The following is a 144,179-nucleotide window of genomic DNA, read 5'->3' as shown; positions in this document are numbered from 1 at the left end:
ATCACTTGCGTACTCGGATTCAGAGATTCAACTCTCATCGAAAAGTAACATGTCCGAGGGAATGAGCAACAAGTGATGCTGAAAACATATTCAGATGTATAAATTTAAGAAGATGTTATAATCACATAGTAACGCATTTCAAATCCTCCTTAACAGAAAAAGGCAGATGCTGTAGCACAGTGTTTCTCAACCGCCGGTTCGCAAGAAATATTTGCCGGTCCGCGAAATATCCAGCTATCTGTCCAAAATCCAAAGTATCATCGGCCGACAGCCTATATTGCACACTTTTATTACAATAGCAATAGATTACTACTTTAGAAAATAATATGATCGATGATGATTTATTTATGTGAAAAAATTGTGCCAATGGGTCGAATTATTAAACTTGCCGGTCCGCGAGAATGTACCGAAATATTTTACCGGTCCTTGGAGTAAATCCAGTTGAGAAACACTGCTCTAGTACACAAAGGAAAATTGCATAGTATTTAAATGGTATCATGCACAATAAGCTACAATTGTGAAAACAAGTGGCCAACCAGTTAGCTGCAGCTGTCTTCTGTCCCTCTAATTTGATAGAAAACCACATCGCATACACTTTTCATTGTTCAGTGTCTTTTCACCATTCTTGATTTATGATTATCTTCAAAGACCCATATTTTACTCTCTTGACATGTTGGAACGTCGGCAAACGTTATGTAGGCTTTATCACCAGTTATGGTCCTAGAAATAATGCGGTATTCACCATAATGAAGAAGTTTTAAGGTTTCTTTACTGATTTAACTCCCACTTTCCGATGTTCTGTTAATACATGAGACAAATTTTCTCGGTCTGATAAAAGTCTTCTTGTATACTCTACAAAATTCTGCAACCCATCTGAAAATAGTAACACGATATAGAGCTTTATTTCCACATGATAATTGTGCATGTTAAAAGCATTCTTCTAGATACAAACCCAGGTATAAGTTTACAATTGGGTGCCCCTCCTTTTTTTTTTTTATTTTTTTTTATTTATTTATTTATTTTATTTTATTTTTTGACGCCAAGATCAGCGCCAGGAAGGCACAATTTCAAGATGGCCGCTAGATAAAACCAAAATAAGAAGTCAAAGAATTGCACAAACTCGGTGTCCATATACACATCGATCTATTTTCAAAGAAACATCAAAGAATTGCACAAACTAGGCGTACTGCCTTACATTGCGCATTGCCTTATTTTTCTCCATGTACACATCGATCTATTTCACTTTAAAAAAATCATAAAGCTAAAACAAAGTTAAAACTATCATGGTAATGTGAGGATACAGCTACTAGCACTCCCGCGGGCACAGGTGCTGAATTATAACTTTTTGTTTGTTCGCGGACGAAATGGACGATACCTGAAAAAGCAGGACTGCAGATAAAAACCCCTGGGAGTTTCCGGACACAAGGAACTAATTATGTTTCTCTTCGCAGATAACAAAACGAGTGAAATCTTTGTGTAAGAGTTCTTCATGTGATTTTGAGGTGACAGGACGCATTTTTTACGTTCTAAACCACGCCAGTGGTTTCTGTAGAACAATAGTTTTTTTTATGCTGTAACTACAGTAAAAAGAACGCTTTTTTGCGTCCAATCTGCGTTAGCGGATATTGTATCATTTAGAGCTGTAATGACCAGTTTAGTTTTATGTTTTAATCAAGAAATCTATTTTAGTTTATCAAATAAATAATTTAAAAGACAACCTGTCTTTCTTTCACCCGACACGGGTGTACTGACGTTACAGCTATAATAAATGGTGGCAGCGATTCAGATGAGAAAATCCATGCAGAAATTACAGACCGTCAGGCTCTAAAATTTCATCTCAAGATTGTGGGACAGTCATTGTCCGGATATCAACAGTGATTTGCAGATATTACAGACCGTCAGGTTCTGAAGTGCAGCACGAAAAATTACGAACAACAGTTCGAAAAAGTGATTACAGCTCTCCGAAGTGACGAGATAAGAAAATCCATGCAGAGATTGCAGACCGTCCGAGTCTGAAATTCATCTCGAGTTTGTAGGACAGCCATTGTCCGAACATCATCAGTGTTTGCAGATAGTACAGACCGCCAGGCTCTGAAATGCAGCACGAATTTACGAACATCCGTTCGAAAAGTGATTTACAGCTCTTCGAAGTGGGGAATAGAATCCACGAAGAAGTTACGGACATCAGTCCAGAAAACGAGGAACGACAATCTCCTGAAATAAGCTCATCTTTAAGCGCGGTGATAAAGGTGCTGCTTGTGCGATCATCTTTTGTGTTCGAGAAAATTTACCGCAGTGAGCGTGTGGGACAATCATTTTCCGAAGATCATCAGATCATTGTGATGTGTAGAGTATTGAAAAAGTGATATGTGGGTGATCACCCTTGTGATCGAGAAAATTTAGATCAACAGATCTTGTGTGTGTGCGATATAGGTGCCTGGATCATCAGTGTCCATAAAATCTTAAATTCTGAGAAGCGAAGTTGCATCGCAACCATTTCAACTCTCCAATCCAGACCGGTAAGTACCTTGGATTTTTATATTGAGGCAGTAAAGTAATTTAATTTATTTCTGTAAATCATTATCTAAGTTCACATAACTGTTTTAAGTCAACTTGTTCCTATAAAGCTTAAAGAAATGTGCTTTTTGGGTTTTATGTTACAATAAGAAAGTATGAAATTTAGAATTTAAACCTGTGTAATAGATTTTTTTAATATCTGAAGTGTTAATGTGTAGTGCTTAAATTAAACTTAAATATTGGATTGTGTAAAGGAGTAGAATTACTGTAACTTGAAGGTTTTAATGTTAGGTGGCATTCTGACATATCATTTCTAAGACGTTTTGAATGTTATAAATATTAGAATTTCATTTAAGGTGTGTCAAACTTTTATTTGTGTAAGAACTGAGAATTTTTTTTTCTATTGAAGGAATAAAAGGGGAATGATAAAACTCCCAGTATCTTTCCTTTTACCTGTTGTCATATTAATGTTAATTACTAGCATATGGATAGGTATTGTGTAATTTATTGTATTTCTGAATGCATATTTTAACATATCCCAAATTTTGAGGAAAGTATATTGAATTATCATAAGCAAGTGTGTTTTACGCAACTGAATTTGAAGCTTTTCAGAGGATAATATTATTTATAGTTTCATACGTCCTCAAGTAGACAATTTTTGTTTTTATTTTGAATGCATAATGTGCATATTATAGTGTAAACTGTCTTGTTTTTGTCTAACATCTGTAAAATAGGTTGTGAAAAAAATTATAAAAGTTTAATTTTTACTCTCTCTTGTGAAAATGACTTCTGTTTAAATCAATTGTATGTATCTCTAGTGCGAGGGAGCTAAAATTGTTACGATCATAATTTTGGTTATATCATGGCATTCTTAGCAAAAGTCACGAAAGAGGATCTTAAATCGTTGGCTGAAGAGTTAGGGGGAAAGGTTAGCCCTGAACTTAGGATATTGGATTTAAGACAGCTGATTATGGGAAATGAATCCTATGAGGAGGAAGTAGTGAAAGGCCTGTTAGAAAATATCACTTCAACGAGGCTTGAGAGAGAAAAAAAGGAGCAGGAGAGAATTAGGAAGGAAGAAGAAGAGAGGCAAAGAAGAATTAGGAGAGAAGATGAAGAAAGGCAAGAAAGAATTAGGAGAGAAGAAGGAAGGCAAGAAAGAATTAGGAGAGAAGAAGGAAGGCAAGAAAGAATTAGGAGAGAAGAAAAAAAGGAGCTAGAAAGAATTAGCAGAGAAGAAGAAGAAAGGCAGGATAGAATTAGAAGAGAAGAAATGGAATTTGAATTATCCAAGTTACGTTTACTAGCCGCTAACCGAAATGACTCTGGAAATGGTCAGAATGAAGAAAATGGACTAAAAAAAGCCGATACGATCTAAAAAAACTGATGCCAAAATTTGATCCTGAAGAGAACGATATCAGTTTGTATCTAGTCATGTTGGAGCGCCAAGCAAAGCGTGCGAATCTTCACCAATCAGAATGGGTTTCGGTTTTATTGACAATTTTGCCAACTGACATAGTTCAGCTGATTATGCGAGAACCAGAACAGCAGGCTTATGATTACGCTTATATAAAAAGTGTACTGCTTAAATGGTTCAAACTTAGTCCAGAAAAATTTCGCATCAAATTCGTGCAATCTCAGAAACACCCCCAAACCACTTGGAGAGATTTTGCCTTTGAATTAAGGAATTATTTTGAAGAATGGATTGCAGGTTTGGAAGTTACGGATTTTGAACTTTTAAAAGAGCTCATGATAACGGACCAAATGAAGCATCGTGTAAATGCCGAAGTGCGGCAACATTTTGTTGACGAATGGTCGAAGATAACGACTCCAGAGAAATTAGCGGAAATGCTGGAAGAATATGAAAATGTGCGTGAACCCCGGAAGAAGATCTGTCCTGTTCATAGTTCGGAGTCACAAAGGGGAAATACAAATAATTTAAATTCGAGGGATCCACAAAAGTATCACCAGTCTGGAGGGGAAGATAGATATGCCTCTGACAGAAAGGAACATCTCCGGAATCAGGATGAGCGTCAATTTGATATGAGAAGACCAATTAAGTGTTATTCTTGTGGTTCAACCCAACACTTAAGGCCTCAATGTCCGGAAATTAAAAAGGATCTGAAAACTCCGTTTATTGTAAATAGAGTCCAGGAGATTGAAGAAGATTGTTTAACCCCGTATCTAACGATGGCTAAAGTGAACGGTTTTGATCTTCCAGTTTTGAGAGATACCGGGTCATGCATTGACGTAATTTGCAAGAAATATCTCACTCCTTCGATACTGACGGGCGAGACTGTTTGGGTCAAACACCCGTTTGATGAGGCCCCAATTTGTGTACCCTTAGCAAACGTTACAATAGAAGGAACTTTTGGCCAAGTAACAACAAAGGCAGCTGTTAAATATTTGCATAAGTCGCCTGTAGTAACGCAACCGCCGGCAATAAAAGGAGGTGCTTTCCTTAGTGGCACCGCAGTTCCTTTTAGTTTGAGCCAGAATAGACCTGCCCGGGGAGAAGCCAGGGGATGAGAGATTCCGGTTTCCGCCCTGTTCCGGTTCCCGTCTTGTTGCGGATCCAGTCCTGTTCCTGTTCCCGTCTTGTTCCAGTCCAGTTCCGGTCCTGATCCAGTCCTATTCCAGTTCCAGCCGTGGCCGTTTAAGTCCAAAACACGTAGGAGCGGATGTCTGAATTCAGCGAAATGGAGATATACGCCGAAAGGGCTAGATGGATTCTGTCTTTTAGGGGAAAGTGTTCTTCACCGTGCCGGCATAGCTGTTACTTTAAAGCACTTTGAATGTTTTCCACCCAAGATGTTAAGTTTTCGTTTGTGATGTTAAGTTTTCATCAGTGTTGAAGTTCCAGTTAAATAAACCTTTAAGTTTTAGATAAGGTTTTTGTGTTCTTCAGAAAATTTTAGATTCGAAGTCAGATACAACACATAGGATTATTATCGGGAAAATCAACTAAATTACGTCAATGCATGACCGGACCGGGTCATGCATTGACGTAATTTGCAAGAAATATCTCACTCCTTCGATACTGACGGGCGAGACTGTTTGGGTCAAACACCCGTTTGATGAGGCCCCAATTTGTGTACCCTTAGCAAACGTTACAATAGAAGGAACTTTTGGCCAAGTAACAACAAAGGCAGCTGTTAAATATTTGCATAAGTCGCCTGTAGTAACGGCAACCGCCGGCAATAAAAGGAGGTGCTTTCCTTAGTGGCACCGCAGTTCCTTTTAGTTTGAGCCAGAATAGACCTGCCCGGGGAGAAGCCAGGGGATGAGAGATTCCGGTTTCCGCCCTGTTCCGGTTCCCGTCTTGTTGCGGATCCAGTCCTGTTCCTGTTCCCGTCTTGTTCCAGTCCAGTTCCGGTCCTGATCCAGTCCTATTCCAGTTCCAGCCGTGGCCGTTTAAGTCCAAAACACGTAGGAGCGAATGTCTGAATTCAGCGAAATGGAGATATACGCCGAAAGGGCTAGATGGATTCTGTCTTTTAGGGGAAAGTGTTCTTCACCGTGCCGGCATAGCTGTTACTTTAAAGCACTTTGAATGTTTTCCACCCAAGATGTTAAGTTTTCGTTTGTGATGTTAAGTTTTCATCAGTGTTGAAGTTCCAGTTAAATAAACCTTTAAGTTTTAGATAAGGTTTTTGTGTTCTTCAGAAAATTTTAGATTCGAAGTCAGATACAACACATAGGATGATTATCGGAAAAATCAACATTTGGCGTCAAGCGACAGGATATTGTCTGCAAGGTAAGCGACTTTTTTATTTTTTGAATCATGGAAGCCTTAAAATTAGCAAGAACTCAATATAGAAGACTATTCAGTAAAGCTTGTAATGAATTTGACAATGAAGAAACTAAATTTAATCAGGAAGAAAAATTAATTAAAATAAAAGTTATTGCCGAGAAAACTAAAGTTTTGTTTGATACTGAAATGAAAATACGAGAATTAATGTTTAAAGAAATTACAGATGAGACTTTACTTATTAAGGAAATAGATGAATCTGAATTATATTTTGATAGGTGGAGACTTCTGGAAAGTAAAGTAAAATATCTCACTTCTGGAACCCCGAATGTAACTTTAATTGATCCGTCCCTTATTCAGAATAAAATGTTACATTATCCGAAGATTAAATTGCCTATCTTTGACGGCAACGTGAAGAAATGGCTAGGATTTTGGGGGCAATTCCAAAAGATTGATAAAGATCCTACATTAGATAATAATGATAAATTTGCTTATTTAGCACAGGCTATGGAGAAGAATTCTCCTGCAGAGGAAATAGTTAAAAGCTTTCCGCCAACTGGCGATAGTTACAAGAGCGCAATCGAAGCATTGCAGACGCGTTTTGGTAACAAAGAATTACTAACGGAGATTTATATTCGTGATTTGCTAACCCTTGTTATTCAAAAACAAGGTACACACTCTTTGCGGAAACTATACGATGAACTGGAATCTAATCTAAGAGCCTTGGAGATATTGGGAATAAATAGAGGCAAATATTGCGCGATATTATATCCATTGGTAGAATCAGCATTGCCGAATGAAGTCTTAAAAACGTGAGAGAGACTTAGGTTTTCGCGTAAAGGATCAGAAAGTTTAACCGGCGAAAACGCCGAGTTAAGAGAAAGGGAATCTGACCTTGAGCGCCTTTTATGTTTCTTGCGCGGTGAAGTTGAAAGTGAGGAAAGAATTTCTTTAGCAGCTAAATCTTTCAATGTTTTCGATCGATTGGCTCACGGTAATAAGAAAGGGAATTCTGGTTTAAAGATAAGAGAACCTCGCTTAAAACCTACGGCAGCTGAACTGTTTACTTCTAATGAAGCTAGAAAAGGCTGCATATTTTGTTCCAGTATAAATCATGGTTCTGCGGAATGTTTTCAGGCGCGTAACTTATCGTTGTCGGAAAGAGAAGTTTTGGTCCAAAGGACACGCTCTTGTTATCTGTGTCTGAAATCTGGACATTCTGTCAGGAGGTGTAGATTAAAAACAGTTTGTTTTACATGCGGCAAAAGGCATCATATTTTTCTATGTAAGGGCCATTCACAAATGAGTGAGACAAGGACAATGGAACAGCCTCAAAATCAGGCTGAAAAACTCGCCAACATTTCTTCAAGGTCTCCTAAAGTTTTGCTGCAAACAATAAGAGTAATAATTAAAGGGGATAAAAAATCTCGTTCGGCTCGAGCTATAATTGATACTGGTTCTCAAAGGTCGTATATTCTGCAAAGCGCAGCTCAAGATATGGTTACAGGTATACGGTAAAGGAATACCTTAGCCACGCATTATTTGGCGGTACAACGACCAGTTTGTGTGAACATAAAGTTTACAAAATTCATTTATCTAATATGTCTGGCTCGTACAGTTGTAATTTTGATGCGTTAAGTCAGCCTGTTATTTGTAATAATATACCTTCTATTGGACAAGGAATATGGCTTAAAGAGCTTGCTGACTGTGGAATAAGTTTAACAGATCGTTTAGAAGGACCCATAGAAATTTTAATAGGAGCCGATGTTGCAGGACGATTATTAACGGGGAATCGTAAACAAATTTCAAACTGTCTTGTGGCTATTGAAACAAAGTTAGGATGGACGGTTATGGGAAAAACCGGGGAGTTGAATAGTGAAGATTCAACATTCTTAGTTACATCAATGTTGAATAAAGAGGCTTGTATTTCTGATTTATGGGCCCTCGACTCGCTTGGTATTACGGACCCATCCGAACAAAAGACTAAATTGGAATTGTATGAGGCTACCAGGCAACATTTTCTTGATACTGTAAAAATAGAAGATGACCGCTTTGTAGTGTCTTTGCCTTGGTTGGAAGGGCACCCTCCCCTGTCGGATAATTTTGAGTTATCGCTTAAAAGGTTGCACGGTACGATTAGGCAACTTGAAATAGATAATCTTCGCCAAGAGTATGAAAATATATTCCAAGAATGGCTCAAAGAGGGCATAATAGAGGAAGTACCCGTAAATGAATTAGATTTACCCCATCATTATTTGCCACATAGACATGTTGTTAAGGAACATAGTACTACGAAGTTACGGCCAGTATTTGACGCTTCGTCTAAAGTAAAGGGTTGTCCGAGTCTCAACGATTGTCTTGAAAAGGGATTAAACCTTATTTCATTTATTCCTACAATCTTAAATAGATTTCGCCAAGAAAAAATAGGGGTGATTTCTGATATTCGTAAGGCCTTTCTACAAATTGGCCTGAATTCTAGTGACAGAAACTTCCTCCGATTTCTTTGGATAAAGGGTGAAGATGGCTTGAAGCATTTTCGTCATTGTCGAGTCTTATTTGGTGTAACCAGTAGTCCATTTTTACTTGGAGCTGTCATTCAATATCACTTAAATTCAATTTTGGAGAAAAATGATGCAGGTGTAAAATATTCTTCCAACATTATTGTTAAATTAATGAATAGTTTCTATGTGGATAACTGTGTAACAAGTGTCGGAAGTGAAGATGAATTACAGCGCTTCATGAAAGTATCTTCAGATGTTATGGCAGAACGAAAATTTGAATTGCGGGGTTGGGAATATACCGACTGTAGTTTAGAAACAGAATCTATTGCGAATGTATTAGGTTTGTTATGGGAAAGACAAGGCGATACTCTTCAAATAAATGTTGCTAATTTACAAAATCTTTGTTTCGAGAAAGTTACGAAAAGAAGTATTTTGGCAATAGCCCATAAAGTATTTGATCCCATCGGTATAACATGTCCAGTCCTTATATTACCTAAGATGTTATTACAGCGTACATGGTAAACAAAAGTAAAATGGGACGAAGAAGTTAACACCGAAATTAAAAGTAAATTTTTGAAATGGGTAAAGGACATTTCTCTTTTGAAAAACATTAAAATTCCAAGGTGGATACGATATCAGCCAAAACAGTGTTCAATCCATGTTTTTTGTGACGCCAGTCAAGCAGCGTATGCGGCAGTAGTTTTTATTCGTGTAGAAGAACCTGAATCAGTTAAAGTCCAGTTGCTTCAGGCTAGGTCTAGAGTTTCCCCTTGTGGTAAAAAGGAAACTACTATTGTAAGATTAGAATTGTTAGCAGCAACTATTGCATCTCGTCTTGCTGCAGACGTTCTAAAAGACTTTGAGACCAGAAGTATATTTTTCTGGACAGATTCAACTACTGTCCTTGCATGGATAAAAAGGGAAGAACAATGGGGGACATTTGTAGAAAATAGAGTACAGGAAATAAGGCTTTTGACACGTGTGGAGGATTGGAGGCATATACCTGGTCACCTTAACCCTGCAGATCTTCCAAGTAGAGGGTGTTCAGTTCGCCAACTCTCCCGGTCAAAATGGTGGGAGGGTCCGAGCTGGCTTTTAAAATCGCAAGAAAATTGGCCGAGTGCCGAATTTATAACTGATGAAGCGGAAATAGCCAGCGAGAAAAAAAAAGACAGTGGTTTCATCTCTAGTGTCTACTGAAAGGTTTAGTCTGAGTGAGCGATTTTCTAGCTATCGAAAAACAGTTAGAATTGTTGGTTGGATTCAACGATTTTTCTTTAATTGCAGAAATAAGAAAAAAAGGAAAGGTGAACTCACTGTTGATGAAATTGATTTTGCAGAAAAGGTTGTTATTCGCTTGATTCAATCGGAATCGTTTCAGGATATAGAAGACGCACGCTTACGAACTCTTAGTCCATTTTATGATGCGGGAATTGTAAGAATTAAAACTGGTGCGTTTCGAAGAGATGACACGTTATAGTTTAGAACACCTATAATATTACCAGGAGAACATCCATTAGTTAGGAATTTAATTATGGAAGAACATAAAAAGAAAGGACATGCAGGTGTACAATATATACTGAATACCTTAAGGGAAAGGTTTTGGTTGTTATCTGGCAGAAGAACGGTGCGTTCTGTTTTGAGTAAATGCATTACTTGCAAGAGATATTTTGCTGCACCTGTTGACCACATATCAGCCCCACCGCCAATAGAGCGAGTAAATGATTCAGCAGTATTTCAAGTAACGGGTATAGACCTTTGTGGTCCTTTATTGTTGAGAAACAAAGAAAAGGCATGGATTTGTGTTTTTACATGCGCCGTTTATAGAGCGGTCCATTTGGAGTTGCTGACTTCTCTATCTACAGAAGTGTTTCTTCAGGCTTTTCATCGGTTCGTGTCACGAAGAGGTAAACCCACAACTGTGTACAGTGATAATGGAACTAATTTTGTAGGAGCTTCAAATGCATTTAAATTAATAGATTTTGAACAAATTAATCGGCAGGCAGCCAATGAGCGGATAACATGGAAATTTATCCCCCCTGGTGCTCCATGGTGGGGTGGTTGGTGGGAACGTCTGATCGGAATAATGAAGCAAGTCCTTAAAAAAGTTCTTAAACATGCTTGTTTAAATTATGAAGAAATGTACACGATACTGTGTGACTGTGAAGCGATTCTTAATGACCGACCGTTGACAGTAATTCCTTCCGATCCTGAATTTAAAGCTTTAACTCCTGCCGACTTTTTAAGAGAAATTAGAACTAGTAGTTTGCGGGATATAAAATACGGTATTAAATCAAGTAATTTACAAAGAAGATTTCAGTATATTCAAACTGTACGAGAAGCATTTAAAAATAGATTTCGTAAAGAATATTTGGAAATTCTCAAGGTTTCGCATAAAAGAGCTGAAAGGAAAGTTACTATTAAATTAGATGATATTGTTTTGATCGGTAGTAGTGACAAAAGACTTTTTTGGCAACTTGGTCGTGTCATAGAACTACTTCCAGGACCTGATGGAATAAATCGACTTGCAAGAGTAAAGACCCGAAATGGAATTTTGCTTAGAGCAGTTCGAACTCTGTATCCTTTAGAGGTAGCGCAAAATGATGTACCCGTGAAGCTGCAGAACGAAAAACAAGATTCTTTGTCTGAACTTAAACTCAACATAGATGATAAATCTGTCAGGCCTGTAACACGATCTGGTAGAACTGTAACTCCGCCGGACAGACTGGTATACTAAGGCTCTTTGGCATTGTTTTACTTTGATGTGAAAGTTCACTTTTTTTTCCCTTAGGTGGAAGGATGTTAAATATTTGCATAAGTCGCCTGTAGTAACGGCAACCGCCGGCAATAAAAGGAGGTGCTTTCCTTAGTGGCACCGCAGTTCCTTTTAGTTTGAGCCAGAATAGATCTGCCCGGGGAGAAGCCAGGGGATGAGAGATTCCGGTTTCCGCCCTGTTCCGGTTCCCGTCTTGTTGCGGATCCAGTCCTGTTCCGGTTCCCGTCTTGTTCCAGTCCAGTTCCGATCCTGATCCAGTCCTATTCCAGTTCCAGCCGTGGCCGTTTAAGTTCAAAACACGTAGGAGCGGATGTCTGAATTCAGCGAAATGGAGATATACGCCGAAAGGGCTAGATGGATTCTGTCTTTTAGGGGAAAGTGGTCTTCACCGTGCCGGCATAGCTGTTACTTTAAAGCACTTTGAATGTTTTCCACCCAAGATGTTAAGTTTTCGTTTGTGATGTTAAGTTTTCATCAGTGTTGAAGTTCCAGTTAAATAAACCTTTAAGTTTTAGATAAGGTTTTTGTGTTCTTCAGAAAATTTTAGATTCGAAGTCAGATACAACACATAGGATTATTATCGGAAAAATCAACTAAATTACGTCAATGCATGACCGGACCGGGTCATGCATTGACGTAATTTGCAAGAAATATCTCACTCCTTCGATACTGACGGGCGAGACTGTTTGGGTCAAACACCCGTTTGATGAGGCCCCAATTTGTGTACCCTTAGCAAACGTTACAATAGAAGGAACTTTTGGCCAAGTAACAACAAAGGCAGCGGTCACTCGAAATGAATTGGAACATTATCTGTTAGGAAACCGAACCGCCGAAAAATTAGCCGTAGATCAACACGATTTTCAGGTGAAAACAGGTATTCGAGCTCCGAGTCAATCAAAGAATGAAATGGGGAAAGGTTGTCCACTGGAGTCTGAACGCGGCGAACTCGAACCCTCAAGCGAAGTTTCTCCTCTCATTATAGAAAGGGGTAAAGTCTTGTCTTAAACACAAAGATTAGAGAAAACCAATTTCTCTCTGCCTGGAACGAAAGTGAATGAACTATCACTGCCTACAATAAAATATTCTTTTATAGCGGACCTACAAAAGAAAAGTGACGTTGTAAAGCCATCTTGTGACTTAGTCGCCTTAAACGATCACAGTAACTCTTTGGGAAAGGTGTACAAGTTACGAACTGGTTAAGAAACTTTAGATAAGCTAAACGACGTTTCGTACCAACCAGACTCGGGAGGTTTGCGAATGCCTAGAAATTCCGTAGGAGAATTGCCCAAGACACCTAGTAGTGTAAATTTACCAAAGAAAGTAGAAGATTTCCCAGTTTATCATTTATCTATACTAGTGCCTGATACTGAACGGTCAAAGGGGATTAAATATAGCTACTTCATGAATGATGTAAATCCAACTTGTAATGAAGTGGTTTTTTCTGATGTTAAAGCCAAATTAAATGTACATGCTTATTTTGAGGTGAAATGTAGTAGTTCTCATCCAGGTGTTGGGTTACCATTGAGAGTTTATCACAAACGGAAAATTAAAAATCTGCAAGGTTTCCCTTTTCAGCCTGGCTAGATATATAATTAACATTAAACTTAGGAATGCATGTTCCATTTTTCAGAAAATTATACGTTCTTCATTTGTATGTGTATAATTAAGTTTATTTCTCAGTATTATGTTGATTATATGTTTGTTTTTTTACTGGCCTCAATATAGTTCTTGTTATATTTTCCTTGGTACTTAGCCCAGTGTTGTTGTAAAATGTATTAATGCTAATAACTGCTAATTAGTTTACTTTGAAAACTTGCTGTGGTAGCTACTGGGAATTGGAGTTCTGAAACCCCCGCCCCCCGACGAGAAAAGAGGTTGTGACGATACAGCTACTAGCACCCCCTCGGGCACAGGTGCTGAATTATAACTTCTTGTTTGTTCGCGGACGAAATGGACTATACCTGCAAAAAGCAGGACTGCAGATAAAACCCCCTGGGAGTTTCCGGACACAAGGAACTAATTATGTTTCTCTTCGCAGATAACAAAACGAGTGAAATCTTTGTGTAAGAGTTCTTCATGTGATTTTGAGGTGACAGGACGCATCTTTTACGTTCTAAACCACGCCAGTGGTTTCTGTAGAACAATAGTTTTTTTTATTCTGTAACTACAGTAAAAAGGACGCTTTTTTGCGTTCAATCTGCGTTAGCGGATATTGTATGATTTAGGGCTGTAATGATCAGTTTATTTTTATGTTTTAATCAAGAAATCTATTTTAGTTTATCAAATAAATAATTTAAAAGACAACCTGTCTTTCTTTCACCCGACACGAGTGTACTGACGTTACAGTAAGCAGAAATGGAGTTTCATCGCCAAAATTGAGCAAAATTTGCTGCTAATTGAAGGGGCACCCAATTTTACACTGGAGCCCAGCCCCATTTTAAGATCATAGAAAATCATAGATCCATATTTTTTTCTTTCAAAATTTACTTTACGGTCATCTTCATCTGGAAATACAAAAGAGTTAGGATTCAAACACGTAACAAATAATTTTCTTCTAGCGCATATTGTCTGCCCCTGTCTCAAAAATTTCAGGATTACTACGTATAATAGAATTATCTGTAGATTGTATTCCTGCAGTTCATTGTAATATTTTTAGAGGTGGCCCTCTTTCATTATAAATTTCTATTACTTTAAAAATAATTTATGTAATAATTATGTGGCTCGTTGCTTGATCTTTATCTAAATATTATTACATATATCTTAAAAAATAAAAAATTCTCCAAATAAAATTTATTTTTTGCAAATATTGCACATCATTTCTAGTATTTATCTAAGCCCTTTCATTCTTTAATAATTTGAGTTCTTTGTGCTGAATTTTTAGGGAACTTTTATCTGGCTTATCATTTAGGGAAAATGTCCAAACAAATGTGCTTTTCCTTTTTTTAATGAACCTAACAAATCATTTCCTCTCAAAAATACTCCAAAGTCAATAAAAATTCATTAAAACTCCAAGTTGTTTAATAAAACGCATTTATTAGACGCAAGCAAATCGAAACTCAATATGTATATCTTTAAATATCACAAAAAGATACCTTCTCTTCTTATAACTCAAAAACACAGCATAAATTACTTTAAAAATTAAAAAGAATAGAACAGACTTAGCAATATTTTACTGTTACCAGAACCTAACTACTAAAAAATCGCGCAGTTACAAACACGTCCAAACACGTCAAAAATTAAATTCAGCATGCATTATTCAAAGATAAAAATAAAATATAAACAAAATAATAACTTACGTTTGTAACTATTTGAAAGATACAATTTTTCACATACTCCCACCTAAGTTAACTAAAGTATAGAAAGTTAACTTATAAATATAGCTGCGAATATTAAAAAGTTTAAAAAAAACTTATTCAGTTCAAAGTGACAGTTTTATGGGTTTGTTTTAGCTCAATCAAGATAGTCCTCATTTAATACTTTGCCAGCAGTTTCTTGTTTCTCCTTTTCTCTTTTATTTTTTTACTTCATTTTGTATTATTTCTGGTGTGGTTTCTAGTGCAGGAAATTCTAAGGGATATAATTTTTGGGCAGCTCGGACCAGTTCTCCACTTTGAGTCCTTACAATAGCACGACGAACAATGCCATCAACTCCCGGTAGTACTTTAACTATTCGACCAAGTGCCCAAAGTTGTCTCCTTTTATCGTCGTCTCTAATGAGAACTACGTCTCCTTCTTTTAGAAGGCTGAATTTTTATGCCTTTATTTTGTACATAATACTCCCAAATATTCTTGACGAAATCTTTTTCTAAATGCTTCCCGTACCGTTTGAATATATTGTAACCTTCGCGGTAAACTATTTGAATTTGGATTCATTTAAAGTCTTGTATGGTACTACTTTTGATTTCCTTGAGAAAATTTGCTGGTGTAAGAGGAGTAAGACTAGTTAAAGGCCTTTCATTTAAAATAGCCTCACAATTGCATAAAGCTGTAATCATTTCTTCGTAGCTTAAACTGGCTCTTCCTAGAGTTTTCTTTAAAATATTTTTCCTCATTCCTACAAGTCTCTCCCATCAATCTCTCCACCAAGGAGCATTAGATGGTATAAACTTCCAAGTTATGTGTTCTTTTCTTGCTTCAAGGAAAATTTTCTCAAAATCAATTAACGCAAAAGCACTGGTAGCTCCTTTGACATTAGTTCCATTATCACTGTATACGACTGAAGGTTTCCCTCTGCGAGCAACAAAACGATGAAAAGCTAGTAGAAATGTCTCCGTTGACATGGATATCACTAATTCGTGGTGGACGGCACGATTCATCGCACAGGTGAAAAGAGCAATCCAAGCTTTTGAGTTATCTCTTAGAATCACTAGGCCAGTAAAGTCCACTCCTGTTATCTGAAATGCAGCAGCGTCTTGAATTCTATCTGCTGGTGGTGGCGCAGTGGGAGGATTATTACCTTTAGCTGAAAACCGCTTGCAAATAATGCAAGATCACAATACATGTTTAACGGCTCTCCTTCCACAGAGAAGCCAGTATTTCTCTCTTAAAGAATTTAAAGTGTATAAGACACAAGCATGCCCATTTCTCCCGTGATCTTCTACCACCAAACGTTTCACAAGTGGATGTTCTCCTGGCAAAATTGCTGGCGTTTTAAATTCTTCATGATCATCTCTTCTGAGTACACGTGATTTCAATCGTATAATTCCATTATCAAGGAATGTGTCCAAAGATTGCAATCGTTTATTTCTTAACCCACCGAAGGGTTCTTGTTGTATTAAATACACTATTGTTTTCTCTGCTTCATCTATATCAGATACACTGAGATTTCCTCTTTTCTTTTCTTGCTTATGTCGAGAATTGTAGACAAATCTCTTTATCCAACCCATGATGTTTGTTGTCATATCACCATTATCTCCGTCTAGAGTGCTAAGAGTATTAATATTGTATGATAGTATATTTCTTATTGAAAATGTAATCGTAATGCTACTAATGCTGTATCTATTTTATTTAATTGCTATTTAAAGTACTGTATATTTAATATTTAAAGAAATTTAGAAAATTTTAAGGTTGTAGAAATGTATAAGTGTATTTCAAAATTTAATTTAATTCTGAAAAAAAGACAGGTTTCTTGTAATAATTCTAGTATTTTAGTTGAATTATGATAATCTTGATTTTGAAATAATTTGTTTAATATTATCTTCAGTTATATAAATTCTTGATTTAAATCCTGATGCTTGAACAGGAATGTTATGACAATAATTCTTGATGAAATTTACTTGAAAATTTACTTGATATTGTTGAAACATATGGTAAGTTTTACATGTTCTTGATATTTATGTGACATTTCTTTATTACAAAAACTTGAATTTGTATTGAAATGCATAATGATTCTAGAAAATAATTCTTGTAAATGTTCATGTCACTGATAATCTTGATTGTTCTAAACTACAGTTCATCCGGGCCCAGTGTGTAAGAAATTTTACGTGGAAATATATTTTAATCGCCAAAGAGGGCGTAAATCTTTCATGATGTTATACTTCTTGTTCTTGGATCTGGCACCGCCAGTTGAATGTGTGTTAGACGTGAATAAACTTGGCAATTTAGAAATCTGATTCGTAATGTTCATTTATGTTATGTGTAATTTGAATTAGTGTTTTTTGAACCAGGATATCTTGAAATTCTTGACAGTTAACCCTTAGCCTGTCGAGTGATTATCTGCGAATCTCTTTAAAACTGTCGCTAGTTTTGGACCGAACTTCCCGTAAAATGTCGCGAAAATAACCCTAAACCTCTGAAAATTGTCAAGCAGTTCTTTTGTTATTTCCCATCCCTCCCAGAATTTTACTTCAATGATTCCGCTAAGTGAGATTTATTGCTATATATTGTTCGGTAGCTGTGAGCTCTCAAGAGAATTGCAAAAGGCTAGACTCTCCGTGATGATTGTCTTAATGCCGCAGGCTACAGCTGCGAAACTTGAAAGTTTCCTTCCCTTAAACAATCTTATCTCTACATATCTTCTCTACATATAATAAAAGAAAGAGTCTGTCTGTGTGTGCGCGCCTTTCGTTCGCGCTGCGCGTAAGCTAATAGACCCACGGCTACGAAATTTGGTACATAGGTACATCTACACAAGAGCCAGTGCACTTCGAAGCGATTTTTTCGAAATTCGAATTCGAATTTTTTTTTATTTCATGTTTTGTAATGAAATCGTGTCATTTTGAAACATAATGTGCTATAGGAAAGTGAGATTTTACTCTACACACTCCATTTTCACATCGTCATGAAACGTAGGCACTTAGATATTTTACGAACTTAAAATAAATTTCGTGTTTCAATAAATCGATTAAATACGAATTTATTTAACAAAGGGAGCTTAACACTTTTTCAATGGGATTTTTTCTAAAAAAGTTTATTTTTAAAAATGTACAGTTTATTTTTCTTTGATTTTTGGACACGTTAAACTTTCATCCTTGCGAATGCTTTTACAAAAAGAATTTCGGAAAAATGATAATATTTTGTATTTTTAAAAGACTTTTTAAATGAAGCTTCCGAGTATATTTCACACATCATTAAAAATGTGATTTTGGCAACAATTTTCCTGTCTTATTGTTGTTGATAGATTTTTGATGAAATCGCATCATTTTGAATAGTTTCATTCTTTTAGAAATATGGGTTTGGCAACAATTTTTCATCGTATTTCTTATGTCACTGTTTTTAAGAGATTGGAATATTTCATTGTCATTTTTATATAAATATAATATATTTTTATTGATTTTTTTTTTTTTTTTTTTTTTTTTTTTTTTTTGATAAAGTTGTTCTGTGGAGTAAAATTCTGCGCGGAATTTTATGTTTTTTGAGTTGCTTTCATGTCATTTTTTTGCTTATTTCACTGTTTATAAGATATTGAAAAGTTTTACATGATTTTTGTTCTTCTACGGAAAGTTGGTTAATTTTTTAATTAGGATAATTAATATCAATAATATTAAGAGATATAGCTTATTTCATTGTAATTTTTTCCCTTGAAAACATAAGAAAAAATATCATTAATTATACTTTGCTTTTCAGAATTTTTTGTTTTTTGCATTCCTTTATTTTATTTATTGCTCATTTCACTGTTTTTAAGATATTGAAAAGTTTTGACTGATTTTTTTAGGAAACAAAGTTATTAACCTCCTTTATACCATTTGAGTTCTTAAGATTTTGCAAAGGGAATTTGGTTAATTTATTTATTAGGATAATTAATATTTGTATTAAGGGACATTGCTTATTTCATTGTAATTTTGTTATACGTAATAACTTTTTTTATGAAGTTGTTCTGCAGAGTAAAATCCTACGCAGTTTTTAAATTTAACGTTTGGAGTTCCCTTCAGCCATTTTTCCGGTACATTTAAAAGCCAGACGAAGGCTTGTAGCGAAGCTGATAGTTTTCAAATAAATTGGTTTAAAAATTTACCCGGTTAAATTTTAAATTATTACGCATTTTTAACCTAAGTAACCTAAATCTGTATGTCACTGATTATCACTGGAATTTCAATGCAGACTGATTAAACTGCTATCACTAAAATTATATTCTGACAAATATATGGTGCAATTTTCATTACTTCTGAGATATTGCTGAAACATTTCGTATTATTTCCGATTTTCTGTATTTTTGTCATTAATTAAAAATCTTTAAAACCTTCTGCATTTTCCTATATTCTTCAATTGCAGGCAATTAATAATTATTTTAAATAATTTCTTTTTTCCTTAATTATTACGTAGTTTTAAGAGAGTAATAAACGAAATATTTGGGTGTTTTTAAGGCTGGTAATATTAATATTAAATTTGCATTTTACTTTTTCATATACATTCAAGATATTCAGAAAGGGAATTATAACATGAAACCGTTTTCAGTGTATCATAAATTTATGGATTCAAATTAAAAATTCTTGCTTTCCTGTCCAAGAAACACTAGTAAATTTTATCTGAAATAGGAAAGATGAGACATATTAATAACAAACAAAGCAATAAATTAGAAATAAGTCAAAGAACAAAAATCAGCGTTATATTTTCAAATTTTCACAGGACTAGTTTCGATGGTTTTACCGAACCATCATCTTCAGCTGCAAAAGCGCAAATGAACGAGATAAGATATAATGAAAATTAGATTGTGAAAATTTGGAAATATAACGCTGATTTTTGTTGTTTGACTTCCAATTTAATGTTTGTTCGGCTTGTTATTGTATCTTAATTAAACAAAGCAATGTTGTTACTTATTAGCTTACAATATAATTTATTCAATATGGTATTTTTGTAAAGAAAGAATGTTGCTGTACATTTGGTAAAGTATAAATAAGCATTTCATTTAATAATTATAAAAGTTATTAATTATTTAATAATTAATCATAAGAATATGAATAATTAAATATTTTTTCGGAGATATATTTTCCGGCGATATTTTTTTCTAGGGATCCCAGCATACATTTTTGAAGCATTATGCTCTAAATAAATGTCTTGTTTAAACATAGCATTTATTGTTGACAAATCTCCAACCAAAGGAAATACCTTACTAGGGACGATATTCAAACAAAAAGTTTTATTAGAATAAATATTTTCGTTATTTTAATACTACTAATAATATACAAACATTAGTTTAAGTTCACTATAGTTGAGTGAATAAGATTGCTGGATGTTGGTATTTTGTTGTTGGCAACCGAACAGTTTAGCTGCTTGTGGTATTTATGATTTTCCCGATGCGTAACGTGAATTCAAGCCAATTTTATTTAGAAAATTGCCCACGAAGGTGTTCTCTTAAAGCAGATAACCCATGACTTCTTAAAAACTGTAAAATATAATCTGTGGATATTTTCCGTTATACGATAACACGAAGAAAATGATTTCCTATACGAAACATATGATCAGCGCTGTTATTGCCCGCCGTTTAATTAAATGCATCTAACTTATTCCTTACAATTAATTTTCCTTTTTCAAAGAAAGTTTGATTTCAGTAAAATGTACTATTTACAATGTGTCATTTTATTTTGCTCGTTTTTTATGCAAATATTCAAATTCAGATAGGTATTGCGTAAGTTCAGAAAGCCAACTAGTCTCCAAGCGGTAAGATAGCTGAGCACCGGTAAATTCTAGCGGCTGCATGGGGGTTTAGGGATTTTTCATAAGTACAATTGATTGTGAATTAACAGTTTGTTTCCCACAAAAAAAAAATCTACCTCGAAGACTTCCTTTCCCTTAGACAAATACGTCCTGTGTGCTTTATCATAATCCAAAATCTTAAGCGTAAAAACTTTTATCATAGCCGATGATGACGATAAAATATTTTCTATCTGATGTGTCAAGTTAGCATAATTGTATATTTCTAAAGAAAATTGTTTGGCTCATGTTACCCTATAATGAAAAAAAGATTCAAATCGGTTTTTAGCTTAACCAGTATTTTCATTATTAATTATATCACGAATTTTATCAATACTATTCTTAGTATTAATTGCAGGCATGTATTCAAGAATATAATATACACAAAGCTGTGTCTAATGATTACGGCTAATTTTTATATAAAATTTTATAGTATAAAAATTTAGGTTCATAGGTCAGCCATATTTGAAAGAGTACTTGTGTATTATAAGAAAAGAGAGAGAGAAATTTAAGAATCAAAAAATTTACCACGAAGTAATATAAAAATGCAATAGAATACAAAAGAGTACAATACTATTTCATGTTTTGTGGATATACTTGAAGACAGAAACATGTTTCAGCTGTATTGATTCATCGGAGAAAAACTTTTCTTATGAAGCTATTTTTTTCAAATCTTTCAATATACAAGTAATACAAAAACAGTATAGGAATTTCTTTTCTTAATACCCAACCGAAGAGCTGAGGGGACGTACAATGATTAACATACAATATGTGCCTTGAATTATTTTGCTTTACATGCAATTTCCTTATATATGTAAAACAAAATAAACTTTCACCCATTCCAAGATTTCAAGAACTCACAGAGAGAGAGAAATATCTATAACAAATTTTATTCCTGTCTCACTGATTGCTTCGGAAACAATAAGTCTTCCAACTCAAGCTTTCAAGCTTCAAGCTATTCAAATACGAACGCGTCTCAGCAAAGCCATTTGGACCGCATCTGCTTTGTTAAAGAAAACATTTTGTGGGTAAAATCATCCACTTCATCGGGTTTTTCAAACAAAGCAGTCAGTGGTCCTGTTACTACCTGCTGACATAGAGAAATTTCTCAGAAACTTTTGTTCGAAGAAAACGAGCTTTATATTTTTAAGAATTTGCATTCTGACAGCAAGATTTTGTTATTTTTCATATATAGATGAAAAGAAACTAATTTGTTTTTAATAAAGAAGAAAAAATTAATAAGCTTATTTAAATTTTTTACACAGCACCGAGTAAGGAGACGAAATTTAATTTTCTTTATAAATATTTTTCTCAGACAATACTTTAGTGTTTTTCAAATTACAAGAATAGCGCGTTAGTGCATGCATTTTCAAATCAGATTTATTTAATTAATATATATGGATATGCCGAACAAGCACACTTTCGCACACATACACTGTATATTAGTACATACATAAAAATGAAATAAAATTTGAAAACAAGCAATTTAAAAACTACTGTATTGAAAAATTATTGAAAATTTGGTTTTACCTCATTTTTTTTTCGTTATATACATTTACTTCAGTTTTTTTATATGCATTTACTTAATTTATTTTCTTATATGCATTTACTTAATTTTATTTTGTTATATACATCTGTTAGTGTTTTTGAAAAATTTTTAGATTTTTTGAGTATGTCAAAGGAAACGAGATCTATTAGCCGAAGGCAATGAAAGTCTCCATGGACGACTTTCTAAGTAAAACGTACTCATGTTCATGTTACACATAGGGGAAATCATAAAATTCAACCAGTTCGTTTGTTTGGGTTCGAATACGAGTCGAAATAGCAATAATCAGATATCTTAGCCAGGAGGCCATTGATTTGGGTTTGACAGATTTGTAAACCTAATAAATAGTATTTAATAAATATAATATTATTAAACGAATCGGATTTATATAAACCAAATAAAATTCTTATATCGAACACAACTAAAACTCGATATAACTTACACTGATAAACTGATGTGTAATAACACTGATAAATTAAAATACTTAACGGAATATACATTAATTCTACATAGATAATTTTTTGTAATTTATTTCGCTGGGAATGTCTGGCCGCAAAATCCTGATTATATATACCCTTATTTTAAGGTTATCACATATCTGATGGTTTGACTTTTACCTCAAAACACAAAGAATCCACAAAATTCAGTAAAATTAATAACTTTATTTCCCTGTTGAAAATTCTCTGAATCTTTTCAAATATAAAAGCACACGCGCCAAGCAGTTTGCTTTAAATAAATATATGCAGCAACGAGAAGATGCGTTTTGACAGCAACTCGTTTCGAAAATCGAAAATTTTTCTAAATGTAAGAGATTTGTCGCTTAAATTAATTTTTCATTAAACAAAAAAAAAAAAAAAAAATAGAATCGCATATTATTAAAAGAATTTTATTGATAATTCAGATTCTGAAAACAAGAACACTGTTGTTATAAAAAACAAAGAAAAAATAAACAACATATTTCATTCAACGGGGGCCAACTTTGGCGCATGAACTTTTCAACATAAAAATATTTGAAGCATTTTATGGATAAAGGTTTATTTGATTATGGCAAAGTACTCGATGGTTATTTGCCTAAAGTGAAGGATGCCTTCGTTCGAGGACTGCCTAACGGAAATTGGCTTGCATACATGTTACACATATGGAAAACTAAGAATATCATCCTGGCAACCAGCTCGTTCGCCGGGATTCGAACCCCGGACAGAACCACCAGTTGTTCCGTTAGACTCCGCTCAGTCCCTGGTGGGCTGTCCGATAACGGAAAAGCTCAAAATTTCATATTAGAGGAAAAGTGGTAGCATAGTATAATTCGAAGTTATTGCCATTTCAGTAATGTGAAGAGATTTCAAGAATGTTTAATTATTTTATTTAGCTTATGACAAACTAAATAAAATAATTAAACATTCTTGGAATCGCTTCTCTTAACCCTTTAAGCGTGCTTGACGAACTCACCTCGTCATCGTCCCCACTGCAGTGCACGCGCAGGAGCAAACGCTACACGCTTAAAGGGTTAACATACTGGTAGTTTGACCTGCATTCAAACCCCCGTGAACAAGCTGATTGCATGGGGGTTTTTATGGTTTTAACTTTTTGCAGTGCGAGATTGTTTCCCTTAGAAAATCTGTCACGAAAGCATACCTCCCCTTAGACAGATCGCCTTCATGTGCTTAATAATCTAACAAGCCAAACCAAACACAACCCGAGCGAGGACTCGTAGTCAAGGCACGTCATCATGAAAAGCTAAATAAATTGTCTCATATTCACATTAAACATGCGCAACAAACATTCGCTAAAACTGGTATGCAGGCAATCCATTCATCAGGATTTGAACCCGCTTATTAGTATTCAACGATTTTACCGCTACTTCGTTGGCGGCCTTTTGTAAGATCTATAAGAAAAGTAATTGCAAAGACACAATCTTTGCGTACCGACGGATGAACTAAGTTCGGAATTTAAAGAATAACTTTCATTCGTGCTATTGCTGTTAGCATTGACATTTGGACAGATGTTAATTTATTTTAAATTCTTTTAATGTAATTAATTTATATCTTTAAATAATTGATCTTCTGACTGTAATTTTTTGTGCTCAGTATATCTAACCCTTTCGTACACTAACTGTTTTAATTAATTTACACTCCATTAATTTTAAGAGATTTTATATCGATAGATTTCTTTCCAAAAATGTTTCAAGGATTACATATTTTTTTCTTTAGATTTCAAAACATTTTGTATTTAAAATCTTAATAATAAAATTTTTAAAACAAATATTTCTAGAAATTCCTTCGGCGTATTCATTTATTCCATTTAGTTGAAGTTTCGAGTAGAATACCTTCCTTTCAACATTCATATAATTTTTATATGTCAGTTCGCCATTTCTACGGAGCATAGAGCCACACATACGAGTACAAAACTCAGGCATGCTGAAAGCACAGTTTTAACATTTAAGAATGTAAAAAGAAGAATATAACATTATAATAACGCGCATTTGAAATACGAAGGCAAACAAGAAAGCTGGTTGCAACATTTTATATTGTTTCCTGACGAATCAGAAATTGTAATCATTTTTCAATACAAAAATAAAATATTTGATTCTATAACATATAGGCATAAAGGCGTCCTCCGTTACAATTCTTATTTTTTCTTGTTTCTACTAAAATTCGGCTATGTACTATAACAACGTCGGATCCTGTTTGACTTTCATTTGTATAAAGTACCAGAAGGCAAACAGTTGTAAAACGATTTATCTTCTTTCGCAAAATTTTAGTCGGCACACAGATAATACGTATCTGCTTTCTGACAAAGATATTTCACTCTAAGGACTTTTTCCTAAAGTGCTCTTTTCAAAGAGACTTCACACCCTATTAAGACCTTTGTGTCAACTGACAGCCGCCTGCAAAAAGGTAGGGGAAGGAAGACCAGATCGCGTCGTCTAAACACGTCTTAAGCAATCTTCGCGAAATTCGGGCTTCGTGTATACACGTCTTAAGCATTTTTCGTGCGATTTGAAATTCGTGTAAAGACGTCTTAAGCATTTTAAAGAATTCCAAAAACGTTTAAACACGTCTTAAGCAGTTAAAGGGTTAATATAATATTTTATATTTATTTTTCAGCAGGATTCTGCTGCTTGCCAACACGGCCAAAATATCGAAAGAGTGGTTTCGTACAAAGAGCATTAAATTGTTGTCATAGCCAGGAAACAGTCCTGGCCTCAATCCTATCGAAAATTTGTGGCAGCGTTTGAAAACTCTTGTCCGAATGAGGCGCCCATCAAATAAAAGGGAACTAATTGAGGCTTTCCTGGCATCATGTAATAACGAAAGAAGAGGTTAAAACTCTTTTCAGCTCAGCGTCGATGTGAAGCTGTAATCAAAAATAAAGGGTACCCTACTAAGTACTGATAACTCACTGCAATCATCACTATCTAATGTATATCGATAACTATTATCGTTTAACGTTTTTTGTATTGCAAATAATTGAATTTTGTGTTTTGTATTGAATTCAGTAATAAATTCTCTTTAAAATGATATATACAAGTTTGCATTTTGTGAAACGTAACGTTTTCTATAAGCATACAAAGTTCAAAAACATAAAAATTTTCAAAAGTGTCCACAATTTTGGCCGCCACTATAACTCAAAAACACAGCATAAATTACTCTTAAAATTAAAAAGAATAGAACAGACTTAGAATACTTTACTGTTGCCAGAACCTAACTACTAAAAAATCACGCAATTACAAACACGTCAAAAATGAAATTCAGCACGCATTATTCAAAGATTAAAATAAAATATAAACAAAATAATAACTTACGTTTGTAATTATTTGAAAGCGCAATGGCTAATCACATCGACGGTGCGAATAGCTAACAGGCTATTCACACCACCTATGTTCGCGCATACGCACAATCAGCCCAGGCACCAGCATTTTACGCCGATTTCCGTAAGATAAGCGGTAGTGAGAGAATGATGTTAATAGTTCACCATCAGGAGAATAATTTGAAAGTGATAATTATCAGTTACAAAGACGAGATCAGTCTATATACATGATAATGTTCAGGAAATGATCAGATAAAATAGGGATTTAATGATGGTTCTAATTGCAAGCGAGGACGAGTAATTAGTTGAAAAATCTTTAAGGTATTGACAAAAAGGCTACAAAAATTACTTTAATTCTTTTATTTAACAGAGGAATTTTTATGCAAACTTAGACACTATTCTTATAGCATAGGAATGTCAGAATTTATTATTCAATAAGAAAACTTACTGAAAATGACAATATTCTTATATATTGATCACTTTTTCAGTATCCACACAGGTTTATAGTTTGAAATGCCATATTTCAAAATCAAAGTTATTTATGAAATGAAACCTTACAAAATCTGATAAATCATTTGTGTGTGCAAATTTTTAAATCTAAATCTCTTACATTCAATTATTTCTGTCTTTTAAATTACATCCCATTATTTATTTCAATTTAATTGATTAATGTGTTTGTACTAATATTTCAAAGTTCTTTGAAGCACTTTTTGTGTCCTGAAAATGCCAAGTATTTCCATAAAATAAATAAGCAGGCACACAGAATAATTCATTTAATAGTTGATATAACCGCTTTTGACTTATTTCATGTCTAAATTTTCTACACAGAAATCCTCTGTCTAATTTTTAGTATCTTTTATCGGACGAAATTTTTCAAAGAGGAGTGAATTAAAATCTTGATTGCGCGAAACACATCTTTAAAGCTAAATGTATTCTAAGAAGTGCAAAAAATGTAAACAAGATTTTGTCCCTACCCAAAGCAGATATTTAAACTCTTCAAACCGTTCAGGAAAAGGCTAAACGTTGCGAACATAAAAATCTGCTCTTTTTTATATATACTTTAATAAAAGGAAATGTGTTCCTTCTTTTTTTAAGAAAAGGAACCCATTTTCCTTTCTAAACTTTTGAAAGTCGCCAACGCTTAAAAAATGATTAACTACGCCAAGGTAGAAATCCGCCTGTTTTTAAAGGCCGATGCTATTTGCACCACGGGTGCGACTAGCCGCTTAAGCTATTCGCACCAACATTAACCACGCATGCGCATCGAGTTGTCAAAGGCGGGTTTCTACCTTGGCGTAATTTATCATTTTTTAAGCGTTGGCGACTTTCAAAAGTTTAGAGGAAAATGGATTCCTTTCTTATAAAAAGAAGGAACACATTTCCTTTATTAAAGTATATATAAAAAAGGGCAGATTTTTATGTTCGCAATGGTTATCCTTTTCCTGAACGGTTTGAATAGTTTAAATGAATGATTTGAAGGGGGGGCAAAATCGTGTTGACATTTTTTGTACTTCTTAGAATACATTTAGCTTTAAAAATGTGTTTTGCGCAATCAAGCTTTTAATTCATTCCTCTTTGAAAAATTTCGTCCGATAAAAGGTACTAAAAATTAGACAGAGGATTTTTGTGTAGAAAATTTAGACATGAAATATGTTAAAAGCGATTATATGAACTATTAAATGAATTATTCTGTGTGCCTGCTTATTTATTTTATGGAAATACTTGGCATTTTCAGGACACAAAAAGTGCTCCAAAGAACTTTGAAATATTAGTACAAACACATTAATCAATTAAATTGAAATAAATAATGGGATGTAATTTAAAAGACAGAAATAATTTAATGTAAGAGATTTAGATTTAAAAATTTGCACACACAAATGATTTATCAGATTTTGTAAGGTTTTATTTCATAAGTAACTTTGATTTTGAAATATGGCATTTCAAACTATAAACCTGTGTGGATACTGAAAAAGTGATCAATATATAAGAATATTATCATTTTCGGTAAGTTTTCTTATTGAATAATAAATTGTGACATTCCTATGCTATAAGAATAGGGTCTAAGTTTGCATCAAAATTCCTCTGTTAAATAAACGAATTTAAGTAATTTCTGTAGCCTTTTTGTCAATACACTAAAGATTTTTTAACTAATTATTCGTCCTCGCTTGCAATTAGAACCATCATTAAATCCCTATTTTGTCTAATCATTTCCTGAACATTGATTCAATTCATGTATATAGATTGACCTTGTCTTTGTAACTGATAATTATTACTTGCAAATTATTCTCTTGCTGGTGAACTATTAACAACCCTTTAAAATTGCTGAGTTAGGGTTAACAACCTTCGCTCTCACTACCGCCTGCCTTAAACGGAAATCGGCGTAAAATGCTGGTACCTGGGCTGCTTGTGCGCATGCGCAAACGTAGGTGGTGTGAATAGCCTGTTAGCTATTCGCACCGTCGGTGCGATTAGCCATTACGGTTTTTAAAAAAAGATTCACTATACATACATTCTACGTTCGAGTACGTAGAATCCGTTCCATTCGATGTGGTTAAATTGACGGATCTGACAACTCAATGCGCATGCGGGGTTAATGTTGGTGCGAATAGCATCGGCCTATTTGAAAGATACAATTTTTCCACACTCGGTGCGATAGAAAGATTTAACAGGTGCAAAACATCTAATCTCTCTGTGTTTTGATCGATAAAAGTGTGATGATTTGTAAATACTGTTACAATAACATCCTCTGATATTTCAGAAACTGAAATTATGAAGAACATGGCCACAATTTGGGGAACCGATAATGTTGTTGCAGATCACAGAGATTTACAGGTGAAAGTATTGTCTGGGGTATAAATTAAAGTGTGCTTATCATGTAGTTATCAGAAAACGTTAAATTAATTTCTTTTTTATTAGGCGAATACAATGGCTGTGGACAGTTTAGGTCAATATGTTGTCTTAGCCGGGTAAACTATTTGCATATACATATTTGCTTTTTAACTGTAATTATATCTGATTAGGAAAATCATTGATGATTGTTTTTGTTATGTTCGTAGGCGACGACATATGGGCATTGTGCATCTAGATCAACCGAATGTTGTTATACACAAAACCAATAGACATAGCAAATGGGATGTGACAACAGCTGAATGGAGTCCGCATCAAAACGAATGTTTTGCTTTAGCAGTAAGCTCGTATTGTTTCTCTCCCTGCCTTTCGCTGTATCATAATTCTAAAAATTAATTCCATCACTTTAAATATATACATGAAATTAATATGTAAGTAATTACAGTTGTTATTATGTACATCAGCTGTTTTCAATAAAATTAGCGATAATTTATTTTTAAATAAAGTCAAATTGAAATTTATTTACATGTACAGTACCACTGAATAATTTACTCACCTCAGATTTACATATTAAATGTAAAATTTTTCTGTAATTTGTATTTTTATGTGCAGATAAACATTGAGGCAAAGGATTCGGTTAATCTTTGGAATATGGTAACTTGGCGAAAATTTGGCAACCAACCCTGCTACAGCAACCTGCTAGTTTTTGTTTTCACGAAGTAAAGGCGTGTTTTTTTTTTTTTTTTTTTTTTACTCAACATTTTTTCCAACAATCTGCTAGCCGAATTACGCTTATATTAGAACTTTTATGGAACAAAAATGCTTAATCATGACGAAGATTAGGTGCGAAATTGGAAGAAAGTGCAGAATCACAAACTGCTTGCCGCGTTTTTAAGAATTGCACATACACAGTATCATCCATGTACACGTCAACCTATTTTCACTTAAAAAAACATCCCAGAATTGCACAAAAATGGCATTGCGCATAGTCTTGACTTTATCCATGTACACTACTAAAGTCCTAGCTAGGAACTTTTATCGCCTTACCAAAATGTCGCCAAACTACCTGTTACCATATTCCAAAGATTACCCAAGCATTCTTCTAGAGTAATGTAAACTAGCTGAATAATCTGCTTTAACTTTTAATTGCTGTAACATTTAGAGAAAAGTGAAATACTACTAATTTCCGAAATTTAAATTATTTAAAATCAGTAAGTTCTTTATTGATACATTAATTTTAGCACCTTAAAATAATTTATGTACAATGAAACTTAAAATATCTTTTCTTTCTCCTTGATCCAGTATTAATTTTTTTCTGAGAGACCACAATATCTTCTGAATAGCATTCCTTTTCCTTTTAAATATTCTTTTGTTTTTTGTATAATATTTCTAAAACAAAATATGCCTTCAGTTATATACTGAATCATAAATGAATCTGAGGATAGCCTGGATTAATGTGAAGATAAAGGAGATAAACAAGTAATTTTTCACAACCCCAAAATGACAAGAATTGTTGAAAATGAGTAAAACACAAATAGTTGGTACAAGTAAAAAAAGTTTTTTCTGGTTGAAATTCAAGGGAAAAATATTCATTTTAAGTAATGAAAGATAATTTGTATTGGTACTTACATTTTATCCCATCAATTGTGAAACTGTTGCCAAACAGCATGATTTGGTTCCATTTATGGGCAAGTGTTTTGTAACAACACCCTTGAAACTTCTGCACTATTGTTTATGTAACCTCTGTTAATTCTCAATAAGCCACCGTTCATTTTTACAAGCTAGGTTATAAATTATTTGTTATTATTGTATATTTTCTTGCATTTTGAAAAAAAAAAAAAAAAATGTTAAAAGTTTGGTATTTTCTCTTTGCAGAACAGCAAGCAGTGAATTATTTTTAAAGTTATGAATTGAAAAGGAGTGTGTATTAATAGATATAACATGGTAACTGACATTAAAAGCTGAATATGGCCAACAAAACACTAATAGATTTGGAACAATTATCTGCTGGAATAAAATCAGAGGGCCTAACATAATAGTAGTAATTGATGAAGGCCTTTTTACAAAGCACAATAAAGAAGCATTGGGTCCCTTAGAATTTGGCAGGAATTACTAGTGCCACTGTGGCAAGATCTGTGCCAGCTTTCGTGGTGCAATGTTATTCAATTATTCACAGTCAACAGGATAATTCATAAGTACCTTTATATTTTTCCAGTTTGGAAAAATATATTTCAGGGTACCCCTTGGCAAAAATTGGTAACTTTTTTATGCCATTCTTGTTTACATGCAACGCCCTCCCAAGTAAAATGGCATCCAAAACATAATGCAATAAAACATAATATAAAAAATTATAATCTCAATAAACTACATTTTAAATTAAAATAAAACAAATAAATAACATAAAAATTGAAATACACAATATCTAATGAGCGCAGTATAAAAAAGTAAATATCGACTTACATTATTTAGAAATTTGTGTCTTCTGTGTGTAGCACACAGAATTCCTTATCAGCATTCAAAGACTGTTTAAATTATCTGAAGTAGAATCTGTATACAGTACAAAGTCCATAATCCGGACGTACATTATCCGGAATGATCTATAATCCGGACCTCAAAGCCGCAACCTCTTTTTTGTATGCTTTACGTATGTGTGCAATGTATGCTTTGCGCATGTGCTTAATGTAGGCTTTACGCATGCACGCATTGAAAGAAATGTTTAATAAACAAATAAATATTAAGTTTTTTTTTTTTTTTTTTTTTTTTTTTTTGTAAAATTTGATACCCTTTAGATCATAATTGCTCTTTATTTCATAAATTGCGGTTTCATATTTTTAATTGTATAATTTCTGCATGCCATCTTACCAGGTTTAAATTGATGATCTATAATCCGGAATTGCCGAAGTCCCAACGAGTCCGTATTACGGACTTTGTACTGTACTTCCATTGCCACATAAATTCACAAACATAAGAATCAAAAATATGCTCCGTAGTGCCGGATTGTCAGTGGCATTTCTTTTGAAAATCCCTTATTATTACACCCCACATACCTTGTTGTTTGTTGTTATGAGCTCCAGTTTAGTTGATATGAACTCTGGTTTCTGAATCCTTAAATGACACCGCTGAATTTACTGAGAGGCGAACGAAGCCATTATCAAAAAAACAATTGTACGACTTCCAGCAATCGAATGTGATCATTTTTTCAGGTAATATTCCATTGAATTATAATTAAACATTCATTTATGCACCAGTCAATCAATGCTTTCTTTTCCATTTGTTCCAAATCAAATAGAACTTCAGGTTATTCTTATTACCGGCAGCCATTTTATGGTGTAAATCACAAAATAAGTAACGTACTTCCTAACTGACATCCAGTGCAAAAATAAGCTCTTACAAATATTTTCTCATCGGTCAAATTCACTGAAATCATGCAACCAATCATGTCATAATATGGTTTCCATAACATTCAACTACTCAAGTTACCATAAATGAAAAACAGTTTGGTGATAATCCAAGGTGCACAAGAAAATATAGACTAACCAAAGCAAATAAGCTATTGTAATTAGTTAAAATTTAGTATCATTTTGTGTATTTTATATTTCTTCCAGTAAGAATTTTTTCTCATGTAATTTACTCAGAATATTCAAATATGTATCAGTTTTCTCTATAAAATTCACTTCACACAAAATTTTCTTCTGTGAACTTTTTCAAAACCATTTGTCTTTGTTCTTAGAATTGGCAGGGGTAATTTTTCTTTCTTATTTTCAACCTTGCATCTCTAAAGGTTTAGAAGAATATGATGGCTAGATTTATAGACCTACGGTTCCAGAATAATGTGACAAAATGAAAAATTTCTTCATGGTATTGACATGTAATAGAAGTACTTTGCAGAAAGTTTGTGATGAATTTATTTTTTAGAGAATTTTTGAAAGAACAATAGTAACATAATTATTTGAATTTTCTATTCTTGATCCTAAACATGTCCTTCTTAACATGTGTATCATCCCTTTACTTTCTCTTCATTTCACTAGACACAAGCACAGAAAATTTCAAAAAGTTTTCTAATGTTGTCACATGGACTGGCATGTGTAGAAAGAATTTTTTTTTAATTTTAACTGACAGTTTAAAAAATTAATTTTGTGTGTCTCAGTGCACCACACATAGGGATAGTGCTCACCTGATACAATCTCTGTGGGTCCTAAATTTTTCTGCCCAGTGCCTGTGCTAAAATTTTGCCATCCATAGATTGTGTTGCTCGGTGCTTCACTAAATTGCAAAAATTCTGCCACATTTTCTCTAGCATTGTCCCTGACCATATATCATTTCATATTTGTTCTCAATACTCATATTACTAAAGAAATAAAACCAGAAGTTTCTTCTATATATTCTAAATACATATAGATATTTTTTTTGGGGGGGGGGTTAAGAATAATAGAAATTTTTCATTAAATCTGAAAATTCCTAAATGAAGAGGAAACTTATTCAGGAAGAATTGATTACATAAAAGAAAAATAATTTAAATAATAAAAAAGGTACATTTAAGAAATGAAGACTAGTGAGAACATTGGTTTCAATGTTTTGTAACTTTTAATGAATAATTATCTTAATATCATTTTAGAATCAGTGTCATAAATTATATTATGTAATTATTGTTTATTTTAAACTGCATAATGGCAGCTTAACCTCTGGTGTTTTAATGGCTAATTGAAACCCTACAGTATATTAAGTGGATTACAACTCCAGTAACTTTATGCAAAGCTGTGACACTAACTGGTTCAGAGGAACAAATATCTTTCAATGCTTATCGACCATGTTGTGAAGCATTCAGATCTTTTCTGTTCACCAGGTCTCTGTCTCTCTCTAGGCAAGCAGCAGTGGTGAAGTACTCAGGCTCCTGTTACGAATCATACCAATTATGATTTTATTTCTCATTTTAGCCTGTGCTGCTTGATATAAAATATTCCTGCTAGTTACTAAACCTCTGGACTGAGTAAGTACAGAACAAAATGAGGCATAAACGAAGACTCAACATAAAGCTAAGTATTAGTAAAGCATAAATAAAAGTGCAACAAATACTCATTAAAATGTGGGTCTATTATAAATGTAAACTATAAATGTTTCAGAAAATTTTGTAACTTAATGCTAATTACTTGGTAAGTTTTACAAAGTTGATTTTATTGTCGAATTTGTTTTATAATTATGTTAAATATTAGATTTTGTTTAATAATAATGTGTGGCCTACTTATGGATTTGTTTTATTCTTAGAATAGTACGATAAAAGTAGTTTGGGCACATAATATTGCTTTAATTTTATTCAGTTCTCATTTCCTGATAGGTCCTTAATTTTTTTCATTGATGGTCCTTAAAATTACTTAACTTCCATGTGCAAAAATGTGTATAAATCCTGGAAAACTGGCAGATTACATTTTAATTACTCTACTAATTATATGATTCCTGAATTTCTTGTAGTGTAATCAGAGAGCTGAACTGTATTCTTGGGGTAAAGCAGACTTCACTCAGACTACCTCTCTGAAATCTCACACTCGTGCCATTAGGTTGAGTTTTTTTATAAATTAATACCTTTAAAATGACTATTTATTTAAAATTTTAGTATGAGTTATACTATGTGCATTAAATTTATTAATGTTAACTTTTCAGTGATCTAAACTGGTCCATTTTCGACAGCCATGTTCTAGCCACAGCCTCTATAGATACTTTTATTTATCTCTGGGATATCAGGTGAATATTTAGAGCAATTTACAAAAAAACTGTCTCATAAGATAATGTTATTTTCATGCTTGATATTTAGTAACAAAACTGCTAATTTTTTCAATAGCTTTTTTTATTCCAAAATTTCAGTTTTTAGTGTGCTGTTGTAGTCATATAATTCCAGCTCCAACTTTCTTTTTTAATAAATTTTTATTTCTTTGAGTAGGAACTTGATAATTTTCTTGCCATTTACCATATATGATTTTACACTAGCATTGAGTGTGGTTTATCATCTAAAAATAAGTTTTTGAAAAGTTTTTAATGTTGTTTTTAGAATGAACAAATATGATGCTGTTGATAAAACTTGTTGTGATATGCAATATTAATATTTGCATATTTTTCCTGTTCATGCAATGAATTCATAATGTTGACTATCACACTAATTTCTAAATAATTTCTATCACTCGTGCATAGTAATATATATACCTTTTGTGTGTGTGTTTGTTAGGTATGCAAATTAATTCTTGGCCTTTTCATGAATTTATATCTGTACAAAACTTCAAAATGCATTATAGGTTGAAAATATTCTCCGAGATTAATCTTCAGTTGGTGATACACAGTTGAGCCTAAAAAATTAAAATTAAATAATGAAATTAAAATAAAAGTTATAATTTCTTAGAAATGGCAATAATCTTCTGTTTAGACTAATTTCAAAATTAATGGACTTAAATTTGGTGACTTTTCTAGATGAATTGTCTATAAAAATTGAAGGTTACCACATCCAGAATAATGTATCGGCATTGAGTGAATTGAGCATATGTTGATCTAAGGTTATGGGCAAAAAATAGTGTGAATATCTAAACTAAATGCTGAAAAAATGCTAGTTCTGATTCATAATGTAAAGGACATACTAGCACACAAATAGTAAAGAGCATAAAGCACAATTAATAAAGTGGTGGAAGGACTGTAAAAAGGCAAACATGCATGCGGGGGGGGGAACAGAGGATTTCCAGAAATGCTATTATAAAAAATGGAAGAACAAAAGTGTTGAAACTGTGCAAAAAGAAAATTTAGAGAGCAGGGCAAAAACACCTGGTGGGTAAATCCTAAGGGGACGAATTACTAGAAGAAATGAACTGGGAAATTGTGTGAAATGTTTAGAAATTTCACCCAAACATTCAGGTATTTGGGTATTTGCTGTGTATTTTAGAGATCTTGGGTTAAAAAATTAATATTTGGGTTAACACACTATAGTAATAAACTTCAGCTGAGTTCCAATCTGATTCATATCTACAATTTCAAGGAATTTTAATAAGCTGAGAACTCCACTGACCTTTTCTCAAAATGATTTACTGCTTCTTGTGAGCAGTTCGTGTCAATTTTTTGACCCTCCTTGTCACAGCCTAAAAAGTGAAATCCAGTTCATATATATCTTTAGTAGTGCAGTCGTTTCTTCCATAATACTCTAGCATCTATAGTCCCATTTTGCTGAGCCTTTTAAAATTTCTTTAGCACTTGTTTGTCTGGTTCCCACTGATAGATTACTAAGAATTTCAGCCATGACTCTGATTCTTGTGAGCATTTGATAGCCCTGAAAGCTATTCTGGATTCTTCTTCAAATGTCAATTTTTATTACTTTTTCTTTCCTTATTGATGTTCTCTTTCTTTTTGCAGGAGGCTAATTGAGGATAGCAATGGCTTCCGTTTTTTTTTTTTTCAGTCTCAACTTTGATGCACAGAAAGTGCTCAGTTGTCTGCATCCAAACAACGAAGCATGTGTGGGGATCAGCAAAATGAAGGAATAAAAAAACATTGTGATATAGCTTGTCATCACTTATTAGCAATATATTTGATGATATTTTGAATACAGTTGCCCAGACAATCCCATCATAAACCAATCACATAAAGATCAGAATTCATTTCAAAAGGCTCCAACACATTGTATTGTGTCAGGAGTTAATTGTTAACTGACAAGTATCATTGTATCATTTATTTATCTAATTCCCCCCCCCCTTAATATGAGAACAAAAAATTATTTGCTAGAAAAATTTGATAAAACTTTGTAATATGTAAAATAATCTTTTTAACTTGCTAAGAAAATAAATAGCCTTATAGTTATGAATAATTTTTATAGAGACTCAAGAAAACCATCCATTTCTCTTTCAGCTGTTGGTGAGTATCATTTGTATTTCCTCATTTGAAATTGCTAATTCAGCTAAAATTCAGTTTATTTAAATCTATTAAAGTGCGCAATTTTCTTTTTTAATGATGATTTTTAATATCTTCTCAATAAAGCGGGTGCTTCTCAAGTGAAATGGAATAAATTGCAATCTCATATGCTTGCAACGTCACATGAAGGAGATATCAGACTGTGGGATACTAGGGTAATAATCTATAATGCTGGATTATAAAATTTTAAATACAACATTAAATTGTAAAGGAATTTTGACTTATTTTAAATATATTGACTCAGTTTAAACGTAAAATTTCTTTGATGTATTAAAATACATCAAAGAAATTTCATAAATAGAGAATATGTATTAAAATACATCAAAGAAATTTCACGTTTAAACTGAGTCAACATATTTAAAATAAGTCAAAATTCCTTTACAATTACTTTTTTAACATTTCTTTAGGCTAAAATTGCATTTATAGCTTAAGGAATTTCTTTTTCACAGAAAGGAACAAGTCCTGTACAGTATATAACTGCTCATTTGCTAAAAATCCATAATATTGATTGGTGCCCGCATGATGAAAATGTGCTTGCAACATCTAGTCAAGATTGTACAGTTAAAGTTAGTTCATAGTTGTCACATTTTACAAAAGTTATAGAATTTATTTTCATCTAAAACTTGATTTAAATTATTTTTGATAAATTTAAATGAATATATCTGTTTAATTTGCAGTTTTGGGATGTTACTATTCCACAGAAAATGGATTATAGTTTGCAAGTTCCTTGCCCAGTTTGGCGAGCTCAATATACAGTAAGTTAAACAAATTCTGATGCTACTTCTCTTTGTTTTCCTTACAAAGAGTACATTCATGTGGCAATCAATTCTGTATGAATAAAACATATTTTTGCATCTTGAAATGTTATACGTTGCCTTTGATAACTGCTGTAATTGTTCAAAGAAATCTTACATTTCACAAGTTTTTATGCACTCCTAGAAAAGTATTTTATTTTTAAAAAATGACTCTTTAAAAAGGGTTTGTGATAAAGCTTATCTGAACATGATTTTTTTTAAATTATTGTGAATTTATTTATATTGTAATGTATTTTGCAGTTTTTATCAAAATAACAGATGAACTTTTTTGTAAAACATAAAATTTTATTCTCAATTCACAAATATACACTCATGTCCATAAATTAAGTATAATGCAAAATCAGGCAAAGGAAGAGTTAGAAGCAAAATAAATTTGACTTATTTAAAAAACTTGTTTATTAAACAAAAGGTAAAGAGCAAAAAAAAAGATGCTATATGTTTGATATTATTAAAAAAAAATTAGTGATTTTGTCTCCCTGGAGCAAATTACAAAAAACCAATATTACATGATTGGTATGATTGTTAATACATTGTATGTCTTCCAGACGATGCAATACAGTCCTTACAACACCTAGGCATGCTGAATATCAAATTATTGATCTGATCTTGGGGGATATTACACCACTCAAAAAGCATTGCTCTCCGAAGTTCCGGTAGACATGTAGGAGGAGGTTGACGGGCTGCAACTCGTCGGCCAACCTTGTCCCACACGTGCTCTACTGGATTCAAGTCCGGTGAGAATGCTGGCCAGTCCATACGGGTGATATCCTCCGATTGAAGGCATTCACTTACGATGTTTGGATGGTGAGAACGGGCATTGTCATCCATAAACACAAATTGTGCACCCACGGCGCCCCAAAACAAACGTATATGTTGTTCCAGAATGACGTTCCGATAGATTTGGCTTTTCATGGTTCCAATTTGAACATGCAGGTCAGTTCTGGAACCCAGAATAATTCCATCCCAAACGAGCACTCCTGCACCACCGTAACGGTGTCGTTCAATGATGTTTTCTTGGTGGTAACAGGTACCCGGAGCTCTCCATATGAAAGTCCGGGGAGAATCAGACTGCACACTAAACCTGGACTCGTCGGAAAACATCACACAAGCTCACTGTTGCGGTGTCCACAATGCATGCTCTCTACTCCAGGCTAACTGCAGGCGACAGTGAGTTGCAGTAAGTGGAACGCATCTGACAGGTCTACGAGCATATAGACCAATCTGCCCTAAGTGTCTGTACACGGTCTGCCTTGAAATTGTCGTACCAGTGGCTGACGAGACAGGTCTAAGGCTGTGCTCCGCCTGTTTCTTTTGGCAGTAACTGCCAAAAACCAGTCCTCATTCGGCGTTGTAACTCACACAGTTGCACAGTGTTGTGCACAGGGGCGACGTGTGCTGTAATGTCTACTCACATTACCATCATCTTGGAATCGTTGCCAAAGCCTGGAGATGACACTCTGGCCAATTCCAAGTTCGTCTGATACTTCCAATTGGGTACGCCCACATTCCAGATGGCCGATAATTCTACCACGTTAAAAATCATCCAAATGCGTCCTTTGTGTCATAACTTTTTGGTTATTGCACTGAAATGCTTATAAAGTGCCTGCGAACAATTTTACTTCTTTGCCTGTATTCCTTATATATCACTCTCTTACACTCTCGTGATTGTGACGTACCATCGGTGTCATCTGGTTACTTCCTGAAATTTGCATATGATTCTTAAAGATGTGTGTAGTGATTTTACAGGTGATATATTTATTTTAGAGTTCGATTTCCGCGTGACTCTGAATTATCCTTAATTTATGGACATGAGTGTAGATAATTTGAATTCAATTCTATCCATTACAGCTTCACACTCCAGCTTACTATTACAATTTCTTTCTCTATAAATTTTTCATACAACTACCAGCTGGTAAAACTTTCAGAAATGTAATTTTAAACAATTTCTAACATTGCTGAGCAACTGTTTCCATGATATAAATATGATGTTGCCACTCCCATATTAAAGGATAATAAATGTAATTATTTGTTAAATAATAAAATATTACAACCTCTCCCCCTCCAGATAAACTTTAATTGATATTTTTATAAATTAAAGTTTACAATTTTTTTTGTTAAAACACAATATCAACACAATACGTAATTGCAATACAACAAATAACATAATAACATACACTCAGTGTGTTGTATTTTATATGTGTTGGGTACGTGCTCAGTGATGATTACAAGATGTACACAAACATTGTTTATTCTACATTATTACAGTTATGATTAAAGATAATAGATACAGTTACAGTTACATATATAACATCTCCCTTTTTTATCAAAAATAATAATAGTAGTAAAATTAATCATATTCTTTTAAATAATGAGGTTTCTTAACAGTCCTACCAGATCGAGTGACGTAGTTATGTCCATTTGAAAAATTTGATGATACTATACCTCTTTCACTATTTGGTGACACAACACTTCTGTTAGATTTTGAAGGACTTACAGGCACATCTAAATTTGTAGTGCTCCTACTATTTTCATTATCTCGAGTTCATCTATAACTTCATTCTCATAGTTGTTTTGTATTGCAAACTCTTCCTGATTAGTTCCTTTAAGAAGGTCTCTTCTGTTCCTTTCTACAATTCTTCCATCTGTTCTTATAATCCTATATGAACGTGGTCTTTCTGCTTCTTCTATAATTTTCCCTCTTTCATTTAGTTTTTTCCCTTTCTCTTTTATGTAAACATGATCTCCTGTTTTCAGTGGTTTTAACGGTCTTGCATTCCTATCATAAACTTTTTTGTAAGGTTTGTCTCTTCAGTAAATGTTGTTTATGGTCTTCATATCGTTTAGCTTGGACGAAATTCTCTTTTATAGGCATCAATCCATTTACTTAACTTCCAAACATCAATTCTGAAGGCGACTTAACTTCATCTGAAATAGGAGAGTTATGATATTCCAGTAATACTAAATATGGATCCTTGTTGTCAACTACAGCTTTTTCTAACATTTGCTTGACAGTTTGAATATGTCTTTCAACTATTCCATTAGATTGTGGATAATTTGGACTTGAAGTTCTGGTCTAGTTCCATTAGATTGTGGATAATTTGGACTTGAAGTTCTGTTTCAAAATTCCATCTTCTTACAAAATCTTTAAATTTTCTACAATTATATTGTGGACCATTATCCGAATATACCATTTTCGGAATACCATGTCTTGCAAAAAGTGATTTCAATTGCTTTATCACTGCTACACTTGACAAATCTTCCAAATGTCCAATTTCAACATATTTGCTAAAATAATCTATAACTATTAGATAATCCCTTCCTTGAAAGTAAAAGATATCTGTTCCCAATACTTCCCATGCACCATTAGGTATTTCTTTAGATATCATTGGTTCTTTAGTATTAGCTTTTTGTAAACTTAAACATGTTTGACAATTCAGTACCAAATCTTCAATTTCTTTCGACATTCCTGGCCAATATAATATTTCTCTTGCTTTGATCTTGCATTTTACTACTCCTAAATAACCATAATGAATTCTGCTTAACATATCTTTCCGTAAACTTCTTGGTACAACAACACAGGAATTTTTAAATATTAATCCATTTGCTTCTGATAGTTTTTCTCTGAAGTTAAAATATGGTTTTGCCAGTTCTGGAACCATACATTTTTCATCTGGCCATCCAGTTTTAATTAATTTTCTTAAAACTTGTAGTTCTTCATCTTTTTCTGTTTCCAGTTGAAAAACTTCCATTTTACCATTAGGCATTGGTATACATTCTACAACCAGTTCCACATGAGTTTCTATATCTCCTTCAAAGAAATCAGATCCTTCATTAGTGAATGATCTTGATAATGCATCTAGATTATATAGTTCTTTTCCTGGTTTATATTTTATCTCAAACTGATAATGGCTGTAATCTTATACGCATTCTTTGTAGTCTTACAGGGCATTTATTTAATGCCTTTTTGAAAATTGATTCCACTGGTTTATGATCACTTTCCACAGTAATATTTTTTCCAAATATATACTGGTGGAATTTCTCACAGGCAAATACAATAGCTAAAGTTTCCTTTTCAATTTGAGCATAATTCTTCTGTGTATCTGTTAATGCCTTAGATGCATATGCCACTGGTAAATTATTCTGCAGTAAGACTGCTCCTAGTCCTTCTTGAGATGCATCTACAGATAAAACTACTGGCATCTTTATATCATAATACTGTAAAACTGGTTTATTTACTAAGACATCTTTTAGTCTTCTAAATGCTTTTTCATGTGTTGCATTCCAGTTCCAGATAACTTGTTTTTTCAACAAATCTCTTAAACATGATGTCAATTCTGATACATTAGGTATAAATCTAGAAACATATGTAATCATTCCTAGGAAAGTTTCTAATTCTTTCACATTTTTTGGTGGTTTTATATCTAGAATAGCCTTAATTTTATCTTCATCTGGTTTTAAACCATTTTTAGAAAATATATGTCCCATATATTTCACTTCATTCAGCCCAAATTTACATTTATTTAAATTAAATTTAACATTCTTTTCTCTGGCTCTGTCCAACAACTTCTTTAATCTTGAATCATTATTTGAATTTATCTTTACCCCAAACTAATAAGTTATCTATATATATTTGAACTCCTTCTAAATCACTAAAAATTTCAGAAAAACTTCTGTGGAAAACTTCTGGTGATGAACTCAGCCCATATGGCAACCTCAAAAAACAATATCTACCAAACAGAGTATTAAATGTAGTAAATTCACAACTTGAATCTGACAGTTTAATTTGTCAAAATGCTTTGTTTGCATTTAAATTACTAAAGACCTTTGCATTTGTCATTTGAGATGAAATTTCTTCAAAGGTTGGTATGTGATAATGTTCTCTCAGTATATTTTGGTTAAGGTGCTGAGGATCTAAACACACTCTTAAATTTCCATCCTTTTTCCTTACTACCACTAATGAATTCACAAATTCTGTTGGTTGGTTAACTTTCTTTATAATACTATCTTTTTCCATTCTTGCTAATTCCTTTTTTAATGGATTTAATAAGCTAAGTGGAATTTTCCTACAGGGTTCTATTTTACCAACAGCTCTTCGTTTTAATTTAATATGATATGTATATCCAGTTAAATTCCCAGTTCCTTTAAACAAATCTTGATATCCTTTTAAAGATTCTGGTAACTTTTCATTGGAATCAGGATTTACTGTACAAACCCTTTGTATTAGGTTTAATTTTTGCAATGTAGGTAAACCTAAAATAGCTGGAACAGTTTTATCACATGCTACAACTTGAAATTCTATTTCATCCTTGTCCCCTTTCGATGTTTCACATAATAATTTACATTTTCCAACTACATCAATTGTAGTACCATTGTAATTATTTAAAGTGACTTTTGATTTAATCAAACATTTATCTCTTAAATTTAATTGTTTAAATTTAGGCAATGGTAGCACATTACACTGAGCTCCAGTATCCAACTTAACAAATAAATATTTAGATATGTTTACTTTTAGTTTTTCAAACCATTCTGTTTTATTTTTAGAAAATGGATTTGTATCTTCTACTGACCCTAAAATATATTCGTTACCATTATTATGTAACTCATGCTCTAAATTATTCTGTACAACATTAACATTTTTATAAGTGCACATTTTAGAAAAGTGATTTTTCTTTTTACAGTACAAGCAAATCTTATTATAAGCAGGACAGTTGTATAACTTATGAAAAGTTCCACATTTTCTACATGGTTTTGGATTATTGTACTTATTTCCTTGATAGTTTGAAGAAGATTTAGTACTTTGTTGTTTTTGTTTTACATGATAGTCTTTCTTACAAGGCTGACTTTTTTCCTCTGAAGGTCGAAATTTATTACGTTTGATCGCTTCTATTTTATTTTCTTCAGTTAAAGTTTTGAGCTGAAGTTCTGCTAATTCAGAAGCTTTACACATTTTAATACATTTTTCCAATGTTAACTGATCTTCCCTTAATAATCTATCTTTGAGATTTTTATTTAGAATCCCACTTACTATTCTATCTCTTATTAAACTATCTTTTAATTCTGAAAATCCACAGTTGCTACTTAATTTCTTTAAATCGGTTAAAAATACATCAAACGATTCACCTACATGTTGTGTTCGACAGAAAAATATATGTCTATCAACACTTTCGTTTGCTTTCGGTATGCAAAAATTTTCGAAAGCTTCAATTACTTTGTCAACATCCTTCTTATCTTCTTCACTTAAATTAAAAGTATTAAATTTTCCAAGTGCTTCTTCACCAATAATATGCAATAAAATAGCTACTTTAATTTCAGGTGATTTAGTAATACCACCAGAAGCTAACATATAAATTTGGAATTTTTGTTTCCATTTCTTCCAATTTTCGCTTAAATTTCCTTCGAAACTTAGATTACTTGGTGGCTTTAATCCATCCATATTTAATTTAGGACTTTAAAGAGTTTATATATATACGTATTTTTAGCCACTTCCAATAAAAATAAACAATGCACTTACCAGCGAGATTTCACGAAAAGATTTTCTTCTTTAATCAACAACTCGGGCCATGTGTTGTATTTTATATGTGTTGGGTACGTGCTCAGTGATGATTACAAGATGTACACAAACATCGTTTATTCTACATTACTCGTCTACTATTCTATATTACAGTTATGATTAAAGATAATAGATACAGTTACAGTTACATATATAACACTCAGGAAGAGAGGAAAGAACAAAATATTTTTTTTTTTATCTATATAGAGAAACAAATTATATAATCAGACCAGGGAGCATGACTTAATACGTCTGTATTTTTATGGTTTTTAGCACTTCGATGAATGATAATGTAATTGTAGGGATGTAATACTACTAGTACCCATTTCATTAGTCGTGGATTTAGACTCGCATTATTTTTAGCCAAGCTAAGGTATTATAATCGGTCATGATGAGGAATTTAGTATGCCTAAATAACATTGCAGTTTTTTTACAATGAATATTATGCTCATCTTTCTGAGCTAAAATTACACCAATACCGGAGTTTGAAGCATCAGTTTGCAAAATAAACACCTTATTGAAATCAGGTGCATGTAGTATATGCTTTGGAGACAGTTTTTCCTTTAGCTCTTCAAATGCCTTTGTGCACTCTTCTATCCAATTTATTTTCTCTTTCTTTAAGTTTCCTTTCAAGGTTTTCTTAAAGGTAGTGCTATAGATGAGAACATGGGAATGTAATGATTATATTATCCCGCTAGTCCTAAAAATGCTCTGACTGAAAAATTAATTGACTTTTTGTGGATGGCATGGGAAAATCAAAAATAGCTTTTACTTTGACTTCACTTGGCATTCTTATACTGTGACTTACAATATTCTAGACATTTTACTCTTATTTTGAGCAAATTTATATTTTATAGGTAAAATGGTCAAACCAGCGTTCTTTATTTTTGTCAAAACGGTTTCAGGTGACTTCAATGTTCTTCCCAGGTGTTCGAAAAGATTGTCACGTCATCTAAATATGGAAAGTTTTCACAATCGTAAAGGATTTCAGCCATCATTTTACTAAATGAAAATGGTGCATTTTTAAGTCCGAAAGGCATCTGTAGAGGTCTAAATGTGCCAAAACTTGTAACAAAAGTGGCTGATCTTTGCACATTAGGTGTTAAAGGTATTTGCCAGTATCCTTTTGTTAAATCCAAAAGAGTTATATATTTTGCGCTTGCTACAGTTTCTACTCGTTGTTTGATATTAGGCAAGGGAAAGAACTGTGTTTTATTCAATTTCTTATAGTCCATACAAGGTCTAGGATCTCTTCCTGCTACTTCCACTAAAATCATAGGAGAAGTGTAATCTGAATCTCCTATTTCAATTACGAGGGTTGGAACTTTAATAGTGGCAACTATTTATTTACAAGGAATACAAAAGTGATTCATGTCACCATGTTTTACAGTCCTTCAATGTAGTCGCCAACATTGTGTACAACCCGTTTCCAACGATGTGGAAGTCGCAGAATACCTGTAGCAGCGCCTGTTTTGTTGATAGTTTGAATGGACCGGTCTACTGCCGCAAGAATCTCAGGAACAGTTTGGAAGCGAGTGCCATGAAGTGGTTCCTTCATCTTAGGAATTAAGTCATAGTCACAAGGGCTTAGATCTGGGGAGTATGGTGGATGGTAAAGCACTTCCCAGCCCCATCGTTTGAACAAATCGGTCACAGCTTGCGCTGCATGCGGCCGAGCATTGTCATGCAAGATGAGAGGAGCATTCTGCAGAAAGTGTCGCCGTTTTTTTTCTCAAAGCTGGTTGGCGATTGTGCTACAAAAATGAGCAGTAATACTGCGCAGTGACAGTCTGCTGTGGGGGAAGGGTATGCATTAGGATGACACCATCACAGTCGTACACGAGAATCACCATAACTTTCACATTGCTGAGGTTCTGACGAAATTTCGAACGTCGTGGTGACCCGTGATGACGCCATTCGTTTGATTGCCGTTTCAGCTCTGGCTGGTATGATCGGGCCCAAATCTCATCCAGCGTAATGATACGACGTAAAAAAGAATCTCCTTTGCTCTCATAGTGCTCCAGGTGGGTTTGGGCAGCATCGTGCCGTAGCCATTTCTGCATTTCCGTCAATTGATGTGGAACCCATCGTGAAGCAATTTTTCTCATGGACAGGCGTTCCTTCAGAATGTGCAGCACAGTCGTATGCACTAATCCTGTTTGTCCGGCCAGCTGACGAATCGTTTGGCGGCGATCACTGTCCATTAGTGCGGCAACAGCTTGCACGTCTGCATCGCTGACACTCGGACGACCTGGCCGCAGCATGTCTGGTATGTTTTGCCGTCCTTCATTGAATGCTTTCACCCATCTTGCTATGGTTCTGTAAGGCAATGCAGATTCCCCGCAAGCCTCTTGAAGCCTTTGATGACACTGTCGTACTGTACGACCTCTGGCACATTCAATTTTTATCCAACATCGCTGTTCTTGTTTTGAAAACATCCTGACAACACTTAGTTTAGACCGTGAGCTAATACAAGGATCCGGTCTTCGCGTGATATAGGCATGACGAGTCTTTTTGCTGAGAGGTAAGGTAGGTATGTAGTTTACGTGTGCCATACGCGATATTCTTTGATTTTGTTGTGTAGCGTTTTTTCAGCTGTGTTGCCACTATTAAAGTTCCAACCATCGTATTTTATGTTGAAGCATTTTATTACTTTCTGTTTCTAATATATCTGTTTGTCTAGGAGAAATTCTGTATGGTTTATAATGGATCGGTGTGTTTTCTGTCAACTGAATATCATGCGCTATTAAATGAGTTTTTCCAGGCTTATTAGAAAAGATTTTTGAAAACTTCAACAGCAGATCATGCAGTTCTTGAATTTGTTGTTAATTTAGCTTATCATTTAAGGAACAGTTTTTATTATTATTATTATTTATTTTTATTTATTTATTTATTTCCTCAAAATCAAACAATGTTGGTTCAGAATGAATTGTTGGGAAATTTTCCTCCATATCATCAGTTTCAGATTCATCTTCTGTAATCATAAGGCTAACCGATTCTGCTCGACTATGATACGGTTTTAGCATGTTAACATGGTAGACTTGATTAAGGTCTTTTTTTGCTTCGAAACTCACAACATAATTAGTTTTGTCTAATTTCTTTTCCACCTTCCCAGGACCTTTCCATTCAACTGCTAGTCTGTTTGGTTTACTCGTTGATATAACTAATACTAAATCTCCTTCAGAGAGTTCTCTTTTGATAGTTTTACAATCATACTACACTTTTCCTTTAGTTTGCATTTCAAGCATTTTATCTGTAGCCAGCTGTTTGCATCTTTTTAACCGATTTATCAATTGAAAAATGTATTCAACAACATTATTTCCTTCATCTTTAGGATTCATCCATTGTTCATATTATAATGTTACACGTGTTCTAAGATTTTGACCATATACTAATTCTGCAGGTGTAAATCCCATACTCTCATGCATTATTTTTCTTAAAGCAAATGGAGCTGTGGGAACTTGCTTCTCCCACTCAGGGGCTGCTTCGATGCATAAGGCTCTTTAAATTCGTTTGATTGTTCGGCAAAATCTTCCAACAGTGTTGCTTTGCAGATGGTGTACTGAGCTTCTAGTTACTTTTATTCAAAATTTTTCTACAAATTCAATGGCTAGATTGCTCATGAAGGAAGTACCTTAGTCAGTTTGTATTTTTGGGAAACCCATTCTACTAAATATTTGTAATATGGCTTCAATTACTGACGTTGTGCCAATATTAGAAACAGGTACAGCATCTGGATAATTTGAAGCTAATCAAATAGCTTCAATTAAATATGTAGTGCCGTTTGGTGTTATTGGTAAAGGGCGCATGTGTCAAAGTTAATTTCTGAAAATACTTCTGCAATAGTTTGTACTAAAGTCTAAGGTGCTTTGGTTTTATCATTAGATTTTCCCACCCTTTGACATGGATCGTAAGTTTTAACATACTCTTCTATTTCTTTATAGCAATTAGGCCAGTAAAAGTATCTTGTTAATCTATCTTTAGTTTTGATGATGCCTAAATGTCCAGATGTGCTATCATGACATAATGACTTTATTTGATCGCTATATTTTTCAGGAATAACAATTAATTCTCTTTCATTTCTATTTTTATCTATTTTCCTTTTCACCAACATTCCGTTTTCTTTTACTTTGAAATCATTTGTCTTGCTGAAATTTTCATTTTTAGCTTCATTAAGCAATGAGGCTAGATCTCTGCTTTGATTCTGAGATTCAATTAATTCCTTAGAATTAACATTAATTACTTTCTTAATTTCCTTGTCTTCCTCATCAGCTTGCGGTAAAATATCATCGTCAGTCTCAATAAATATTAGTTCTTCTAGTTTCTCTACTTCGATCTTCTTCACAAGATTTTTTTACTTGAGATTGTGTCAAAACCGCATTTATTTTTTCTAAATTTAAGAATGATTTATCTTTGAACAAGTGGACAGTTTTGTTACCCAATACATATCTGCCGGGATCATTTGTAACAACAGCCGCCTTTGTCTTTATATGACCAAGTTCACAATTAATTTCAACTTCCGCTAATGGTAGACACACTAAATGATCATTTAAAAGATATTGTACTCGGACAGGCTCTCCAGTCATTTTTGTGTTATCTATGTATTTTCAAGAAATAATATCTATTATGGCTCCTGTGTCTCGAAGAATAGGCATTTCATACCTATTAACTAAACCGTTAATTGTATATGTCTCTAACAAATCATCATTTGAAGATATGCAATTTACCCTTTCATTTGGTTTTAAGTGAGGGCATTGAGGCTTAAAATGTTCATATGACCTACACTCAAAACAACGTGATCGATATCTTTTGTCATATAAATTTTCTTGGTTCTTGTTTTGAAATTAACTTCTTTGTCGGTGGTCTTTCTGGTATTTTGAATCTTTCTGGTATTTTTTACAAACGAGGTTTAAATGATCCTTTGATAATTTTCTCAGTTTTTGTTTATTAATTATTGTTTTTCTCACATCTTCAAAATCTTCAATTTTTGTAACCATCTCAGTAGGTGAAATGATGGTAGTCCATTCATCCATAAAATTTTCTTTCAAATCAGGAGAAGTACGCTTTTTAATTTGATCAACCAGCATGAGATCTTTTATCTCTTCAAAAGTTTTAATGTTTAATTCGTTAAGCCATCCTTCTAAATAATTCTTTAATTCATAGTAGAAATCATACCAAGTACTTTCAGTTGATTTTTGGTGTTTATTAAATAATTGTCAAAATTTTTCCGCACTCAATTTAAATTGCTGTAACAGTAGAGCTTTTACATATTCATACTTTTTCGCGTCCTCTTCTGGTTCTCTAGCAGTAAGCTGAACAATATCAGGAGGCAGCAACGAAATAAGTTAAGTCACTTGATTTTCAGCAAGTATATTCATAATTTTAGTTTGACGCTCAAATAACACCAGAAATAAACTTATTTCATCTTCTTTAGGGCTGAAACATGGCATGACAGAATGAATTCTGATTATTAAAGGCTGCTCAGGTAACTGTGTAGTTTCTACCGGCTGTGCTCTTGCAACTATTGCTTCCAACTGAAGTTTCTGTAGCTTAAAAGCTCTAATTCACTTTTCTCTTTCACATTCTTTTTCCCTTTCTTCTCTTTTGCATCCTTTTCCCCTTTTTTCTCTTTCACGTTCCTTTTCTCTTTCATATTCTCCTTTTCTTTCTCTTCTTCTCTTTCATGTTCCTTTTCTCTTTCTTCCCTTTTGCATTCCTTTTCTCTTTCACATTCTTCCTTTCTTTCTCTTTCTTTTCTACTTGCAGCCAGTAATTCTATGAGTAAATTCTTCATCATAACCGGGACTTTCAGTAATCAATTTATGCAATTGAGTAATCTTAAATTCAGGTCCCACGGTTAAACCTAACTCTTCCGCCAGTACCTTTAAATCCTGTTTTCTACTCTTAGCTAAGAATGACATGTTGAAGAAGTTACCTTTAATAATCTCTCCTTAAATTTGAATCTTACAAATCATACCTGTATTAAAAATATATAATTTTTGCGAGACTTAATTTGTCAAATACGAAATTCACACTAACCAATTGGAGAGAATAATTTAAATAACTTTGCCAGTTTGGCTCACAATAAAATAATACTATGCCGGGTTGACTTTTTAGCTCTCTATTCACAAGCCTCATTGGCGATAACTAAAGAAACACCTTTACCAGTTAGGCAATAGAATGAAATTTTACCCACATCAGTTTGACAATTTTACTATCTATCTCCATGACTGGTTGGCGATAACAAAAGCAATTTTTGCCAGATTGGCAATACAGTTTAGCTGTAAAACATCGGGATGATGTTACTATGAACCACATGCCTGGAAAACAAGAACTAAGAAAAGTCTTTTGCCAATTTGTCAGTACAATCAAATCGCACTACACCAGTTTGATGTTACTACTTATTTTCCATGCGCCTACTTGGCAGCATATTCAAACACACAGCTAGCAGTTCTTTATATATATATATATATGTAAGATATAATAAAATATGATAGCTGTTTCAAAAAAAATAAAAATTGATGACCTCAAAATAATTAACATTCTAACTTTGGTAATCTGCCCCTAAATCCATCTCTTCTCACAGGTTCCAGACTTTTTTATCTTATGTAACATTTTAATGCAGATGCCTCTCGTCCAATCAAATTAATTCTAAACCAAAACTGTGAACTGAAACTTCAGCTTTCTTGCTATGAAAGTACTATAACCTTCACCTTTTTCCCGCGTTAGCTCTCCTGCTCTCCTGCTGGTAAGACGCATTTCATCCATGCTGCTGCCGCTTACTTGCTTAAGATGACGTCAAACTTAAAAATGGAAGTTATTCTATTCAAACATTATTAAGAAATATCTTGTCTGAAAAAGAATTATTTGATATGCATGGAAAAAATAAAGATTGTGATTCTTCAAGATATGTTGTGCTAAATTGCGTCATCATGCTTTCCACTCTGCCACCTTCAAGCCACTACGGTCTTCTCGGTCATCTACGCGGTATCGTAAGCTGTTGGGAGGTCCACTGCTTTAATCTACGCATTTGAAATCATTACATATTTATAAAAAGTCGACAGGATACGAAAGTCAGGACAGGATTAACCTGGTGCAAGTTTTCCCGAATGGATTTCGACCTCTGCTGCCTCAAACTTCCAGTGAATCACCAAATTCGTTTCCGGTGTGTGATTTAACGGCATATTCTAAAAGTGCTTTGAGATCATCGAATATATTCAAGTTCAAAATCAAAACTGTTTCGAATCAAGGTCAGCGACGCCAACGTAGTGAAATATGTTATTGATTCTGGCTTGCTTGGGATATTCGTAATGCTGTCCGATCATCGCGTAAAAAGAAAAACATCCAAAGTGCTTTAAGAGCAGCAACCTCATAAGGGAAAGAGTGTTTTGTGCACATTTTGCGTTTTTCAGTGCTCTTATTCAAAGAATGGAATATTATCAAAAGTTATTAATTTGATATTGAAGCGGTATTAAGTTCCAAAATGAGTAAATTACGTTTAAAAAAAAAAAGAAGAAAAAACTTTGCATTTATAGGTTATGATATTTATAGTTTATGATAAACGTTGAAGGCTCTCACCTTATGAAAAAATTCATTTTTTTAATATAAGTATTTTTATTTTTTCATAAACTGGAGTGTGTTTTTAATATTCATATGGAATGACAGCAGTTCGAAAAAGGCCAGTTGCCTCTACAGAAGGAACGGAGGCCTTTTCTACAGTAACTGCTAATTTGGCAAATCTTTTGGCCACTGGTGAAGAATATTAAACACCAGTTTGCTCAACTGATAAACCAATATGATGGAAATGCTAGTATTTAGATAAAGTTGTGGAGTCTTCAAGTTTTGTAAAGAATAAGTAAATTTTAAAATGTCTTTATAATAGTGAAATGTTTAAAATTTGTTGTGTTTATGAATGATGTTTTACAAAATTTTTATATATTAAAATACCTTCCCTAAAAAATATAATTAAATAATATGAAAATTTACATCTTAATTTGTAGTATAATAGAAATATTTTCATCAACAAAAATTTGAAAGAATTTTATTTGAACATTTAGTTTGTGAAAAAATTTGAACTTTTACCATGTGGAACTATCAAGAACTTTACAAAATTTCATTGGATATTCTTACCTCAGAACTCTAAAATATGGTATTGTTTAAAAATAATTCAGTGCTAAGATTCATAATTCAATTCAGAATTTTATGACTTTCAATGAAATGTCAAAATATTGGTCAAAGTTTTATGGCAATAATATTTTGTTTTAAAAAGAAGTAGATATGTTTTGTATTTTCATAATTATAACTTTAACATTTTGCTGTTCTAATGCTTGTTCTTCCACCCTGCTCACCCAACTTTTCTTTCGAAAGGGGGGATATGTAAGATATAATAAAATATGATAGCTGTTTCAAAAATATAATAAAATATGATAGCTGTTTCAAAAAAAAATAATTGATGACCTCAAAATAATTAACATTCTAAATTTATTAATCTGCCCCTAAATCTATCTCTTCTCACATGTTCCAGACTTTTCTATCTTATGTAACGTTTTAATGCAGATGCCTCTTGTCCAATCAAATTAATTCTAAATCAAAACTGTGAACTGAAACTTCAGCTTTCTTGCTATGAAAGTACTATAACCTTCCCCTTTTTCCTGCGTTAGCTCTCCTGCTGGTAAGAAGCATTTCATCCATGCTGCTGCCGCTTACTTGCTTAAGATGACATCGAACTTAAAAATGGGAGTTATTCTATTCAGATATTATTAAGAAATATCTTGTCTGAAAAAGGGTTATTTGATATGCATGGAAAAAATAAAAATTGTGATTTTTCAAGATATGTTGTGCTAAATTGCATCATCATGCTTTCCACTCTGCCACCTTCAAGCCACTACGGTCTTCTCGGTCATCTACGCAGTATCGTAAGCTGTTGGGAGGTCCACTGCTTTAATCTACGTATTTGAAATCATTACATATATAAATGCCGGGATGGCTTACACATATCAATTATCAACATAAAAATTCAATGCAAATAACAGTAAAGCCTAAATAATAATTTTAAAATACTTTTTTACCACAAATATTATATATAATTTACGCCAAAAAATTTTAGTATCAGTTATTTTACACAAAAACTTACACTATTTAAATATAATTTTGAAATGATATATTTAAATTCAATAAACACTTTTTTATGAAACCAAAAGTTAATCTTATCTTCAAAGATCAGTAATATCCTGTTGTGAGAATTCTTTTCTCGGATGCAAATTATAGAAACACAGAAGATAACCTTTGAATGATCCGCTTCAAAAACTGGCTTTAAAACAATAGACTTCTGACATCCATTTCTCCTTGAAATAACAAACTCGGCAATTGGTACTACAAACTTGTTCTCAAAATTTCAGCAGCTTTCTGGGATTAGGAGACCTGCACCATCGAAATTGACAATTGCACTCCTAATTTCCAATATGTTGGTGGAACCTTCAATTTTATGAGACTGTAACATATTTTGCAGTCTTTATCGAAATAACACATGAGCTTTTTTGTAAAACATGAAATTTTATTCTCAATTCACAAATATAGATAATTTAAATTCAATCCTATCTGTTACAGCTTCACACTCCAGCTTACTATTACAGTTTCTTTCTCTATAAATTTTTCATACAACTACTAGTTGGTAAAACTTTCAGAAATGTAAGTTTAAACAATTTCTGACGTTGCTGAGCAACTGTTACCATGATATAAATATGGTGAAGACAATCCATTATCAAAGGATAATAAATATAATTATTATTTATTAAAAATCAAAAATGGAAAAGATTATTAGAATATGGTAGCAGACAGAACACTGTCATTATTTCTTTCATAATTTTCTTTAAATGATAAATGTATTTAAAGTATCAGAAAATTTGTTTGCCATGATATTTATAAATTTTTTTAAAAAATTTTCCATAGACGTTTTTCTTAAAAATATAGTTTAGTAAGATTAGTATCATTTCCATAATAGTGTAGTATGCAATCTACCTGAGCTGTGTACTGAAATTATTTATTTCTTAGATGTCTTCAATAAACACTATTTTTATATATGAAAATAAATACAAGTAATTAAAAATGTAAATGAGAATAATTCCCTTTATTGATTTAATAAACTATTGAATTTTTAGTTCAGCCATATACATTACAAATCGGCCAAAAAACAGTCATTCCTTTTTCTAACAGATCTCTACTGTGCTTCTGCAAGATAATGTGGCAGCATTTGCAGCGTGGTATTCTGCATATTAGAATTTATAACTTCAAAATACCCCAGTACAATTCATTTGTTTGAATCTGTAAAATTGACTATACTGTCTGTAGGATTGACAAGAATGTTATCAATCTTGCAGATGACAGTGAAATAAATGATTAAAACAGCAACTAATTTTAGTGTTGCCATCTAAGAAATAAATAACTCACTAAAAGTGGTGAATCACATTCTACAATATTGCAATCATTTCTGTAGGGATTAAACAGAGAGCACAATACAAAGTTTAAACTATACTGTTTTACTAACTAAACTATTGTGATGGAATAAGAAAAATAGCTAGATATAGGATGACAGACATAGTTGCTGAGCGATCCCACTATAATGTGATAGCCCATATAAAGTTCACAGGATAGTTTTATGCACTCTATCATCTCTGGTACAAAGTTCAGATATTTACAAATGGCTTCTGAATACTGTTGTCAATTTGTCTGGAAGACTACAATTCCTCCAAATGTCCTGGAAGGCTTATCAGTGGGATCATCCATCCACTTCATGGCCTCTGAAGCATATCTGCTTCTGCTTATGTCCACTGCTTATCTGATCAATGCTAGTGGTGACGTGGGTATACTTTGTACATCTTTGGCCTTTCCTGATGGACATACACTCAGGATATCTGTTGTGTGAACATCACCATCATCATCGAGTAACCTGCAAAAGAGAGAACAAAAAAAAAAAAAAGTATAAGTTCTTTGGATTTGATACTATACAATCATTAATCACTTGACCATGACTTCATATGCTCATCTTCAGTGCATGTCTTATTACGTCCATCGTAGCATCCTACTCTGCCAACTTCATATCTGTTATTCGGTTTGGTAGCTGTAACTTTGGAAGGTTCATGAAATTTAGGTCTTAATTTCAATTCAGTCCCGTACTGAGTTCTTTGAATGACTACTGATTCACAAATCTTATACAGTCGGGGTTTCTTTCTTCCCTTATCGAATTGTTTACTATTCGCTTCTTGTAGCTTCAATTTTTTTTCCCACATCTTCCCTTCTTTTTTTCACATTCTTGCATTAATTGATTTAAATATTCTTCATTCAATATTTTTCTAATCCTGAAGTCTTCATTGTTTTTCATTTCTGTACCTTCAAGCAGTTCAGGTGGCATACCTGTTGATTATTCTCTGTGCATTGGAAATATACTTAAACCATCTTGTTGAAGCTTCATTTGACAACTTTGACAAAACAGATCCTATGGATCTGCTCAATTTGACCATTTTCTTTGATATGCCAATAATACTTTTGATGTATTCTGTTCTTTCTTCGGTCCAATAAGTTTCAAACTCTTCTATGTGAAGGCACTACCTCTGTCAGAAATTATTCTGGCAGGATTTCCAAATACAGTCTCTTGTTGCTTCAGTTTCACAATGACTCCATGCATAGATGGAGATCTCACAGCATAAAACCAGGTAAACTTCGTGAAAGCATCGACCACCCTGAAAAAATGTGTTGGTATCACTTATTTGTTGATGAAAGTGGTCCAATGAAATTGACATGGCACATGTTTAATGGAACCTTTTCCTTCTGTATAGGATTTAGAAAATCTCCTTCTTTTCCTTGTTTCTTGTTGTGTGGTATGCACTCTGCGCATCTCAATCTAGAAATATAAAATGCTTGCTCTTTGGCATTCAGAGATTTCTGTATAGTGAAAGGTTCTCTTTTATGTACCTTCTATATAATTTCATTCTGTAATGCTTGTGGTACTACTACCAGATTTCTTCCATTTTCCAATTTATACAAAATATCATTTCTTAGAAAGTATTCATTTTTCTCCTTTCTCGACTAAATTTTTAATCAATTTCTCATGCTCATCTTCATTTTGTTGTCGAGTTTAATGAATCTTCTCGGTTACATCAGTTGTATACAAGGTTAAAGTTGAAGCATTCCTACTCAAAATGTCTGCATGTTTCATTTGGTTTCCAGAATGATGTACATTGCTCAAAAAAAAAAATGGGACAGTGCTATATCTCCCGTTCTACTGGGCCAATTGACAAAATTCAAATTGTGTTCTTCATGTCTCGAAAGCGCGACTTAGGATATATATTAGATTTATATATGGCACTATTCTAACATAGGTATTTTGACACAAAATCGGACTTTTTCTGAAATAACATACAAATTTTTTTACATATTTCGATTCCACGACTCAAATTATGCCTAAATATGAAATTTTGTAAAATTTGGAGCGAAATTTACGGAGAAATTCACAAATTTATGTTGGCACTTTTTGTTCAGTTTGCGCCAAGAATAGTTCACTTGGCGAACGTCTTAATATATGGCAACCTTGTTTCCTTTCCCGTGAGAGGAAAAAAAGTTACCATCATTCTTTTTTCCAAATAATATTCTTTATATATTTTGTATTATAACTGTTATTATTTTAAGTAATTTTTTCTTTTTCGAATTTCATTTTAGTTCTTTAAGTTACATGTTTTTCTTCGAATAACTGTTTTAAAAATTTCTATTTACTTATTCAAACTGCATCAATAAAGGTGCAGCGTTTATTTATTTTTTTTTCAAATAGTTTTCTTTATATATATTTATTTGTCATAGTTATTATTTTAGGAAATTTAAAAATTTTTTTACTTTTTTTTAATTGTTTGTGTTGCATTGTCTCTTCAGATAATTGTTTTAAAATTTTCTATTTATTCCTTCGAACTGAGCATTTTAAATATATTTATTAATATAAATTTTCCAGAATTTGATTTTATTTATTTGAATTGCTTTTCTTTCCGAAGAATATTTTGTAACCGAGACTATGATGCATTTGAAAACTGCATATATTAAAAGAGAAATTACAGTAAAGCACAGTTAACACACCTTTCAATGTTCCGTTCAGAAAAGAAATATATAAATAAGAGAGATGTATAACGGACATTTTAACATAGGATGACTTGCATACACTGCTTTAAACAGTTTAATCATCGTGCCCATTGCTTTACACAGTTTTATCCTACATTTGGTTTCTTAAAATGTTATTTACATTTTAGTCAAATATTTTATTTTTGAAATCGCAAGAATCAAACATCATAAGATTAAAAAGTTTTAAATTTTTAAAAAAAGTAGAAATATTAAATTTTACGCAAAAATTTATGTTTTCTTTTCTTTTTCTTCAGGCATTCTACTTTATTCTTGCACTTTTTCTTTAGGCATTCTGCAAGTATGTTAAAAAGTATCCAACTTTTCAAAATATCTTGGTATTTCTGACAATCATTTTAAATAAAGTTATTGCCTTCCATTTCATAAAGGCCCACAAACGGCCGAGCGGTAGAGAATCGTTGAACACTGGTAGTTCACTCCGGGGTTCGAATCCCGGTAAACAGGCTAGTTACATGGACATTTACGTGGATTTTCTCATGTGTACCGTGTATGCTAGCTGGTTTCTCTTAGAAAGTTCATCATGAAGTATTTGGTCAGAGCCTTTATCAGTCTTTAGAGGCTAAACATTTTGAAAGTATGAGATGAAAGGAAAGTCTGGTTTCATCAAGAGGTTTTGGTTTATTTAATTATGCCTAAGGGAAGGGATGCCTTCGTGGAGGACTTTCTAAGGGAAACTGGCTCACATACACGTTACATATGGGGAAAACCACGAAAACGCCCATGCAGACAGCCCGTTCACGGGATTCGAACCTCGGACCGAACTACCAGTGTTCAGCGATTTACTGCTCAGCCGCTGTTTCATCAGCAGGAAAATAAAACGTCTTTAGGTGACATCCACATACATCACTGGATAAACTCCTGAATCTTCAAATAATTCGACTGAGAAAATCATGGGATTTTCCATTTATGATACGATATGATGTTCTATAACGTAATTTAAATTTATACAACCATATAGTCTACAACCAGTCGCTCTTCACTTTAATCTGTAATGATATCGTTTTTGTCTTTTTTGTTAACACAAGCTCAATTGATGGTATTTGGTGGTGGTGGTGGTGGTGTACACGTCCAAGTGTTTTCTGTTTGAACACCTAAATTCTTTGAAGTATCCTGAAGGTATATTCAAAAGCGTCCAACTTTTTGGAACATTTTGGTATGTCTGACAGCCAACTTTCCATGCAAATTTTTGCTTACTTTTCTCCCTAATTTTCTTCTTTCCTTCTACAGTTATTTTCAGTGCTCACACAAAAAAATTAAGATTTTTCGATTGCTAGACTTCCATAAATTTTGCATTCTTGTCAATTTTTTTAAAATATCAATTGCATCAACTGCATTTCAGCTGAAGACAGCTTTTCATTTTCTAGAGATTTTAATTATAAACAAAGTATAGAGCAAAGTCCAAAGCATAAATATTTTAATTAAAATATTTTTGCTAAATAACAAAGAAATAAAACAGAGTGACCCGATTCTTATATCGGATAAAACAATCTAAATCATATTAAAGATCATGTTTTTTTATACAATCTATGAAGTGAGAGAAAAATTAGCTTCTTAAAACATTCTTTCTAAGAGGATTAATATAAAATATTATATTTAAATATATATAATTTTAAAGCTGGGACTTGAACCAAACTGTCAGACTTTTAAAGTTTAATTTACATGGTGGTTATAATTAAAGTTCCAATTTGAAATGGTCATAAAAGGAAAACTACCGGACCAAATGTTATCAAACATGGGAATCGTGTAAAGGAGGTTATGGGAATTTATTTTCCGCGGGAAAAAAAAAAAAGAGTTCAAAAACTCACCACCAGTGGAAAAATGGCGCTGTATACAATATTGGTAAATGAAAAAGGACACGAAAACATCTGTTTAAAATGTGTTTAATAGTTTCCGAAACGTGTTACAAAGCATGTTCAATGTAACGTCCAACATTTCACGAGAGCAAGTTAAATCCTGTTACTGCATTCTTAACAGCAGTTCTTAGCATATCAGGAGGAATGTTACGGACATTTTTCATTTCTGCCAAATTGTTTAGAATATCACCATAAACAGTGCTTTTGAGATAACCCCATAGCCAAAAGTCACAGAGATTGAGGTCTGGTGGGAAGAGGGGAATTGTCGGCCTATAAGACGTTCATTCGTGAAATGTTTCCTAAGTAACTGTGCGACACACGTGAGGTTGGACCCAGCCCTGCATAAAAATCGTAGTATCTAAAATGCCATGTTACTGCTGTTCCAAGCAATTCATGTATCACGAAATATTTTAACATTGACTCTAAGTGAGCTGCAATCACAGTGGTCCAGCTGTCGCCTGCTCTTCAGAGAAAAATGGTTCAGTTATGAAACTAGCTGTCATTCTATACTAAACGGTGTGGAATGACTGCTATGCAATCGAATGCAGTAGGAGAATGCAATGGAACTAGGTAGATAACATGAGGGATTTCTTTGGCCCAAATCGATTAAAAGCGTTTTGAATCAGTATCTTCATGTTTTAGTGCCGAATTCAGGCTTCAAAAATTACAAATTAGCGATCTGTAAGAAAACGATTTCCAGATTATACGCACTTGTGCGAGTGATTTGCGATCTCACATTTTCTAATCGCTAATTCGTGGTTTTCACGGACGAATTTCTCACTTACACGGATGGCGCACTCGACTTTTATCGAATTCAACGCTTTTAAATGGTAATTTGCCTACTTCAAAGTTTCTTAAGGGTATGCAACATGTTTAACCCGTGTAACAAAAGCTTAAGTTAAATTCCGACCCATATTTCGTTTAACAATATTGCATACAGCGCTATTTTCCCCCTGGTGGTGAGGTGTCCAATTTTCATTTTTTTTTTTTTTTGCGGAAAATAAATTCCCATGATCTCCTTTACACAATTACCAAGTTTGATAACATTTGATCCAGTAGTTTTCCTTTTATGACCGTTTCAGTGTGGAACTTTAATTATAACCACTCTGTATATTATTAAATTTTAATTTGAAGCTATGCATTATATACCAAGCGTAAATTTTTCGCTTTTATGGAAAAACAAAGAATCGAAGCAAATATACTTAGGATAATGGACCAAAATTGAAAAAATTTCCCCTCCCTCCGAAAATAAAATATTGAAACTTCGACCTTGAATTTATTGGGTTATCGAAATATTTAATTTGACTTATCTTCTAAGTCCTAGTTCCGACAACAATTCCGTCAAAACTTCCGAATTACTTAAGCTAAAGTAAAAGATTTAGTATATATTCACTGTATGTTAATAAAGTAATCAGAGTGGAATAAAAATAGATTATAAAATTTATGCTGATGCAACTTTTTGTCTGACTGCACAACATGTAATGGAAGAGAAGGCTTGTAGAGATCTGTTTTTGACATGCATCTAAAAGTAGATGTCATACTCCTTTTGTCTCTTCAATGTCAAAAAACTTTCCTTTGAGAGGCAACTTTAGATTTTGGGAAAGAAAAAAATCACAAGAAGACAATTTTGAAGAACATGCAGTTTGAGTACACATACTTATTTTCGGAACACAAGCGGTTCTCCAACTGGTTATTGAATAATGAAAAGATGCATTGTCATGCAATACAAAACATTTGGAATAGGTTTTCTGACTGAAAACGTAAGATTAAAAGTCAACTGCTTAATTCACAGTCATTTACAAGTCAATTACTGAGGTAATTTCAGAATCGTTTTGATCCTGTGCTTGTAAGACAAACCTAATATCACTGGATTTAAACACTTCTTTAATCTTCCGAGAACGTTCCTTCTTTAGCTCATATTCCAAGAATATTAAGTGAATACAATTATTCCAAAAGCAATTGAATATTCATTTGCACTACGGCTTGGTAGTTTACTAACAAGTTAACAAAACTTAAATTCTGCCTTTTGTGTCTAATAATACAACAATATTTTAAATATTTACAAATAAAATATTAAATTGGAGATTTAATTGGAGCCTCACCAGTTGTCTAGCATTTGAAGATTGTTAAATACTAATTGTTTGTTGTGAAGTCTAACCCAGGCTTTGCATGGTTGGTTTTCGTAGTTTTCTAGGTTATCTTTACAAAGGTTCTCTATGAAAGCATCTTAATCAAATAGCTCCCATGTTCTTTCTATGTTCAAATAACCAACTAACCTAGTTTAAGCGCGATTTCTAAGTGAAGTTACTAGCAAAACCCGAATACTCATTAAAAATCATGTAGCTTACCAATCGGGAGTAACATGAAAGATGTGGCGCCAATAATTGAATTGCTGCTACGGTATGCTGTTTTTAAACTTGGTCGTTCCTTAATTAAATAGCCCACCAGCGGCCGAGCGGTAAAGACGCTGAACACTGGTAGTTTGGTCCGAGGTTTGAATCCCGCGAACAGGTTGGCTGCATGGACGTTTTCGTGGTAATGTGTATACGAGCCAGTTTCCCTTAGAAAGTCCTCCACAAAGGAATCCCTCCCTGTAGGTAGATAACCCTCGTGTGCTTTGCGATAATTAAATAATCCTATCCAATCCAATCCTTAATTAAATATTATTGATTTGTAACTTCTACAAGTGTAAATAAATAATATCGTGTGCAATCTTGATTAATATAAAATTAGAAATGTTTGCAATTTATAAGAAGGATTTATTATATTACTAATGATTAGGATTCAGTTCTTGACAATTACATTCTAAATTAGAATTTTAAGAATATAATGAAAATACGCTACGCACAAAAATACATTTTAAGATAAAAAAATGAGTTGATTTTTTATATTTTAAAACTTCTTGAATTCATTTAATGAACATCGTATCCTCGTTGTTAATTGAATCCAGAATGTTGGGTGTCGTTTATATAATTATTCTTACTTGTCCGCAGAATCTGCTGACTTATCCAGCCATTAAGTAGCTGCAGATCATTTCTATACAACCACCGAACTTTCATTAATTCAGTCTCTAGAGGGTTGTATGTTTATATCATAATTTGACTTTTATAAAAATGATTATTCTAAATCTTATGTTTCTATAAAAATATACTGTGCTTTAAAATATATATATCAGCCGCTCTTTCAGTCACTTCAAAAGCAATAATTTGTTTAGAAATAAATTATGCAGTTACTGTCATAAAATTCAAATAAACATCAAACGAAAATTCTCTGTTTTAGACAATTCGATTTAAATGAAGTAAAGCAGCAGGTGATAAAACGCCGAAGGTAAAAATTTACTCATACAAAAATTTACTGTTATTTTTTTTAAAGATATAGAGAAATTTAAAAAAAATAGTTAAAAATTTGAATAATATCATCTATAATTTAAAAAAATAGCTTTAAATATAGTATTAATAAATATTTATTACGCATCATTGAGGGAAAAAATGTCATATAATTAATTCTCCGTAAAATTTTACCTGAAATTTATTTTAAAATAGAAATTTTAAAAATAAAACACAAAAAATGGATAAATTTTATTTGAAATGAACCTAAATTTCGAAATGTGAGAGAAAAAATCAAAAAAGATTAATAAAAAAAGAGATATTAATAAATATTTGCCAAATTCAATTAACATTGAGGAGCTAAAATTTTGAGAGCTAATATTTTAAAACCTACTCATACGATTTTTACAAAACTTGGTATTCTGGCATAATTTGAGTCGTAGAATCGAAATATGTAAAAAAATTGGTATGTTATTTCAGAAAAAGTCCGACTTTGTGTCAAAATATTTATGTTAGAATAGTGCTACATATAAATCTAATATACATCCTAAGTCGCGCTTTCGAGACATGAAAAACGCAGGTTGAATTTTGTCAATCGGCCCAGTAGAACGGGAGATATAGCACTGTCCCCCCCTTTTTTTTTTGAGCAGTTTACAATTTCATAATCGAATTCTTTGATAAACATTGCCCATCTGGCAATTTTAGGAGTTAAATCATTTTTGTCCATTTTTTTCTGAAAAGTGCTACAGTCAGTTACAGTTTTGAATTTGGAACCTAACAGTTAATTTCTAAATTTTTTAAGAGCTTCTATATCCACAGGGGCTTCTAATTCATAACTATTGTGTTTTTTTTGCTGTGGTGTAATCTTTATACTCATGTACTGAATTGGGTGATAATTGCCATCATCAGACAATTGGAGTAATGCAGCACCAAAGCCTTCACTGCTAGTATCTGTATGCAGTTCTAATGGAGATCTTTGTCTAAATATGTGTAGAACAGGTGCCTGAGAGAGAATTTCTTTTAATTTACAAAATGCTTTTTGCTGTTCAAAATCGAACTTAAAACCAGTACCTTTTTTAAGTAAGTCACTAAGGAGGTTGGCTACCTTACCATAATGTGGATTAAAGTTACGAAAATATCTCATTAGTCCTAAAATGCTTTGTAGTCCTTTACAATTTTTTTTTTTTTTTTTTTTTTGTGTGAAAAATTTTGAATAACAACAGTTTGGGAAAATGATGGTCAAATAGTTTCAATGACATATCCCAAAAATTAAATTTTTTTCTTTAAGAACTAGCATTTTAGAAATTTATTTGCAATCTGTACTCCGAAGCGGTTTTGAAAATTTTTTTCAATTTCTCTAAATTATTTGACCTTGTTCTTATCTTCATCATTAGCTGGTACAATTATATCATCTATATAAATGATTAAAACACCTTCATATAGTTATTCCCTAAACACTGAATAAATGTACCTTTGAAAAACATTTAAACTGATACACAGATCCAAAGGATCTTTAAGAATAAATAAATACCGTTAAATGTTACAAATGCAGTGTACTTTGTGCATTTTTCATCAGTGTCTATGTAGAAAAAGCCATTTTTTAAATCTAGTGTTATGAAGACCTTTGCCTGTTCCAAGCGATCAAGAAATTCTGGAATTAAATGCAGTGGGAATTTGTCTTTAATGATTTTCTTTTAAATTTCTGATAATCCATGCACAATTGATATGAGTTGTCTTTTCTTTACACAAAACTGTAGGTGCTGAATAATTTGAATTACTAAGCTTTATTATACCATCATTCAGTTACTCTTTTACTCTCATCAACAATTTTTTGCTCCGCGAGCAACATGTATCTTCAATTTTGACAAACCAGAATTTCCTCACATAAATTTATTTGCATCCTTTAATGTTACTTTGCAACTAAATTTCTTTCATTTTTGAAAAATACTCCTCTAAAGATTCATTAGGCATTAGTTTACATTTAGGCAACATTTCGTGCAATCCAGCTGAATTAAAAGCTTGGCCAAATTAAGATTTTAAAAGCTTTTTTAGCTTACACAATCATTAATTTTAAATTCATTTTGAACAAGTAGTGTTGCTTTACCTTTCAGTGGCCTTTTAGCAAAAACGTATTTGTGCAAATTACCCAGTTTTAAAGAATTTATAGCATCTTCAAACTCATCCATTTAGCAACATTTTCATATATGCATTATCAGAAAAAGGATTAATAATATTTTCAGTATCGGAAAAACTGATATGAGGTATAAAATACTCTTGAATTGGAAGCTGCACACTGTTATTTACTTGAGGCACATTAAAACCAGGATTATCTCTGATTATTATCAAGCATTACTTCAGAAATTCTGTTGAGATTAATAGTTTCAATTTCATTATCACTATTTTCTTAATGCAAAACATTATAACATGGTGCAGATAAATCACATAGTGAAGAAACAATTCATGTTACTATTTCTGTTTTCAAACCCTCTGAATTTATGCACAGTATATTACAAACTTTAACTCATTTAAAGTAAAATCATTTAGTGCAGTATCTAATTTCTTGTTAAATTCTTCAGAATCGAGTGTAAAGCCAGAAAATTGGGAATAATCTTTTCCTGTTATTTCTTTCACCTTCAGTATTAAAAGTAAGTTTATGCAAAATTCTGATTTTGTAAGTTTTACCATTCTTTAAAGCTGTTTCCGATTCTGGGATTTCAACAAGAAGGTTTTCTACTCTCCTCACAGATTGATCGTCTTGAAGGTGTAATTCTTATTTCACTGGAACTCAAAATCAAAACACTTACAGTTCAACAGTCACAGTTCACACACTGCTGTTGGCTTGAGCACTGTCAGTTTTAAGTTTGGAAAATTCCCTGATTCCCCCCACGTTGGGTGCCAAATTTCTTGTAGGATGAAAACATAGAGCACGATAGAAAGTTTACTACTACTTTATTAACTAAACTTTTGTGATGGAATTTGAAAAATGGCTAGATATAGGATTGGTATACATAGTTGCCAGGAAACCCCACAAGAATGTGATGGTCCATAAGATAATTCTATGCACAAGATTGTTCTCAAGATAATTCTATGCAGTCCTTGCACTCTATCATCTCTTGCACAAAGTTCAAATATTTACACATGATTGCTAAACACTATTGTCAATTTGTCTGGTAGACCACCATTCTTCTAGAAAACTTCTGGAAGGCTTGTCAGTGGAATCATTCATTTTGCGGCCTCTGAAGCACGTCTGCTTCTGCCCACTGTTTATCTTATCCATGCTGCCGGCAACCTGGAATGACGTTAGTCCTGGTTAGGTATACTTCTTACATTTCTAATAAATAATGAGGTAGGGCATTAAAGTGACATTGATTTGTATTTAATTGTTATAATGGAGAGATTTGATTGCATCAGTGGAGAATGTTTCAAGCAATAAAGAGATAAAATGTGATTTTAGAAGCTTGAAACAATTTATAAAATAGATTAGTGTGAAGACTTCAGGACAATCAAATTCAAGAGTAATCTCTAAGCTCTTAATGTACTAAGACCTGATAATAAAGTTTTTGTGCATTTTGATGTTAACATCAGTTTTTATTTTCTGAGCAAAGTAAAGTGCTTTCAGTTTTCATACGAGGAAAATAAATTTTGAGGAAGTATGTGAAGACGTTTTTGAAGGAATGTGAAATATTCTTGCTTGGGAGATTGAACCTAAAGCTATATTTTGTATATAGATCACACTATTATCCGTATACATTGATTAATAATAGCTATATAAATGTGGCTGGGAATCACAAGTTATTTGTTTATTTACTGGCTAAACACTTGTTAGAGCAGCTGTAACAGTCTTCTTTTTATAGTTTTCAGTTTTATAGCCTTATTACATATTTTCAGTTTTCAGTGTCTTCTTACATATCTAAATGAAGTGATTCTTCAACTTTCCAGTGTGAAAGTTTGGATAGCTAAAAATCAGTCAGTCGATAAATGAAATACAATTATGTTAATTCTGTGCATGTTATGCTTAATATTATCAAAAAGGATAAAGTCATGCATGACTTATGGAATACAACAAGAATGCTGATGTGGTTAATTTATATTTTAAAGATGAGAGTTCATAAGGCAGAAATAAGTATGTATGGGATGTCTTTTAAGCAATCCATAGCATTATAGTTTTTTTATTTTGTTCAGTGTATTCAGCCAAGCAAGATTAAGGACCTCTGCCATTTTTTTTTTTTTTTAATCTTCCATTATTTATTCTGCATTCCAAAGGAAATATGACTTTGACTATCTGATGTAAATATATTATTTAATGAGCAGTTTGTAAATACAGTTTAATAAAATTATTGACCTGTACTTACAAAATCTATATTGCTGAATATTAGCATGTATAGCTTGCATAGATTATATTAGCATTAAACCAGAATTATCCATGGAGTAGTTTTTACTTAGGATAACCCTTTTGTACTTTTCCATAATTCATTGTCTACCTAATGCCATCCTATTAGTACTGGGGTTTGTAAAAGCTGACTACATGCTAGTGGGCTTAAATTTGTATCTCAGATGAAACATGGCTGTTTCTGACTGTAGCGTTTTTATAGAATGGCAACAGTTAAAATCTATTGATCTAAAATTTCTCTCAAAAAATGCAAGACCTTCAGACTTCATTCCTCATTGAACACAATTAAGATGGAGCTAGACAGACAGTCCTCGTATGCTTTGTTCTATATAAGTAGTCTAATCTGATCTATTTACTGCATTACAGGATAATTCAGAGTGAATGGCACAAAAACATATGTGTGACTACAGCAACAAATGTATTTCACAACTGCAGATATAACATGAAAGGTTAATTCACCAGGTTGCTTTTGGCATTCACAAATGTTTGATGTGGCAGTCACTAATATCAACCACGTATCCTTAAAAGAACTTCATTTGGGAGGAATCAACATCTGTATCTAAGTTGGAATCTCTGTAGATAATGTATAGATCTCCATATCTTTTTATATGGAACTGTGACTTTTCAAGTGTACAGAGATATCCTGATGCTTATGTATGTGATATAGGTGAAAATTTTGTCCTTCTAGATGACAATGCTGATCCACATAGAACTTGTGGTGGTGGAATACCTACAATAGGAAGCAGTTTTGCATGAGAGGCCAGCTTGATTTTTTTCAATCTGATTTCTACTGAGTACATATGAAATATTCTAGGAGAGGAATTACTTCTGTCATTTCTTCAACCAAATTATGTCAACTCAATAGTTCTTGCTTCACTATACCAGCATTTCCTGGTTAATTGAATTGACTACATCAGCTATCTGCTGTTTTAACTGAAGTCATATGAAGGCAGATGTATAAACATTATCCTTTATCTTGAAAAGAAAAATCAGGGGACTTGTAAGATCAGAACATCAGTCATTCAAGTTAATTTGGCCAATCCAAGATTCTGGAAGATGTTGGTTGATGTAATTGCACACATGTGTGTATGTAATTGTATGCATGTGTATATGACAGTGGAATGTGGTCTTGCTATAAAATGAATTTGAATACCTCTTCTTTCAACCATTCAAACAGCATGCTGAGATAGGTAAACCCTGTAATGGTGATTTAATATGAAGGAAAAAAAAAATATCCCAAACACAGTGTTTTATGGTGCAGAAAACATTTGTCTTTGAATAATCACATTCATATTCCACAGTTTTTTTTTTTTTTTTTTTTTTTTTTTGTTTTTTTGTTTTTTTTTTCCCATGTTCCAACTCATAATAAACTTTTTCTTTTGCTAATGATACCATTTTGAATAATACTTCTAGTGAGCATTTTAGAAATTGTGAGCTTTTCAGTTTTGCCAAATAAAGTTTAGAAAATTAGCATTTCATACTATATCTATATATGTGAAATAAATTCATTACAGTCATGGGTATGTTTTCTTCCTATATCATTTATTCTGAATTATCTCTATTTTAATACACAAAATTTAAAAAATTAACATTTGCTACTATAAGGAATAATTGGTATATATTTTGGTTACAAGGGCATCACCATAATATATCAATAACACCAAATATGAATATTGGAATGAAATCTTACTAATGGCAATGACAAGTGATATGCACAGCTTCATAGAAAGAATGGCCATTTTATTGAATCCAAAATAAATAATAGGAACAAAGAAAAATGCAGTAATTTACAAATAAGAATGTGTGTAATTTTTCCAGTTGACAGAATTCTGTTCATGGGAGCACTTGATACCAGAAATAAGTTAACTAGATGACTATCAGAAAAGGAATATGTTAACTTTGGAGGCAATATCTGTGTTTGTAAATGTTTCTTTCCATGACATGATCTTTCATATCGGTATCATTTTAGTGCTCCAGTAATAATAAGATCCAAATATATTTTGTGGTTTTACAGCAGTGGTGATACCTGTGTCTTAGAAGTATTTAACCACTATTTTTCATTATTTAAGAATTGCCAAAGTATGCAATCCACTCACTACTTTTTAAATACTTCAACAAAAAAGCAACTGAAAATGCTGAAGGAAAAATTATGGGTTTCATTTCATTGTTCCTACTTATTTGTAACGATTTCATTACATTGCTACTTGTAAGATGAAAGAAACTGAATACCACTTGGGCTGTTTGGCACAGAGTTAAAACAATTTGACTAATTAACTGAAAAACATTTACTCAGTTTGGTTTGCAGCTTTCTGTATAATTTTAAATGTAATTTCTTTCATGATTATAATGAGGAAAAAAAGGGGCAGAAAATATTAAGTTAGGATTGACGAATAAGAACATTTTTTTATCATCAACTGGAATATTTTTTAGTCTTAAAAGAAGCAAAGCTCAACCACCAAGCATTCAACCATTTATTAATCTGTTCTGCATTTAGTTATAGTTTGTGAATGTAAAATACAACTTTTGTTCAAGTTTTTCACATTTATCAACATTTTCTATGCTTTTTGTTGTTTAATTTATAAATAAGTTAAAAAATTATCTAAATTTAAATGCATTTATATATATTTTTTTCACATTTTGAAAAGGGGAATGATCTTCTAACAATGATGAAAGTGGTGAGAATCACTGCTATATGCCAACCTAGACCTGTTGTATATGTATAATCACTTTTGTGATGTCAATCTCAGTGCTTTTGTAACAGTATTCATATGCTTATGAATGTCACAAACTGTAAGTTCATGATTTATCTATGATGATTAAAAAAGTTGGTACTTAGTGATTATCTGCATCTTCTGAAAAGTATTCATGAGGTAATGCACCATGTCACCAAAATAAGCAACCCATGATGTCGGCAAAATGTATTTATGGGGCAAGGTGTGTGGATAGCCACAGATTTCCTCCTTCAGATTTAATATTCAAGTGAAAATGGATCACTGTGTGCATGATGAAAACAACATGGGCCACCTTAAATTTATGCAATTTTCTGTTGGTTTTTTTGAGCAAAAACAGATCGCTGTATAAATAGGGAAAAGAACAGCTTCCCTCCAAAAAAACTTTTATATGAGGATTTCTTGAAACAGGTACTGTTTTATTAAGGATGTTTCTTGCCGTTTTAGTTTTATTGATTCTTTGGTCTTTTATGGAATTTTTATTGTGCTGCTGTTTTTAAAATGGTAGTTGCCCTTCGCATATTAAATTGGTGAAAAATTAGTCACCAACGTATTGCTGACTTCTCAGAAGGGGTTCTGAATAATCAGAAATTACCAAAAAATCCTAATTGCAAGCAATTTAAAATGTTTTTGCTTTACGTTTTATGATACAAAGTATCATAAAAAGAAATTTATTGAGCAGATGATATCAAATCTAAGTGTCTAATTTGTGATATGAATATGCAAATAATTAATGCCTAATAAATATGAATTCTGTACATGTTTATAATGTATAATGAAATATTTATCTTTGACACCTTTTTAGCCTTTTGGTTATGGCTTAGTGACTGTAGTCGTTCCACCCCTCAGAAGAGGTGATAACAGTCTATTGTTATGGAATATGAAAAATTTCTCAACTCCTGTTCATACTTTCTTTGGACATTCAGATGTAGTAGTAGAATTTGGCTGGAGAAAACCTACAGAAGGTTAGTTGACAACTGACACCATTGTAAAATTCCATTATTAATATTACGGTTATAAGTTTTTATTTGTTTATTTATTTTTCTGACTTCCATATGTTTATCTACATAATAAATAAATATTAAGAATTTAAGCGAAAAAAACTACAGTCTTGATAAAATATGTGTTATGAAGTCTATGTAATACGATTTGTTAATTAATGCAACTGTATTCTTAAATGTATAAAAAAGAAGCATATGAAATATTTAATTTGTTTTAAAAGAAACAAAAATGAAAAGTGATAATGTATAATGTAATGAAATACTTCCTGATTTTAAAATAGTAATTTTTTTTGCCATTTGTCTGATCTTAATTATCAGTGATTAAAATAAAGCAATAATATTTATCAAAATCTCTTAAAACACTCTTGTCAGAATGTTTTAAATATATATAAATTTTGCATAAATATATAAAGAGGTCTTACTTTATAAGGCATACTTTATAGTCTTACTAACTTTCTAGACATAATTTTTTATCTAATATTATTTGTTATCTTTTCATTATTTGTATTAATGATAATCATTTTACCTTCTTTCAGATTCAAGAGAATATCAATTAGTTACTTTTGCAAAAGATCATTTCTTGAGGACATGGGTAGTGGATGCATATTTGCAGAAGGTTTTCAATTATTTTTCTCATTTAATATTTTATTAACCCTTTCGCGAGGAAAGGTTTGAATGGGCACATACCGCTGGGCCTGGCTATTTTTTTGCGAGCATCTCTCAAGGCCTAAGCCTAAATCCATGAAATTATGGAATGCATTGTTTAATAATGATCTGTAGAGTATATAGGCAGTATATGCTTTACGTATTTTTTATTTACATATTTTGCATATTTAATCATATTTTTAATTTAAATATTTTAATACTTAATTTTTCAGTATTTATTTACCTTTCAGTGACTTTTGACATTATACATTTGACAGCTTGACATTTTACTTTAAATTTATTTTCAGTGTGATAAATTTTAAAGCAGAGATCTGCACACAGTCCTTTTTTACAATCCTTACATTCCTTTTTTACAATCCTTGCATTGATCATTTGCCTTTTTAGAGGATTTTTACAGGAGTGTGAACAAACAAATCATCACGAATCTTTGAAAGCAGTTAAGTTTAGGTTCTTTTTTTGAAAAACTAACATCGAACCAATTTTCATTTTAGGCAATGAAAAATTTTCAGTCATTCATTTCTTTTTCCTCATTATAGTCCCACAAGTAGTAGTTCCAAGTTTTAAAGAGTTCATCCACCAATAATGAGACGTGAAAAAACAATCAATATTTTAACAATTTTTTCCCATATAAATAATAAAGTTACAGATAACTTGATTTAGATTCGCATAATTTATTAAAAAATTTCAATATTTTGACGGTGTAATGCTCAAAACAGAAACATTTTGCATACACAAAGTATAATTTTCGATTAGTACCTGCACTGCAAACCCAAACACCCAGTTGCTGCAGGGGGGAGAAAGAAAGAAATCTATAACATTCTTGAATAAATAATAAATGACACTTGACTCATTTAAAGAAATATGCCATGCTCTAGGGGAAAAGATTCTTCCATAACATACATACCAATAAATAAATACCACATATGCACATTTAAAAAACAAAAATCAGGAAACCTGTGAATCAAAAATATGTCTTTTGCCTTATGTTTGTATAATCAAAATCCAAGTGTTTGTGAGTCATCTTTGTCTCATTTCAAGTAGAAGCTCAAATCTATGTGTATCTTAAATCCTATGGGAATATAATGTCATCTTGTGCCAAAAATATTAGTTTTAAAATGTTCCGAAATGCCAGCCAGGAAGTGAGCATGTTTCATTACAATACATCTACGTGACAGTCAGAGCGAAAGGGTTAATACAAAATATGACTAAAATGTTTATGTATTGTATTTGTGGTGTTGAAATTTCTTAGTTTGTTTTAATCTTCTGTTGAAAAATATAAATTTTTTAAACAAAAATTATCTTCATAATAATGATAAAAGCATTAGCAGTAATGATCTATGTACACTGGTACCTTGTCTCAAGTAAAGCAGAATGTGCTCAGATCAAATACGAGTGAAAACAGGAAATTGTGGACTTCTCAAAGTTATGTCACAGTTCCAAAAAAAAAAATAATAATGTGTAAACATAGCTGGATTTGATTGCAGATTCATTATCAACATAAAATGGAGGGTCATTCTTTACTTTTCAAGAACTGCTATATCGAGAATCTTCCATAGCATCAGTGCTATAGCAATGTCCAGCAACTCACTGGTGATCAAAATAGACTTAGGAAAGGGCAATAGTCGCACATATCTCATCTTGAAACCAAAGTCCCAAATGCATATTAAAAAGCAAGCAATGAAAATCTTAGGCTGTAGATACCAATGTCCTACTTATGTACCACTGATGATTGGACATTCTTGGACACTTTGCTTTTCCTGGTGTTGAATCATCTAAATTAGAATTCTGTAATCTTGAGCAACTAGATGAACTCGGGTTTCTTTCACTGATGACGGGCCTTTACATTACAAAGTGGCATCAATGACACTGATCTGCCCTGACAATGATCGGTTCTGTTCTGGTCATGGTGTAGAGTGCCTTTCTCATGAAAGAAATTATTCTCTAGTAAATCTAAAAGTGTTTAATTCTTTTTGATTAATTATATGAGATGATAATTTCCTTCTATATCTAATCCTCAAACACAGTTGTTCTTAAATTTTATTAATTTTTTTATGTGAATAAGTAAGTCTGAGTCACTTTTAGTATTAGGTAAACCTAGGCTGTACTTTCCCCAGATACCAAGATATGAAATTACTTGTTTTACTTATAAAACAGTGAAAAGATATCTCATTAAATTGTTTTGGTTTTTGAATTCCAGAAAAATACTATTTGGTGTAATCTTAAAGGAAATATTTATCATTATTATAAATAAATATATTTAGTATTTTAATTAAATTCAACTGAAGATTATACTATTTAACTTTTGCATGCATTTTCAAATGATATAAAGTATATTATGCTTTTCAGTGACTGAAATGCATTTTAAAATAAAACTGCAGTATTGTAATTTCTGATTTCTTGCCAAAATCATGTTTCTGACATATTATGTAAGTGGAACCTACTATCGGCTAAGCAGAAAATTTGGTGAACAGGCTGGCTGCATGGGTGTTTTCATGGTTTTCTTCACATGTAACATGGATGCAAGCCAGTTTCCCATAAAAAGTTATCGAGGAAGGCATCCCTTCCCTAAGGCAGATAGCCTTCGTATGCTTTGCCATAATCAAATAAAGCATTGCATAACCTATCCATGAATGAAGTAACTTAATGTGTAAAAAGGTTGCAACACAGTATGTTCAATGTGATTTTTTTTTTTTTTCCCCTTAGGCTTGTGGTCACTTATATCCAGATGATGATAATGTGATAGATCCTTTGTTAGATTCTCAAGATACTGCTAGCCAAGCTTCCGTTACAAGTGCTAGGGAAACAGAACCTGGTATTCCAAGTTCACCTCCTGCTACACCTGCTAAACTTAAAGATAGAAATGGGAATGTAACCTCAGTTACTACTACACTAGCTCAGCCTCAAAACTTGGAGCAAGAATTTTCACTTGTTAATTTAAATATACCCAATATGACTATAGATGAAGTAAGTTTTCATAGATATACTTTTATAATTTGAATAAATTAATATGAAATAGTTTAAGTTAGATTTAATTTTATTATTAAAAAATGATTTTGTGTAACTTGAGAAAAAATCACCATAAAATTGGTTTGAAACAAAAAAGAATCATTACTGTGTATTTCTGTGTATAAGCCAAAAGTTTTTGGAACTTTTCTCTAAATTATAGGGTCAACTTATATATGGATCTGCTAATCTCACAAAAAAATGTAAATACTTCTCTGTTAATTGGGCACAAGTCATTAAATCACTAAATATCACAATTTTTTATTTCTTTAGCTTAAATTTGTTAAGTTTATGAAAAAAATTCATTTTAAATGAAATCAGAAATTCATTTTATGAAAATGAGTTACTTTGTTTTGAAAATTGTTTGTAATGTTGGTCTGTGAAGTTTGGTGCATTGTCAGTAAAATGAAAATTACCATGTTGATGAAATTTGCAGAGTGCTTTCTTCACTCTTGAACTAGTTTTTCATATATGAAAAAATCCCGAGCAACCATACTGTTGTTAGAATTTTCATCAAACATTATTGCCTATGGCTTCAAATTTGCCATATGATGATTATTAATTGACATGAATCAGAGAAACAGTAATGGTGAAGGTGAAACAGAAGAGGATTATGTGAAGATGTAATTGAAGATGAACTTTTCATGTTATCATGTTTAATTAAAAGTTAAGTTCAAAAGGTATGTGATTTTTTTTTTTTTTTTTTTTTTTTTTTTTTTTTTTCAAATAAACAGCATAAGTACACATAAAAATCAAATTTTTGTATGCCAATTTTTTCCTTATTCTTAATTTGTCATTTCTGTATCCAGCATATAACATGCACTCATAAATTTAGATAATATTTTTGGTATTAAAAGTGCACATTATATGCTGTAATATACAGTATATAATGACAAATACATAAATCAAAATAATAACTTAAATTTGCGATAGGACCTTAATTTTTAGTATTTCCTCTCTCTATTCTAAAAATAGTAATAACTTTTCTGGACTCTTGTCGTTTTTATAATAATCCATATCATATTACTTTTACATAACGATGATGATATAATTATAATTTCAAACTTAAAATTTCTTGAACTGAAACCTTTCTTTTAAGCTGTGATATTGGATGAGTCACGTCTTCCAATCGCAGCAATGTCAAAAATATAAATATTCTGTAAATAGGCACAATCAAAGTGCCAAGTTATTTATAACTGCAAAACGCCTATTGAAATAAAAAAAAAAAAAAAAAAATATTTAATCTGCCTCAGCCGCCAAGTTAGCTGTTTATTATGGATCAACATCTGTGGAATCAGCATTTCTAGAACATTACATCTAAGCTTGTATTCTAGTTGATAGCCCCTCAAGTGCTGGTAAACTAATAAAAAATTCATCTGTGGACTTATAAATTGTGTGAAAGACTAGAATTGAAGTTTTGCTATGACAACAAATTTTATTTTATTCTGCATCTATATGAAACATCGCTTTTAATCTATTCTATATCCAAATGTAAAAAAAAAAATTCCTGTATTGTTACATCTTCCTCCTGCATCATTCAGTGTACCAGTGCTTCAAAAATTAGTCCAGCATAGTGTTTATAAGTGATTTAATGAGAGTTTTCAAGGACTGAGAGTATGAACGTTCCAAATCATTTTAACTATGTATTCCCAATGCTTTTGAAGGTCATTAATCTCTGTTTATAGAATGTGCTTAAATTATGTGTGTAATAAATTAACATGTTTATCCATAATAGTGCTTCATAATTATTTTTTTCGATCATAATGAGTTAAATTACAATGACTTCAGTGAAACAAAATTCAAGTAGTGCTATAGATTTTAAAGTTTTACATAAAGTGCTTTAAGTTATTATGTGAATCTAGAAATGTTTCACTAAATTTAAATATATAATTTAATATATAATCACAAATTTAAATATATAATGTTGTTTTCTTATTATATTGTATTTTAAAAATTTAGCACTATGTTATAAAAATGATTAAAATTTAATGGTATCAAAAGATTGAATTAATAAATTTAAGTAGTGAATTTAAAGATTTGTTTTTATTTTATTTAGGAAAGGTTATTAAAATAATCATATTTTTTAATTATTGTTTAAAACACCTTTGATTTATTTTAAGAATTTAATAATTATTTTAAGAAAAATGTGAATATGAAAAATGAATGAAATAATTTTGAAATATTAGTACAGAAAAAGGATATAAAATTGTGTTTTGGGTATAATATAGAAAATATATAATGTTTAAAATATTACATATTGTTATAATGAATATAGAAATACTAAAAATTTAAGAAATTGAATAACTGTAATAAAATTTATTTCAGTAGCATCTTTAAAAAGTAAAATTAATTTGGAAGTAGGGTAAAAGAATGTTATACTTAGTTAACAATTGTATAACATACAATTGATGAATAATTGTTAGGTAAAAATAGAGTATGTTGAAGGAGTTCAAAACAGTTCTAAACAGAAGCCTGTTTTTATCTCTGTGTAATTGTTCCTTTTATCCTCCTCATACAATATAAACTTTGAAAGCTCTCACCTTATGAAAAAAATGCAATTTTTTTTTAATGTAGAATTATTTTTATTTTTATTTCATAATGGAAAGCGAGTTTTTTTATGTAGAAGGACATAGTTAGTGCATTTCTTAAAGGCCAGTTACCTTATGCAAGGAAGGGAGGCCTATATAAGTAACTGCCGAGCATCCCTTAACCACTGATGAATATTAATAATATATCAGTTAATTCAAGTCGATATTCCAAAACTGGTAGCTATGTTTGTATTTTGGAAAAAGCTGTGGGGTCTTTCAGCTTTATGTAAAATAATATAATTAGAAATTTAATAATAAACACAATTTCTGTAATACTTCAATAAATCATGTTAAAATGCAAGTATAAATATATGAAAATTAGTTATTATAGAATTTTAAGATTTACTGATTTGAGATTTGATATTTATTGATCAATTTTGAGATTTATGTTTATTCAAAATAAATAATGGGTGTATACTTTTCTTGTATTTGTGATATTGTACGAAAAGCTTTTGAAAAACCTTCCCTAAACAAACGTGATTATGTAAATTCTAAAACATGAAGACTTTTGGATTGAAAATAATACATACTATTATCAGCATTTAAAAAATATTATCAAAACAATGTTAGTCAAAATTTTATGATTTATAAATTTTAAACTATATATATGATATTTCTCTTCATTTCCTATTGCTTTAACGCTTTTTCACTATAGCAATAGCCCCTAAATTCCTCATTTTCATTTAGATATTTCTCCTCTCTATCCTAAAAATAATAGTAACATATTCTGGACTGCATCATTTTTAGAATAATCATTATCATATGACTTTTACATAATGATGATGACATAGCTAATTTGGAACTTAAAATTTCTTGAACCGAAACCTTTCTCTTAATAATCTGCCATACTGGATAACTATGCACTTTGCTTCCTCCATCTGTTACCAATAAGAGGTTGCTGCTCTGCTTTCTTCTCATTGCAACAATATAAAAAATGTATATATTCTGGAAATATGCATGATTGGAGTGCCAAACTATTTGTGGTTGCAAAATGTCTATAAAAATAAAATGAATATTTAATCTGCCTTGGTTGCCAAGTTTTCTGTTTATTATGAATCAATATTTCTACAACATTACATCTAATCCTGTATTTATCACACACACACACATATATATATATTCATTCTCTGTTTGTACAAATCTAATTTAAATTGAAATATAAATTTTAAATTACGAAATTTTAATTGCATACAAATAAAAGATTAATTATTGCTTCAAACTAATTTACAATACCATTTAAATTCTGACAGCATATGTAAATTAAGTGCAAGTATCTAAAACCATAAAAAAATATAATATTCCAAAAAATCATCTAAAACCATGAAAAAATATAATATTCCAAAAAAAATCTCAAAAAAAAATTTTTTTTTTTGAGACTAAATTAATTTGCATAAGTGAATAATTGTTGAGCAGGCAAGAGACAGATCTTGTCTAGGGTAAGTTGCCTCCAAACCTAACTCTTCGATTACCAATTTGTGTTTCGTCATCCATATAGGCATGGGTATAGTAATATTAATAATGAATACTTAAAAATAATGAATTACTTAAAAAAGAAACTTAAACTAAAGGACTTTTGAAAAACTTAGAAAGCAGATTGACTAAGAATCAAAATATCAATTAAATGTAAATTGCCAATGTAATAAGAGTAGAAAACCAAAGTAATTTAGAAACTTTTGCCTATTTGAAAACTTCCTGACAAGAATTATGCATATATATCCTAAATTGTCTATCTAAACAATTGGAGTAGTACAAAGGAAAAAAAAATCGCGCTAAAATGGTAAATTTTTAAACTGAAGAATAACACTGGTGTATAATTGCTAAGGGCAGATAACAAAAGTCTATATAGCTTGTAAAAAAGTAAATGTAGTTGGATGCCAAGTGAAATAAACTAAAGCCAGAATACTAGGGCAAAACAATAAAGATAATTTATTGTGCTCTGAAATCCAGAAGGCTTTAAAAAGTGTTCAAGGGACAAAATGGCCATTTTGAGCTGAACATGTAAAAGTAAAAAAAGTGAAATTACAGTCTGCTGGCATTCTGGCATAAGATGTCAATATGGGATATGGCCACCATGAAGGACAATGCAAGATTCCCCAGGTCATGTCATGCTTTGCAAGCATTATCCAGCAGTTGTTGGGGGTAATTCATCTCATTCCTCTTTCAGTGCATGGATAAAAGTATCCTTGTTTTATTAGAGAACACTGCCGACCAGCAAGACTTCCCAAACATGACCCACAACATCCCAAACATTTTCAGTGGGATTCAGATCTGGAGAACCTGCTGGCCATATGAGGTGTTGAATATCCTAGCTCTCTAGACACTCATGGACAGCAATTGTTTTATGACATGTTGTGATGTCGTCTGTAAAAACAAATTTTCAACAGCATCACAGAACATGAAGCAGATGTATCATTGACCAGTCATAGTCTCAGTTGGAAGCACATAGAATCACATACAGCCATTGATCATGATTCCAGCCCGTACCTTGACACTACATGTAGGATATCAGTCCCTTTCCTGTATGTTTGCTGGACTATGCAGTACCACCCTCATGCCTTATCAGTTGTCATCCATAATCAGATGAGAGGCTAAACTTGCTTTCAGATGAGACTAGTATGCAAGTCCACTCATCTTCCCTCCAATTGTGATGTTGATGACACCATTGCAAACAGGTGGAACAGTGACATCTAGCCAATGGAATGCATACAGTAGGACAGCGGTCATATAGTCCTCCTTGATGCAAATGTCTGGCTACAGTTTTTTGGGGAGATTCGCTTGGCAATAGCAGCAAGGAACTGATTTGCTACCTCAGTAGCTTTGCTGCACTGGCTCCTTTTTGTCGATAGCAGTATGTACCTATTTTCTGAAAGTTCTGAATTGTGAACACGACCTACCCAGTGATGTTTGCTACGCATTACATTTGTTTGAAATGGTTTCCAAAGCAAAAAATAACACTATGGCTAATGTCGAACACCCTAGCAACATGTGTTATTTTTTGTCCTTCTTCGATCTTGCCAATGATATGGGCACCTGTAAATTATCTAAGTGATGTCGGGAAGACGTACTGAAAATTGCAAGTTCATCAGTTGATGCTTTCCTGTTAAATTTTGCTTTTGAACAATAATGGTCAATACTCATCAAATCCTTAATATCCTTTATCAGCACTATCAGGTGATAGACAACTTTGGCAATCCAAAATTTGCATATGCTTAACATGTTTTACTGTATCCTGCACTAAGGCTAATTTCCACATTTTCCTGCCTTCCATTTTGTGGTTGCTATCACTATTGTCATCCACCATTAGCAATTGTCCATGAATGTATTATGCACATGGTTGCCAAATTTCTAAAAATTTGCTGACTTTTAAAATGGTTTGACTAGTATGTAAGTACTTTATAAATTATGTATTTTATGTAAGTACCTTATAAATTATGTATTTCTTATTTATATAAGAATCTAATATTAATCATGATTAATAATTGAGGTATGTAGCTGATTAAATAATGTTTTTAATTATACTTAACACACTCTTTTGATTTTTTTTTTTTTTTTTTGAAAGAAAAAAAAAAAAAAAAAAAAAAAAACAAAGCACCATCAAAAAAGTGACTGTTTTTTTATTGAAATATACATAAAACTTATACACAGGTAAATGAAATGATTAAAAATTCAAGGCACTAGGACCCATTAGTGGCTAGCAATTGCACATTCCTAATCTCATCCTGTGATACATTCTGCCAAGCATTCTTCAATTCTTGCTCCAGATCTGCAACAGTTTGGGGTACCCAAAATTGATGGCCTACCATATCTCATACATTTCAATTGGCAAAAGAACTGGTGACCTTGCTGACCAAAGAAGAGTATCAGCAGCTCATAGACTGACCAGACATGTGGAATCATGAGAGGTGTAGCATTATACCGGTAGGAAATGGCTCAATGGTTGCATGCCATGATGGATTACTCAAATGGCTGCAGGATGTCATCAGCATATTGTTTAATTGCTAAAGTTGTGTGTAAGATGACTAGGGTTGGCCTGCTGTCATAAGAGATAGCACCTCACATCATCACAACCAAGGGTAATTGCTGTATGCCTCTGAAAAACAAAGGCTGATTGGGACTGTTGGCTGGGTGTGGCCCCTTCACACATGGACCTGATGATCATCTACTCCAAAACTGAAGCAGGAGTTTTCACTGAACAATATGCAGTGCCATTTGCCTGGCAGCCATGATGATTGGCTATGACACCACTCCAGATGACTCTGTTGATGTTGTGGAGTTAAAGACAGACATTTTAAAGACCACTATGAGGGCAGCTCTACCTTGGTTATGCACCGTGAGATGGTGAAAGGTGCTATGGTTGGTAAGAAAGTAATTTGTATGCTGTATTGGATAGTGGACAATGATGCTGTTGGAGAAGTTCAGGCCTGTAGAATAATCATCCAGTCTTCTTGGCATTTGTACACCTTCCATTGCTTTCCAGAGCCTTGATTCCATCAATGAGTAATTTGCAGTCTTTTTTTTTTTTTTTTTTTTTTTTTTTTTATCAGCATCTTTGCAGAGCTATATACATATGGAGCAGCTGGTGGCCCATTGCTTGGTACGACCAGTTCACTTCACATTCTTAATATGCTAATTTGTTCAAAGTCATCCAGTTGTCCGTAAAGTCTTCAATAACCTCACAATGGCATTATTGTTTTATCCTCCAGGGACCTGTAATGCTGACAATGAGAAAAGATAAACCATCTGCAGTTGTTGCCAGTTTTATACTTGTTGTTTATAATGCTTGCTGTGCAGTATAAATGCATCCTTTGACCGAAGTTGTTACTCATTGGACTTGAAAATTTAATCATTTGCATACTTGGTATGAAAAACTGAAACAGTAAAAATGCATCCTCTGACCGAAGTTGTTACTCATTTTACTTGAAAATTTAATCAATTGCATACTTCGTATGAAAATGAAAATAATTGTTTTTTTTTTTTTTTTTTTTTTTTTTTTTTTTTTTTTTCTCCCCAAAAGAGTGTATATTATCTCTTTATTTATATATGTATCAGACATCTGCTTATCATGATGAATTTATAATTCCTTTGCAGATGGATGCATATAAGCGATCATGTACAGTAACAGTCATTAGTGGAAAATATATTGTCTCATTGAAACTAACATTTCCAACAACATATCCATACAATAATCCCCCATCCTTCCAGTTTTGCAAAGGTACAAACATAGATGATGAAATGAGAAATAAGGTCTTAAAGGTAATGTTTTATTTTTAAACTTTGTCAAAAGTTTCTTCTTCCCCTGTAAATAATAGTAATAATCATAAATGTGCAGTCAAGTGTTGAAACATGCCTTTTCTGAATGAACGGGAGAACAGGAAGACTACTTCCCTGACTTAGTTTCACCATTGCTTGAAATTTAGGGTCAGTCATAAGTTTTTGCACTGGTGATAACTTTATGCCGACCTCAGAGGGACAACCTCTTCTTGCTTCTGCCGAGAGGAGGTAGATATTTTCCCTTGTTATAGGTTGCATAGTTAAGAAGGAGATTGGAATTTGAACAGGAAGAACACTTGCTTAGGACTTCGCTCACTCCATTATAGAAAATATGTATGTTGTAGTTTCTTAAATGTAACTAATGTATATAGTTTGACATATTATATATCATTAAAAATTATTAAATATGATTTTAATGATATATAAAACTATATATATCATTAAAAAATTATAATTTAATTTTAATGATATATAAAATTATTTTATATAGCATTAAAGAATTATTAAAAATGCCATTATATTGCACCACTCAGACTGCATTTAAAATGCCATTGTGCATATTTAAAACATTGTTAAATTCAGAATATAACTTCTGAATGACTCTAATATGCAAGCAACAAAGTACAGGTAGCTATGAAAGAAATTCTGTAGCTGAAATAAATAATAGTACACAAACATAAACATAATAGTTTACTGTTGCAGTACAAGTGTAAATTTTAATAAACTTTGTTCAAAATTATTATTTTTTTAATTTTGATGCCAAAATATGTTTGCTTCTGAAGAAAAAAGACTTGTATCTTATTGCCTTTAACATCAATAGAATTTTATCTAAAAACTTATGCCAAAGTAAGTTTGCCTATGTGCCTAAAGTAAAATTTTACTTTGGTATATTTCTCTTCCATTCAATTAAGTAATGTACTGTTGTAATTTGGAAAATAATAAATGATCTTATATTTTTCAGATTAATTAGAAAATCCAAAGTTGCCAAGGAAAAAAAATTATTTGCAAAATATAAATAATATTACTTGAAACAATTCATTTAAAGGCTATAAAATGCAAGTAAAATGAAATTACAGTTTAGTGAAAAAAGTGATACAAAACTATATATTAACAAAAAAAAAATGTCACGTATTTGTGAAGAACACGTAAGATGTATGAATAAAATGCAATATGTGTAAGTAAAATGCATTATCACACTAAAAAAAGGAAGATTTCTGAAAAAATTTCAAATGATGAAAATAAAAATTTGCTCTCTGATCTATAAAATATTATGTGTGTGCTTGCAATGTAAGATTAGTGATGAAAGATTTCAATATTAGTCTTAGATTAACCTGATTTTTCCATTATTATGGATATATACTCGTATATACATTTCAAATAAAAGTTTATTTATGTATGCATATATCTTTTTTCTCTTTCTTAAAGGTTTTAAAAGTGGTTTCTCAACAACAAGTTAAAAGGAATCGTTCATGTTTAGAGCCATGTGTACGACAAGTAGTTAGTTTCTTAGATACATTAGCAGTAAGTCAATATTTTTAATTCTTTTTTTCTTCATTGTTATAAATTCTGTTGTTTGAATAATTTAATCAGTGGGATGTCCCAAAAAATAAGTGATGTTACATAATATATTTAAAAGGTTAGACAAAACAACATGTCATTGGAATGGTCTCAGTTGGCAAGCTCGGTTTAGAAGGTATACAGTTTCAATTTCCTGTGATGTTTGAGGTCTTAATTAACTGTTAGACACCTATTTAGAAAAATTAACTCTTTTACTAAATCAAAATACGTACACAGCGATAGAATGGCATTAATCTCAGCAATGAGTAAAGTGTGTACACGAACTTGTAAAAAACAGAAGAGAAGAGTTCTTTTTGATAGTAAAGACTAGTGTAAGGTGTATGTAAACAAAATATATGTAAGTCTCTAATAAATCAGACTGGATCGAATGTAAAGTGATAAACAGAGAGCGTTATTCCACACAACGTTTATTGACGAACACCAAAGACGAACTGATTACATATACATAATTATGACATCACAGTTTCTTTTTACAAACACTAATCTATTGGCAATCTAAGGATACATAGTCATAAACTTAACAGTATGCAATGAGAGTTTTACTGCGTCCACATGAAACATGGAAAACATGAGAACGTTTATGTAAGTCTTTGAACGCAAAGATCTGTTTTTTGGAGTGATTTGTAGTAGCATTCGGTTGAAAATGTTCTATATGGTCATTTAATTTTTATAGTAAGTCATTCTTTGGAATGTTGCTGTCAGGAGGCATAAAGAATTGTTTCTAGAAGACATAAAGTTTGACCATACACCAGTTTGGCTGGAGAGTTGTTAAGTTCCTTTTTATAAGCAGTCCGAAGTCCTAAAAGTACTGAAGGTAATGCAGTAGTTCAGTGTACAATTGTATGACACATTATGGACTGTTTAAGCGATCTGTGCCATCTTTCAAGGATGCTATTGGCTTGTGGGTGGTACGTGATGATATGAGAAAGGCAAATATCAAAGTTTTTAGCTAGTTCTCAAAAGAGTTCACTTAAATTGACTACCATGATCAGTGGTGATCTGGGCAGGCACACCGAATGTTGAGATCCAGCCTGCATAACGAGCAGTGGTGACGGTCTCTGTCCATGTATCTTTCAATGGATACACTTTGGTCCAGCGGGTGTACCTGTCAATGCATGTCAAACAGTAAGGCATTCCTTGAGATGAAGAAAGAGGTCCAATCAAATCTATGTTAATATGAGAAAAATATTCATCTGGAACGATAAAAGTAGTTAAAGGAGAGTGTACATGACAAGACACTTTAGCCTTTTGACATTGTATGCAAGTTTTAGCGAAGTTTGTGACATTCTTTTTCATTCCAGACCAGACAAATCGGTCATTAATTAACTTCAGCATTGCTTTAGGTCCAGGATGGGAAAGATTATGCAGAGCTGAAAAGACAAGTTTTCTATGACTGTCTGGAACAAAAGGACGGATTTTACCATGTGGAGAGGGCTACTCCAGAAGCTTTTAGAAGAGATCTAAATGCCTTTTTGCATCAAATAAGTGAATTCTGCTTTTGCAGCAGCCAAGTTCTCAAGTGCTAGGTGCCTAGCCTTAGCCTACTGGAGAACCTTTAGTTTTGATTGCATGTGTAATACCAAGAGTATTCTTATTCAAAGGCTGTTTTAAAACATCGTGAAAAACAGAATGATATTTTTAAAGTAAATCATTAAATACATGTAAAACAGTAATTTTGGGTACAGTGTCCCGTAATATCTTGCCATCTGACTCATTCACCTGTCTGTAGTCATGCTGTCAATTTTTTTTTTTTTTTTTTTTATTTCAAATGAACAATAATGCCATAATTACTTAAAAAGTCTGCACCCAAAATTGGTCGTGAAACATTAGCAATAGTAAAAGTCCATGGAAAAATTCAGCGTAGACCTATGTCTAAATTGACTAAAGGTTTTCCATATACATCAATTTTGGTACCATTTGCTACAATTAAATTGAGCAATGATGTTGGTTTACACCAGTCTTGTGGAGTAGAAGGCAAAACAGACAATTCGGCTCCTGTGTCAACCAAAAAATGTGTTCTTAAAGATTTTTTCATATACCAGGAGGCGACAATTATTTTGGCCTATGGCATTCGTCTCCACACACACTTGGCTGTCTAGTTTTCCAATTTAAAAGTGCAAAATTTGTTGCATTTAAAGGCCTTTTTTGCCAAACTTGGTTTGGTACCAACCAGTTTGTTTATTCATGGGCAAGGATCTAGATCTAGAATTAGAACGTCCACAAGAGTGAGATCGAACACGAGAATACAACATAAAAAGTTTATTTACTTTTGTATTTAAATCAGGTTTTTGTTTTGTAAATTATCTAAAGTATCGCTTGTATCAGTAGAATTAGTTACTTTTGATTTAACATCCATTGCAGGAAGCTGGACAGAACTTGTGATGTCAGAGATTTTGTCAGCCATAGCTGCTAATTTTTTAAGTTTGATATCAGAAGAGGCCACTATGGCTCTAGCGTCTGAGCTGGAAGGCGTTGAAGCCACAAAGATTTTAGTAATTCAGTTCCAACCAGAAGTCCCGCCAGTTCTTACATTTGTCGGAATATAACAGATGGGCGTTTGTCGCCTAAATCGATGTCTCTCAAAAGTTTTTTTAATTTTTGTTTTGCAGAGTCAGAATAAACTTCAATTAATCTTTTTAAGAGTGTCACAACAACATCAATAACTTGAAGATCATATTACTTACCTGACTTAAGATGTCTGTCTAGATGTGGCCTACCACTGTATGGTATTTTGTGATATCGGCAGTTATCCCACTGTTAAAGAATTGACGTGGATTATCTTTCCAAAACGGCAGTATTTCAACTGAGATTTTGTTGATTTCAGGTGCTTGCATTGAAACATTAGTATCGTCATTAGCAGACATGTTCAAATGATTAAAAAACGTGTTCTTCTTAATGCTGTAGTCACCAATTTGGGGTCTTAATTAACTGCTAGACACCCATTTAGAAAATAAATTCTTTTAATAAATCAAAATATGTACACAGCAATAGAATGACATTAATCTCAACAACGAGTAAAGTGTGTACACAAACTTGTAAAAAACAGAAGGGAAGAGTTCTTTTTTGAAGTCACCCAGAGATGATATTCTTATCACACATGCACGAGGTGGAGAACTCGAGGAGCTGAAAAAATATAAGGGGGAAGGTAACCCCAGAGATGTCATCTCCTGCTGGATGAATAGAAAGGCACCAGTAACTCATTTTGCATGATTTCTATATGTAGACGTTTCTGTCTGTAGATCACCACATTTAAAATCATAAATTTCTTCTTATGCAGCCACATGAAATTAATTATATATCAGAAGCCTTCAAACACAACAGAATTACCACATTGAACTGCTTTCTTACCTCAGCTTCAGTTATTAATGGACATGAATGTATTTCCCTGATATGCTTTACTATTGCCTATTTCCTTTCTTATTCATGTGTCTGTGTGATCTCATAAATTTGGTACTGGCAACATTTGCAAGCTTTGCTTCATATTGGAGGTTCCCTGTAATTCACCTGACTGAAAAGTGATGCAAAGAGATTTTTAATTTTGCGTATTTTCTGAATGAAACAGTGTACTGAAACTATTCCAATAGTACTGATTCAGGAATCAAACAACAAAAATCAGTGTTATATTTTCAAATTTTCACAAGACTAGTTTCGCTGGTTTTACCAAACCACCATCCTCAGTTGCAAAAGCCCAAAATTCTTTTATTAAATGGTTCTAAATTTGGTGACTTTTCAACATTTTGGCGATTTTAAGATTAGTTTCTATAGAAACTTTTTAATTCAAAAATCTGAGTATTTTTCGACGATATTTTTTAAAACATCATAACATTGATAAATTTTATTAAAATAATGGTAATATATTGAAATTATATTTAAAAAATAACATTAAAATGAAACATTTTTATTTTTCACTGTCATATTATAAAGTTTCATTTTGGTAACTTATTTTAAATCTGAAAAATAAACAAGGAAGCACAATTTACGAAATAGCTCTTAGCAAAAGCAAAATTAGCTATGTAATTAATTTAAAATGTCTTGTTTTTAATTTTTTGATAGTAAGAGTTTTTTTTCATGTAATTGTCTCAGAATATTCAAAATTCTCAGAATGTGCATTAGTTTTCAATATAAAATTAATTTTATACTTTTTCCCTCCTACTTTTTTCCAAAATATTTCTGGCTTTTTTCTGTTACAGAAATGGTAGAGATAATTTTTCTTTAGAGTTTTAGACATTGCAGCTTGGAAAGTTTAGAAGGATTTGAAGGCAAGATTTATAGACCCACGATTCTAGAAGATTCGAGAAATATGTGACAAAATGAAAAATGTTTCCATAGTATCAACATGTAGTGGATGTATTTTACAGAAAGTTTGCAATGAATTTCTTAATTTTGGGAGAACATCTGGAAGAACAATGAAAACATAATATTTGACTGTATTACTTCTGATACTAGAATCCTAACATGTTTGTCTTCTCTTTATTTTCTCTACTTTTCACTAGACAGAAGCATGGAAAATATGCATGGAAAGCATGGAAAACTTATGCCCTAAAAAATTGAAAGAAAGCGAATTCAGTATCACGTTGGGATACATTGTGATATAAGTAATAAATAAAAGCATTTTCTGTTGGAAATCTGCAAGGTGTCGAAATGACACTAACTGGAAAGGTTAGGTCATTAGGTGAAAAGGAATCTGTTTAGCACCAAAATTAAATGAGTGTTCCCCCTCCCCACACCTTGAAAAATAATATTTATACAGTGAAATTTTCTTTACTTAATTAAGTGATAAAAACTTTGACTATTTTTAGACTGCAAATTTTAGACTTTTGAATAACTGAGTTACATAAAACATTTTTCTTTGATGTAATAACTGCGTAAATCATATTTCTAGATTGTGACATTTTATGTAAACATTAAATGAGGTGGTGTTTTCCCCCCCCTCACCTTGAAAAATAATATTTATTCAGTGAAATTTTATTCTTGACTTAAGTGATAAACATTTGACTGTTTTTTGACTACCAGAACTGTTTAAGTGTTGAAATCATGCAAGATTATCAATGACTATTTAACCCTCTGAGTGGCACAGGATTTTAGATCCATCATGAAGACCTGTATTCAAACAGCATTTATTAATTTAGTTTGTATAATTACTTATTTTAGTCTGCATCTTCATAAACTGACATTCATTACGATGATATTTACATTATTAAAGAAAGTAAGAAAGCAAAATATCTTAAATTGTAAGCTAATATATACCAAGTAGCAAAACTTCTGATGATCAGATAAACCCGGTCATAACGCTCAGAGGGTTAAACTGCTTGGAACTTCATATATAATATAGCACTGATGCAGCATATTTCCTTCCTCTTTTTCCTAGGCTGAAGATAAAGGGGAACCTTCAATGCCAGAAAGTCCTTTTCATATTGAAGCTGCAAAATCAAGCTTTAATCCTACCTCTCCCTATGGATTTCAAGATGTTAGTGTTCCGTTTCCGAGAACTTCTGGTGCTAGGTTTTGTGGTGCTGGTAAGGAAAAATATAGAGCAATTGTTTAAAGAACTGATGACTAATTAAAATTGATTTTAATTAGTCATCAGTTAAGGACCACTCAGTGCTTTAAGAGATCAATTTTTTATCATTTTTCTGTACTTAAGTATCAATCAGTTTTTTTTAATATTTTTTAGAACTCAAAATATATGTTAATTTATGGTTATGAATTATTTAGATGTCAATGACCACATATCTGATTTTTTATTTATAATGATATTATTTATGTTTTTAAAAATGATTTGATGTATCTTTAAATGGTAACTGCAGGTTTGTTAAAATATCTTCTTTTCACAACAATTCGAAGTTGATTTCAGTTCTGATGTAATTCTGAAAATGTATGGCAAATTATAAGAAATCTGAATGTTGTAGTAGTTAGTCTGATTCTTCACTTTCAACCCCTTAATCTTCAGAGTAGAAAATTCTCATATCCTGCCAGTGTAAGTGCTATTTTTTTAGAAGTCTGTAGTCATCAAGAAGGAATAATGTCTGAAAATGAAATCTAAGCCTAAAAATATAAAAAATAAATTACTGTTACAAAACCGTGAGCTGACAGTAATTCTGCTGGTAAATCTGTAAAAAACAAAAGCAGTAAATCCTACAAACAGGAGAGAAAATTTTGCTCATATTTTCTGTGCTTGAGAAAAGAGGCATCTGTTCATCAAGAAAAAGGTAACAACAGGTCTTGCAGAAGTGAAAATAGGTTTTAGCCAAGGTTCTGAGAAAAGCGCCAGTGACTGCAATTGCAGTGTACCAAGAGATGTGTATTTGCTCTAAAATTTGTTCTTGCAGCTTTGAAAACATGTATTCCATTCATAGGCACAGTGAAATTCTGCCGAAAACTCTCTACTTTGAAATGAGAATCATGTTGTGTTTCATTATTGTTCTGGAAGCTTGAAGTCATGTGAGGCTTCACCTAGTCTGACAAGTATTTTCCGGGCTTATTTTCATTACATGTAACAAATTTACTACTGTGGCAATTCAAGCAATGATATTAATAAGAGTAATGCGTTGGTAGGTAATAAATATATTAATGAACCATCAGTTGGTTATTTGCCATAATTATAATTAATAATTATAATTTAATTATTAACCGTGATTATAAATACATATAATTGACTGATTAACCAGTTGTTTATGGCTTGTTATTATTGACCATACAGTAATTGATTTTTACTCCAAATTGAATTGACTAAAATGCTTCATAAGAATAAGTTCTTTGAGTATCAGCATTGGTTCATAATTCCTTCTATTCGCGGAAATATTTGGCCTGACTAGAATTGCCGGTTTGGCTTTAACTTATAACTCGAGTAAAGACGAAACACTTTCGTATTTACGTATTTTTATCAATTATTGTTCATTGAACGGGAGTTGGTTTGTTCCCCTTGAAAAGTCAACTAATTTCCGATCAATGACAATGATTACATGTTTTAATTTTTCCTTTTACAATTGAAATATTATTTTTCGTGGTGATTTAACTCCAGTCCCCGTTAAAACATTATTAACATTTTGCTTTCAAATTACTTCAAAACATCTTTCAAAATATAACTTACCAGTATGGATGCACACTTTTAAAATAATTCTACTTTGATTAACTTAGGAGATAATATAATCAATTAATCAATACTGTTTAGGAAATAAATTATTATGTATATATATATGTATACACTTTACCAGACACTAAAAAGCAACACAAAAATTATTCAAATTTCATGGTAGATGCATGTCACTGAGTTATGCGAATGATGTGAAATGCGCAGCTCTCCAGCGCACATTGAAGAAGATGTAAGGGAAGGAAACTGTGGAATGTTCAGTTTTTGTGCCATTATTTCTGCTAGGGAAATCATCATAGAAAATATGTTCTTGTCTCAGAGGATGTGTATAATAGCAGAGAATGCCAGGCTGTTGTCAATGGAGGCAGTTCCAGCGGACAGACAATTTTATGAGGGACATAGTAATAGGACTTGGACGTATCCACAGTGCACCTGCTGTGCCGATGATGCTTGGAACAAAGAAATGTGGCAAGTCCGGGGGGGGGGCTGGTGCAGATCGACACATCCGCAAGCCTCATTTGCCTCCATTCTGCAGTATGTTAAAGACATGCTGGATGTTCCCATATTGACTAGAACCATTTGTCTTTGATTGGTGGCTAGTGGTCTGCACTCGGGGCTTCCATTAAGAAGACTTCCATTGACCTCATCATAGACATCAAAATCTGCAATGATGCTGGGCTCGAGCGATGTGGATGGCGGAATGGCACAGGATTGTATTTTGAGATGAGTCACGCTTCTGTTTCTCCAATGATAGTCGCAGCATACGAGTGTGGCATTGATGTGGAGACAGGTCTAGCCCGGCAACAATGGTGGAATGCCCCACCATGTGACAATGTGGAATCATAGTTTGGGGCACAATTAGGTATGATTTCATATCACCTCTAGTTCGTATTCAGGGCACTATGATGGCTCAACAATACGTGGATAATGTGCTGCAGCCGGTGACACTTTCCTACCTTCAGGGAGTGCCTAGTGCCCTTTATCAGCAGCATAATGCCAGACTACACTCTGTTTGCATCAGCCAATATGCTATGTTGGTGTACAGATGCTTCCCTGGCCACCTTTCTCTCCTGATCTCTCACCAATCGAACACATTGGGATGTGATTAGATACCATTTTCAGACCCTGCCATTCCCGTGTTCAGGAGACAAACTGTGGCAGATGGTTGACAAGGAATGGAAAGCCATTCCTCAAGACATCATCTGTAGTCTCATTGAACCTGTACCTAGACATATTGCTTCGTATATTGCCTTCCAAAGTGGTCTTACAACCTACTGAGCCAATGCTATTCTCGCTTTGTATTATGTACAGTACAAAGTCCATTATCCGGAATGATCTATAATCCACAAACTTTTTTTTTTGTATGCTTTATGCATGTGTCTTGGGAGGATGTCTCCAGATATGTTAAAAAATGTTTGGCATAATTTATGGCAAGCTACCATATTTCATGGTGAGGACAATGAAGATGATAGCCACGAATTTGAATGTTTTCGAACATTGCAAACTAAAGGTGAAATTTTCCAGTTATTGAATTTTGTAAAGAAATGTGGATGATAAGCAGTAATAAATGAAGATGATATAACAGAAGTTTTTCATTGCGACGACAATCCCTCAATCATCAACAAATTAATGAATGGCGAAATCTGTAGTATGGTTCTAGATCCAGAAAATACCGCTTCCGATAGGTGGAACTTTGTAACTGAACAAGAAATTATGTCAGTTTATAGAATAAAAGAGAAAGTATTAGCACAAAAATGAAGCAACTTAAAACAACTTACATTGAAAGAAATGTTTAATAAAGTAAACAAATAAATTTTAATCTTTTTATTTTTTTGTAAATATTGATACCCTTTAGATCATAATTGCTCTTTATTTCATAAATTATGGTTTCATATTTTTAATTGTATAATTTCTGCAGGCCATCTTAACAGATTTAAATTGATGATCTATAATCCGGAATCGCCAAAGTCCCGGCGAGTCCGTATTACGGACTTTGTACTGTATATCATTTTGAAATAACAATCACTTAATTGTTCATTGCTATCACTCTCTTTTTGCTGAGTTTCATCACTTTCTGGCCATTTCTTCTTGGTGGTGCATTTTCAGTGTCAGGTAGTGTGTGTGCATGTATATATATATATAAATTGGAGAAATTATCATCCTGGAAAAGGTAATATAATGAAAGTCCAATTTCATATAATTTTTACTGTGTTATATATGTATGTATATATATATATATATACACACACACACACATTAACATTGAAATTCATAATTATGTGGTGTGTGTAAATACAATTTCAATATTTTTTGCAATATTAGTAATATATATTTGTTGCAAATAATTTCACAGAACAATCCAAATAAGTGCATTTATACTTATAGTGAGATATATATTAACTATTCAAATTTCAATGCCTCAAATCTACTTTAAATATAAGTGCCTCAAATATATATATGTACACAATAAGATTGTTTTGTGTTTCCAATTCATGTATTTAAATTAATTTTTTATTTTAATACCTATATTTACTTTTGGCCAAGTGGCTGGAGCTTTGAAATAATGGTGATTCACCACAAATATTATTCTTGGCAACTGGACAGGCTGTCTATCTGAGTTGATTTTTCCTATATGTAGGATAAATGGGAAGTAATTGTTTTCAGAAAAATCTCTAGGAAGATATACCTTCAGAATTGTTACTTGCATGCTTTACCTTAATAATAAATCCAACCCATTATTTTATTTTTTTTTTATAATAGAAGAATAATATTTGTGGTGAATGGATAACTTGGATTTTTTTGTATTCATTTTTGTTGCTCAGATTCTTATTAATTCCACTTGCTCATAGTTTTCTTTTTTGTTTTAGTAATCTCTATAGTTTTACCAGCTGTAAAAAATATTTTTGTATTTTAATCCTCCCTCTCTTTAAGCTAATTATTAGAGAATTTTTTATAACCAAAGAACAAAGCATGTAATTGCTTTTTTATTATTTTCTAAGATATAAAATATTATGAGTAATAAAACATAGACCTACATTATTGGTACCCATTGCCTAAGAGAAAAAGGTAATTTATTGCTGTCTATCTTCAATGTAAGTATAATTTTTAATTTATAAAAAAATATCAAATATAAAATTACTTAATACCTTCCTTTTTCAGACTTATTGGTTGTTTTTACAAGACCATCACACTTACATAGAATTAATGCTCCCACTGATGATACTCCACGCTCATTATCAGCATTATCTGCTTATTTGGCATCTCATGTTGTCCTTCCATTGAAAGGCAGAACTGCATCATCATCACCTGCTCAGTATAGCCTTGTGTATCCACCTCTAGCCCAAAGTCCCAGTGGTGAAACATCTGTTTCCATTTCATCATTTTATCATCAGGATAGAGTAATTATAACTATTTAAAATACATAATTAATTATTGATTTTATGATTTTCTTGCATGGCTCTTTAATATCAGTAAAAATATTTTTCTATTAGTTATATATATATTGGCAAATTAGAAATATTTGAATCCAGTGCATATTCAGCACAGAGTAAGAACCTGTCAATTGTAAAAAAATTAAAAATTGTTTGCAAATGCAACAAACTGCTAAATAAAAACCACCCAGCATCGAGATCAAAATGCATAAAAAGTATGAAAGATATTGCAAAAAATAATTTGAAAAAGATAATGCAAATAATACTGAATTTGCATCTCTTGGCACATCATTGTCAGAACGAGAGAAGCAGATGGAGCAGCCTGTTTCTGAGCTGATAATGACACAATTTTACTAAATTTAAAACCTCAACAAACTAGAGAGAGATTTCTATTTTAGATTTACCTTCATATGAGATTTTAGTGGGGCATGTATTAGACTTTATTTGGAACTAATTGCTAGTGCATGTAAAAATACAGGGTTCGTACAGTCCTTAAGAGTCCTTAAAAGTCCTTAAATTTTTTGGAACCGATTTTTGGTCCTTAAAAGTCCTTAATTTTGGCCAAAATCAGTAGAAGGTCCGTAATTTTAATCATCTGAAATTTCTGTCTGTTTTTACGACTGCCATTTTGAGTGTGAATTAGCATTTTGGAGGAATATTTTGGGTGATTCAATGACATATATGGTTATCTTTTGAATGGGTTCATGGGTTATAATTTGTTTCTATTTTTAATATAAATGACAGGATACTCGAGTTTCTAAGCAAGAAGTAAAACATAAGCATTTCGAAATTCATTTATTGTAATAAAAAGCTCTTAAACAATTTTCGCTTTTGGGAATGTGAATTCTTTAAACGGTTCTAAATTTGGCGACTTGTCAACATTTTGGCGATTTTAAGACCAGTTTGTATAGAAAATGTGTAATTCTGAAATCAGAATTTTCGACGATTTTTTTTTGAAAAACATCATAACTTTGATAAATAACATTAAAATAAAACATTTTTATTTTCTGCTGTCATATTATAAAGTTTTATTTTGGCAGCTTATTATACAATATTTTGAATCTGAAAAATAAACAAGGTATAATGCTATAAAGCACAATTTACGAAACAACTCTTAGCAAAAGCAAAATTCTATGTAATTAATTAAAAATATCTTCTTTTTAATTTTTTCATAGTAAGCGTTTTTCCCATGTAATTGTCTCGGAATATTCAAAGTTCTCAGAATATGCATCAGTTTCATCTATAAAAGTAATTTTACACTTTTACCTTTTTTTTTTTTTTTTTTTTTCAAAATATTTTTGGCTTTTTGCTGTTACAGAATTGGTTGGGATAATTTTTCTTTAGTATTTTTGACAGTGCAACTTGGAAAATTTAGAAGGATTTGAAAGCAAGATTTATAGACCCACGTTTCTAGAAGATTCGAGAAATATGTTACAAAGTGAAAAATGTCTTCATGGTATCAACGCATAATGGATGTATTTTACAGAATGTTTGCGATGAATTTCTTACTTTTTGGAGAACGTCTGGAAGAACAATGAAGACATGAATACTATTTGAGTGTTTTATTCCTGATACTAGAATCTTTTTCTTAACATGTTTATCTTCCCTTTATTTTCTCTACTTTTCACTAGACACAAGCATGGAAAATATCAAAAATGCTTCTAATCGTATCACTTGGGCAGACATTATAGAAAAGGATTTTTTTATTAATAAAGAAATTGAAAACTTACAATGTAAAAGATTAATTTAATATGTCTTAATGCACCATACACATAGCTGGCACTAGGCATTTTCCCACTCGATGCAGTCTCTGTGGAGCCTGAATTCTGTTGCTTAGTGCCTTTCTAAATGCTTCCAATATCAGCTCTAATTTCTAAAAGTTTTGCGATTTCTAGATTTTGTTGTTCGGGGTGATATTAAATTTTTAAAATTCTGCCACATCAGCTCTGTAACTGGCCTTTACCATATATTTCATATTTCTTCTGAATGTTCATATTACTAAGGAAATAAAATTATCCACCTTTTCTGTACATTCTAATTGCATTTAGTATTTTTTAGAAAAACAGAAATCCTTAATTAAATCCAAAAATTCTAAAATGAAAAAGAAACATGCTGAAGAAAGAAACTGAATACATAATGAAAATTATTCTTTAAAGATATGTGCAGTTATTATTATGTAAATTACGCAATTGTTTATGATTTCAGCCTTTGCTATAATTTTCCATTTCTGTTTCCTCATATGATAGAGTTACTGAGCCAGATTAAATTAAAATTAAATTGTATAATTTTTGACCACTAGTCCAACTTTTTAGTTTGAATTTGACTGTTCTTGTTTAATTACGTCACCGTGAGATATAATTGACTTTGTTAGCATCAGAACATGTGTTTATGTTTGTTCTAAGTTCTTTTCAAATAAGAGGCTTATTTAAACCTTTGTCCGATATTGTAGTTATTTTCAGACATAGTGATAATTTGCTTCACGTCTGTCGGGGGTTTTAGACTATTTAACTTTTACCAGATCAAGTAAACCCTCATAGGTACATTGTGGAGAGGTTGACAAATTAGGAGATAAAGCACGCAGAAACTAGTGAGAGCATTGGTTTGCATATTGAGATAAATATCTAATTATTGTTAGAAAATATGCTTAAAGAGAAGGAAATCGGTATAAACTAGCCAAAATGTTTGGGAAGGCTTCAAATTAAAATGACTGATAAATATTTTGTTGAGTGTTGTTGTTACAAAACATAAATGTTTTGTAGCTTTTAATGTGTAATTATTCTAATATCATTTAAGAATCAGTGTCATAAATAACATGTATTTTCAACTGTGAAATTTTATTAGATTTTGATTTTGATAGGGCTTTTTTAACAAATATTGTTAAAAAATAAAATTTAATAGTGGCCATGTAAATCCATGACTAAGGCTGCCTATTTACCTAATTTAATTATTTATAACTAAGTGCTTACCTTTAAAAATTATCTCTACATATTAAAACGAGTTATTGCCTATCATTAATACTCACTGTGGTCACAAGATAAAACACAAAAATGTAGAAATTCAAGTAAAGCTTATTCTTTGCATTTAGTGAGACTTAATACAAAACAGCTTATCACCTCTGGTTCTTTAATGGCTTATTAGAACCTGAAAGTATATTAACTGGGTTACAACCCCTGGAACTCTACACGAAGCTATGACACTAACTGCATCAGAGCCTGACTAACATTTAACACTTGCCAACCGTGCCTACATCATGCCTTTCAGGTTTTTCTAATCAGCAGGTCTCTCTCTAGACAAGCAGCAGTGGTGATAACATTCAGTCTTTTATTATGAATAATGCTGATTATGGTACTTCTCATTTTAACCTATGCCATTTGACATAAAATTTACCTGCTATTCACTAAACCTCTAGACAAGCGGTTCTCAACCTTTTGACTAATGTGTACTATCTGAATAAAAATTGAAACCCTTTAATACCACCAAAGTACTATTACCACCACCACTTGTGAACAAAGCTCAGATCGCATCAATTTACGAGTGTTAAAGAAAAAAACTCAATCAGGATGTTGGGGTTTTAATTTTGAAATAAATAGTTAAAAATACTTTGCTTCTTTGTGTACCACCTATTTTTTCTTGCATACCACCGGTTGAGAACCTCTGCTTTAGACTGACCAAGTATGTGACAAAATAAGACATAAAAAAATCAACATAAAGCTAACTATTAGTAAAATGTAAATGTCACTTATTTTCTTTCAAATATGTCCAACCTATTATAAATGCTGCTTGTAAAATATTTAACACTACTTGATAAACTGCATGAAATTTATTTTATTCTCAAACTTATTAATAATTATGTTAATTAATTTACATTTGGCAATAATGCATACTACTGGATCTATTTTATTTTTAGGATGGTATTAGAAAAGTGAAATTCAGGCATAGGATAATATTTTTAGTTGAATTTAATCAGTTCCCATATGCTGATAGGTCCTTAATTTTTTCATTAATGGTCCTTAAAAGTCCTTAAAAGTACTTAATTTCCATGTGCAGAAATGTGTACGAACCCTGAAAATACTAAATTATAATATCACATATGTATGCACAGCATATTAAGAAAGTAATATTTATTCACTTTTGTGATAGTAAAGTAAAAAAGCTGGATTAAATTTTAAAAGATAATAATTTAAGAAAAATTTAAGCACAGTATGTCAAAAATCAAATTGCAATGGGTTGGTATCTGTTACTTTGTTGAACTATTTTGTAATGATGAGTTGTATTATTTTCCCTTAACTATATATTTCCATTTTAATTTTTTAGAAGCAGAGAAAACGTAGAAGTTTACAAGATAGAAGGTCTTCTGGAGCAAAACAATTGAGTAACTCTGGTGCTGTTTTGATATATAATATTTCCAAATTAATGCCCATCAACCCAATTTTGGCACAAAACTATGTGTATGGATTCTTTTCTTTTTATTATAAATTAAAATGAAACTTAAATATGTATTTCCTAAATTCTAAAATTTATCTGTTCTGTTTGAAATGTATTGAAATTGTAGCATTCCATAGTAACACTTTTTAACATAGGTTTGGTTCTGAGGATATTGCTGCTACCTGTGCAAAGAATGCTGCAGTAGCAGCAAAAGAAGGCTGCAAAGATCTAGTCCAGGTTTTTTTAATTTTAACCATTTGTAAATAATAATAATAAACTATATGTAGTTAAAATTGATTTATTAATATCCAGCAATCTTTTATAATGAGCTGAAATAATATGAAAATATAGCTTTTCTATGTTTGTCATATTTCAGAAAATATTATAATCAAAGAATGTAGTCTAGTTTCATGATTTTGTAGAAAGAGTGTATAAGGAAAGTTGAACAGAATATTGCTGTTAAATATTGCTAAACTTTAGGTAGAAAAACTTGTTTTTGCAGATTAAGTCTAAACTTTTGTTTCTTCATTTGTTGTCATGAATGATAAAATGATAAAGTGATTATAATTGCTGTAAAGTTGGAAAAATATCATGTGAATAATTTCTAAAACATGAGATTAAAGGAAAATTTGCATATTTAAGTAACTTCCACTGCCATGTACTCTATCAAATTGGAAACTTGAAAATTCTTTGAAAAATAGGAACTTAAATTCTTTTCATACTGGACAAAAAATTATATTTGATATTATTATAAATATATTTTATTAGGATATATTATTTAATTTTCAAATTTTAAGACTTATTAAGAAAAAAAAATCAATTATAAAATCATTAAGAGAGAAAAGTAAAACTGGGCAGAGAGTGACTTTTTTAAGTGCATTGTGACAATGAGTTTTGTGCTTCTATTTATTTTCATGTGACTTTTTAATAGGTTTGGTCATTAGCTGGTCATATATCTAATGCTGCATCAGTACCGATCACAGATCCTGATAGTATGCCATTTGCAACTCATCCATTTGGACAAAAGATGCTTCAGTCTTTGTCAGTAATTTATATGTATAATTTTTTACCATCATAAATGTAGAGTTGATTTCATTTTATTTTAAATTTTATATTAAATGTAATTTTAATGGATAAAATTTGCATATTTTTAATGTATTTATTTTTGTTTTAATTTGTTTTAACAGGTGTGATTTTTGTTTTGTTTTGTTGAATTTCTGAAGCATTAAACTTTCTTGTAGTTAATTTAAATCTACTTATTTCATCATATTGTGTTCTGCAAAACTCAATTTAGGATACTGCATTTACTTGAGAAATTTAATTATGAAATAGAACTTTTTATAAAATTTTAATGTATGTAATTTTTTTTAATTTATTATGATTGTATTACTTTAGGGAAGCATTTTATCAATAATATTTTTTCTCAGTTTGTATGAATAAGAGCAAGAGTTCTAATTATTTTTTAATTTATTTATTTTTACAGCACAATAATACATTTCTTACGATGATTGAAATTTGCAGTATATCAATTAGTCTTTAAAAAAATGAGATAAAATTCTCTGTATATGAAATATTGATTTATTTTTGCTAAAGTCTGGTCAGTAATATCACTTATGTTATGCTAGTGTTCACCTTTATGTATTCCTCATTGTATAACAAGAATAGAGTTATCAATATTAACCTTTTTGTGTTTTACATTATATAATATGTATGTACTTATATTATAATAACCAAATATGCTAAAATTAGCATCATGTTTCAAAAAATAACCTTCAGTATCCCTTTGTGCATTATTTCTTTAAAAAGTGAAATCTGAAACTGATAACTTTTTGAATTAATGACCTAAGTTTGAGAATAGAAAAATATCATTGCTTATTCACTCCTTTTGATGTTTTTAATTTTGTCTCTAACAATCCTTTACTATAAATCAACTTTTAATTTCAACAGTTTTTTTAAATAACTTTCATGCTATCTTATTCTTGATATTTTTTCTAATCATTGCTATAGAAAATATTGGTTATTTAGTTATTATTTCTTGTATGTATGTTTTATCATAGTCTGCAATTATATAAACTGTAGATGGTACAGAAAATGTAATATAAACTCAGTGTTGTAATATTTTGTATTTAATATTATTTAAATTTAAATTTGCTGTTCTGAAGAATTTTATTATTAATTTCATGTACAATAAATGTAGATTATTTTGAAAGCAGAATTAGTATTGGAAGCTAATTTAGAAAACTAAAATATTCATCCTTTTCTATCAATTTAAAAAAAATTATTTTTGTGTAAAATATATATATTTTCTCTCCAGAATATTTCATTATGGCAATCATTATGATGTTCAAACAGCAGCTATGCTGGCATGCATTTTTCATGTAAAATCAAATGAAAACAAACCAAGAAAGGTTGCTGACACAAATTCAGGAGGCAATATTAGTGTGAGTATATTTTCCCTTTTAATTAAGTATAAAAATTATATATATATATGTATATTTGATTTTTTAAATACTATTATATGTTTGCATAAACTAGTTTTCTTTTCATTCACAAGATAATGTTTAATCTAAAAAAATATAATGTGCGAGAGGAAATATGCTGGGACTTCAATTAATAAATAAAGCACTAAATAAAAAATTTTGGCTTCAGTTTTAAAATCAATCTTGCCTTTTATTTTAGTTACATAGTAAGTTGTTTTGGAAACTAGTGCATCTGAAATTTATTTCTCTTAATCAGTTTATTTTAATCTGACATGATTTATCCTCATTTTCGTTAGGTTTTCATTAAAGCTTCAAATGTTATAAATTTATTAAGTGTCTCCCAGTTCATTTTCTTTGTAGGTAGTGCTGTTCTATTTTTTGTGACTGTGTTATAATTATCAGAATATTGTGTTCTGTCTTATAATAAGCTTATATTTTATGTATTTGTAGCAAATATCTGGGAAGTGGTGGCTGAAGGTATGTCGGTGTGTTAATTAAGTGGCAATGCTTTTTCTTTTTTGCATGAAATGCTTTATTATTATTATTTTGCAGAGAGGCATGATGCAAATTTAGACAGGAACAGATATCTAAATTTATTTGTTGGCTTTTGTTGAGTGAATTTTCTATATTAATTTAGATTTTTATTTAATCATGTCTAAAATCATTTAAGTTACAGAGTTCATTTATTACAAAATTAGAAAAAATTAAGCAGTTGAAATTTTCAGTTAAATAACTATGAAACAAATTTCATATTGAACAAATGAAATATTTATATGCTTTTGCTGTTTGTGAAGTATTTTTTTTTTTTTTTAAATAATCAGTATATGACTTAAGTAATCTTCTGTTTTTGATATTTCACTTTTCTAAAATAAGTCTCCTTGGAAATAATGCAGTTCTAATTTGATAAAAAAAATTTCACCATTGGTAGGCAAGGTTTTGTAAAACTAATAAGATATCTGCATCTTTTGTTCATATATTTAAAATTTAAATAAAAGGTTATCTTCCCCCCCCCCAATTTGTTTTTGTTTCAGGTAATTTATCACTTTTGATATTTGAGACTGAATGTAAGAAGCAGATGCTTGTAACAGTTCCTTAATGTAACTAGAGGTAGATGTATTCTGTTTTCAGTGTGCTTATATCATATGTCTTGATTGTATGCTTTAAACATATAAACAGTAGCATAAACTTTTGTTTGGTCTTGCTACTGACCTTAGAAATTCCAATACATATTAGCAAGTTCAGAAAATCCTAACATTTCCTCTTTTTGAATAGTGGTACATTTCATTTCTTCTTTATATAATCATGGTAATTTTATTTCTCTCTCTGTCTCATCCTTATATTTTGATGGGATGCGACTCAGCAGAGTTTACCATCATAAACAAAATATTTCAACTCATAATCAAGAAAGTTGTTATGTGAATCATTTCTTAAAGGTTACATGAATGTAATAAATATCACATAAATGTTCGTACATTTGTGAGAAAAGGAATAAGTCTTAGTTTCTGTGTTTTCCAAGAGATTTGGCTTTAGAATGTCTCTTAACTGTGGATATTTTTCCTTTCATGTTTTTACGTTTGCGAGAGGCAAAATGATTCCTTGAAAAGGGTTCATAATTATTTAATATAAATCAACAGTATTGAATTTTTTTATGAGAAATGACAACTGTCAGTGTTTTTTATGCCTAGATTGCAAATCAGTTATTTCAAAGTAGTCTTTCTCATCATAAAGTATATGTTAATGCAGGGTTATTCATAAATCCATGAAGCATTTTAAAAATTAATGTCAAATAAACTACTTAATTGATGCCAAATTTTATTATGTTGGAATAAGTTTTTTTACACATTTCTCAAATACTAAATTTATTCAACTTTGATTATGGTAGGCATCTGTGTGAATAGGGCTAACTAGAATATTTGCTGATGCTGCAATGAAATGAAAGCAGGGTTGATTATCACTTTTAACAAAATAATTATGCAGCTGATAACAACAGAGGCTTACCGTTAAGTTTGATAGGACACGAAGAATGCTCTACTAATGCAATGGCCATCCCTGTCTTCAAATTTAATTCCATTTCACCTTCTTTCCTCTCTTTCTCTTTTGTGGAGGTTTGTTAATGGTACAATCTTTAGGATACCATCCTTCTTGCTAATCTCCAGTACCCAATTTTTGCAATTGTGTCACCAGTGTTGTGGATGTGGTCAATTGTGATGTACTGTAAGGCCCATATCACATGGCGTTTGTTTCACTCGAACAACTGTTTCGGACAATTTTTCTGCCTGGTTTACTATTGAAAGAAAGACGTGCGACTTTTTCCTTCCTTTCGAAAAAAGTTGCAAGTTGTTCGTTTTCAAACAATCAGCTATCAGCGCCGAATGCTGTTAGCTTGTTTGTAATGAAGAACCAGTTTTCCCTGTGTTAACCCCAAAGCAAGCTGTGGTGATTGGCTGTTGTGACAAAGCAGAAAAATTGTTCCAAACAGTTGTTCTTTCGAAACAAACCGACATGTGATAGCAGCCTAAATGAAACAGTTTATTATATATATGGCTATCAACAAGTTTGATAAATTGAGCATTTATGATATTTGTAGTATAAATATGTATATTCTGGTGAATTTGCATATATTTTTGTGTAATGAAATTTGGTATTGGTTGCATAATTCATTTGTTATTGGTATGAATTTTTAAAATGCTTCATAGCTATATGCATAAGCTACATTTTAAATTTCAAATTGGTTCCATATATTTGTTAAATTTTAAGAAATATGAATTTTCATTAAACATATTAAATATGGCAAAATAACATAAAAAGTTTTTTTTTTTAAATTTCCAAAAAGTGTTAAGTAAATAATTAATGTAGAAATTTCACTTGTTAAAGTACTCATGTTCCCAGCATCATTAACCTTTATCCATATTGATTTTGTAATGCTTTATAATTTGCTTGTCTAACACTTGATTTACTTTTGATAACAGCAGAATGATAAAGTGCTTTTAAAGTTATGTCTGGAATAACATTTCTAGTATAGAAATCAGTGATCAGAATGTTCAATGATGTATGGAGTTTTCAACTTAAAATAAAATGCATGTGTTTAAATGTCATAGTATGTAATTAGTGATTAACAATAAACATTTAATGGCTTATGATTTTTTAGTTTACCCTTATACATGTATGTAACTATCATACTTATGTATTAAACATTTTATATCACAGATTCATCAGTGTATTTAATGAACTAATATTTCAGAATGTGATTTCACCTAAAAAAATCTCATACATTGTTAATTTTTAGTTTAAAATAACATTCTCTATTAGATACTGTATCTTGATTACACTAGTTCATGCTGTTTATAAAAGAAAAAACTTTTGTTGCTATTGCAAAGTGATATTATTATTTTATCATTTGTATTAATTTACTCTTGAGAAAAGCACTAGGGTTTTCAATCTGGATTAAGCTTCCTGTTTAGTCTGCCATAATAACATTCAACTACTTCCTGTAAATTATTTCAAAATTTATATCTGTACTAATGAGAAATTGTGTATGTTTTAAAACGTAAGTGGCAAAGTGTTTGCCAGCAGTCTCAGTATTGGAACTTGCACACCATATTAAATATATTGTTAGAAGCTTAAGATTTATTGTATTCTTGACTGTTTTGCATCTGTTATGGAACTGTAATTCATTCTACTGTAAATGCAAATGTTGCATGAGTTTTTTTTTATATTCCAAGTAGAGCATTAAAAGTGGAATCCTTAACATCAGAATCAATTTTATAAAATAAATTTACTTGAGTTTTCTTTTTTTTAATCTTGTTAGTGATTATGGTTATTTTTCCAGTTTTTGTATAAGTGAACATAAATCATATGTGAATTAAATTCTCAAAATTGTTTAATTTTTTTAATTAGTTATTTAATTACTCATTGAAATTGAAATTTATCTCTTCCCCCCTAAATGTTTATATTTATATAATCATATTTGCTTTTTGTCATAATAATGTGCATAAAATTTCTCAGCTATTTCCTAAGCAGACAATATTTCCACACTATCACCCATCTATAAATATTGTGCATTTGTAAAATATTATAATATAAATAATTAATGTAAATAAAATTATAATAATTAATAATATTATTATTTTACAGTAATAGTGATATTCATTTACTAGTAAATCAATATTATTTGTTTATTATAATCTTTATTATTTATAATCGTAAGTCTTTAGCAGCAGCAGCTGTTAAGATTGTTATTTTTATTAGAATTTTCTAAAAACATGATTCTTTCTGTAAATGCATATGTTTTTGTGCGTTTCATATACAATTTTAAAATGTTACCAAAATTTTAGCTGCAGCATTATTAAATAAGTGCTTTAAAAATATGTAGTTCTTTTCATTGGATTCATAAAATGATTAATCTCTCAAAATCTGCAAATGTTTTTTCCAATATTTATATACAACTGTGAGTTAGCAAGAGTAAATGCTGAGAACCTAGAAATGTTTGTTAATTTTTTATTTACCCACAGTAAGCCAAGCTCAACTGTTGAACATATTCCTTTGTTGATGAACATGTTGTTACTTAAAAAAAAAATTTAAACTGAGATAAAGTTTTCACCATTGAACAAACTATTTTTAGGGTTTTTTTTCCTGTGCCTAAATACCATATGGAGGAGGGAACATCTTGATAAGATCCATAATTCTGATTAATCTAAAACATGAACTTTACTGTTGGAAACTTTTATGTGTTTATGGATAATTAAAATAAATTATTTGATTCAAGATAGGTGGTTTCTGTATGTTTGTGTTTTTTATTATTGCAATAAGGATTTTTACCTGCTTTCTTTTTTTTAATTTTTTTCATTACAAAATAACTGAATTAAAAAAAAAGAAAATTTGAATTATATAATTTTTGAGCCATAATTGTCATAGATTTCACATAATGCAAAATATATAGATAGAAATATGTACATAATTCTAATGTTTTTGTTGTGTAATTTTATAATGAAATATTTTAAACATGTTTTAATGCATCTTCTAAATTTTTTTAATATTGTATATTATTATCAAAAAGTGTTTTTGATTTTATATTTTTAAAAAATTTTTTAATATTGCATATTATTATCAAAAAGTGTTTTTGATTTTATATTACAATCAATACATTCAGTTGCACATAAATTTTTATTACTAGATTTTATATTATGTAGCTTTAAGGTACTGAATTATCATATAATTATGCAATTTAATTTTCCGTTAGCTATATTTATTTGCATTGTATATTTAGATGTTTTGCAGTTCTCATCTGACTATTTATAACTTAATTTTTTTTTCTTTTGAAGCCTGGTGGTTCACCTTATCATACAGTGGTACCAGCAGATAATACTTTTGAAGTCTGGAATATTGGTAATTTTAAATAATTATTTACTTTAATGACTGATTATTGTAAATTTTAATTTTATTGATTTATTATATAATTATAGACTAGTTATTTAATGCTCATGTTATTGGATGTAAGTCTCATTCTTTCTCTACCTTTAAAAACTTGAATTTTATAGTAGTTTTCTCTGGGAAATATGCTGTCAGTAGCTACTTCTTTTCCAATTAATTAATGACATGTTAAAATTTTTTGTCTATAAAAAATAGTCATGTTGCTAGTCATGTTTTTCTTCTTAGCTATCAATAATGAATTCATAGGTCTTCAATTTACTCTGTTTGCTATGCTTTGGGTATTGAGAAAAAATCTAATATGATGATTTTTTTAGCCAAGTAAGAATTGCGATTTAATTTAAAAAAAGTTATATAAACAAGTGAAAGACAGAATTAAAAACATACTAGTATTAAGTAATATTTGTTATTAAATATTTGCATAAATGAAAATTATTAGATTTTTAGAATTCAGTGGAATAGATAATAACATTAAGTGCTCTCTGCCTGAAAGAGGGAATGCCTTTGTGAATGACTTTCTTAGGGACACTGGCTTGTATTCAAGTTGGATATGTAAAAAAGCATAAAAATTCCTATGTAGCCAACCTGTTAACCAGTACATGAGCCTGAGTCTGAACTATCAATGTTCACTGCTCTTACCACTCCAGCTCTGAATGAACCTTCATATAAAATATGAAGAATAAAGATAGCAAAATCAGCTTACCTTTTGTGCACTCAGTAGCAGCAGTTGAGTCTCCGAAACTATTGATGATTATGATGAGAGGGATTTATCCACAAATAATACGATGCAGATTTAAACACAAATAACATATTTATTGAACTACAACTAAAATAATATAAGCAGTAGATACATTAATGTTAACACAAACACATATAGAAGCTTAATAAGATCTAAAGAACAAGAGGATCATGGGATATATTAATATCACGTGTTTAACATAGTTGACGTATTTGATGCCCGTATGTCTTGGCATTTTTAGGGTTGCCAGAAATGAGTTAGAAAAATTTTATTTATTTATTCTCAAATGCTTGATTAATTTACAACAATCCCCCCTTTAATCATGCATTTGGGTAACATTGGAAATCAGATTTAGCTCACTTCTTAATTTCAGAAATTTTGGTTTGGGCAATGGCTTAGTAAAAATATCTGCAATCATAGAATCCGTATTGCAGTAAGTTATCTCGATTATTTTATTTTCTTCCATTTCCCTTAAAAAGATATATTTAACATTAATATGCTTTAACTTAGTATTCATTTCCCCCCGTTTTATAAGAGCTATTGTGGACTTATTGTCCTCAAATATCTTAATGGGTAGTTTTTGAGTTATTCCAAAATCTTTAAAGAGGTCTAATATCCATTTGAGCTCTTGAGCAGCAGTGGCTGCAGAAATAAGCTCGGATTCGATAGATGATAGGGAAACACAATTTTGTCTCTTTGTGGACCAAAATATTGGGCTATTTCCTAAGAAAAATAAATTTCCACCTGTTGATCGTCGAGTGGTTAAATCAGATGCATAGTCAGCATCCGTATAACAGGAAAGTGTTGGTGAGTCAATTTTCAGGCAAATGTCCTTCGTAGAGTTGAGGTATTCAATCACCCTTAGAACTGCTCACCCTTAGAACTGCTTTCCAGTCCTTCTCACTTGGAGATTCATTTTTCCTGCTTAATATATTCACTGCAAGAGTAATGTCCGGTCTGGTTACAGTGGCTATATATAATAAGGCTCCAATGGCTTGCCTGTACTTGGTATTGTCCACTGGTGGAGAGATGTCCTCTTCCTTTGAATAAGAAGTATCCATTGGTGTATAAGATGGTTTGTGGATATCTGGACAAAACATCTTCTTCAATTTTTCTATTTTTGATTTTTGACTCAATAGAAACTTGTTTTCATCTCTTTTGATGTTGATTCCTAACTAGTTTCTGATTTCTCCTAAATCTTTTGCTTTGAAGAATTCATTGAGAGATTTGATTAGTCTTTTGATTTTTTCTTCGCTTTTGCATGCTATAAGAATATCGTCGACGTAGACAATAATCATTATCGTGTCATTTCCATCTTTCTTTAGAAATAAGCATGGGTCTGCTGTACTTTGCGAGAAGTTACTATTCTTTAATACTTCTTCAACTTTTTTATTCCATGCTCTAGCAGCTTGCTTTAATCCATAAATAGCTTTTTTCAATCTACAAACTTTCTCTTCTTGTCTGGGTTGAACAGTGCCTTCTGGCTGTTCCATGTATATTTCTTCTTCTAAATTTCCGTGCAGAAATGCTGTAGTAACGTCTACATGCCTCACATGCATTTTACCATATGCTGCGACAGCTAGAAAAGTTCTGATAGTTGTCTGTCGAACTACTGGTGCAAAGGTATGATCGTAATCAGTTCCAAATTTTTTACTATAACCTTTAGCAACTAGTCGCGCCTTGTAACGAATGATCGTTCCATCTTCGTTTTCTTTCAGATTGAAAATTCATCAACAGCCAATAGGTTTCTTTCCTAAAGGAAGATCAACCAGTTCCCAAGTTTTATTTCGGGATAAGGAATTGATTTCTTCGTCAACTGCGAGTAACCACTTTTCCTTTTCTTCAGAATTCAATTTATCTAAGTCTTTAAAATTCTCAGGTATGGTTTTGATTGTGTTCGTTAGAAATCCTAGACGTTCTGGTGGTATTCCCTTCGTTTTTCTTTCTGATCGTCTTGGCTCTTCTTTGGATACAATTTTGTGTTTTTCTTCAGTTTCTTCATCATTTTCAACATCTTCAACCTTTGGATGAAGAGAAATTTCAACATTTTCATTCGCTGATAATTCTTCCACAAACTTTACACTTCTACTTATAATTATACAGTTTTCACCTGTGTAGATTCTGTACCCCTTTGATCGTTGATCATAACCGACAAAAATTCCTTCAATTGCTTTTTGGTCTAATTTTCTGCGGTTTTCCTTATGTACATATGCATAGGCTATGCAACCAAATTGTTTCATATGAGCTAAATTAGGTTTTCTTCCACTCCATAATTCATAGGGAGTCTTATCACAAGCTCTGGTTGGAAGGCGATTCTGGATGTAATTTGCTGTGTTGACAGCTTCACCCCAAAAATTGTCTGAATGTCGGCCTTGGGACAGCAGGCACTTAGTCATCTCAGTAAGACTTCTATTTTTTCTTTCGCTCACACCGTTCTGAGGAGGCGAAAAGGGAACAGTTAGTTGATGCTTGATGCCGTTATCCGATAGAAATTCCTCCATTTCCTTGCTGGTATATTCACCATTGTTATCGGTTCGAAGAGTCTGTATGGTTCTCCTAAATTTATTTCTTGTTATACCGACAAAGTCCTTTAATTTACTAAGAACTTCACTCTTTTTATTGAGTAAATAGATGACAGTCTATCTAATAAAGTCATTAATAAATGTTACGAAATAAAGTTTTCCACCAATACTTGGAGTAGGCATAGGCCCGCAAATGTCACTGTGTATAAGTTCCAGTGGTTTTCTTGCTCGAACGCTAGCAGCTTTTGGATAAGGAATTTGCTGCATTTTATTCTTTATGCATTCTGAACAGTTTTCATTATGATTGCAATTATCTAATTTTATTCTTTCTGCAAGATTTTCTCTTACTAATTGTCTGATTGCATCATAACTTCGATGACCTAACCTAGAATGCCATATTTGTATGCAGTTTTTATTTTTACATTCAACTGCAAAATTAGCGCTTTCTGAATTTTTTATTAAAATCTTATATAAACTATTATCATCAGAATACGCACGCATAATTATTTGGCTATCCTTCTTTACGTAACACTTTTCTTTTTCGAAAGTAACAGAATATCCCTTATTAGCAATTTGCTTAACAGAAATTAAGTTGCTCTTTAAATCGGGAACGTAATAAACGTCAGTCAACCGAATTTTCTGTAATCCATATTCATCTTCTAAATCAAGGTCAACAAATCCTCTGCCCTGCGAATATAAAATTTTTCCATCCGCTAAAATTATTTTTGCTTGTGAATCCTCATATATCAGTTCTGTAAACAAACTTTTATCTCCTATTAGATGACTGCTCGCGCGGGAATCGACATACAAAATCTTTTTATTTATATTTTGATCTGAGCAACATCGTGATTAATTATTAAACCCTTTTTATAAGCATCGTTTTTGACACATGACTTTTGACATCTGGATTTATAGCTTTCTTTAACGGAAATGTCTGCGCTCATGCAATGCCGGTCCGATTTTCCGACATGTTTGGTCACGCGATTTTCGGATTTTGAGTTTTCAGGACGAGAATTGTTATTTTGGTACTATTCCGTTTTGAGGACTGTAAAAAATCGCCAAACTATCGTTGATGCCAGTGCTGCCAAAAATAATTGCGGCAACCCTAACGCAAGAAAGGAAGTATAATAGTAAATAACTATTTAAAGATTATTGTTTTAATTTAGATAAAAGGTTAATTTCATATAATACTTTTTTATTATTATAATTTATATGAAAAAGGCTAAACCTGACTGAATGGAAGCATAAGAGTAAATAACTATTTCAGATCATTTTTATAATTTATATAAAAAAAAGCAAAACATAACTGAACGGATTCCTGCATCGCTATTTCGCTACCGAGTTATCGCTAAAGCATAATTTCATCTTGTTGGTTGTTCAAACATAATTTTCTATAATGAATGATGCCTTTTCTTTGAAAAAATTCTTGGTAAAGTGCAGAATCGCCCACTTATTTGTTTGGCAATTTTTACAAGGTTAAAAACAATTGAATTTTTATCAATTTTCTTTTACTTTTTAAGTGAAAATAGGCCGATGTGTACATAGATAAAGTCAAGGGTGTGCGCAGTGCCATTTTTGTGATTTTTTTTTTTAAAGTGAAAATAGGTCGATGTGTACATGGATTGCAGACTTTTCGTCATGGGCAATTCCAAAATTGTTAAATCTATAGGATATCAAAAAAGGATTTGAAATCAAAAAGGATTTAAAAATTAAACTAGTATTTCAATGGCGTCTTAAGAAATATAGAACTATCTAAAATTACGCAATTTGAAATCAGTGCATACGCTAGATTTGGCGCTCTGTTAAATGGGCGCGTTTGTTAGATTTGGCGCTTTTGCGCATACATTTTCGCTGCAATTTTTTACGGTCCTCAAAACGGAATAGTACCGTTATTTTTGTTTTTCAATTTATAACAACACTCACGAGTATGACCACTGCGTTTACAAAAGGTACAAAATGGAAGCACTTCCTCAAAGAACTCGGTAAATGTAAACATCGCCAACTTTGGCGATAATAGTTCAAACCTGGTAACCCATCGGATATATCCTATTCCCTTGTTCGAAGTATGCAAACACTCCTCTTGCGTTTATTTTGTTGAATTATCACTGTCTTTGTTCGCATTTGCAGATTTATATTATTCTTCTCTTATTTATTATTATTTTTTCTGAATTTTTTAACAACGAATAAATTCAAATATTTTCGTAGATAGATGCCGGTTCTCGGTTCGGGATGAAAGGAGGGGTGAATGCTGATTTGTAACACACCCTTTTATTTTTTATTATTGGTTATTGTCATCTAAAATTCTGAGAATGAATCAATTTTTATGGCGTAAAATTTGAACAAGATAATATATTAATGCTTTTCTAACAATAACCTTTCAGAGGATGGCAGGTGTAACATAAATAGATGATTAAATTGAAATAAAAAAATATTATTGATTATCTAGGATGACAGAATAGTTTGATGCATCACCATGGTCATCAAAATTAGCAAACCACTGCTGGAGTAAGGAATATATTGTTTTCTGTGTTAACTGGAATTTAAGACAAATTTTTTTCGTATATCGCGTTTAACCGGTTAATTTCAGTATATTAATACTAATTTATATTTTTAAATGAATTTTTATTTCCGTTATAAATGCTCATATGCTTAATATATTCTTTTCTGTGCTAACTTGAATTTAATACAATTTTCGTATATCACGTTTAACCGATTAGTTTTATATCTACATGCTTATTATCTGTGAATTTTTACTACAATATGCTTAATATATTGTTTTATCTGCTAACTTGAATTTACATGCACTAAAAATCACGTTTACAAAATATCACGTTTATGGCTCAGATCATCGTCGATGAACCGCGAGCTTGGCGAGTAAAAATGCAACGGCGCCAACAGGTTCTTTCCCGAAGCGCCAACGGGTTCTCTGCAGATAAAAACCCTACAAAATTTCTTTTGTTCATTATTATCATAATTTCTTGCATTTATTGCAGATTTAAATGTGGTTGAAGAATTAGAACTTCTATCTGCTTGTTGTTCTAATCTTCTGTTGTACTCATCAGTGAGTTTCGTTTTTACAAGATCTGTAGTTGTAAGAATTTCCTCTCTAGCTTCAATGACGGTTATAAGATTATTGTACGATTCGGGAATCGAAACTAACAAAAGTGCGGCTACATTCTGATCTGGAATGTTCTCACCGATAGCTTTCAGTCTTTCCACCAAGTACATCATATGAGTGATGTGCGCGATCATATCGCCGTGTTCTGCCATTTTTATTGAATATAATTTTCTCAGAAGATATAATTTGCTACTCAAATTTGAGTGCTCATGAACTGACTTTAATTTCTGCCATGTACCGGCGGTAGTCGTTTCATCACTAACATGAATAATCTGAGAGTCATCAATGCATAGATTTATTATAGCTCGTGCTTGTTTATCCCTCTTTAAAAATTCATCATCAGGTTTAGATGGTGGGGGAGAATAAAGAAGATCATCTAACTCATCACGTATTAAAAGCATTTGAATCTTGAATTTCCAATTAGCGTAATTTTCGGAATTCAGTTTCATTATTTGCTTACAATCTTTAAGACTTGACTGTGCCATTATTACTTCTTACTTAGCACTTTCAGAAAGTTTATATGCTCAGTTTAAATTTTAGTTTCGGGATTTACAACGATATCAGTCTCATAATCAATGAAGAACAAAGATAGCAAAATCAGCTTACCTTTTGTGCACTCAGTAGCAGCAGTTGACTCCCCGAAACTATTGATGATTATGATGAGAGGGATTTATCCACAAATAATACGATGCAGATTTAACTACAAATAACATATTTATTGAACTGCAACTAAAATAATATAAGCAGTAGATACATTAATGTTAACAGAAACACATATAGAAGCTTAATAAGATCTAAAGAACAAGAGGATCATGGGATATATTAATATCATGTGATTAACATAGTTGATGTATTTGACGTCCGTGTGTCTTGGCATTTTTAGGGTTGCCAGAAATGAGTTAGAAAACATTTTATTTATTTATTCTCAAATGCTTGATTAATTTACAACAAAATAAAATATTGATTTTTGTATAACTCTGCCAGCAGTCAAATGTTGAAGAAAAATACAGGGTTTTGCATGCATCTGAAGAACAAATGGAAGGAGTGTTTTTAGAAAGTTCTTTGAAAATACTTCATAATTTTAGACAAAATTTTTTTTATCATGAGAACTAAGATCATGTCAGTAAAATTCATGTACTGTTATAAAAATGATATATTTCCTTTTTTAAAATACATTTAATGTTTTTGAATCTGCTTTTTATCTCATTATTTTTGTAGCATTACCATTTCTTAAGAGGAAAACAATGGTATAAATATGATTGATTTTCAAAAAGTTATTAAGAATCATAGAATTGTAAATGGGAATGCAGTGAGAATTAAAATAAAGATAAGACTAAAATAATATAAATAAGTAAGATTGTTCCCATTCAAATTTAAGTTGAGCTACTTAATTTGAAAGTACACTCTTTTGCAAAAACATCGAACCACCAAGAAGGACTTTTGCGATCGTGACAAAATTTGGTATGCAAAAACATCTTGATTGAACATTTAAATGATCAAAGTTTCAAGGCAATTGAACAGGAATTGCGATCATAGCGTCATTTCTAGTGCGCAATTCACTAAGTATAAAACCAGTAACAGAGGCAGAAAATTTATGTTTTTTGTTGCTGCCATTGTAATTCTGTAAAGAAGCAACTAAAGATGCTATTACGATGATATTGAAAACCTTACAGACAACTAAACAACTTCGGACGTGGTCGCATTGTAGGGCTGCGTGAAGCTGGGTGGTCCTACTGAACAATAGGTAGCATACAAACACTGTTGTGCAAAGATGTTGGCAGCGATGGTTGCTACAAGGAAATTGCCTATGAAATGAAGGCTCTGAAAGGCCAAGGAGAACAATTGTGAGGCAAGATAGAATGATTGTTCGCCAGGCCCAAACCGCCCCAGCTGTATCATTGTCAACTATTCAACGCACTACAGCCACGTCTATACCTCCCGAGGTACCGTCTACCATCTCATGGCGCTTATCTGAGGTGGGTTGCGCTCACAGAGGTCTTTAAGTTGTTTGCCTTTGATCCCACAACATCAGCGGAGTCGTCTGGAGTGGTGTTGCAGCCGATCATCATGGCTGCCATCAGACTGGCATTGTATAGTGTTCAGTGATGAATCCTGCTTCACTCTTGAAGCAGATGACCACCGTGTTCGTGTCTGGAAAGGATGGACCCAGAGGTCCAATTCAGCCTTTGTTTTACAAAGGCATACAGCCATAATCCCTGGTGTGATAGTGTGGCGCACCATTTCTTATGACAGCAGGTCATCCTCCACACATCTTTAACATCACAGTGATATGTTGATACCATCCTACGGCCAGTTGCATTACTCTTCATGGCACGTCATCCTGGGGCCATTTTCCAACAAGATAATGCCAGGCCACGTATTGTTCGCATAGCTCTGGACTCTCTCTGTGCAGTTGATACTCTTCCCTGGCCAGTAAGGTCACCAGACCTTTCATCAATCGAGCATGTCTGGGGCATAGTAGGCCGCCAGATTCAGGCGCCACAAAATATCACAGATCTGGAGCGACAACTGATGAATGCCTGGCAGAACGATATTAGGAACCTCTACCACTCCTTGCCTTGACAAAATCAAGCATGCATTGCCGCCAGGGCCGGTTCAACCAACTACTAATTTGAACACTCAGTGAGTAATTGTGAGCCATGAATAGGCACTATAACCTTCATTTTTTAATTATTTTATCATCTGTGTATGAGCTATACACATATTCAATTTCATCAAAAACAACCACTTCCTTTATGGTGCTTCAGTTTGTTTGCAAAAGTGTATATTTCAAATCAGTTCAGTATAAGAATAATTAGAACATCTTTGCATCAAATTTGTTGACAGATGTTTTGTGTAAATCCCTTGTATTTTGTTTTATATTTTAATTTTAAAATTTAGTTTGATCTAGTATAGTATGAGTCTTCTAGTTAATTATAATATTTTTAAACATTTCTTATAATAAATTGAAAAGTTCCATAAATATTAAATTTATGCTTATGTTTAGCATTTTCTATATCAAGAATATCTAACCTCATGTGTAGAGGGTTCTTCAAATATGTTACATGGAATTCACAGACCATAGGTCGTTGCAGGTTTTGAAACATCCCAAAATGAAATCATATTAGAAGTGGATTGTAAAACAAGAAACTATAAAGTTATGTGTCAGTTAATTACCATACTCTGTATAATAAAACAGAAGCTTGAAAAATGAATCACAGAATTAAACATTACACATGTATACATTAATACTAATGTAACGTAAGATGATTGTTATCTAGAATTTATTTTCTGTTGATAAGTCTAATGCTGACTTAATTTGAGGTCTGACATTACTAGCATATACAGATAGGTAATGTCTACTCATGCATTTGATGGCAATGCATAGAATATATGTTAAGATTGTGTGAGAAGAAACTTTGATTTTGTTTAATTATTTTTGTGCTTGCAGTTAGTTTCATAACAGTCTGTGCTATCAAATAGTGAAATGAATCAAACCGTATCTGTACAGTAGTCAATGTGAGAGAGCATACAATTAAAAAATGCTAATAAATCATAAAGACAGTTCTTTTTGTAAAAAACTTAAGATGTTCTGAAGTCTGAAAATTTTTTGTTGATCCACTTCCAAGTTTTTTTCCCCCTCCTCTTTAGTTTGGAATTATTTTAGCACACTTTCTGTAATTTATCATCTGAGATAGCCTTGTTCATATGATAATGAAATAGACAACTTCATGTACAGTCAAAAGTCGTTAATTCTGACACCCATAATCCGGACCTCAAAGCTACAAACTTTCTGCGCGTGCGTCGCATTGACGCATGCGCAGCCGTAAAGGTCTTACAGCCGTAAAATTCGCAGCCGTAAAGGTCTTACGCGCATGCTTCCCGTTGATGCATGTGTGTAAGACCCCTTTATGGCTGCGAATTTGCATGTGCGCGTGTGCAAAATACGTTTACGAATGTGCGTTTAATGTATAACGGACTGTATAAGCTAAGCTCTAATTATCTATTTCAGTTAATGTAGCAGATTGCGTTGTTCCTTAATCTTTGAATTGGATCCGGCTTATTATTTTTTGCAGACTGTTAGAGTAATTTTATAAAAGTAAGCTTGAACTTTCGATTATGTCAAATAGAATTTCCGATTTATATTTACTAATATGTAACGGATCTACAAAGCAAAAGTATGTTTCGGAGTCCATTAAACAAAAAGTGGAATTGCTGCAAAAAATGGATAAAGGCATATCCTTTGTTTATCTAAACTTTAATGTTTGTTTATCTTTAACGCTGTGGCGGGCGGGTGCGCAATGAATTGGAAGTTGATCTGTCAGCACTATCCTTATCTTCAAGGCAGATGTTTTTATTTTATTTGGCTTATAATTGCTTACTAAATGTAGTATTTCATTTCGATATACTCCGTCTTTGATATGATTTAAATCAAATGCCTCGTCATTATAATTCGCTTCCGATAGCGAAGAAAGTGACAGAGGTTATTGAAAATGAAAAAATTTTGATTGACAAATTAGTCGGTATTCTCGACACAGCAATTATAGGACTTGAACAGAGGAACTTTGTAACTGAACAAGAAATTATGTATGTTTATAGAATTAAAGAGAATGTATTATCACATAAAAAACAAAGCAACTTAAACAACTTACATTGAAAGAAATGTTTAATAAATAAACAAATAAATATTAAGGTTTTTTAGTCCAAAGGAATTTGAATCCCGAAGGACTATTAGTTTCGATTTGGCATTTTGCGTCGGACTCATAAATGTCGGTTCACTTTTCAATTTGTTGCCACAAAATGTTAGAGTCCTGCATTATATTTGAAGAAATTAAATAATGAAAAATCTGCATAAATGTATGCATATTTCTCGTATTGTGATAAAACAACGGTACATAGAGTCATTGAATTTTGAATAACGTAATCCTCCAACGAATATGAGCATGTGGAAGACCAAATTTGAAATTTGAAATTTGTTTTATGATCGATTTCCTATTTTTTAAAACTTTGACGAATTTTTGATTAACAAACTCAAGGATTTCAAAGCGAGCAATGGCAACGTTGTGCAGAAAAAACATTTTTATCTCCAGCGCGTGAGTCTCTGTATCGGAAATTCTAAAACTATTTTGCGTTTTAAAACTATTTTGCTCGTTTTAAAACTATTTTGCGATATTGCTGTTGCACTGGATCTTATGGTTTAAGTGCGAGGAACATGATATTTAATAAAGAAAGGTAACACACAAAATGTTAAAAAATGCCCCTTTGGGCGTAATTTAAAATCTAAAACATTTTTTTTTTTTTTTTTTTTTTTTTTTTTTTTTTTGTAAATTTTGATACACTTTAGATCATAATTGTTCTTTATTTCATAAATTACAGTTTCATATTTTTAATTTTATAATTTCTTCATGCCATTTTACCAGATTTAAACTGATGATAAAAGGAAAAATCGATAAACCGGAATCGCCGAAGTCCCGACGAGTCCGGATTAACGTCTTTTGACTGTATAATCTATTGCACCTGAAATAACCTTCAATGCAATCTTTTTTTCTTCGTGGCTTCTTAGGCATTAGTTGTCCCTTTCTTTGATTGATTTCATATTTAAATCTGCAAAATTCTAAATGATATATACTAGAAATGTTGAAACATTACATCCTTGCACATAATCCATAAAGCTGGAACCCCATCTGCCATTCTCTACAAAGGAGATATTTATTTTAACAAATCGTACCCATAATCTGGTCAATATTATTGGTACTTGTGGATCGAAAGTTAGAGTACTGTGCTGTATCATATTTCAGTATGAACAAACTATGGATCTGAAACCAAGTTATATATTAGATCAGAGTTTTATTTAAATTTTATTCTCCTCTATATTTAGTTCCTTCTTTGATTATAGAAATGGGTATCTACAATTTCTTACGAGATATCTTTTATACCTGCACTAAGTGTATTTTTCTTTTGTTTAAAATAAGTAATTATAAAAATACCTTAACTTTCTAAGTGGCATGATTTTTTTTAATCTGCTCATGAATTAAATTTAAACATTTATTAGCTAAATTTATATTTGGTAATACAGATAAATTTCTACCTGTTTAATTCTTTTTTAAAGTTCCTTTCATTAAGATAATATTTACAGTAGTGAAGAAAACAAATTATTTTAGATTATAAGCTAATGTATACCAAGTAATAAAAAATATCATAATTGGATAATGGTGGTCTTGCCATTCAGGTTAAATTATAATAAATATTAAAAGAAAAAATTCTTTATAGTTGGGGCAGCATTGAAAAGGAATCGATCTAATAGTTGGTCCGATTCCGTGGAAGAATACAGTTTTTTTGATGATCATACTACCAGAAACGGAAGAAGTGATTTTCGTGATGAGGAGAGAGAAGCACTTTCAGCTAGTTCTAAGTATGATATTACCACCTTAATTTATTCTTTTAGTTTACAGTATTCTAAATGTTTCATTAAATAATTATTTAAATAAATGTGTACTTAGGAGCCTTTTTAACCGTAATTTTTAATACCAAAAACACATTCATAGTTGTATACTTTCTACATAATCTTCTCTGAATCATATGTTAGTGCTAATGTACTATAAATACAGTAATAAAAAATGCAAAAATTTCTTTACAGTTTCGTTTCTTAATAATTGTAGCATGTTGAATTTTGTATACATAAGAAGTTTAATTATTTTATTTTGTATTTTAATTCCACATAATAATTATGTGTTTCATGCTATTAAAACGTAAATAAGCCATGAAAACTATTTTTATGTTTATAACAAAATTGTAAGATTTTAATTTTTAAATTTATTTCTGTAATAAATGTGCTTTGTTTGACATTTTTTTCTCCTTGAGCCTAGAATTTATGTGGAAGTTAAAATAGTGTTCTTATAAATTGCGCTAACTTGCAAATGATAAATTCTCATTTCATGTAGATGTAATTCACGAATAGGTTCAAAGTATTATTTATTCTTATGAAGTAAATTATGTATGTGAACTGAAATATATCTAGTCATCAACTTACTGAGAAGAACAAAAAAAAAAAAAAAAAAAAAAATGTGATAGTTTATTGGAGACTTACAAAAAATTAAGTTTATTGGACACTTATAAAAAATTAAGGAAAGGCATTAGAATAAGTGTGAGCTCATGTTTTTTGATGCAATGCTTCCATCTGAAGGCAAGACATGCAATAAATTGTTTTTTGTTACTATAATTAAACATAGCAGATGTCTGAATTTAAAATATTGTTGCATGTGTATGATTCGTAATAGATTGAATGCACACAGGTCGGATGAAAGGTTAATAAAATCTACTTTATCAAAAGAAACACTTCAGAGTTCTGGAACATTCTACAGAAATACAGGTGTCCACAGTATCACAAAGTATAATCAGTAGTTACTCTTAAATCTACTAAGAACATTAAACACAGCACAAGCAAAGCGCATTCAAAAGGCGAAGCTTTCAATACTTTGAAGTCACTATAAACTAACAAGAGCAACAACAACAATTGAGGACAGAAGCTCTCCCTGGCCCTCTATAGGCCTTGCCTGGCAGCTGAGACACTTTGAGCACTTTCTGCCTTTCGAAACTATTGGAAGGCAATATGAGGGTTGAATTACAGTTACAGCCAATACAGTGAATCAACCATATGTACCCAATTAAAGCACTGACTACTAAGAACATTAAACATAGAGAAAGCAAAACGCTTCTAAAATGGAAAGCTTTCGATACTCCAAAGTCTTTTTGGACTAACAACTCACAACAACTGAGAGCAGATGCTCTTCCCCAGCCACCGAGACACTTCCAGCACTTTCCACCTCTCGAAACCATTGGAAGATATGCGAGGTTGAACCCACGGTTACAGCCAATATAGTGATCAACCATATCTACACAATTGCAATACCCAGTATGGTGATACAGGGACCAGACATGTTGCCAAAAAATTAACTGCCAAAAACTTTGACAGCCCAGCAATATCTTGCAAAATCACTGAGACATCCATTTACTCAATGTTAGACGGACTCGCCCCTACATTCCTACTCTCCTGGCACAGCATGTCTCTCCAGATCTCCCACATTGCATTATACAAAAAAAATACAACTCCACATATAATTAATTACACCAGAATCATAATATAAATGAGTCTATAAACAAAATTTGTAACACAGCTCCTCTCACAGGGACTGCATGTCCCGGGTAGTACAGTCTCTCAACAGGAAGCCTTACAACTAAGGCAAATCAATACAATACTTTAACAATAATTTCAGTAAGTAACATAAAATAAATCAAATACTAAATAAATGAGTGCACAAAAATTACTTTAGAAACAAATAGAACCATGGTCTTAGTATACTATTTACATTATATACACTATAGAGATTATGTACTACGGCCATACTAAGCGGCTAGCCTGTCGTAATGAACAACTTTAGGCTTAGAATTCAGTGACTTACGAATATGAACAGTGACATTGTTCAGCCTATTTAGGATAATGTAATACCATTAAAGGTGACTATACTTTAAGAGAGAGTTCTTTCCATCGAATCGGATTCTGCAGCCACACCTTGTCACCTTCGTTGAATCAATGTCCTCTAGCTCTCGTGTCATATTGAGTCTTCATCTTCTTTGTAGCAAGGTTGACTCGCTCTTGTGAAAAACTATTCATCACTTCTCATGGTGCCTGGAAATATTGGATATACTTCTTAGGCGATGAAGGAGTATCCGGAGGGCAACCAAACAAGAGATCACAAGGCAGATGAAGGTTACGACCGAAAAGCATCTGCCATGGGGAATAACCAGTAGTCTCATGGACAGCACTGTGATAGGCCATTAAGAACAATGGTAACGTCTTGTCCCAGTGCTTTTAGTATATAGAAACCACCAGCGAGAGGTTATTAAGAATGGTTCGATTAAACCTTTCAACCATGCCATCTGACTGGGGATGTAAAGGTGTTGTTTGCATTTTGTCAATATCATGTAGGTTGCAGGGTTTTTTAATTACAGCCTAGGTAAAAATTTCTTTCTTGATCGGAATGTAACTGAAATGGCACTTCAAACCTGAAAGTCCAGTGCTGTGTAATTACCTCTGCTACCATGACAGCCCCTTGAACAGGGATAGGCCACATGGTGAAGTAATCAATGACAACGATGATGTATTTGTTGTCATCAGCATTCGTGGCAGATGTCCCAGGATGTCAGAAGTGATATGTTCAAAAAGCACTTTTACATTGTAACATTGTAGCTTCCCTCGGCTGTGTTTCTTCAATCCTTTGTGAACTGCGCCGGCATTACATGATTGGAAGCACTTTTGTCCATCAGCACTTGCATTACTCTGGTAGAAGTGCTCTATGCAAAGTTTTTTTATTATTCCAAAGTGGCCTCCTGGAGGGATGCTGTGTAGTTCTTTATGGATATCTGGAATCTAGGATCTTAGAAGTATCAGCTGCCATCGGAATGCTTTTCTATCATCCATTTTGAACTTTCGGTATTAGAAGCCGCAATTCAATTATGGATTTAAGTGAATTTTAATGTCTTTCAACTTCTTAATTGAACTCTAACATATTCCAGCTGGTCTTTCCTGACTTCTTTGTCACTCGATGGGTGTGGGTCAGACAATGTTGGATTTGTATCTTGACGTACGACCGGACTAAGCAGTTCATATTTCACTTTGAGCCTCTAACAATAGCAGCAGCTGTCTGGGCAGGGTCTTCTAGACAGAGCATCAGCATTTCCATCTGATGATTCTTTCCGATGAAGGACAAAACAGCACAGACATTTTCATTGCTTGCATCCGTGTTGAGAATAAATGGTCTGTCAAGCTGAGTATATGTCAGGATTGAAGCAGATATTAAAGCTTCCTTCAGGTTCTTAAATGCATCGTCACATTCTTTTGTCTATGAGAACTTTTGGTTGCTCTCTGTCAGTTTGTGATGGGGTCTTGCAATGGAAGAAAAGTCCTTCATGAACCTCCTATAGTAGGTGCAAAGCTGTAGGAAGCTTCTCAGCTGGTGGGCAGTTCCGGGATGTTTCTAGTCTTTAACAGTTTACACTTTTTCTGGATTTGTACATACATCTTTGGCAGAGATGACATGTACAAGGTAAGTCAATTCTTGTCTGAATAGTTTACATTTAGTGGAACTCAATTTTAGATTGGCTTCTTTGAGTTTCTGAAGCACCTTTCTAAGATTTTCTAAATTTTCTTCAAAACTCTTCCTGATGGTGATATCAGACAGGCTTCCCAGGAAAGACCTCTCAACACAAACTCTACAAGGCATTTTTTTTTTTTTTTAAATTTTAGGAAGAGGGTAGCAGTCTTTCTTCATAAACTCGTTCAACTGATGATAGTCAACGTAAAATCTAGTTGAACTGCCTGTCTTACTGACCTGGACAATGGGAAGAAGCCAAGAAGCCCCTGGACTTGCTGAAGGCGGCTTGATAACATTGCTTTCTTGCCTGTCCCTTAGGAGTTTCCCTACATCTTCTGTTTAGCAATTGGTTGGTGTCTTGGATGTTGGTTGATTGTTGGATGATCCCCAGTATCAATTCTATGTTGTGTCAAACTGGGTTGACTTATTTCAAAAGATGAGTGGGGGGGGGGGAAATTTGAAATTCTTGAATGATATGTTCGGCTGCGCTCCCCTCTTCATCACTTAGTTGTGCATTCTAAAATATCTCCAATATTAGGCTCTCCAAAAACATGGGTTCTGATGGATCACTGTTTTGTCACTGGAGTACATACTGCAGTCACTTCATCTTTCTTAATAATTTTCACCCTATCAGTTACATTTGCATATCTCACTGGAATAACATTCTTTAATAGGTTGTCGAGTGCCAAGGCTGTAGTACTCCTCCCAGGGTGTTATAGTTTTTGAAATATTCTATTATTCCGTACCAGAAATTTCTGTTCCCAGTTATGGATCCAGGAAGTAAAAATTCTGTTCTTGCTGATACTGTGATATAATCTTGAGCTATGATTTAGTGGGCAGATTTAAGTCCTTCATCATAAATTCCAAATAGGGTTATGTCCTTAGAGGCAGAATGCAGTTCGTTATTTTTAAAGTCCAAGGAGAAATTGTATTTCTTTAAAAATTCCAATCTGAATATGCAGGCATCTGCAATATCTGCCACATATGCCATGTGATGGTAGGTAGCACTTCCCAATCTGATGTTAACATTTAATTTTCCATCGATGGCGATTTCATCACCGGGCACAGTCTGGAGGATAATGCATGGTGGCATCCAGTTGAGTTGATGACCTTGCAGATGTTGAAATGAATCTTTTCAAATGACGGTAACATTGGCTCCTGTATCGATGGTCATATTGCAAGGAATTCTCTTGATGTTCCAGGATGAAAAGTCCATCAATGCCACCACTCACTGCAGAAATCTGAAGCTCTTTAAATTGAGGCTTCTCATTGTCTTTCAAACTCAAGATGGCCACTAATTTGTTTCTTGCATCCTTTCTGGAGAGTGGTCTTATTTTCCATGCCCTGGTGTGTTCTGGAGTTTCCTTGTACATGTCCTTCAACAGCACTTTACAGTTGGTTTCTTGTCACTCCTGTTTGTATCAAGGCATTGATTTGTCTGGTTAAATCATCTAGACAAGCAGCCATTTGATCCACCGGCTTCTGGACGTGAGCAGCTCTGATTGGGTGATGGTCTCTATGAGTGGCTTGCTGGGTTTGCTTCAAATTTCATCGTGTGCACACTATAGAGCGCTTTTTATATCCTTGACATTCGCCATTTGCAGGGTTTTCTGTTTCTCAAGATGCCATCAATGAAGGATTTCCTTTGTTTCTGATGGGCAGTTTGAAAAGGCGCGATGAGACAGTCTCCCAACATCTCTGGTGAATTCCTGGAGTGTTTCCATGGGCTTCTGTTGGCAAGATTTCATTTGAAACCTACTATAGTCTTTAAACACTTTTCCTCAAAGTACAGCTCCAACACATCGTATAGAGCTTCAATGTCTAACCTCTGTTTTTCAAGAAGATTTTGAAGTATATTCACTGCGTCTGTTCTCAGAGAAGTGGTGAGATGACAGACCTTAGCTTGGGAATCCCATCTATTCGCATCCACCACTATATGAAATTGTGTCTTGTACTCTTGCCACGAGGTTTTCTCATTGTATGTGGATAGCTTCAGTTCCCTGCTGTCGCTATGCATTTCTTTAAGGTGTCAACTTCTTTGGTGGCTCAGCAGAAACCCTATCTTCGATTTGTTTTCCGATTTGTTGTTGGACAGTAGAAATGCTGTCTTTCATTTGTTGTTCCACCACAGAAATTTCTCCAACTTTGTCTTCAACTGTGTCTATTCTGCCTTCCATACCCTCAAATTTGTTTTCAATTTATGTAGGTCATTTCTCTTTTCATTTTCTTTTGACTTGCTTTGAGCTTTGCTTGAATAGCTTTCATTTCCTCTTTAACAGTTAGTTTCTCCTCCAGCACTCTTGTCACTGGCATTCAACCCCACTTCTGACACCAAAGATGTTTTGTGCATACGGTTTGTAATAGATTCAATGCACACAGGTATGATGAAAGGTTAATAAAATTGATTTTATCAAAAGAAACGCTTCATAGTTTTGGATCATTCTACATAAATACTCGTACAGGTATCCACAGTATCACAGAGTATAATCAGTAGTTACTCTTAAATCTACTAAGAACATTAAACACAGCACAAGCAAAGCGCATTCAAAAGGCGAAGCTTTCAATACTTTGAAGTCACTATAAACTAACAAGAGCAACAACAACAATTGAGGACAGAAGCTCTCCCTGGCCCTCTAATAGGCCTTGCCTGGCAGCTGAGACACTTTGAGCACTTTCTGCCTTTCGAAACTATTGGAAGGCAATATGAGGGTTGAATTACAGTTACAGCCAATACAGTGAATCAACCATATATACCCAATTAAAGCACTGACTACAGTGATACAGGGACCGTACCCAAATAGTCACCAGGCTGGGCTACTTTTGCAACTTCTTCCTAAATTTAGCGACAAAATTTGTGTCTCTCCCCCTTCCCCGAGACATCCATTCACTCATTGTTAAGTGGACCCACTGCCACATTCCTACCTTCTCAGCACAGCATGTCTCTCCAGACCTCCCACCTTATATTACACAGAAAAATACAGCACTTCCACATATAATTACACCAAAATCATCTGCATATATACAAAATTCATAGCAATAAATGTAATATTTAGGATACGCTAATTTGGTTACAATTTGATTAAACTAATTTGGTCCTTTAAAATCAAAATTTTTGGCATTAATTACTTTCTTTTGGGGGTGAGGTTACCATGTCTTTTTTACAATCATTAGATAATATATTCAGTAGACTAGTTTTTATAGTAAACTATATTCTTATCGCAGTTTTTTGTGGCAATTGTTATTTGTTCTCCTATAAGCGTGTAGTATCAAAATTTGGATTTTGGGAAAACCTCAAATACAATAAGCTAAATTTTGCATATGTAATTCTGAGTATACTTTTTGTGTGAGAAAAAAATTTTTAAATTGAATTTTCCCCCCCTCTGCAATAGGCTTCTTGATCCTGCCTATTCTACTCAATTTGATCAATACAAGACAATTTATGCTGATGTCTTATATAGATGGAATTTACTTGAACAAAGAGCTCAAGTATTAAAAACTGTTTCAACTTCTGCAGAAAAGCACAAAGGAATTGGTAAACAAATTTATTAAAAAATTTTTAGTATAATGTTCTTATGCAGTAAATTTTCTGGGTAAAATAAAATCTTTTTTTATCATGTTACAAAATCAAAAGGCGCACAGTAAAATTCAAAATAAAATAGTCTTGATTTAATGCTAAAACATTACTAAGATTGAAACTTTTGTGAGAGGCCTTTATCAAGTTCACCTGCTTTTATTCTGTTTTCTGTAGTGTTGGTGTACTTTTTTTGAATTGACATTCAGATGTATGACATATTAAAAGGAAGATTGCTATTGTAACATAATCTTGTAAAGATTTCTGTATTTTCTCTTAATTTGCAGACTGTAGTTATTATGAAGCACTTTATACTGCAGTCTACCATAAACCAACCAGCAATCCAGCAATATTATTGTTTGATTTTTTCTCATTTCATTCTTGTAAAATTTTTACATTGAATTTGTTAAAATTTTCTGTTTTACATCTAAATTTTATGAAAAAAATGCATTCTACTAAGTGCAACAAAATAGGTACTCATTCAACTTTATTGCAAAACTTAACAATAAAATCAGTGGACAAATTTCTGCAATTAATTTAGAAAAAGTAAAATTACTATTGGTACACCAATGAAACAGAAGTAAATTCATTTGTATATTTATTGTCTTGCTGTCCCAATACCCTAAGCATCAGTTCATTTTCCTAAAGATGTTGGGCTTCATCATTTTCCTAAATTCATTCTCATTCATTTTCCTAAAGAAGGATGGGCTGGGATTATACCAACCTTGGTATAATCCCAGCCCATCCTTCTGGAAACTGTTAAGTGCAGATAAATCAGATGTCAATGCAATAAATACATCAGTTCGTATATCACCCGTGTCTACAATGAAGAAACGATACTGAAACTCAATAAATTGATTTAACATCTAGGAAATGTTTGGTAAGAATTGCTGAACATAAAAAGGATACTCATAAACTGTCTAAAATCAATATAGCAACAAAAATAGCACATCCTTGATAAAATACTGCTTGGAATATCCAAACTTGGTTACTTGACTATGACAAAGCTAGAATCATCAACAAACCTCTCCACAAAATTGACCTTAAAATTGGAAAAGATTTAGAAATCTTCGCGTGATCAAGTTGTAGTAGATCTTCCTTTTAATCTTTATTACATATGAACTTCAATTCTGTAAATTACAACAAACCTGTATCCAAAAGGACCCTACATGAAACAGCAATAAAAGGAGATTAACTTAATCAAGTTGTTCAAAATTCCTGTTGATGAACCAGATGGAGACCTTTAAAATCTCCAGTCGTATCAATGTTATAGCATAGTGTTTAGTGTGTGACTATTTTATTTTCAGTTTTGCTCTTTTATCATAAGTTTGTTGTTCTGTTGTTGTTGTGATTTATCTCATTTGCTCGACAGCAACATCAGAACAAGCCCACAAAATTCACCATGACAAGAAGTGCAAGACTATGCCTGTTGTTGGCAAGAGCCTTGGGCACTATACAAGTGACAGAATGACTTTGTTCAGTTCTAACCCCAATTTTGATGGAGAGCACCCCGGCGAGACAGTTCCGAGGGTCCCCATCCCTTTTCCTCTACCACCAACCTCTCGAAAGGACTTTCGCCTCACCGCATATTTAGAATGCCTCCAATCCGAGCAGACACTATACATTTACAAACATCCATGCTTTCCGGGATTCGAAACTGGGCCCTTCAGTATGGCAGTAGCGTTGCTAACCACTATTCTGGTTGGGCGGCAGTTTATTGTTTTACAAGCACAAATGTTTTATTATAAATTACATTTCTTGTTTAAGTGTTATTTATGAAATTTTTTTATCAGCTGTATATCTGTTTTTAAATACTTCCTCATGTTGCTTTAGAATTTGTAACGGAATGTCAGCACTGTAAAAAAGATGTAACAGGAGCTCAATGCCAGTCATGCAAAAAGTATAGTTTTCGCTGCATTATCTGCGGTGTGTCTGTAAAAGGTAAGTGAGTATTTATTACTAAAACAGCTTTCTAATTTGGTAGAGGGGGATTTTTATTGTTAAATGCCTAACTCGTTCTATCACATGAATAGGAAAGAGTATTGCCGTTTGTCACATTACAGTATGGACTTTACTTCAGTAACAAATAAAAATTTTATTCAAGAAAGGGTAAAATGACAAAGTGAAAATCATGTTCACATAAAATTGCAAAAACAATACCTTACTCTTTATAATTGTAATATTTTGTTAAATTTTATGTGATACTCAATGCAAAAATATTTGACCATCTGGTTGGTGTATTATTACCCAATGGTAATAATATGTCAACTCGAGAGAGCATTTCTCAATTAAAACTTCCCTTCTGTTGGTTTTAAGTGAGGAGTTATTCCAAATTTGAAAAAGTAGCTGTGGAAATATTGAATGCTGGAAGATTTATGTATATTTTTTTTGAAATTATTGCTTTATGTATTTATTATTCCATAGAAATTTTCTTGTAATAGTATATCAAGGACTATGTACTCCCTTTAGAACGTATTCTTTTTTAAGCAAGTTTGTCAATGAATAAAATAAATGCAAGCACATAAGCTATCCATATGATACACTTAGGGAAATTATGAATCTGAAATCTTATAATCTTAAAACTTTAATTTACAGTCTAATACCTTAAAGAGTTTACAACTGATTTTTTAATCATTTTTTTAATATTAAAAGATTTAAACAAAACATACTAATATTTTGATTCTTAAATAAAAGTAATAACTGCTGTTCCAAGTCATAAAACACTCTTTACTGTTGAATTAAATTTAAATTCACATCCAATGACTTTCAATTATAAAAGATCTAGCATTTATTTTTGCATTTCTTTCTTGAATGTAAAATGGTGTTAATAGAAAAATATCAAAATAATAAAAATCTATATAGTACAAAGTCCTAGATCCAGAACAGTCAGAACTTTGACGATCCAAACTTTCAATCACCACATCAAATTTATTAAGCAGATATGTTGACATGGTGGGACTTATTATTGAATTATTGCTGAAGTCAGACAGAGTGCTAACCTCTCCAAAATCACTTCAAGGGCTAAAATTGTGGTTGTAGCCAGCATCAGTACAATGTGAATCAATGTGTTATCACTGGCTACTGTGCAATTTTCCTAGCTTATAGGTGTTTGAAAGTAACATGCAAGAATCTCAGTTTGTCTTGAGAAAAATTGCATTTACAGCATATGTGCTTCTTTTAATTGAGTATTCTTATCTCCTGCACTTTATAAGAGTGCTATGTTCTGTATTATTATTTGAACAAACTTAAAAATCTAAATAGACTTACAATTTCAGAAACCATGCCAGAGGTTAAGAAGGCACAAATGTATGCCTTTCATAAGAGTTCAAGAGACAGATCTTTGGAACTGATACTCTAATTCTTCAAGGTAGCATTTTCAATGCAATAAGAAATAGAGAAAAAAGAATGAATTAAATATGGATCTTACCTTACCATTAGTCTAGTCAGGAAGTCGAGTTTATAAGGTAAAAATTCTGCATTCAAATCATTCCTCGATAATTACACACAAAGATCAGTACTAGATGAGAGCACTTTGAGATAAGATTTTTATAAAAATTACTGAAGTTAAATTATATTTTTAGTTTTAAAATAATCTCGCATATACACTCTTAGACAAAAAAAAAAAAAAAAAAAAACGCACCAAGAAGTTATCCGAATGGGACAAAAATTGGTAGAAGTGATGTACAGAAAAACAAATGATTACAGTTTGAGAAAAATTGGATGATTTATTGAAGTGATAGAGCTTCACAAAGTTAAAAAGTCAGTAATGCGTTTGTCTACCTCTGGCCCTTATTCAAGCAGTTATTCGACTTGATATCAGTTGATAGAGGTTGCGAATGTCCTCCTGAGGGATATCATGCCAAATTCTGTCCAACTGGCGCCTTAGATCGTCAACATCCCAAGCTGGTTGGAGGGCCCTGCACATAATGCTCCAAACATGCTCAATAGGAGAGAGATTCAGCGACCTTGCTGGACAAGGTAATGTTTGGCAAGCACTAAGGCAAGCAGTAGAATCATGTGCAGTGTGGGGGCAGGCATTATCTTGCTGAAATGTAAGCCGTGGGTGGCGTGATATGAAGGGTAACATAACGGGCCTTAGAACTTTGTCAACGTACCACTGTGCTGTAAGGTTACGATGGATGATAACCAAAGGAGTCCTACTATGAAATGAAATGGCACCCCAGACCATCACTCCTGGTTGGCGGCCTGTCTGCCGGAAGACAGGTTGGTATCACACCGCTGTGTGGGGCATCTCCAGGCTTGCTTTTGTTGGTCATCAGGGCTCAGTTCAAACTGGGACTCATCACTGAAGACTATTCTACTCCAGTCAGTGACATTACAGTGCAAATGAGCCCGACACCACTGCAAATGTGCTTGACGTTGTACAGAGGTCAATGGTAGTCGGCGCAAGGGGCGGCGTGACCTCAGCCTCCTTTTTGTGAGCCGTCTATGAATGGCCATTATGATCACTAAAGCACTAGTTGCACATACAATTGATGATAATGATGCATCTGGGGCTGTGAGTGCCACTCTGATGATTTCTCAGTCTTCACATTCTGTCGTTTCTCTACGCCAACCGCTTCCTTCTTGATGCTGTTTGTGGCCGTGCTTCACCCATTCCTGCCACTCTGACGATTGCAGCAACATCGTCTAATAGTGGCATCGCTCTTGCTCAAATGTTGACCTAATTGCCGATAAGACCAATCGTCTTCTTTGAGCCCAACTACACTACCTCTCTCAAATTCTGACATCTGTGCATATTGTTCGCTCACCTGTATGCGAAGCATAGTTACTGTCTACCAGAGTACACAGAATGAAATTCATGAAAAATTTATGACCTGGAATCGTAATTTCTCCTCTTAAATATCCTGCCAGTTGCGCAGATCAGATGCGCTGTAGCAACAACCGTTCATTCATTGGTAGCCAAAATGTAAAATTTTGCATTTTCCATAGAAACCTGTATACATATCAATTTGTGTCCGATTTGCTCTATATCTTCTCGGTGCGTCATTTTTTTAAGAGTGTATGATCAAATTTTATTTATCATTCCATTCCATAAATTTCCAACTATATCATCTGTATTAATTATATTAACCCTTTGCACTCAAGAGTTGACCTTCGATCATCACTTGATTTGATGCAGTAAGTCAAGAAATGAATCTCAGTTTTCACTTGATTTGATGCCATAAGTCAAGAGATGAATCTCAGTTATCACTTGATTTGATGCAATAATTTGAGAGTTGACTCTCAATCACCACCAGGTTTGACACAGTAATTCAAGCAGTAATGGTGTTTATTTATATTTGGTTTGGGCAATATCACTTCATGAGTGTATTCAATAATGCATGCATATAAAAAAACTGCCATTTTTAATCTTGAATAGATTAATTATTATAGTATATGCATCTCGGAAATTAGTTTGAATTTGACAGTCTTGACAACAGGAATATTATTTTCGAAGTCACAAAGACATGGATTATAATAAAGGAATTGGTATAAATGAAGATGAATTCGATTTTTCCTTGATGAAGAACGAAATTATGTCTATGCATAGATGCAGACAGAAAGGATGAAAGAAATGAGGAAGGTACACTGCTAAAAAAAAAAATGGGACAGTTCTATAGCTCCTGTTGTACTGGGCCGATTGACAAAATTCAAATTGCGTTTTTCATGTCTCAAAAGCGCAACTTAGGATATATATTAGATTTATGTATAGCACTATTCTAACATAGGTATTTTGACACAAAATCGGACTTTTTCTGAAATAACATACCAATTTTTTTACATATTTCGATTCTACAACTCAAATTATGCCTAAATATTAAATTTTGTAAAATTTGGAGCGAAATTTACGGAGAAATTCACGAATTTATGTTGGCACTTTTTTTTTCAGTTTGCGCCAAGAATAGTTCACTTGGCGAACTTCTTAATATATGACAACCTAGTTTCCTTTCCCGTGAGAGGAAAAAAAGCCACCATCGTTCATTTTTCCAAATAATATTCTTTATATTATATTTTTAATTATAACTTATTATTTTAAGTAATTTTTCTTTTTCGAATTTCATTTTAATTGTTTAAGTTGCATGGTTTTTTTCGAATAACTGTTTTAAAAATTTCTATTTACCTATTCGAACTGTGTAAATAAAGGTGCAGCATTTATTTTTTTTCAAATAGTTTTCTTTATATATATATATTTGTCATAGTTATTATTTTAGGTAATTTTTAAATTTTTATACTTTTATTTTAATTGTTTGTGTTGCATTGTCTCTTCAGATAATTGTTTTAAAATTTTCTTTTTATTCCTTCGAACTGAGCATTTTAAATATAAATTAATATAAATTTTCCAGAATTTGATTTTATTTATTTGAATTGCATTTCTTTCGGAAGAATACTTTGTAACCCAGATTACGATGCGTTTGAAAACTGCATATATTAAAAGAGAAAATACAGTAAAGCACAGTTTAACACGCCTTTCAATGTTCTGTTCAGAAACGATATATATAAATAAGAGAAATGTATAACTGTATAAATGTATAACATTTTAACTTAGGATGACTTGCATACATTGCTTTAAACAGTTTTATCATTGTGCCCATTGCTTTACACAATTTTATCCTACATTTGGTTTTTTAAAATGTTATTCATATTTTAGTCAAATATTTTATTTTTGAAATCGCAAGAATCAAATATCATAAGATTAAAAGTTTTTTAATTTTAAAAAAGTACAAATACTAAATTTTACGCAAAAATTTATTTTTTCTTTTCTTTTTCTTCAGGCATTCTACTTTATTCTTGCACTTTTTCTTTAGGCATTCTGCAAGTATGTTAAAAAGTATCCAACTTTTCGAAATATCTTGATATTTCTGACAATCATTTTAAATAAAGTTATCACCTTCCATTTCATAAAGGCCCACAAACGACCAAGCGGTAAAGTCGCTGAACACTGGTACTTCACTCTGGGGTTCAAATTCCGGTAAACGGGCTGGTTGCATGGGCGTTTTCATGGATTTTCTCATGTGTACCGTGTATGCCAGCTGGGTTCCCTTAAAAAGTTCTTCACGAAGTATTTGGTCAGAGCCTTTATCAGTATTTAAAGGCTAAACATTTTGAAGGTATGAGATGAAAGGAAAGACTGATTTCATCAAGAGGTTTTGGTTTATTTAATTATCAAAAAGCACACTAGGGCTATCTGCCTAAGGGGAGGAATGCCTTCGTGGGGGACTTTCTAAGGGAAACTGGTTCGCATACACGTTACACATGGTGAAAACTCCGAAAACGCCCATGCAGTCAGTCCGTTCGCGGGATTCGAACCTCCGACCAAACTATCAGTGTTCAGTGACTTTACCGCTCTGCCGCTGTTTCATCAGGAGGAAAAAAAAAAAAAAAAAACATCTTTAGGTGACATCCACATACATCACTGGATAAACTCCTGAATCTTCAAATAATTCGACTGAGAAAATCATGGGATTCTCTATTTATGATACAATATGATGTTTTATAACGTAATTTAAATTTATACAACCATCTAGTCTAAAACCTGTCGCTCTTCACTTTAATCTGCAATGATATCGTTTTTGTCTTTTCTGTTAACACAAGCTCAATTTATGGTATTTGCTATTGTACACGTCCAAGTGTTTTCTCTTTGAACACCTAAATTCTTTGAAGTATCCTGAAAGTATATTCAAAAGCGTCCAACTTTTTGAAACATCTTGGTATGTCTGACAGCCAAATTTCCCTGCAAATTTTTGCGTACTTTTCTCTCTAATTTTCTTCTTTCCTTCTACAGTTATTTTCAGTGCTCACACAAGAAAATTAAGGTTTTTCGATTGCTAGACTTCCATAAATTTTGCATTCTTGTCAATTTTTTAAAATATCAATTACATGAATTGTGTTTCAGCTGAAGACAGCTTTTCATTTTCTAGTCATTTTAACTATAAATAAAGTTTAAAGAAGTCCAAAGGATAAATATTTTAATTAAAAGATTTTTGCTAAATGACAAAGAAATAAAACAGTCCAGCAGGGTTTTCTGTACCACCGAGTGACCCAATTCTTATATCGGCTGAAACAATCTAAATCATATTAAACATCATGTTTTTTTATACAATCTATAATGCGAGAGAAAAATTAGCGTCTTAAAACATTCTTTCTAAGAGAATTAATATAAAAGATTATATTTATATATATATTTTTAAAGCTGGGACTTGAACCAAACTGTCAAACTTTTAAAGTTTAATTTACATGGTGGTTATAATTAAAGTTCCAATTTAAAATGGTCATAAAAGGAAAACTACCGGACCAAATGTTATCAAACTTGGGAATCGTATAAAGAAGGTTATGGGAATTTATTTTCCTCGGGGAAGGAAAAAAAAAAAAAAAAAGAGTTCAAATACTCACCTTCGGGGGGAAAACGGAACTGTAAGCAATATTGTTAAATGAAATAAAACATGAAAACATCGGTTTAAAATGTGTTTAATCGTTTTCGAAACGTGTTACAAAGCATGTTCAATGTAGCGTCCAGCATTTTCCGAAAGCAAGTTAAAACATGTTACGGCATTCTCAACAGCACCTCTTAGCATATCAAGAGGAATGTTATGGACATGTCAGTGTATCACATTTTTCATTTCAGCCAAATTGTTTAGATTATCACCATAAACAGTGCTTTTGAGATAACCTCATAGCCAAAAGTCACAGAGGTTGAGGTCTGGTGGGAAGAGGGGAAGTGTTGGCCTATAATACGTTCATTCGTGAAATGTTGCCTAAGTAACTGTGCGAGATACGTGAGGTGGGGCCTATCCCTGCATAAAAATCTTAGTATCTAAAATGCCACGTTACTGCAGTTCATGTATCACGAAACATATTAACATTGACTCTAATTGAGCTGCAATCACAGTGGTCCAACTGTCGACTGCTCTTCAGAAAAAAATGGTTCAGTTATAAAACTAGCTGTCATTCAACACTAAGCGGTGTGAAATGACTGCTATGCAATCGAATGCTGTAGGAGAATGCAATGGAACTAGATAGATAATATGAGGGATTTCTTTGGCCCAAATCGATTAAAAGCGTTTTGAATCAGTATCTTCATATTTTAGGGCCAAATTCAGGCTTCAAAAATTACAAATTAGCGATCTGTAACAAAACAATTTCCAGATTGTACGCACTTGTGCAAGTGATTTGCGATCTCACATTTTCTAATCGCTAATTCGTGGTTTTCATGGACGAAATTCTCACTTACACGGATGGCGCACTCAACTTTTATCGAATTTAATGCCTTTAAATGGTAATTTGCCTACTTCAAAGTTTCTTAATGGTATACAACATATTAAACCCGTGTAACAAAAGGTTAAGTTAGATTCCGACCCATATTTTGTTTAACAATATTGCTTACAGCACCATTCCTCCCTGGTGTTGAGGTTTCAAACTTCCTTTTTTTCGCAGAAAATATATTCCCATGACCTCCTTTACACGATTACCAAGTTTGATAACATTTGATCCAGTAGTTTTCCTTTTATGACAGTTTAAATGTGGAACTTTAATTATAACCACTCTGTATATTATTAAATTTTAATTTGAAGCTATGCGTTATATGTATACCATGCGTAAATTTTCCGCTTTTATGGAAAAATAGAGAATCGAAGCAAATATACTTAGGATAATGGACCAAAACTGAAAAAATTTCCCCTCCCTCCGAAAATAAAATATTGAAACTTCGACCTTGAATTTATTGGGTTATCGAAATATTTAATTTGACTTATCTTCTAAGTTTTAGTTCCGACAACAATTTCGTCAAAAATTCCGAATTACTTAAGCTGATGTAAAAGATTTAGTATATATTCACTGTATGTTAATAAAGTAATCAGAGTGTAATAAAAATAGATTATAGAATTTACGCTGATGCAACATTTTGTCTGACTGCACAACATGTAATGGAAGAGAAGGCTTGTAGAGATCTGTTTTTGACATGCATCTAAAAGTAGATGTCATACTCCTTTTGTCTCTTCAATGTCAAAAAATTTTCCTTTGAGAGGCAACTTTAATTTTTGGGAAAGAAAAAAAATCACAAGAAGACAAATTTGAAGATTGGATGATTGAGCACACATACTTATTTTTGGAACACAAGCAGTTCTCCGACTGGTTATTGAATAATGAAAAGATACATTGTCATGCAATACAAAACATTTGGAATACGTTTTCAGAGAATACGTTTTCTGACTGAAAACGTAAGATTAAAAGTCATGTGCTTAATTCATAGCCATTTACAAGTTAACTACTCGGGCAATTGCAGAATCGTTTTGATCCTGAGCTTGTAAGCCAAACCTAATATCACTGGATTTAAACACTTCTTTAATCTTCCGAGAACGTTCCTTCTTTAACACATATTCCAAGAATATTAAGTGAATACAATTACTGTAAAAGAAATTGAATATTCATTTGCATTACGGCTTGGTAGTTTACTAACGAGTTAAAACTTAAATTCTGCTTTTTGTGTTTAAGACTACAACAATATTTTAAATATTTACAAATAAGATATTAAATTGGAGTTTTAATTGGAGCCTCACCAGTTGCCTAGCATTTGAAGATTGTTAAATACTAATTCTTTTAGCGAAGTCTAACCCAGACTGCATGGTTGGTTTTCATAGTTTTCTAGGTTTTCTTTACAAAGGTTCTCTATGAAAGCATCTTAATGAAATAGCTTTCATGTTCTTTCTCTGTTCAAATAACCAACTAACATAGTTTAAGCGCGATTTCCAAGTGAAGTTACTTGCAAAATCCGAATACTCATTAAAAATCATGTAGCTTGCCAATCGGGAGTAACATGAAAGATACGGCGCCAATAATTGAATTGCTGTTACGGTACGCTGTTTGTAAACTTAGATGGTCATTCCTTAATTAAATAGCCCACCAGCGGCCGAGCGGTAAAGACGCTGAACACTGGTATTTCGGTCCAAGGTTCAAATCCCGCAAACGGGCTGGCTGCATGTGCGTTTTCATGGTTTTCCTCATGTGTAACATGCATACGAGCCAGTTTCCCTTAGAAAGTCCTCCACGAAGGCATCCCTCCCTTTAGGCAGATAGCCCTCGTGTGCTTTGCCATAATTAAATAATCCAATCCAATCCTTAATTAAATATAATTGATTTGTAACTTCTACTAGAGCTGACGGTAAGAATTGAAGTGCAAATAAACAATACCGTGTGCAGTCTTGATTAATATAAAATTAAAAATATTTGCATTCAGGCAGAAAGTTTTTTGAAATATTTGCAATTACTTTATAAGAAGGATTTATTAATAACCGTAATAATTACTTATTATATTACTGATGATTAAGATTCAGTTCTTGACAATTACATTCTAAATTAGAATTTTAAGGATATAATGAAAATACGCTACACACAAAAATACATTTTAGGATTAAAAAATGAGTTGATTTTTTATGTTTTAAAACTTCTTAAATTCATTTAATAAACATCGTATCCTCGTTGTTAATTGAATCCAGAATGTTGGGTGTCGTTTATATAATTATTCTTACTTGTCCACAGAATCTGCTGACTTATTCAGCCATTAAGCAGCTGCAGATCATTTCTATATAACCATTGAACTTCCATTAATTCAGTCTCTAGAGGGTTGTATGTTTATATCATAATTTGACTTTTATAAAAATGATTATTCTAAATCTTATGTTTCTATAAAAATATACTGTGCATTAAAATATATATATCAGCCACTCTTTCAGTCACTTCAAAAGCAATAATTTGTTTAGAAATAAATTATGCAGTTACTGTCATAAAATTCAAATAAACATCAAACAAAAATTCTCAGTTTTAGACAATTCGATTTAAACGAAGTAAAGTAGCAGACGATAAAACGCCGAAGGTAAAAAATTTACTCTTATTTTTTTAAAAAAGGGAAGAAATTTAAAAAATAGTTAAAAATTTGAATAATACCTATAATTTAAAAAAATGGCTTTTCATATAGTATTAATAAATATTTATTATGCATCATTGAGGGAAAAAATTTCATATAATTAATTCTCCATAAAATTTTACTTAAAATTTAAGGTTAAAAATAGCTGTGGCAATTCAGTGTATCAAAAATCCATAGACCACATTTGGCGTTATTATCACTCAAAAAAAGGATGCCAAATTTCAAAACGCAAAAATATGTAAATTCGTGTATATCTTAGAAAATTTTGAATAAAAAAAGTCTAATTTTTTGCAGATATGCTTAAAAATACACCTACTTTAAGATGATGGTAAAAATTTTATAGGTTGTAATTCAAAATTTTTTTCTAAAAATTTCTAAAAATTATTTAAAAATAGAAATTTAAAATTCAAACACAAAAAATGTGTAAATTTTATTTAGAATGAACCTAAATTTCGGAATGTGAAAGGAAAAATAATAAAAGTTTAATAAAAAAAAGAGGTATTAATAAACATTTACCAAATTCAATTAACATTGAGGAGCTAAAATTTTGAGAGCTAATATTTTAAAAACTACTCGTACGATTTTTACAAAACTTGGTATTCTGGCATAATTTGAGTCGTAGAATTGAAATATGAAAAAATATTGATATGTTATTTTAGAAAAAGTCCGATTTTGTGTCAAAATACCTGTGTTAGAATAGTGCTATATATAAATCTAATATATATCCTAAGTTTCGCTTTCGAGACATGAAAAACGCAGTTTGAATTTTGTCAATCGGCCCAGTAGAACGGAAGATATAGCACTGTCCCTTTTTTTTTTTTTTTTTTTTTTTTTTTTGAGCAGTGTACTAATGAAGTAAGAAGTGGAAAAATTAGGGTAACAGATAGTAAATATGAAAGCGACAGTCATTCCGCAGAAAAGACAAAAAATACAGAATGGATAACCTGCACAGAATCTGAAAAAATGTCGCAAAGAATACTGTCTGTATCTGGTGAAAGAGCTGCAGTACCGCAAGTATCTTCACACATAAAAGGGCCATTAAAGGTCTTTAAAATTGCGTGCGAGATCATTTTACGTTGTGCTTAAGAAATTTCCCAATCATACAAAAAATCATCTTGAGTTGCAGGTTCACTGGAGCAAAAAAGGCCGCGAGTGTAAAGGGTTGAAAGTAAATTATTTAATGTTTAAACCATATTATAAAATCTGTAGTTAAAAACCCTTTTTATTGTATGTATGTTAGGTTGTTCCAGTTTCTGCATGGCTTGTGGTCATGGTGGTCATACAAAACACTTGGAAGAATGGTTCAGAGATATGGATGTTTGCCCATCTGGATGCGGATGCAAATGTTTGGAAGCTAATGATATTTTTGGAACATGACATTTTTTTAGCTTTCTGTTTTTGTTTGTTTTAGAAAAGTGCTCATTAATAAGAAACTCAAGTGCCAAAATTTTCTAATTCCTCATTTTGAATCTCATAAATGCCTGTATTTTTCTTTTGTGGTATTACCAGTGAACATTCACTTGATGAAGCGTAGTTACAGCATGTAGGTCTACATTGAATTCAAAAAAAATTTTCATAACATGCCCCCATGTTGATTCTGAGACTTGTTTGAGGACTGTAAAAAATATTTCTGGCTATGATATCTCTAATACCATTGACCAAAAAACTCCCTAAGTCATGGAATCATAAAGTTATGTTCCATAAAATCTCACGTAGCTTTTAGGGATATAAATAAGCAGACTTGCTGAGCCACTGCAGAGTATGAAACTCGGATAAGTATAGAGTATGAAAATGTTTCTTGTGGCTGGATGGGGCAATGCATATCCTCCTTAAGCACATCATACCATGCAGGATGCATTACAACTATATATGATATAGTTGATCTGCTAGAAAGATCTTATTATTGGTAATATTATTTCCTTAATATGTTCCTGGAGAAAGCTCCCTATATAATAAGCATATAGCTACTGCTACTTTAAGATGACCTGTTAAATTGTTCTGTGATTTTCTGTTGTCTTCACTCTATCTCAATTTTGCCATCAAAGCTAAGTTGAAATTTATCTACCGAGACAATAGATACCTATTTGATGAAAATGTAAACAGAAAAGGCAGACTGTCAACCACGAGTAACCAACAGTGGCTGATTATACAGAACTTGAGGTTTTGTAGCTATAGAATGGAGTGCATTGTCATCATACCAGATATGATTTATGCAACTGCTGCTGTGTTTGTAGTCTGTACAATCCTTAACAAACTGTGTTGACTCTAGTCATCAGTGACCTATTTTTCAATGATGATATGCTATTTTAGTAAACTGCCAATAAATCCTTAATATAATTGCTTTTAAGAACCTTATGTTTGCAAACCATTTGGCTGACAAATAGCCTATCTGTTATGTATTGAATCTGCAACCATCATCAAAATCACATTTTTTACCCATTGTCACTTTTTTTTTTTTTTTTTTTTTTTTTTACATTGTTGTATACTGCATAAATTTGTCTGTGTGTAATATTAATGAAGGTGGATATGCTTGATAGAGGGAGACTAGCATTCAGTTCCCATTGCAGCCACACTTTAATAATTTGTTTAGTGAGTATATTATCAGTAAATAAACAGTAATTTATTTAAAATACTTAATTTCAGTGAAATAATGAAAATTAGAATGTTGAAATAAAATTTTAATCTGTAATAGCAAATCTAAAGTTTTAATTTCTGTTTCACGATTTTTTATTCCTATTGAATAGAAATGTATTTATTAAAACCAACTATTGCAAATGATCTCTTTCATATGTGCTATATTTCTTATTTATAAATATTTGTAACCATTGTACAAACAGAATGAAGTGCCTAAGAGCTCAATTTATTTTCATATTTAATTACTGAGCTTATGTTTATGTAAAGTGACATAAGTAAGATAAGTATATATGTTTTGTAAAATATTTTTGTAAATTATTCAAGAATTAAAAAAAAAGTTTGATTTTTTGTTATGTTGACTCATCTCTCAAATCTAAGAATTAATCTGTTTGTAATATATATTTCATAAATATTCCACTAAAGTTCTCATGTAATTTTGTTTAGTTACATCCACAGTTTAAAGGGATAATCAAAAAATATATAATGCACTTTTTAATCAAAACCCTGCAATAACTATGAGCAGTGTACCAAATCATGCATACGTATTTGTACTCTTGGTGGTAATTGCCAAGAAAAGATACTGCAGGGCACTTGTGTGCTGCTGTATTCCACCATGTTACAGCCCTTTTTCAATTAGAAATTTTATAATGATGACCTATTTCGTTTTTTTTTTTTTTTTTTAATTAAAAAAAAATTGTATAAATAAACTACAGACAGAAAAACACAACAGTATACTGGCAGAGCACACTGCCTGCTTGTAGGAAAGGATAATTTCTGTGAGAATTTTCTAAGAAAAAGTGGCCTATATTTTATGCATGAGGAAAATCATGAAATCTTAATGCAACTAGTTTATTCAGCTACTGAAAACAAAATCCTATGTAATTATTGGTATGTCACAGCTTTAGCTACTCTTTTAGTGCTAGGCAATGATTTTCAAGAAAATTCGTATATCATTTGTAGCATCTAATAAGCCATATTATAGAGATCTACTAAAATCTTTTCCCCAAAAAAATTCAAGATTTTTTATGCCTTTGTTAACTATAAAAACTGTGAGGTGACAGAAGTGCTATAATGGGATGCCTCCATATAAGGACTGGTAGCTGACTGATTTGTGCGTTTTCGTTAGGCTGCTTATTACTTACTGCCTGTAAAACTAAAAACACATTTATTATACATCTACGAGAAGCTCTATTAACAATATAACAATGACAATTGATAATTAGTATTAAATGCATAAGTAAGATAAGTATTTTCCTCGTTATGTGAGGATCTTGCTAGCGCCAGGACTCTCTAGTCCAGAATTTTCTATACAGTTGCTCCCAAAAGTGTTCGTACACTTTTTGCACACATGATTTTCATAGAAATAGGGCTCTATCCATTAATTAAAAGTAAACTTTCTGAATGAGATTTTTATAATAAGATCTATAATCTGTTCGTAAAAAAATAACATATAATATTTTTTAAATATAGCGAAACTATTTTTAAGAAATTAATAATAAAAAAATGACAAACATTTTATCTCACAAAAGTCTTCGTACACTTAAAAAAAATCATGATGTATTAGTAAATATTTTCCTTTTTTCTTAAATTAATATTTAGTAGGATATCCTTTAACATCATCAACAGCTTTTAAACGTATGGGAATATATTTTAATAGTTTTTTTCTAATTTCTGTATCAATGTTCATCCATTCTTCCATCATGACTGTTTTGAATTCGTTTTTCGTTTTGATGACATGTTTTCATATTTTAACCTCCAGTTCTTTCCAAATGTGTTCTATGGGGTTTAAATCTGGCGACTGAGGTGGTGTTTTAAAAACCTGTGGACAATTATAGAGACACCACAGAGGAACATTGGGAGCCGTATGCTTAGGATCGTTATCATGATTAAAAATAAAGGTGTTTCCAATATCCAAATTTTGGGCTGATAATTTTAAATTGTCTCTTAAAATATTTAAATAAAGAGAATGATTCATTATGCCATCAATAAATACCAAATTACCTAGTCCTGATGCTGCCATGCACCCCACACAAGAACACTTCCACCGCCATGCATAACTGTTCTAACTAAGTTTCTTAGAATGAAAAGTTCCTCATTTTTCTTCTCCATACGGCCCTCCACGAAGGCAACCCTTCTCTTAGGCAGATAACTTTCATGCGCTTTGTTATAATCAAGTAAACCAAACCAAATTAAAGAAACTTATTCGTTCTACTTTCTGAATTGCGCTCCAAGTAAATCATATATAGGAGCTTTTCGTATTCATAACCTAAAACGTATCAAAACAGAAAATTAAATAAATTTAATTGCTTAACTTGGTTATCCAGAACTGCAATTTTTAATTTATCACTAGTTTCCAAAAATCTGAGCATGAATAATCGTGTAATAAAGCATAGACCAATAACTTTGAAATTCAGAGAATAACTTGGTTGACCTTCAACCACCAGCAGCCGAGAGGTAAAAATCGTTGAATATTGGTAGTTCGACTGGCGTTCAAACCATGGCGGATGTGCTGCTTACCAGGAAATTTTCGTGGTTTTCTCCATGTGTAACATAAATGAGTCAGTTTCTATCAGACGTATGAAATAATTTTTGTATCGACTCCCCGCTATAGACAGTGCTCCATAAAGGCATCCATATCCCCGTTGGCAGATAATCTTATGGTACTTTGCCATAACCTAAATAATCTGATTTGATGATCATGCTAATCTACTCTCATACTGAAGCCTGTGATGCTTTAATTAATGTTTTATTTATCATAAACTGTGTTAACTGCTTTCAATTAACCAAATCAGGATTTTTTCTGTTAGATTTCCTTTTTTAAATTTCTGACATCTTTTTAGAAGCCTAAATATGACAGATAGTTTTAGTAAGATGTATTTTTTGTAACTGTTTTACATATAAGTACAGAGAATC

At 32.3% G+C, this 144,179-nt stretch overlaps 1 protein-coding gene across 5 annotated transcripts; it reads left to right on the top strand.

Moving 5' to 3' along the window:
• Positions 1-28,662: 28,662 nt before the first annotated feature.
• Positions 28,663-141,617, top strand: Wdr59 (WD repeat domain 59). Of its 5 annotated transcripts, XM_085826149.1 has the most exons (26): positions 28,671-28,862; positions 28,947-28,996; positions 29,087-29,216; positions 34,344-34,429; positions 34,533-34,613; positions 36,718-36,755; positions 36,879-36,967; positions 37,262-37,378; positions 37,490-37,567; positions 70,457-70,616; positions 71,189-71,268; positions 74,022-74,282; positions 81,998-82,162; positions 83,606-83,701; positions 89,127-89,274; positions 94,008-94,246; positions 98,594-98,727; positions 98,860-98,941; positions 99,636-99,745; positions 101,019-101,145; positions 101,635-101,661; positions 106,506-106,569; positions 119,261-119,402; positions 126,531-126,673; positions 128,546-128,653; positions 139,873-141,617. In XM_085826149.1, the coding sequence occupies exons 1-26, from the start codon at positions 28,800-28,802 to the stop codon at positions 140,007-140,009; spliced, it is 2,955 nt and encodes a 984-aa protein (XP_085682275.1). In that variant the 5' UTR covers positions 28,671-28,799; the 3' UTR covers positions 140,010-141,617. The 5 variants fall into 5 exon arrangements, 4 of the variants coding, with proteins under 4 accessions (XP_085682294.1, XP_085682275.1, XP_085682279.1 ...); XR_015043764.1 differs by lacking the exon at positions 126,531-126,673 and having other exon boundaries at positions 28,664-28,862; positions 139,873-140,009; XM_085826153.1 differs by lacking the exon at positions 101,635-101,661.
• Positions 141,618-144,179: the final 2,562 nt, after the last annotated feature.

The sequence above is a fragment of the Stegodyphus dumicola genome, chromosome 1, assembly GCF_044657685.1.
Source record: "Stegodyphus dumicola isolate Sdum_Otavi_A_Nest chromosome 1, ASM4465768v1".
Classification (NCBI taxonomy): Eukaryota; Metazoa; Arthropoda; class Arachnida; order Araneae; family Eresidae; genus Stegodyphus; species Stegodyphus dumicola.
The sequence above is the reverse complement of the archived record's forward strand: the minus strand, read 5'-3'. Positions and strand labels throughout refer to the sequence as shown.

What these genes read in the sequence shown, in the direction of transcription:
- Wdr59 (XM_085826149.1), top strand. Translation starts at nt 28,800, where the DNA reads ATGAAGAACATGGCCACAATTTGGGGAACCGATAATGTTGTTGCAGAT. An exon ending in TGAGAAATAAGGTCTTAAAG is followed by an intron (nt 82,163 to 83,605) that starts GTAATGTTTTAT and finishes TCTTTCTTAAAG; the next exon opens with GTTTTAAAAGTGGTTTCTCA. An exon ending in ATTCAGGAGGCAATATTAGT is followed by an intron (nt 101,146 to 101,634) that starts GTGAGTATATTT and finishes ATGTATTTGTAG; the next exon opens with CAAATATCTGGGAAGTGGTG.